This window comes from Gymnoscopelus microlampas (genome assembly GCF_963454915.1).
Source record: "Gymnoscopelus microlampas genome assembly, chromosome: 23".
Taxonomy (NCBI): Eukaryota; Metazoa; Chordata; class Actinopteri; order Myctophiformes; family Myctophidae; genus Gymnoscopelus; species Gymnoscopelus microlampas.
The window spans coordinates 32418424-32561447 of record NC_139960.1 but is presented as its reverse complement, the minus strand read 5'-3'; the positions used below and the strand labels follow the sequence as shown (position 1 = coordinate 32561447).

The 143024-nt window shown below is 41.8% G+C and overlaps 1 protein-coding gene across 3 annotated transcripts; it reads left to right on the top strand.

The window, feature by feature from the left end:
- The first annotated feature begins 24752 nt into the window (after nucleotides 1–24752).
- On the top strand, nucleotides 24753–128553 carry atp2b1a (ATPase plasma membrane Ca2+ transporting 1a). 3 transcript variants are annotated; one of them, XM_084050089.1, is made up of 23 exons: nucleotides 24753–24920; nucleotides 39942–40591; nucleotides 66641–66838; nucleotides 68694–68951; nucleotides 69683–69808; nucleotides 75875–76036; nucleotides 78093–78131; nucleotides 84702–84851; nucleotides 85420–85634; nucleotides 89222–89464; nucleotides 90874–90969; nucleotides 91475–91620; nucleotides 93471–93708; nucleotides 97115–97294; nucleotides 98901–98988; nucleotides 99078–99184; nucleotides 100043–100234; nucleotides 110888–111101; nucleotides 113124–113335; nucleotides 117408–117515; nucleotides 119336–119524; nucleotides 120740–120829; nucleotides 125311–128553. In XM_084050089.1, exons 2-23 carry the CDS (start codon nucleotides 40399–40401, stop codon nucleotides 125818–125820), a joined length of 3954 nt encoding a protein of 1317 aa, XP_083906215.1. In that variant the 5' UTR covers nucleotides 24753–24920; nucleotides 39942–40398; the 3' UTR covers nucleotides 125821–128553. The 3 variants fall into 3 exon arrangements, with proteins under 3 accessions (XP_083906215.1, XP_083906216.1, XP_083906217.1); XM_084050090.1 differs by lacking the exon at nucleotides 120740–120829; XM_084050091.1 differs by lacking the exons at nucleotides 120740–120829; nucleotides 125311–128553 and adding an exon at nucleotides 124327–124349.
- The last annotated feature ends 14471 nt before the right edge of the window (nucleotides 128554–143024 follow it).

Here is a 143024-nt window from a genome sequence, read left to right as displayed (position 1 = left end):
AATATATGACACAAGAAATAGTACCATGTGACAGAGGGGTCGAAATTGAACGAAACCTGCTCTATATGGTAGAAATAGGTCAACAATAAAAATGACGCTAGTTTTTTAAATGTATTTATTTTTAATGAGCGGCCCCCACCAAATCTACTAATCTACCGGAACTACATTCATATTTATCAGAAACGGACCATAACTCTGACCACGGGACTCGGGCAATCAATTAATACCTTTGCAACCACTACATTAATGGTAAGTATTTCCTACAGAAAATACTCAAAAAATCTGAACTAACCCTTTAATTAACCACTCTTAAAACTAAATATATTTATTGTTTTCACGTCTGCGACTGCTCTTGATAGACAGACTAATGCCTTGTTCACACTAGGGACCACAAAAGCTACAGAAGCTGATCTCTGTTTGAAACTGGGCTACTGTAGCTGAAACTAGGCTAGCAGACTTTAACTAGGCTATACTGTGAGTGCCCACTGGCCCAGCTAGGCTACAGTAACCTGCTCTTTCTAATTAGGCTGACCTCAAAGAGTGCATCTGTCAGCTTACTAGTAACCTACAGTAGTGGTTCCAAAACCTTTTAGCTCGAGACCCAAAAGAGGAATTTGATGTCTCCCCGGGACCCGAACTAGTGAAAATAGCTCACAGCGCATCGCCCTGAAGATCTGCTATTTCCACTACTTCTTACAGTAGTACTCAATGTCTTTGATTATTTTTTTCCCCAATGTTTTTTAATCTTTTGAAATAATTACAAAAAATATATAATATTGGGCCTACTCTGGGAAAAAATGGGATATTTTCTCGCAACCCACATAAATGGGTCACCCATTGTTTGGGAACCACTGACTTAAGGCCTTTGCGCACAGGGTGCGATTAGTCAATCCGTTTTTACCGCATGCGAAAAGACGCACAAATCGAACTGGGTTCGATTGAAAAAAAAAACGCATCGCCGCATGGGGTGTGCATGAGGTGATTGAGAACCATGTGTTCATTTAAAAAATCACACCCAGTGTGAAGAGAGCGGTGCCTTTGAAAGTGTAACCGGTCGCATCCTTGTGTCGCAATCAGCAACAATATGTTGTCACGTGACACGTGACAACATATTGTCACGTGTCACGTGAAGCTTGACCAATCATACGGACGGACGGACATACGGACGGACGGACACACGGACACACGGACAAAGTCAAATGTAGGAGTGGTTGGCACCACTCAAAAATGATATTGTCCGTTTTTTTCCGTGCGGAAAAAATCTCACCCTGTCTGCAAAGGCCTTAACTGTTGCTACATGTAGCTGTTTCAAAATAGCTTAAAAGGATCCCTGAAGCTTTATATGCCTTAATACATCACAATTGCCCTCTATAACTAAAATGTAAAATTAAAAACAGCTTAAATATTGTATTTATTTTAGGAATAGGTAATATTTCACTCAATAGGGACAACTCCCTTTGCAAGTTGATGATGTCATTTGTCCATGTCATGTGTGGTCCAGCCCTATGGAATGTATGGAATGCATGTGCTAATAAAAAGTATTTTAAATATTACTTTGATGCTCATATTAACCTTAGGACGTATTAAGTTGGTTTGAGTTAGCACGTGTATTCCATACATTCTACAGGGATGGACCACACATGGACATACAGTATCATCAACTAACGGGAGCGGCCCCTATTATTATTATATTAAATATTTAAGGTGTTTTTCATTTAACATTTCAGTTATTGAGGGCAATTATAATGTATATCAAAGCATGCAATGCTTATTAGCCAGGGATCCTTTTAAATGTAGGCTTTTGAGCCATTTTCAAGGCAGCTGTTGTGTACTGATGGTGGAAGTGGAAAAACAGTGGCGTTGCGTCTCCTTATACCATTTCTGTTTACATTGATTGCAGGTGCGCTCCGCTGCTGCCACACTGGCACTTATGTTTACACTGACATCAGTGGCGTCGTTAGGCGGGGGCTTCGGTGGCTATAGCCACCAATGTTTTATCCAAAAAAATAAAACGTTTTTTTTATTTTTACTTTTAAATATATATCTATAACCCTAACCTAACCCCTAACCCTAAAACCGAAATAAAGTAACAAAAAACGGGGGGAAAAGTACCCGAATCCGCCGAAATCCGTGAAAAAAAATGCTGCGCGCGCGTGCATGTGTCCGTTGCCTGGTGGGCTAAGCCCCCGATCTAGTAGAGACCTAGCGACGCCTCTGACTGACATGGCTGATAGCTGCTGTTAAATCGTTACTGTCGGGCAGAAACCTCTTCTTCCTCTTCTTCTAGTATATCCCCATATTTTAACTTTTTGTGTTTTGCGGTGGGGTGGCACCTGCCACTGGGGAGTGTTGGGCGGGAGGAATATAGGATGTGATGGAGGTGCTACGTTCTCCCGGTGGGGGCTCTGGTACGAAGGACCAATTAAAATTGCAAAAGAGGGAGTTTTTTGTTTTTAAACTGATCACTCTGATCAAGTCATCGTGGAAATAGATAAATTCACATCTTTTTGTATCCCTTTGACGTGGTGATGGCACGTGTGTGTGTGTGTGTGTGTGTGTGTGTGTGTGTGTGTGTGTGTGTGTGTGTGTGTGTGTGTGTGTGTGTGTGTGTGTGTGTGTGTGTGTGTGTGTGTGTGTGTGTGTGTGTGTGTGTGTGTGTGTGTGTGTGTGTGTGTGTGTGTGAGCTGACATCAGACATCTATAGCAGTGGTTCTCAAAGTGGGGTCCGGGGTTCCATGTAGCCTGGGACCAGACGAATCTGCCAGTGCAAAAAAAAATTGCCCTCTGCGATTTGGTCCTCATAGAAGCACCAGACTCATATCCACGCAGTGATATAGTCTGGCTACGCAAGGCTACGTTCCATGTGGGTCCCCAACAAAAGTAGTTAAAGTAGCATCACAATCATTTTAACCACTTCTATTTATATGTTGGCTATTCAAAAATAGCAGCTATACAAGCTCGCTGCGAGGTTGTACATCTGCTATTTTCGAACATTTTTGAAAAATATCGCAAATGTTTGAACAATTTTGAATACTTTTTGGTAATTCTTTTACATCAATCTTATCTTCTGCGGGTCCCTGCCACAAAACATTTTCAGATGGGGGTCCGCGGCCAAATACATTGGGGGTCCATGGCACGAAAAAGTGCCATATGGATCTACTGTGGCAGTATGTTGTCAGTGCGGCGGTATTTCAGTGAGCCGTGTGCGTACGTACAGTATATACGCACACAGCTCAAAGGACACTTTTTTCTCTCCCTGGCTCAAGAAAACAAAGACCCGTCTGTTTCTATGGTTTCGCACTTACCGGAGATCTGAGTGGAATTTTTACATGGACGAGTCTAACGGACACACTGCACCCACCACACAACGTTTTAACAAGTAACCAAGCACAAGGCTGGTCAGTGAATACCGTAACCAAATTTCATTGACCCTGTTTCTCCACGTCTATAATATAGACGGTCTATAAATAGACGCTTAAAAAACAGCTAATCAACGTCTAGGCTAAGCCTAGACCGCTAAAAAACTTTCACCAGTAGACCAATTATAACCCCGTTTTAGCCTACCCCTTAGACGTATTTTAGACGTCTAATAGCCCGAAGAATGCTCAGTGGGGTGCATAGACGCCCGACAAAGCCGGTCGCACCACGGTGGATTCGAACCCACAACCTCCGTGGTGGTGCGCACAGACTTTACCACTGCGCCACCCGATCGCCTTACCATTCTTCTTCTTAACCACTTTCACCGGTGTTCCATTTTTAGACATCATGGATGAAAATAAATGACAGAAGATTTTTTTTTACAGATTTTCAATGGGGGGGGGGGGGGGGGGGTGATCCAAAATATCATTGTACAATATTCATCGCACAACACAGTTTATTGTCTCTGTCGAGTGGAAATCTCATATGTCCAAAACTGTTACTTTTTAGGATTCAAATTCAAAAGTAGCAAAAGTAGCAGATCGACAAGCTCGAAGTGCGTCACTTAGCGCCACGTTTCCAGCTTGCAGATCTGCTACTTCTGATGCTTTTGTGTGACGCTGTAGTATGATCAAGTAGGGCGTTAATTTCCGAAAAAAGAAACGATATAAAGTAGAAGTGCTACAGCCTGGGGAGTGCGGTGAGTTTCCTTAAAGTTTCCATTAACTGTTGGTGGACAAGAGTGGAGATGGATGGAGGGGCAGGTCGATGTATATAACTAAGAGAGAGAGAGAGAGAGAGACAGAGAGAGAGAGAGAGAGAGAGAGAGAGAGAGACAGAGAGAGAGAGAGACTTGTGCAGGGTAACTGTATCTGAGAAGGTGAAACACACACCTCAGGTTTGTGTCACTGGGTTGGTTCAGCGCAGTGACCACGTCCAGGAGGTCTTATAGTTTATCAACGGAACACAAGATTAAAAACAGGCCTGGAATGGATCGACGCAAATAAAACCCATCGATCAATCAATCAATCAATCCATCCCACCCAGAAGGTTATACACACCGTGGGAAAGGTCGTTCGGGTTACCCAAACCAACCTGAGGTCATCCTTAGATATGAGTCAGATGACTTCCTGTATTAACCACTTTCAACCTGGCGTCCATAACCTGGACGCCAGAGTTACTTTTTTTTTTCCTTTTTTCTTCTCTTTTCTTTTCTTACTTTTTTCCCTAAAATGTGCAGTATTCTTCTTGGACTTTTAAGGATTATTGACATGAAAATATATTCAAATGTATATATATTGGTTTTAATTATAATTTATTTATGTATTTATTACTGATTATCTCCATTATTGGATACGCTCTCAAAGTGTGACAAGGGTATTTTTCATTTTAGCTCGCCTTTAAGTGGTTAAAGGAACAAATCCATCCGAGCTCCCTTCTTTTCATTTCCCTGCTGTGTTTGAATTCATCCTCATCAAAAAGCTCAGCCGCAGACAAAGGCACACGCTGTGAGCTAACAAACTCACCAGTGTGAACCTGTCAGAATGAGACTCGGCCTTGGCGATGCTGTTCACCCCGTAGCTATTCTGGGGGAAAAAACATTAGCAGAAAATGTCGATCTACGAGCTCACAACACGTTGCAACGCGACTCGTTCGTTAAAAAAAAAACCCACAGACAGACTTAACCACTTTCAACCTGGCCTCCCTATTTTTGGACATGTCATTATAGCCAAATATTTGCAACCATTTTCAGAAATGTTCTCCATTTCTTCATTTATTATACTTTGTACTGTACTACTCTGTTTCAGGATGATACTAGATGTCTCTCTCTCTCTCTCTCTCTCTCTCTCTCTCTCTCTCTCTCTCTCTCTCTCTCTCTCTCACACTCTCTCTCTCACACTCTCTCTCTCTCTCTCTCTCTCTCTCTCTCTCTCTCTCTCTCTCTCTCTCTCTCTCTCTCTCTCTCTCTCTCTCTCTCTCTTCTCTCTCTCTCTCTCTCTCTCTCCATGAAGAGGAAAGGTCACCTAGTTCCCACTGGATCGTACCCTCTGTGCCCCATCTGTGCCCACTCTGCCCGGTCCTGCCCGGTCTTGCCCCGACCAATCCTTCTTCTCTCGCAGTGGTGGACAGTACATTTATTTGAGTACTGTACTTACAGTACATTTGTTTGAGTATCTGTGTTTTGCTTGTGTATCTGTATTGTTGGACACTTATGACTTTAACTAACATTACGTTTCAAACACAAATATTGTACTTTGGACTCCACTGCATTTCTTAGGAAGGGAAAAAGTACATTGAATTAAACACTTAAGCCTTATTAAAAATAATAGTGAAAATAACAGATCTACAAGCTCACATTCTGAGTATGGTACCATACAGTATATTGAGCATTAGTGAGGAACAATTATATGAAGATATAGGTTGAAATGAAGTCGTCCTTTAAGTAATGGGGGGGTTGAGTATTTCGTCCATTGCTGCTCCTGCCCGAAGAATCCTTCTCCTCTCGTCCTGTAGAAGACCTCCTTCTCCTCTCGTCCTGTAGAAGACCTCCTTCTCCTCTCGTCCGGTAGAAGACCTCCTTCTCCTCTCGTCCTGTAGAAGACCTCCTTCTCCTCTCGTCCTGTAGAAGACCTCCTTCTCCTCTCGTCCTGTAGAAGACCTCCTTCTCCTCTCGTCCGGTAGAAGACCGCCCACACTCTCCTCTCCTGCTGTGTGTTCAGCAAACATCACTTTTTGGCCCAGTCATTTATTTGTCTGTAATTATGTTCTATCGTCGCTGTCGGGCAGAAACCTTGTATGTCCAAAACTGTAATTTTTCAGGAAATGGGGGGAAAAAAGAACCTGCGTTCCAAATGGATCCAGTGTAGTCATTATTTAAGCTCTCGTTTTTGTTTGGTTTTTATTACAAAAATTGCAATAGATTGCACATCTACAAGCTTCCAATGTGTCGCATCACAGTAAGGCATTCATTTAAAAAAAACTTAAAATAACCATAAAAAGTTGAGGTTGTGGGTCCGAATCCACCGTGGTGCATCCGGCTTTGTCGAGCGTCTACACACAAACACAATTGGCCCGTGTTCAGGGGAGGGAAGCCGGGCGGGGAGGGTGAAAATTGTCACTGCATGTACTCCTACGGGCTGCAGGGGGAGGGGGGCACATGTCAGTGGGGAGTGTTGAGTGGGAGGAATAGGATGAAGGTTCTACGTCCTCCCGGTGGGGGCTCCTCACAGGCAGGTGAGCCAGTAGGATACAACAGCAGTGACAGCACACGGAAATGTGTGTGGGGAGGAATCAATTGGCATAATGGAGAAAAAAGGGATACAAAGGGGGCGGGGGGGTAGATACGAGGTTTCTGCGTGGCGCGGGTGTGTTGGGGGAGGGGTGGCGGTGGTGGTTTATTGGTCCGCTGAGCTCCATGGTTAACTGCATAACTAAACATGGAGAAAACCATGTGTAATTGCTCACTGTTAACCACTAATTTACCAAAACTCACCTCTGCCAACAATCCTTGGCAACCAAGGTTCTTTAAATATGTTACACTTTATATCTTTGATGTTTTCATTTGACTAGCACTACATCGAGTCAAATACCTACCACATGTAGCCCCCCCCCCCCCTTTCTATTGCAAATAGATAGATTAGACAGACAGACAGACAGACAGACAGACAGACAGACAGACAGACTAACTACATAGCCCCTGGGGGGCCCAGGTGGTCCCTGGTGTGACTATTGTCATGCCAGACCCCTAAATAGTAGGATTATTACAAAACATTCCATGACAACTTTAGTCCTATCTTATACTTCCGCTATTCGAAAATACTTTTACTTTGGCATTTTAAATACATTTTTTTTTTTCAAATCTATTTTAATAGGTCTTTTACATAGCAGAAAGTACTATATTGTTAAGTAAATACAAATCTGAGCACTTCTTCCACCACGTGGCAGGTGGTTTCTCCGCCGAAGATAATTGAGTCAAGACTATTTACGTAGCCTACATTTTATGACATGTAAGTGTTCAGTGGCCTGAGTGAAATACACTTTCCAGCTCCGGCGCGGGCGAGCAGGCGGAGCAAAATGTAAACACGGAGGATATCGACGGAAAACAGAACCATGGAAAACACGTCCCCCTCGGAAGGGACCGCGGCCAGCACCCCACCGCTTCACCGTAAAATCAACACTCAGTATTTTACAGTGCACTTCTGCCACCACTACCACCACCACCACCACCGGCCACACACACACACACACACACACACACACACACACACACACACACACACACACACACACACACACACACACACACACACACACACACACACACACACACACACCAGTGGTGGAAAAAGTACTCAAATTCTTTACTTAAGTAAAAGTACCAATAATGCAATATAAAAATACTCTGTTACAAGTAAAAGTCCAGAATTAAAAATTGACTTGAGTAAAAGTGCAAAAGTATTGGCATCAAAATGTACTTAAAGTACCAAAAGTAAAAGTACTAAATATTTGAAAATAGCAGATCTACAAGCTCACAACGCGTCGCGAGCTTGTAGATCGGCTATTTTCAAATAGCCTAGGTATTAAATAGGGCTAAAGTGGTTAATGTATGTTTCATTATATCATAGTTTATATCTGAAAAGTAACTAGTAACTAAAGTTTAAAAATAATTGTAGTGGAGTAAAAGTACAATATTTGTCTCTGAGATGTAGTGGAGTAGAAGTCAAAGTATTGGAAATTGGAAATACTCAAGTAAAGTACAAATACCTCAAAATTGTACTTAAGTACAGCACTTAAGTAAATGTACTTAGTTACTTTCCACCACTGACACACACACACACACACACACACACACACACACACACACACACACACACACACACACACACACACACACGTTTGTATTACTATTGTGAGGACATCAAAGTTTTAGGATGGTGATTTTATGAGCCAAAGCCAAAAAATAGTCGATCTACAAGCTCACATCGCATCACGTTGCGACACGTTTTGAGCTTGTATCGGCTATTTTCGGAGTATAAATCTGGGAATAATTCTAACCCCAGCTATAAAATCTATCTCAAAACGTCTAGAACCCAAACCTCAACCTGATTCTTTTCATAATTGTAGGACTTTTTTAATCATAAAGCAAGGAATTATCTTGTGAGGACGAGGCAAATGATTCTCACCACGTCTATTTCTCAAATTCTGCTATAGGCCTACTTGTGGTGACGTTTGGCCTTCACAAGTATAGTAATACAAGCAGTGGTGTAAAGTAATTAAGAACATTTACTCAAGTACTGTTAGTACAATTTTTATGTGTTTTTACTTCCAATTGTCAATACTTTTACTTCTGCTCCACTTCATTCCTGAGGAAAATATTGTTCTTTTACTCCACTAACTATTTGAAAACTTTACTAGTTATTTAGATTTAGATTTTTCATTAACAACTTAAGGTCTATACAAGCTCACAACGCGCCACGATGCGACGCGTTGTGAGCTTGTAGATTTGCTATTTTCAAAAGATTTTTGTACATTTTAAAAACTTGAAATGGGAAATTCTGCATAATTACTACTTTTTACTTTTTTTCTGTTACTTCTGACAGAGTATTTCTACATTGAGGTATTGATACTTTCACTCAAGTGAAAAATGTGAGTACTTCTTCCACCACTGACACACACACACTCACACTCGCGCGCGCGCGCACACAGAGTTAAACATGTGTATATGTTCCACACAGACATGCCCAGTCTGTTTTCCTCCTCACTCTCTCACACCCACACTTTGGGGCTGGGTGGGTCGCCGTCCTGACAGCGTCTAACCCACAGTGGGCACTTGAGGTGAATTATTGTTTGTGAGTGGAAACTTGGCCAGATAATCTCAGTGCTGCCGCTGGCTGCAGGACTGAAGGGAGACCACTGTCTACTACACCTCCGTGCACACACACACACACACACACACACACACACACACACACACACACACACACACACACACACACACACACACACACACACACACACACACACACACGCAGTCTTTGTCTCATCGTCTATTTCCAGTTCACACACTTTTGCTGACTCCTGACCGATTACAATAACTCCTTGTCTGCCCCCCCCTTCTCTCTCTCTCTCTCTCTCTCTCTCTCTCTCTCTCTTTCTCTCTCTCCCTCTCTCTTTCCGCCTCTCTCTTCCCAACAACTCTGGCCTTCATCCTGTGGTGTGTTCAGCTCTCTGTGGCATTGCATGCTCTCTCGTCGTCAGTACCTGTAGTAAATTCCAGCAGTCGTTGGAAACACAAACACTCTCACAGGACGAAGGTGGGCAACCCCTCCTCCCCACCTCTCTCTCTCTCTCTCTCTCTCTCTCTCAGTCTTTACTCTAAAGCATTGCGGTCCTCAAACTTTTTCATATGAAGGACCCCCAAATTGATACATATTGGGCTGCGGACCCCCAATCTTTAATGGTTTTGTGCAAGGGACCCCCAGAAGAGATTTGTGTAAAAAAAAAATCAATTCATGAATCGAAATTATTGAAAAGATATTTTTCAAATATTTTCAAAAATAGCAAACTTACAAGCTCGCAGCTTGTAGATCTGCTATCCGCGAATGTGTGATGACCCCGCCCCTCCAGCTGGCAATATAACGCCCCTACAAGGGAGGGGGGGGGGGGCGTGTCACCTTAGTTGTTGTCATCAGACATGGATATCACGCGACATTGCACTTCAGAGGAATTTACATCCCACTTCTCTTCTAAACCACATTTCTTCTCTCTTCTCTCTCCTCTTCTCGTTTACTACATGCTTCCTCTGTGGGAGGGACTAAGATGCAAGGAAAGGACTCAAGTGTAGGCAATGAGGATTTAATTCAAGGACCTGAGACGCAGTTTGAACAGCCACCGCAAAGTGGCCCCGACAACCACCACTGCACAGGACACACTGCAACAATTACAGGCGGGTGTCAGCCGCCACAGTCCGCTCAAGGACGGCTTTTTGGGCCCATGACGGCTTGGTGCATCGTGGGGGCCTTTGGTCGGTTCAAGCCGCTTTGGTCCAGTTGACTTTAAGGAGTAGCACAACCTCTACAGGGGCTGCTAGTGGGACTTTTCTTAGTCTTGTTTCTAACAATTGGCCTTCTCACATGCTTTGGGGGGAATTTGCATGCAGGTTTTACAAGACAAGGTCACCACCGATCCAACATTATCTTTATGTGTATGTGTGTGTGTTTGTATGTGTACATGTGTTATAGGTGCATGTCATTCACGCCGGTCAGGACAATAGTCTTCCTCTGGCGTCACATTTAGGAGTTCTATTTCTGTCAGTGCAAACAGGTGGTGGCATTTCCAAAAGTATAGTTCAAGTGTGCAGTCTTGTTGTAGGCAAAAGGGAATGTATCTATCAAATGATAGAGTTTAACCACCTAAACCCTAAATACTTTCCCCCCGGGATCTATACTTGATCCGCTCCTTCTTTCCCTGTACACCATTGGTTCTCAAAGTGGGGTCCTTGGGGGGGTCCCAGGGGGTCCGCAGCTTAAGTAGTTAATCACAGCGTCACAATCATTTTAACCTCTTTATCTATTGGCTATTCGGCGCTGCAGGCTTGTACATCAGCTATTTTTCGATTATTTTGAAAAATATCGAAAATGTTCCAAAAATATATATATTTTATCTTCTTGGGGTCCCTGGCACAAAATGTTTTTGAGATGGGGGTCCGCAGCCAAATACGTATCATTTTGGGGGGTCCTTGACGTGAAAAGGTTTGAGAACCACTGCCGTACACCAAATCTCTTAGCCGAAAACAGACGATTGACAAGCTCAGGTGTCTGTCTAACATACTGTACTGTCTGTGTCAAATGTTTTTACCCCTGTCAGCAATGGATGAGTATTTTTGTGTGTGTGTGTGTGAGTGCGTGTGTGTGTGGATGTAATTTGGACTCATTCGGCACTCTAACCAATGTTTGCACTGTGGAGGATCGCAGGGAAAATGTGATTATAGTGATCACACTAATGACACGTTTGATGGGATGAGAGTTTGTCATTAGGATGTGAAGCACCCATCAATTCTAATACAAACCTTGTGTGTGTGTGTGTGTGTTTGATACAGACAGTAACTAAGTACATTTACTTGAGTACATCTGTCTTTTTTTTGTATCTGTACTTTTATTTATTATTTGTATATACTTGGACTTTCTATCCACTACATTTCGAAGACAACTATTGTACTTTTGACTCCACTACATTTCTGGGGGAGGGGGGGGGGGGGGTATAGGATGAATTAAGCACTTAAAGCGGCACTATAACTATTAACTTTTTTTATTTTTTATAAATAAAATGTATTTTTTTTCCAATCTGTATGGTAGAGTATGTTAATGCAATATAACTTAATACAATGGGGTGGTTGTATTTTGTCACCCTGCTCTTCTATTGAGACATTTACATTGTGTCAAAGGTCAGGTCTCTTTTTTTTTTTACCTGATGGTCAAGATTCAATTTATCCCCTGAGCAAGCAGGCTGGCTCTATTATCTCAACGGTAAAAGATTTCAGCACTTGCGCAGGAAACCGGGTTAAGTCCGGGGTAGAAGAGGAAAGTGACATAAGCTTTAAGCTTTATTTCAAATATAGTGATATAGTCCAATGTAAATGATAGGCCTCTATTGATTGATTGATTGATTGATTGATTGATTGATTGATTGATTGATTGAATCTTTTATTAACAAGATTAATCATAACAGTACAGGAAGTACAGTCAAAGGTACAGTAGTGCTAAAAGGATAACACAAAAAGCCCTAGGGGCTTGTTTCCATTGTGGTCTATTGTACTCAATTCACCAGTAATATGTACAGTAACAGTACAATACCATACAACGATAAAGCCCAGTAGAATCATATGGTGTATTTACTGAGAAAGCAGAGGATTCTACTATCAGGATGTTCTAGGGGTTTAGATGTCCATTTATATGTTTCATGTTATTGCCGTCTTCACAACATAACATGTTGTAACACAAGTATTTATCCAGTGGTGGAAAGTAACTAAGTACATTTACTCAAGTACTGTACAATTTTGAGGTATTTTTTACTTTACTGGAGTATTTCCAATTTTCAGTACTTTTACTTCTACTCCACTACATCTCAGAGGCAAATATTGTACTTTTACTCCACTACAATTATTTGAAAACTTTAGTTTAGTTACTTTGCAGATTTCGATTATTATTACAAAACATACATTAACCACTTCAGCCACTTACTTAAATAAAACATGTGAGTACTTTTTCCACCATGTATTTCTCTGATATGAGGATGTTTGCTGGAGTTGGTTTCGACAGCCACTTAGTGCACCAGCTCTCAGGCGAGCTCCCACGCCACAAATGTCCTCTTTTCTCCAAAGCATGCAACAATAGTTTCTTTTCTTCCTCTTCAAAGGAGGAAGTCCCCCCACCCCCACGACCCCATGCACACACACACACACACACACACACGCGCGCGCGCGCACGTCTGAGCCAATAATGTGCTGAGCCAGTGGAAAAATCAAGGTCCGTCTGTTCAAAAAACAACCAAGTGGCGTAGAAAGGTTGCTTGACCGAAGGAAGAAATATGAATACTACATGTCCTAACTGATATGAACCCGGCCCCTTCTTGCGCAAGCCGCCTCTAAACCAGCAACTTTCCGTCTTGCTCAACATTGCTCAAGGGTCACATGACCTATAGGTATTTAGGCCACGCCACGGTCATGTGACGAACTCGTAAACATTTGGTTTTGGAAGAATGGTTTGATGATGTGTCTATGGTTGTTTTTTTTTCCATTCAGTGGGGTTTCCATTGTTCACTGTTGCTTGTGTAAATGGCCCTAATCAGGCCACGGCACCGGTCTATATCTCAGAATGTGATAAGATGTCATGCACTGTGGCTATGTTGCCTTCGTGGTGTTAGAACATGTGGACACGTTCACACACACACACACACACACACACACACACACACACACACACACACACACACACACACACACACACACACACACACACACACACACACACACACACACACACACACAGACACACACACACACACTTGCTAGACACTCCTCAAACTCAACCTGTAATTATTTGTCAAGCTATCTCCTTTCAGTGTGTCTAGCGATCTGCCCCCAGTAATTAAAGTTCTATGTTGGGATGAACACGTGCGCACGGCCACACACACACACACACACACACACACACACACACACACACACACACACACACACACACACACACACACACACACACACACACACACACACACACACACACATCAGTAAAATCGAATTGGGAGACACCAATTTTTTCCCCTAAATGCGGCCTATGTCTGTAGCACCCACACCCACACACACACACACACACACACACACACACACACACACACACACACACACACACACACACACACACACACTCGCACGCACGCACGCACACACGCACACACACACACACACGCACACACGCACACACGCACACGCACACGCACACGCACACGCACACACATGCCTATGTCTTTGCAGAATGTTGTTCTTTTGTGTTTTCTATGGATGTTGTTTATAAAATTGATCAACTCTATTATTTAAGTCATCTGGTTTCGAGTGTGTGTGTGTGTGTGTGTGTGTGTGTGTGTGTGTGTGTGTGTGTGTGTGTGTGTGTGTGTGTGTGTGTGTGTGTGTGTGTGTGTGTGTGTGTGTGTGTGTGTGTGTGTGTGTGTGTGTGTGTGTGTGTGTGTGTTTCACACAGAGGTTCCCATAAACTAAAGGGAACTTGCTGTGGCTGAGAGAGGTAATGCTTAGTCAGACAGCAGAAGAACCAACACAATTTGCGTACACAAAGGCTAATGCCACTTGACATTTACTGTAGTTCACAAGATGCTTGGGAGCATATGGCCCTGTTTCCACTGAGTAGCTGAGTCAACTGCAACACTTCACAAAACAGCTCCGAGGGAAAATCATTGCTGCTTTCTCCCATGTCACACGACTAACTCCCACCCAAACCCAACCACAGCTCAAGTCACCATTTTCCAAAGATGATGAATATACTCAGGATTTTGGCAAAACGTAATAATATAACAGTAATCCGAATGATACTGGTTCGCCTCCCGGCCTACACCCAGAAATACATGGCAAAGTGTCCCTGAGCAAGACGCTTGACCCCTAATTGCTCCCCCCTGTGTGATTAACCACTTAAACCCCATATGGTTGAGCGGAGTCCCTCAGGGCTCTATGATAGCGTATTTTTTGTTTTCTGTTATTGTGGGGGCTATTGATTAATCACCCCATGGAGACTTTAATTCATGGATTTTTTTGTTTTTGTCGCATTCCTAAGCCAATAATTTGATGACCTGCAGCGGTTCCGGTAGGAGACACAAAGAGTCTCCATTGTGTCTCCTAACGGAGCCACTGCCTACCGCCCGCTGGTCATTAAATTATTGGCTTAGGAATGCCCCTCCTTTTTTCCCTCTACACCAACTATATTCTATAAGATCACAACGTGTTGTGTTGTTGTTGTGAGCTTAAATCTGCTATCTTCACTGAATGTTCACCCCCGAATAGGGATGCTATGGAGTTCATGCGGTTAGGCCCTATTTCAAAAATAGTGAAAAGAGCAGATCTGCAAGGTCATAACGCGTCACATCGTGATTTTATTTTTTTTCTTTACTATTTCAGAAAATCTTTGATCTTTTTTTTTGGAGGGAATATTTGGGAATATTTGCTTAGAATTATATACAGTAGTAGGCTACATGCCCAGAATAGGGATGCCAGGTTGAAAGTCATTCATGCAAAATACTGTAGCATTTACACATTCAATGTGTCGATATTTGCTTTATCTGGTGTGCTCATATCCCGATATTTGTTCTACTCTGCTCTCTCTCCACAAACAGATCTGTGTGGCTTTGTTTGTGTGTCTGAAGCAGCCGCTATGAGAGACAAAAGCTTCACCAATGCTCCCTTATACCGACTTGTGAAGTCAATAATTAATTGTCTCCATTAACCAGTCAAACGAGCAGACGTTCTCCAGATCGTGGTATGTTTGGACGGAGCCGTGAAGCTTCGCTTCATGTGGCGGGGCTCCTCTGACTCGCTCGATCCGGCGTTCTCAAAGTCTTTAAACGGATTCAACCGCAGATTAAGCGAGCTCAACTGAACAAACACGCGCTGCTGGCGTGCGGTAAAATTCTAATTCATCGTCGTCTGTCATACATGGATAAACAATGCGGACGGCAGACATTAGTCTCTTGCGCTGGTCAAATATTACCATGGAAAAACACACAGAACATAACAGATGGGATTCTGCACCATGGAATTATCTTCTTATTTGTTATACCCGACCCAACTTTTAATGAACAAGGGTTCGTTAAAGGTTCAATCAAAAAAATGACTCCCTCGGGTGGCCTGATGGCTCGGCCTGTTAGCTGACGGCTGGGGCCACATGCTCCTTGTGAGATGCGAGGCCCCGGGATTGAATCCGACTCCCCGCCGTGTCTCTCACATGTCGCACTTCTCGATTAGCTTGGTTTCCTGTCTCTCTACACCAGGGGTGGGCAACTTTGATGATGGAGAGGGCCACTATATTTCCACACTCACTCCAGAGGGCCACATTGCATATACTGTCGGGGCATTCTATGCCACACAAAAGTAACAAAAATAGCCGATCTACAAGCTCAAAACGTGTCGCAGTGCGACGTGTTTTGAGCTTGAAGATCTGCTATTTTTGCAACTTTTGAATTGGAATCCTGAAGTAACATTTTTATTTAATTTCAAATGCATTTAGTTATACTTATGTTAACTTTATGAACTTAAATACAAATATGTTGGACATAAAAAATAAAATAGAATTTTAATACTAGTCATATAGACTGAAGTAATTAAAGCGGGTCATGTTTGCATGATTGGAATTGTAAAAGCTGAAATAAATAATATATCAGTATTCCGATATTAACCTGCGGGCCGTATTAAGTGAACGTGGGGGCCGCATGTGGCCCCCGGGCCGCCAGTTGCCCATGTATGCCCTACACTGTACTGTCTAACAAAGCAATAAGCGCACCAATATTTTACTGAGTCATTCAAGTGCCAAGTGCTGTGTGTCAGTCAGTGGTGGAAGAAGTACTCACATTTTTTACTTGAGTAAAAGTGTCAATACCACCATGTAGAAATACTCTGTTATAAGTGAAAGTCTGGTATTCAACCACTTGAGTAAAAGTACAAAAGTATTGGCATCAACATATACTAAAGATATAACGTGTCGCAAAAGACGCTTTGTGAGCTTGTAGGTCAACTGTTTTCAAGTAGCCAAAGTATACATAGGGCTGAAGTGGTATGTTTTGTAATAATAATCCAAACCTACAAAGTAACTAGTAGTTAAAATATTCAAAGTATTGTAATGGAGTAAACAGTACTATATTTGCCTCTGAGATGTAGTGGAGTAGAAGTAAAATTATAGAACATTGGAAAATATTCCAGTAAAGTAAAAATACATCAAATTGGTACTTAAGTACAGCACTTGAGTAAATGTACTTAGGTACTTTCCACCACTGGTGTCAGTTAAGCCCTATATACTTCATCGTATGAAGACAATTATTTATTTATTTTTGCCAGGTTGAAAGTGGTTAATCTAACTCACACTTACTTAAGCTCTGTTCACATTACAGCGTTGTGCAAAACAGCTTGACGCTAAGCACAGGAGAAGCACAGCGCCAATTATGCCAACGGCAATATTGTGTCCATGCCTCCATGGTTATGAGTGACACCTGTCAGGCTGTCACTCATGTCTCAGCCTGTATGTACCTGTTTGGGCCGTGACAAAACAGGCTGTTTGAACAGGAGCGCATTTTGAATTCAAACATTTTAAAATAGCAGCAGTAGATGAGACATTAGTCAATGTTATGTTACCACATGACCCAAAGGAAAAGCTTCACGCCCTCATTTGCATAGAGATTACATACAAAATGTAAGTTAATCTTTTGTGCCACGCACAAAATAGCGGATCTAGATCTGCTATTTTCACAATATTGATCTGTGGAACCGAGTCAAACTAAATCGAATGCCTCAACTCCTACATTCCAAGTGCTTGTCAAGGTGGGGGGTCCCCAGTTCAAATATGATTATTTTGGGGGGTCGCGGCCTGAAAAAGGTTGAGAACCGCTGGTCTAAACCAACTTGTGAGTGTGTGCATGTGACTGTTTTGATTACACGTGTGTCTGTGTCTCTACTGCACTCATAGTCTCTCTTCCCATACGTGTATGCCGCACTACGAGCTTGTAGATCTGCTATTTTGGAATAGCTAAAGAATTTTAAAAAATGACACACAGATGCGTGTCTTAATGGGTTAATCTGATATAATAACATTAATCTATGATGATGACATTAATCTGGGATCATCTCAAGAATCTTTAATAACATAAATCTGTGATTATCCCATGAATCTGTGATGATCGCATGACTCTGGGCTAGTAACATGGATCTGGGATGATCACATAAATCTGTGATCACATGAGCCTGTGGTAATCACATGAAATCTGGTGATCACATAGAAAATGTGGTTCTGCATCAGAATGCCTTGTCTCACCCCGAGGATCTTGACTACTGTGGACCCTGAGCCCTGCAGAAGGTGTAAAGGGCAAACAGAAAATAGAGAGAAAAGAGGGGGCCGGGGCAGTAAAGAGTAAAAAAAAAATAGATAGAGAGAGAGAGAGAGACACATACACAGAGAGAGAGACAGAGAGAGAGACAGAGGCAGAGAGACAGGAAGAATCAAGAATCGCAAGAGGGATTCAGCAGCAAAAGATTGGTGGGAGATGTTCTGCAGAGACTATACTAACAATAGAATATAAGAACAAGATGATAATAATAATAACTAGAAAAAGTGCTCCTCGGAGCACAAGTCTCCGCCAGCAGACTTGTGTTGGGAATGTTTGGAATGTTCTAATTCTTATGTTCTAATTCTTACAAAAAATAGAACATGTTACTGTGTCATAGTAACATGACACAAGTGTCCTATCCGTCTGTATAAGTGTCCTATCCGTCCTGTCTGTATAAGTGTCCTGTCTGTATAAGTGTCCTATCCGTCCTGTCTGTATAAGTGTCCTATCCGTCCTGTCTGTATAAGTGTCCTATCCGTCCTGTCTATGTAAGTGTCCTATCCGTCCTGTCTGTGTAAGTGTCCTATCCAATTGTTACAGTATCCGCCATTTCTCAGCCATTTCGTGATTATTCCTGTCTTACCTCACTTTGAAAGAGGCACAGACTCTTTCAAAGTGACACATGTATTTATAGGCTGCTATACGTCACTAGCCAATCGGATCACACTATTTCACCGTATTGTCACGTGTCACGTGAGGCTTGACCAATGTTAGTCCCAGTTTCAGAAAGTGAAAACAAACTCTCCTGGCGGAGACAATTATAAATGAACAGACAGAGAGATGGAAGGATAGATGTAAAGCATCAGGGTTAGGAGAGCTCCGAGCTTGTCCAATCACACTGCAGCGCTGCAGAATTGCCAATGACGTAATTTAACTCTTGGTGTGTGAAAAATGGACCCGGGTCAATTTGTTCACACTCTCAGAGTTAAATTAGCACTGAGGATTTTTCCTGCACAGGATCTCCACTGTTTTTGGGCACACGGGGTCTGAAGTCCATGCGGGTGAGACGCGTGCTGAGTGCTCGCCAGCCACAGCTCAGCTGAGGCGTGGAAATCTGACATGGGAGATGACCTCAAGTGGCTACAGTGGAGTCAGTGCTGCTTTAGGGGCAGAGAGGATTTGCTTAATGAGCGACATTGTTTTCTCACAGTAAACAAACCAACATACAGTGTATACAGGGCATCTGCACATTTCTAAAATGACATTTTAAGGACTTAAGACCTTTTTAATACCTCTTAAAAGAAACCAAAAATTATGAAATAGCCGATCCACAAGCTCACGGCTGTTCTCACAATATTTATCTGTGGAACCGAGTCTAACAAAATTGAACGCCTTAACTCCTACTCCTACAAGAGTGGAGGGTCCCCAGTTCACATGTGATTGTTTTGGGGGTCGTGGCCTGAAAAGGTTGAGAACCAAGTGCTGTAAAGTGATAATCTCTCAAGCCAGACCCTCTCATCCACAATCTCCAAATGCTACAGAGTCTGCTATTCTTAATATAAAAGAGAACAGGAAGCTGTCATCTGCTCTTCAGAGTGGAAGGTTATATACAGTAGAGTGTGTGTGTGTGTGTGTGTGTGTGTGTGTGTGTGTGTGTGTGTGTGTGTGTGTGTGTGTGTGTGTGTGTGTGTGCGTGTGCGTGTGCGTGTGTGTGTGTTTGTGCGTGTGTGTTATTTTCAGAGCTTCTGAAGTACGGACTGTTCAAGTCCTTATACGTGTTTATTTTGTGCGATTAATTTGCACGCTGAGCTTGCAGATCGGCTATTTTCGGAATAGGGATGCTAGGGATCAAGTGAAATAGATCACACAATCACACAAATATTTGATGGCCCCCCTGCTCTGAGGACCTCCTAGGACTCCTGGACCCCCTGTATAGAGTGATGAGCTGGGGTTCAAAGTTCATCGCCTGGCAGCAGATTGACTGACAGACATGTGAAGAGGTATCTACCCTAGAGGTATCTATCTATCTACCCTACCTCAGTGGAGTCACCCCCCCATGTTCCCTCTTTTCACCATGATGTCGTTCCTAACTTTGAATTTGCACACAGGCTTTGTTAGCACATTGAACTTCTCCCCTGTTTGCAAGTCTCAAGAGGCAGAACTTAAGACTCATGGTCGCCGTGCAGTCAGAGCTGCCTTTGCGTTAATGATAAATCCCATTATGTCGAGACAGCAAGTATATTACACTGTGGTTTAAACCCAAGTGGGGCTGTTTTCTGTGTATCATCTACCACCACTCATGTCCGTTGCAGTCATAAACCTAAAATACAGTATTTCTTCAAAATCCCATTTCTCATCACCTGCTGTTTACCATGAATGGAAAAATTATTATGCCACGTTTTTGCAGGAGCATTGCAGCACTTCACTCTGTTTACAGTTTTATGGTTACGGGAAAAAAACATAAAGGTGATAGATTGGATTTTATGTACAAAATGAGCCCTTTGTGCTCTGTAAATTCATAGTTTTGGAATTGCTACTGTTTGCCGACTGTCTGTTTGTGTCATGATGCGGGTGTTCGGAGGATGTCCTGACCTTGTGTCCTGGCCATTCACTTCATGCACATAATCAGAATCCAATCTTTTGTACTAGATTGTATTTTGTGTCGAATAAAGTAGCATCTTAACCTCTTATAAGCAGCCGAGTCATATCATGGATCAATACATACAGGGTAAAAGTAACAGATCGATAAAAACACTTTGGCCTCCCAGTCTCTGTATAAACATTAGTTGCAGTGGTGGACAGTAACAAAGTATACTACTGTAATTACTTGAGTACAGTACTTTACAACATTGTTTGAGGGTCTGTACTTTACTTGAGTATGTGTGTATTGTTTTGGATACTTTCACTCCACTACATTTCAAAGACATGTTGTAGGCCTACAGTACATGCTAGCAACGTGTCGCGTTTTCTTGGCGGAGGGGGGATGTCTCTTTGGATACAGCATTGTTGGCTGCTTGTCTTGAACTCAAATTTGACAGAGCAACTTGTAGTGGAGTAATATATGACCAGGATCCTATACTTTGACTCAAGTACTGGGGTTGAGTACTTTGTCCACCAATGATTGGTTGTGAGAGTTTGGCATATAGGCTACTCTTTGGCCATTCCTGAGACATGGCTATCTATGTGCTAATCTTTATTATTCAATCTTTATTGTGTCATTATAAGGCCATTTATTTGTTGTGTGTGCAACAAATCGAAAGAGAGAGATAATGACATTGGAAGGGTGAGAAGAAAAGAAAAACAGTATGTTTCTGCTTAGAATTTAAAGCATGGCGATTCATTGCCATGTGAGAGGCAGTTGTGTAGAGTAGCACAGAGAGAGAGAGAGAGAGAGAGAGAGAGAGAGAGAGAGAGAGAGAGAGAGAGAGAGAGAGAGAGAGAGAGAGAGAGAGAGAGAGAGAGAGTGTGTGTGTGTGTGTGTGTGTGTGTGTGTGTGTGTGTGTGTGTGTGTGTGTGTGTGTGTGTGTGTGTGTGTGTGTGTGTGTGTGTGTGTGTGTGTGTGCGCGCGCGCGCACGCGTGCGTGTGTGACTCTGCCAACACAGGACCGCTGCAAGAATCACAAAGAATACAGCCTTTGAGTCTGGAGGAGAGAGAGAGAGAGAGAAAGAGAGAGAGAGAGAGAGAGAGAGAGAGAGAGAGAGAGAGAGAGAAGCGCTACGTCATGGAAAGAGTGACGTCAGGTTTGATTAGGCGCCGAGGGAAGACTAGTGTTGTGTGTAGGGTGGACTTCATATTCCACACACACACACAGTGCAACGAAATGATGCACCGTCAACCGACTGAGGTGCCTTTATTAGCGGCCTGTATCATATGAGAGGGGGAGAGGTTGATCTCTGAATAAACCCCTTATTGTAAAGTGCGACGGGGCAAAAGAGGGAGAGAGCGAGAGAGAGAGGGAGAGAGCGAGAGAGCGAGCGAGAGAGAGAGAGAGAGAGAGAGAGAGAGAGAGAGAGAGAGAGAGAGAGAGAGAGAGAGAGAGGTCATGACGTAACCGTTTCCACAGGCGACTGATATGCTGGCTGAGCCAATGGGGATCTACACCAGGGTCCGTTGGCGTGCGGTAGCTTTTGCCTTCGACCTTCCACCGCGAGGCACTTTTTAAACTATACAGTGGGGCCCTGATGATTCACTATATAATAATAATAATACTGATAATGATGATAATGATAATGACAATGACAATAATAGGCTACATAATAATGATAATAGCATGCGATCTTGGATATTCAAAATAGACTCAGCGAGTGACAATATAGATACAAGTAAGACGCACGAACGCGGGAAGCGAACGTAGCTTGAAAATAACAATAAGAAGAATAGAAAGGAATGAGCAAAGAAATCTCAAACTGTCCTCAAACTAAGGCGTTTTCAACTTGCCAACCGGCCTGAAATATGCACAAATGACATGGAATTCTTAGATATCCCAATAGATGAACTTGTGTAGATGCTTTTAGATGTGTTATTTTTTACTGTAGCTGCTATATTTCTCTCAGAGGAGTGTAATTAGTCACCCAGGGGCAGGCGGATTTCAGCCACACTGTAGTGCACGCTGAGATCTGTCAGCAGCCAATGAGAGCGTGAGTCACATGGGGGCGTGGCTGCACACAGGCAGTGCACACAGACACACACACAACCCGAGCACGGTTTCATAGTAAGCTCCACTTGCACAGAGGCGCGCCTTCGCCTCCTTCCGCTGCGTTCGCAATCAGATCTAGGGTGAGGTGTTTTAAGAAATGTGTGCAGTACTTGTGTACTGTGTGTGTAGGCCTACTGTCACTGTGTGTGTGTGTGTGTGTGTGTGTGTGTGTGTGTGTGTGTGTGTGTGTGTGTGTGTGTGTGAGTGTGTGTGTGTGTGTGTGTGTGTGTGTGTGTGTGTGTGTGTGTGTGTGTGTGTGTGTGTGTGTGTGTGTGTGTATTGTATACATAAATACATTATGTATGTACTGTATGTATGTATGTATTGTATTTGATACTTTTTATCAGGCTTGCCTTACAAGCATTCGAAAATGATGGGTACATTTTGAAATTTCATCCATTAAAAAGCGAAATGTAGGCCTACAGAAATTGATTTCAATTTCCTCAAAATATTAAGTTAGGTGTAGTGTCTTTGAGATTGACAGGTGTCGGGATGTCACGGCAGTTCTGTCGATTCCCAAATATAGCCTAAAGTTAAATTATAAACGACCATAAAACAACAGTAACAACACACTCTCCCAGCCTAGCCTCGTTCCCAGCCTCACTCATCTGCGAAGAGCCTGGTCCCGACCTAAACCAGCGAGTGTCTCGGAAGTCCTGAGTGGACAGGATTTCCGTCGTACGTGTTTCCCCCGGAAACTATATTTTTTTGACCAATCACAACACTCGTTTCATTCACGGAGAATGTTAACAGAGTTGTAAAGCATCAACGTCATTTCCTTGGCCGGTACTTCCGCCAAATTCAACCATTTCCGCCTAGACAACCAACATCCCAGGTCTTGCCCATGCGTGCTCCCAGCCTAGCACTCTAATACTGTGTTGATAATCTACTGGTTGGTTCCGTGTTAATTTGTGACTTTGTCACTTGTAGCAAGTGAGGACACACACGTTTTTGGACACACCGACTTATTTGTGTATCCCAAAGGTCAAATTAGCCTTCGTGATTTTGGGGGATAAACAATTACCTCAAGAACAGATACACAATTAGTGTAATATCACTTACTATATGCTGATATCTAATTTGGCTGAGCTGAATCACTTTTAAACCCATTTTCAGTGATTTTTTTTTCGTAGTTACTGCACTTTGGCTTTGCCTACCTACAGACTACAGTTCTTAACAGGTCACACAATGGACCGTTGATATGCACGAGTCGGCAGCTTTTGTAGCTTGGTAAAAAGTGCAAATGGGTCAGCCAATGTCGCCTCCGTCTTTCAGCAGCTAGACTAGCTGGGCAAGAGCTCCATTGAGTGGGCCCTGGCCCGAGTGGCCCAACGGACGCTAAGCTTCTGCACAGTGGTGGAAAGTAACTAAGTACATTTACTTAAGTAAAAATGTTGAGGTATTTGTACTTTACTTAAGTATTTCCAATTTCCAATACTTTTACTTCTACTCGACTAAATCTCAGAGGCAAATATTGTAAACTTTTACTCCACTACAATTATTTCACAACTTCAGTTACTAGTTATTTTGTAGATTTTGATTATTATTCCAAAACATATATTAACCATACATTAACTAATAACTACAATGCGATGCGAGGCATTGTGAGCATGTAGATCTGCTATTTTCAAAAGATTTTTATACATTTGAAAACTTGTGAAATGGGGCATTCTGCATAACGAGTACTTTCCACTTTTGGTACATTAAGTAGCCTACATTTTGATACCAATACTTTTGTACTTTTACTCAAGTACATTTTGAATCCCGGATTGTCACTTGTAACAGAGTATTTCTACATTGCCGTATTGATACTTGTTCTTTAAGTAAAGAATGTGAGTACTTTTTTTCCACCACTGCTTCTGCATGATGCCCTGCTGCTGTCTTGCAGTGTGGCAAAAGGCACCCTATGCGGCTCGGCGGCCCATCCTCCCTGACGGCGGTGCATCACATGGTCCCCTCGCGGTGTTGTGACAGCGCAACTGGGCGGGGCCTCTTTTCACCTCACATCGGGGCAGAGAGACTAGTCCTTACTGGAGAGGAGAGAGAGACCGAGGGGGAGCGAGAGAGAGAGAGAGAGAGAGAGAGAGAGGGGAGAGAAAGAGTGGAAAGAAAGGAGAGAGACCTAAAGAAAGAAAGAAAGAAAGGAAAAGGAAGGAAGGAAGGAAAGAAGGAGAATCCCCTGGGGTTTTTGGTTTATTATTTCAGAGAAACGGAGTAAGTATTTTTTTTTTTGTGAACCATGTCTTTTATCTGTGCATTTTGAGTGTTGAGTGGTTGGTTTGAGCCCCGACGGTTTTTGGCGACACGACGGTTGTTTTGGGGGAGAAGAGAAGAGTTGAGCGGTTTGCATGTGTTCCTCGTCGGGGGTCGTCGGTCGGGTTGGTCGGTCGGTCGGTTAGTTAGCAAAAGCTAACCGCGTTAGCTTCAAGTAAAAAAAAAAAACACCCCACTTGACTGGACCTGGTCTGGACCCCCAGGCAGCGCCGTCCTCCTCTTCTGGTAGAGGAAGGGGGGGGCGAACATTTGGCGAAAAATAGCAGCTCTACAAGATCATAGTGGGTCGGCGACGCATCGTGAGCTTTCAGGAGGTTTGCTATTTTTTGGGGGGGCGAAGTGGGTTTGGTGTGTAGAGGGAAATACTACAGGGTCCAGTAGCCTATTGAGCCCTGCATGGCCATGGGGGACCCCCTGGTCACCTAGTGAGTAATACAGGGGTTGAAGTGGTTAGACAGACAGACAGACACATAGGACAGACCCCCGCATAGACTGACATTGATTTGGGGGTCTTCTTGTTGTAGATCCTGGAGGTGAGAAGACGGACAGACGGGCCCCTGGGGGCCTCGTCTCTTCGCTGTGTTATCAGATACATTGACCGTTACTGGCACCAGTGCCAAGTACCAGGACCAGTACTCTGCCAGTAAGAAGTTGTCGGACTTGACAGTTGGTTCTGAAGATGGCAATTTGTTGTTGCCCAGACTGGGTCGTTGGTGAATGCTATACCGATATATTGGTGATATTGTACAGACAGACAGTGGACAGGGCACTCGTTGGAGGTTGAATGTGTTAAAATGAAGTTCAATGTCACCCAGCACCAGGGGACTGACGTTATCTGTTGAAACCCATGCCACTCTCGTCAATTAGCTCAGTTAAAGCCTAATTATACTCTGTAGTACAATGGTGTTGCTTGCTTGCCAGAAAGAGCAGACCCCTGTGAGCTTGTAGATCTTATCTTCTCTTTTTGTCAAGTGACACCCTCCTGTGGTGGAGCCTAAATGTCCCTCCATGTGCATGAAGGCAGGGGGGGAGTTAATGTGAACTTCCGAGACCCCCAAATGAATGAATGCTGACAGAAAATACCAGGTCACATAATAGCCTCAACAATCTCAATCCAATTGTGAGCAATGAATGTAATGAGCTGAAGTACATATAACATTGCTTCAATACTTTGGTGTAAAATTGTTTAACCATTTAATACATTGTACATGTATTTTATATAACATACTTCAACCTGTTTTCACATACCTAATATGATGGACAGACATGTCAATCAGTATGATGGTCAGACATGTCAGTCAGTTTTCATACCTCTCGAGCACCATTCCGCATGAAATGTAATGAAAACCACTTCCTGTCTTCCTGAAGACTTTTGTGTACCAACAGCCATTCAGTGTAATCGGTTCTGTAAGCGATCGTACTAGTTTCCATTGGTGCTGCTTGTGACGTCACCCATTCCTGGCAGGTATAAAAGTTTTATGTATGCACACACAGGAGAAGATGACGTAGATATTCGTGCACGGTGGAATGCAAAATGGTTGGGTCACTGGCTAGCGAAGTGACGCTTGTCTTGAAGAAGCAGCGTCACCAAGGCCTGACGTCGTGAGGCACGATACATGCGCAATATAACTCAATGAAGATTAACTTTTGTAATATTACAGCAGTTGGTTGAATTCGTCAATAATTTTTCAATGATTTGAAGAAGGATTTAAATTGAATGATTCTTCAGTCATTAAACCAGCTGGTAGTAGACCGTCAGTAGCATTATATCCAGTATATCCATAGTGGTTTGTGTGGGAGTATAACACTTGATCTTACACATGCTTAGTTTCCGATGGAACCCTGCCATCTGGATTATGAAAATGCACTTGATACGACCAGCAGTCACAACAAGTGTTGCCAAATCCCCCAAAACAGATGCCCGTCAGGAGTAGCACTTTAATAAAGGTCACTTAATGGGAATGCAATGTTTGCACAAAGTGCAGAATGGCTTCATTGTGCGATCTTCGTCTTTAGTCCTAACCTAAGACATATAGCCAGCGTTTGTCTCGAAATATTCAATTACAAATCATAGCAAACATCTAAAAAAGTAATCTCTGGAAAATGTTACTAGCCTATACAGTCAGTGAAAGCTACGCCTCCTAGCTTGTATATTATTGAATGTTACTAGCTCGTATACATACAGACATTGAACATTACTTGCTCATAAGTTAATAGCCTGGGGCTTTGTTGATAGCGAAATCTCCCTGCCATGAATCTATTCAGTTGACAAGAAAATCTGTTAAGATAATGTCAAGTCTCTTAAGCCAGTAAACTTTGTATTATATCTGTCTGAGGCCATATGTTTAGTAACGCGGTCTGCCTTATCAAAGCAACTACTTGACTAATCTGTTATACCAGGCAAGTTTACAGCATGTTCGTTAGTTCTTGCTGCGATGTTGGCAAAGTGGACAACAGTACTGCAACATGGAAAGTACACTCTATAGTGGCGCAATGCTGATACGTTCCACTTCAACTTCCCCCCACATAGTATTATTACATTTTCCTAAACAGGCAAACCATGTGCTATCGATCCAAAGTGATGGGGCTAGACGGTCCATTACATCGCTCCTCTCTTTCACTAACGTTATTACCTGCAAAGCTTCCATGTTGGCGTGAGTGCAGTCACCGAGCACCGAAGGGATCATCCTCCTTATCCAATTAAATGGCACCCAGCTTGTTGCACTGCCAGGCTGCCTTGTTGCTCTGTAATCACTTATGAGCTTTGAGATAATTAATGCTGTCCTGTCACTTTAATAAAATGCGTCTCTTGTCCGATAGTTTCAGTCTACTGCGTTGAAGAACAGTCATTTGGATGTACCTGGTGTGGGTTCAACTGCTGCTTGCTGTGTCGATCAGAGACACAAACGGTCACTATCAATCAATCATGATTATTTATTGATCACGTGGTTACTACACTACAATCATGTAGTAATAACATAAGCAATTAACAGTTATCGATACATGATGACACATTCACATTAACTCTAATGTTGAAATGTGGCTCTTATACAGTGTTAATTTTGTCTGCTAGAATTTGATCACAATTCTTAAAAAGCTATTTTGAGAATATTTGAGAGATTTTCTTTAAGTTTAGGCAATTCTCACTGATTTTGGATAGACTGTGTTGTTTGCTACATTTAGTGTGTTTAATGATTCACTCAAACCCAACAGTAACACAATCTGTGGCTGCATCTGAGGCCTTTGAACCCAAACTGTTGCTGTCACTCAACCAGGTTAGCAGCTGACAGAAATGCCCTTTCCTGAGAGTTACAGTAGGTAAATAATTGAGCTTCATGTAGGCCCTGTCACAGTTATGAGCTAATTGCATTTATTTTGCCTAACCGTTTTGAACCGTTTCCATTCAATCTAGATGAAATTAACAGAGATGTACTCGCTTTTTCAGCCACTCTAAACCTGGCATCTCTATTTTGGGCCTTTAGGTCAAAGAATGACAACATTTTACTAAACAATTGCGAAAATGGCAGATCTACAAGCTATTAGCATAGCTTGTTGATCTGCATAGCTTGTAGTTCTCTAGATCATAATGAAGCTGATAACTGGTCCTTCTGGCCTTCTTGTAATTGTTATGGAAATGTCTGAGAAGCAAGATATTCTGACCTATGTGGTTAGTGTGGTTCAGCTGGTTAGCTCTTGTCCTAATTAAATTGGTAGACAACGCCACCCTTAAGAGAATAGCACTAGGGTTTCAGCTGTAGTGCGTTGCATTTAAGCCTCATTACACTTGCTTAAGAGTACTTGTTTTCTATTAAACTAATATTATATAGGGTGCTCGGCTGGCGCCGGGGTAAAGTACTTGTCCATCACCGTGGAGTCTAGGGGTTCAAATCCACCGTGGTGCATCCGATTTTTGGCCGAGCTTGTGCATACGAACACAATTGGCCATTTTCGGGGGAGCGAAGCCGGGCGGGGAGGGGGCTTTTTGTCGCTGTACGTACTCCCCTACGGACTGGGGTCAGGTGACACGTGTCACCGCGGGAATGCTGAACGGTAGGAGTAGGACAGAGGCACCACATGTCCTCCCGGTGGGGGCTCCTCACTAGCAGTGGCATGTGGGCCAGTTGCGTACACCAAGTGGCAACACAAATGTGTGGCCAGGAATTAATTAGCATAATGACTAAACTAGGGCTGCCCTGGTGTAGTGGTTAGAGCATACGCCTTTCATGCGGAAGATTGTGGGTTAGAAGTTAGAACCCTACTCGGGGTCAAGTTCAGCAAGGGCAATCGGTCGCAACGGGTCCCTAACACCAAGATCGCCAGATCTGAGCCAAGTCTCCTGCAGTAGGCGCGTCTGAAGCCTGTCCTGGACGGGGGTCTCCAGACACAGATGAATGACTAAACTGGGAGAAGAAGGGGTACAAAATGATTGCCTACTCAAAAAGAAAAGGTTAAATCGATCACTGTTCCTTCCCATGGCGTCTACAGTTTGACTGGACTATAATCTGTACAGTGTAATGCGTGCTCTTAACAGGCAGTGAAAAGCTTGTCAACTCTTCCTGACTCATCGTACAGTCCCCTCCCAGATGCTTAATAGGTCCATTCATTTCACTTTCATGCTCCACTCCTCAATCAATTAAATGTAGGCTATGCCCTTATATCAGACATTTGTGAGTGACATAACATGTTAAAGTTCATTGTTCTCTTATTATACATCTTATTAGATAAGAATAACTCCTAAACAGCCCATTCAACCCTCTGTCAATGCTCAGCTGTAAGTAACCGAGTGAGCTCCTTTGTAGCAGAAGTATTGTTTATGTAAGGAGCAAGCAGCCATTGTGGGTTATTAATCTAAGGTGACATTCAAGCCATGTAAACTATCATTGAATGCTAAATATAGTCTGCTGCTGTACTATCAAGCGCATTGTACTGATGGTGCTATTTACTCACATTGGTGTGTTACGTGTGATTTCTGTCTTTGCACTGTAAGGCAAAGGTTATTTCACTCAGTGGTTTGAGGAGCAGGTCTGAGCCATGCCTCACTCCCCAATTTAGCCCATTGAACCCAAAATGGCAGCTAAGATCCGAGAGCAGTTAGGTTAATTTGCTGTTTCAGAACACACTGCTGTCATTACAGCAGAGCTTGGTAGGCATATGCATGTGCGACACATAGTTGGGTATAATATTGTCTGTGGCTAAGTGATTAGTAAGGTTAATAGAGTTTTCATTTTCTCTGGCTTAACTGAGCAATTTTTTGTTGTTGTTGTTGTTAAGACATTCATATTTGGTTTTCACCACTGTACTTATGACAAACATCAAGTTGTCCTTTAGCTCAGCCGAGCCAGCAAGGCTAGTCATTCTTAACCACTTAATACTGTGCGTCCCTATGTAGGGCACGTCATCATAGGCAATGAATTATAAAAGGAATTGCATTTTTTTTAAAATTATAGGATACATTCTCTAATTAGGGCTTAAGCGGTTAATGGAAGATAGTTCTCTGGAATGGATATTTCTTCATGTCTTTATTCTGTGATCCAGCCAATCATGTGAGTGTTGTCATTTTTTAAATATCGGCAGGCCAACAAAAGCATTTTTAAAAGTAATTTGTGTTCAGACACATACCCATCTAAAAGCACAATGGGGCTTCTAGTAGTAGTGGATCAGATTTGTCCTAACTGCAGTTTTCCCTGTCTGAAAGCCTAACAAACGTTCTATGTATCCTTATTACTGACAGAGCTTTGTTGAATACTCCAATCTGATTGGTCAATCACGGTGGTCTCTTTCAATTGCTAAAAATGTGCCAAGGCTTACAGCATGTTCAGTATATAATTGTATATACACAATTATTTTACATAGTAAACAAAAAAAGGGGATATTTACTCGTGACCCATAAAAAAAATATCCGGGACCCAAACATGGGTCCCGACCCACTATTTGGGAAACAGTGCTCCATGCGGTCACGATGCTATTGGAATAGTAGCGGCCGGGGGCACAGCAAGGTCACAGCAAATGGCTGGCAGGCCAGCAAAACCCAGGACACACTGTGCGGAGTGTTACGGATGACAAAAGAACCCACAGGGCTTCTCAGCTTCAAAGTGGTTGGATCAGAGGCCGTTTATTCTAGAATACCTACCTAGAGTACCGGCAGTCCTCCTACTGACTAGAGCCAGGCTTCTGGGTCTGATGCCGATCACAATGTTTGACCGATATTTTCTAAAAAATTGCAAAATGAAAGTTGCATTTCATTAAAAGTTTGTATTTAAGAACATTTAACATTTAGCAGTCCTTGATACTTAACCCATTAAGACCTGAGGCAGCGTCTAAAAAAAATCAAAATCCTAACAATTTTTCGGAAAAAAATATAAAAATATTTTTCACGATTTTTCAAAAATAGCAGATCTACAAGCTCATAGCGCGGCACTCGGTGCCGCGCTATGAGCTTGTATATCTGCTATTTTTGAATAGCCAAAGACATCTAAAGTGACACAGATGCGTTCCAGGTATCAATGGGTTAAGTCCCTGTAAAGCGGTAATAATATGTAGTAATATATATTTTCAGTTTGCCACACCACAGAATAATGTGTTATAACCAAACCAGCCAAATTTGAATAATAAATAGAAATCGTCACGGTGTGAAAATTCTGCCCTCTGCATTGAACGGTGGGGGGTGTGTCCGCTCGAGCATGCTACTGTAGGTTGGTTTCCCAAGTTGCATTTGGGCACACAGGAAATATGACTTGTTTATGTCGTTATTTCAATTTTGGAACAAGACTAATGAGATTATATTGTGGTGCTTTATGTGTAGTGTTGTGTCATGGCGTTCATTTGGTGATTTGTGTTGACGTGTTTATTATTAATTACATTTTCGTCTATAATGACAAAGGTGCACATTTGCTGCAGAATTGCTGATACTGAGAAAAGTCAAATAATGACAGATATATATTTGTCAGACTGATATCGGTCAGGCTCTGCCGCTGATTATTATAGCCGCTGAATATCAAAGCGTTCTCAATGCTTGATAAAGTTTCACTTAATGTCACTCCGTGGTACTCAAAAACCTCCATTGTAATCTTTTCTTCAGATGCGCCGCCACGTCTTTTCTAGAAATTAGTCAACGAACCTCAGAGGGGGAGAAAGGAAGTGTGCCGAGGAGGGTGACACCTCTGCTCTGACTGACTGCTGTATGTGCTATGCGTCCCGTCCGTATGAATTGGCAGGGTGACAGTGGGCTGAGAGAGAGCTATGTTAGAGGTTCCCAGCCTCTGGTGTGAAGTAGTCCCCTCTCAGAGCTACATGCCAGACTTGCACAAGGAGTCCTGGGTGCCTCTCTGCATGTACCCTCTCCACATTTACACGGTCTGACCCACTTCAGAGGCGGCCAGTGTTTGAGGGGGAGGGGGCAAGTCTAGGGGAAGCTAAAAATAATACCCCCCCCCCCCCCACACACACACACACACACACACACACACACACACACACACACACACACACACACACACACACACACACACACACACACACCCACCTCCGGCAGCTCCAATGTGGAGGGATCCCTGGAATCGCTATCCTTGACTTCCATCGTGTTGTTGGCACATAGCAGCACACAAAGTGCCAGAGGGTTTCCTAGATTGGGGACATAACTGAGACATAGGGAAGGACTAGCTAAGATGTCTACCTTTTGTTTGTCTTCGTAAACTGCTCTCTCTATCTCTCTCTTCCGTTTTCCCACAGCCCTTGTTTTGTCTGGTTCTGTCTGTCTGTGTTCTCCGGCTGTGACAGAGAATGTCTCATATTGGTACTAGTCCCTTGTATTTTTTTGGTAACCCCCCGCCCCCCCGCCCCCCCCGCCATCCATACATCTGCGTTGTTAACAGTTGCTGCTGTATGCAAAGAGTTAAACACAACCCCCTCTCGTGTCATTGTTCGACCCGTACCGACGCCAGCTGTTGGCTCGGAGATCCAATCACAATGATTTTCCACTTGTTGTGACATGTGACCTGTTCCGCAACCCGAAACTGTCACCGCAGAGCAAATGTTGGCACTACACCTTCATCTTGGCGACGCCGCTTATGGGGGTGGGGTGAGGGTGTGTGTGTGTGTGTGTGTGTGTGGCAGTGGGGGGGGGGGGACAGGAACCTGCTTTCTTTGCTTTAAGTGTAACCTATACTTTGCCTGTGTAGAATTCAGGACAACTCAAATATGGCAGGTGTTACACTAGAGCAATGGTTTTCAAAGTCGGGTGCGCCGCAGACCCCTGGGCAGGGGTCTTTCAGGGGGTTCCAGGGGGAACACTTGTGCCCTATTAAAGTTTTCGGCATTTCGAAAATTGCTATATCTACAAGCTCACAACGCATCAGTGAGCTTATAGGTCTGTATTTTTTGAAAAATGTTGGCAAATATTCTCTTATGTGTGTCCCTGGCATAAAAAAAATTCAAATAGTGGTCCTAGGCCAAATAATGTTTGAGAATCACTGTCTTAGAGGGGCCACTTAGCAACAAGGCATTCAGAAGAACATGACGTGACAAATTCACTCCTCTGAATTGACTCGAATTGGTGGCGGCGTTGTGTTAGTCAGAATATTAAAGTCTGACTATAAGAAAACAGCCGATGTACAGTACAAGTTCACAACGCATCACGACCCGTTGGGTAGTTTGTAGATCGGCTATTTTAGGCACGCGACACCGGCGCGCAACCAACTATAAATCAAAGCATTAGTCACACCAGAGCACAGTCAGAGACCAACGGGTTTCTTTCAGCCCATTCCGACATTTACAGTCTAGTACAAGTTCCATTTCGGCTTCAGTAAAAGTTTCACTTTTTTTTTTTACACATCTGATTACCATAAGAAAACACCATGTGAAATGTCTTGTTGGTGGAGACCTCGGCATGCGTTAAAGGCCTCACCCTAAACTTGTGGCCAGCGCAAGAGGTATTTTCCCCCCTTCTCAATTGGCTTCCCTGCCACCCCTGCCACCTCAGAAATGCACCCAACCCTGCAATTATGTAGTGTAATGAATAATAAATCCTGTCGCTTTTTCCGTGGCAGATGGCCTCCAAAATACAGTTTCAGCATGTGACAGAATAGTTTCCAAGAATCTCAACGGAATAAGGCTGTGAGCGTTCATTAAGTCTAGCTGGAGGTAGTGTATAAAGGACTGCATTGTTTTGTTTCCCCCCCTCGTGTTGCATCTGTTGAGGTTAACCCTTTAAGACCTGAGGCCGCTTCTAAGAATTTTCTAAATTCTAACAGTTTTTTTTTTTTAAATCAAAAAAATATTTTTTCACGATTTTTCAAAAGTATCAGATCTACAAGCTCGTAGCGCGGCACTCGGTGCCGCGCTACGAGCTTGTATATCTGATATTTTTGAATAGCAAAAGAAATCTAAAGTGACACAGATGCGTTCCAGGTATTAATGGGTTAAAAGTCACAGTGCAGTGAGATGTATTTGATGTCCGGGGTTAGGGGTGTCACGGTTTTAGTTGATGATTAATGGGCGTACAGATAATTGTCCTTAATGATTTCATTGCGTTTTGACACTGTACATTGGAACATATTGAATCTTTGTTTTTGTAAACAAAAATTGCACAGGGCAGATATGATGAATCAATATACAAAGCCTATTACTGAAATATACACATCAAAATGACTGACAATGACAGGTAGGTACCACTAATTAAATATACTTAGGCCAAAACATATCCTCCACAACCAATCATGCTCGTCACTGACTGGGTAGATTCATCCTTCAGTTTTACACAGATTAAATAATTGCGATTAGCTCAAATAATTTATAATTGTGACAGACCTAAGTTGGGGTGTTATTTCGGTGGCAGAAACAATTATATAATATATATTTTGGTGCAGGAGACAAGATGAATGGTGTTCTTAATTCATGGTGTTGTTCTAGCCAGACAGACACTAATGCAGACTGAGTCAAACGGACTGCCCAGCTGGTAGCCACAACCAGACGCTCCAGCAGAAAACCTCCCCGTCTCTCTGCGCTAGTTCTCTCCTAATAAGAACCCTAGCATCCCCTCCCTCTTCTGGGGCAAAAGTTGAGAGAAAATAGCCGATTAACACAATCTCGCAACACACTTCTCAATGTGACGCGTTGTGAGCTTGTAGATCGGCTATTTGATGACTGGTTTTGCAAATGAATAATTTTAGTGCCCAAGTTAATTGGTTTGATGTATTTTTTCTCACCACATGGTCCCTAGAAAGAAGAGCTGCAGCAATTTTATCTGTCGATCACTTATTTGATTAATCGAATAATCGAGATACACGTGTGTGTGTGTGTGTGTATGTGTATATATATATAAATATATATATATAAATATATATATATCGATGTGAAAATATTGAAATTGTTTTTGGGCGGTGCAACCGCCCCTATAAGTGAGGTTTGGACATCGATCCAATTTGCACCCCCCCCAACCCCGCGCTGTGATTGGCCACCAGTGTACCCCCCTAACCCTGCACCGTGATTGGCCACCATGACTCTATTCAGGACTGTGATTGGCTAGAAACACATGACACATGTGCATAGCCCTATAAATACGCGCGCACACTTAAAAAAAACACATCTGTGTTTTTTTTTAAGTGAATCACTTCCATCACTGTGATGACCACTGTTAAATAACAACAGTGGCATAGTGCTCCAATTCTACATGCTGTGATTGGCTAGTGAGACACATGATGAAATGAATCTAAAACCACTTTGATGTGACACTAGTATATTTAACTTAGATGCTGTCCATTTCGTGAGAACAGTAAGAAAGAACTCAAAGATCACTGTGGCTGAAATGGAAAAAGGGAAAACCGATATCGAGAAGAAAACTGGCCCTTTCAGATCAAAGGATATGTCAGAAAAGGTTAAAGACAAAATTGTGATTAGCTAGAAAGACACCACCCACACACCCACTGGGTGTGATTTTTTTTTATCGCCTTAGTTGCTTTCTTCTTTTTTTTAATAATTGATTCAAATGATTAGTTCATTATTAACTGTTTGCGCCCCTTACTCAATTTTCTTCCACCCTTGAAAGCAGGGTGGAAAACGCGTACTCTGACCTCCCCACTGTTGAATGAATCAGTCTTATCATGTTAGGCTGATTAAAGCTCTTATTAGAATGGACTCTCCTCTGTGCCGAGCACCGCGGATCCCCCCTGATGCCTCAGATAAGTCTTAATTAGATTAAACGGGAGGCTTTTCCTGAGGTAATCAGTCAGCTGGCCCCAGCTCACCACCATGTTAGGCTTAACGCTACGAGCGGAACTACTGTGCACTCACTAGCAGTGGTGGTAAAAGTACTCGCATGTTTTACTTTAAGTAAAAGTATCAATACTGCAACGTAGAAATACTCTGTTACAAGTGAAAGTCCGGAATTCAAAATGTACTAAAGTATTGGTATAAAAATGTACTTAAAGTACAAAAAGTAAAAGTACTCATTGCGCAGAATGTCCCATTTTAGAAGTTCAAAATGTATAAAAATCTTTGGAAAATAGCAGATCTACAAGCTCACAATGCGTTGCATCGTTACAGTGGTTCAACTGATTCTGATGCTATATTATATTAGCTCATTTAGCTGGTGACCGCCGGGCTCCCCGGACCCCACTTTGAGAACTGCTGCTATAGTGCAGGAATGAACCACCATTATCCGGACTGAGCTACTGTAGTATTATGACTGGCAGTTGGAATGTTAAGTCAGTAAGTCGTAATGACCCTCCTCGGAGCATCTCAAAGCTAACCTAATACGAGATGTTGGCATTAATGTGCTGCGGCTGAATGAGTCCGTGTGATATATATTGCGTTCTAATCCACGCTAAAGGAAGCAGACGGCTGCTTTCATACATAGAATGATTGGTTTCCTGCTTTTTATTGAGATTCCCTCACTCAATATGCAGGTAGTGTGGGTAATAACGTTACAAGCCTTTCCAGTCCACTGGTATGTCATGCTTTTGAAAAGCCCCATGCAATATCCTCAGACAAAAGAACAGATCACAATAGGCTATAGAAACATAGTCCCCTTAGATGTTATTACAATTTCCGCGCGCGCGCGCGTGTGTGTGTGTGTGTGTGTGTGTGTGTATGTGGCAAAGTCTAGCGCTGAAAATCCCTCATACATCTATTTATAAGTTACACAATTCTCCGCGAGTGTGTATCTTAACCCATTGAGACCTGGAACTGTGTCATTTTTAGTTTTGAGCTAAAAAGCATTATTTTACACTTTGGGCTATTCAAAAATAGCAGATATACAAGCTCATAGCGCGGCACCGAGTGCCGCGCTACGAGCTTGTAGATCTGCTATTTTTGAAAATTCGTGAAAATGTGTGCAAATCTTTGAATATATATATTTTTAAAGCGAACATTTTTAACTCAAATCTTTGCTTCTGGGGGTCCCTGGAACAAAATATTTTGATGGGGGTCTGTGGCCAAATACATATCATTTTGGGGGTCCTTGACATGAAAAAGATTGAGCACCACTGATATAGAAACATACGTTTTTCAGAATACTGTTAGGATTTAGGAGACATGTAGAATCGGCTTCAGGTCTCAATGGGTTAATAACCGCCCGACTGATCGGCTTCATATTCAGCGCGTGCATCGCTGATGCCGCTGAGGGAGTGTGAAGCGGGTCGGATCAGCGGTTCCCCTGACACGCTGTGTGCCACGCTATTACAACGCAAAGTCATTATGTAAAGAGAAATGACGTCTGTCGTTCCGCGAATGACGCAGTGTGAATGACAGGCGTCGCCCGGCCTGGCTATGAATAACGGGTACTTCGTGGTGTCACCAAGTACTCTGACAAAGGGTATTGACGTCATAGTAGTACCCGCTGAACACGGGTATTGCACTAGTCACATTTCACTTAACCCATTAGAACCTGAGGCCGATTCTACAAAATGTCTTCTAAATCCTTTTTTTTTTTTTAAACATATGTTACTATGTCAGTGGTTCTCAATCTTTTTCATGTTAACGACCCCAAAATGTATTTGGCCGCGGACCCCCATCTCAAAATATTTTGTTCCAGGGACCCCCAGAAGCAAAGATTTGAGTTACACATTTTGATTTAAAAAATGTATATTCAAGATTTGCACACATTTTCACGATTTCTCAAAAATAGCAGATCTACAAGCTCATAGCGCGGCACTCGGTGCCGCGCTATGAGCTTGTATATCTGCTATTTTTGAATAGCCAAAGTGTAAAATAATGCTTTCTTAGCTCAAATCTAAAAATGACACAGATGCGTTCCAGGTCTTAATGGGTTAAACCCCATATATTTAGTTGACCGGGGTGGCCCAGGGCGCTATGCTAGGACCCCTGCATTTCCCCCAACCCTCTTCACTTAAAAAAAATAAATATCTATAAGCATGCAACGTGGCGCAAGTAACGGGACGCATTGTGAGCTTGTCGATCTATTTTGTAAAGGAATGTTCTTCTGAGAGAATAGGGATGCTAGCTTAGGGTTCATGCCATTCATTCCTGAGTGCATTTCTGTCCCCTCCGCTCCGCTACGCTCCGTGTGACGACGGGTGAAGTGGCATGGGACTCGCAACAAGGTCATTCACAAATTCCAAGTATAGACGTGGATTAAAGTTCTCAGTCGCTGATGAGTGATTTCATTCGTGTCTTCTATGGAAGCATGTTGCGCAGCGAAAATAGCCGATCTGCAAGCTCTCAGAGAGCTTGTAGATAGGCTAGTATTTTCAGTCATGTTTAAAAACTAATTTGAGCATTTTAAAGTGTTCGAACTAGCAATTATGTTCAGAAGCATCTTCCATAAAACCATAGTGGTCTCTTGAGATTTTATTTTGCTTTAATCCATGAGTATAGTCCAGACCAGATGTAGGTTTAAGTTCAGTTGTCTGCCTGTCTGCCTGTTCCTCAGTTACAAACATCCAAGAGCTGGTCATTTTCCCACGCTGCTCGTCAAAGAAGAGGAGACATTTTTTGCCCTCCAGAGTTGTAGTGTATCATGTAGCCCTCGTAGCCCCTCGCCCCCCCTCACCCCGGGGTTCATCTGTACTGTTTTTAGAAAGGGATGCAGTCTGTCTGACATACACCACTACCACTTGTTCACTAGATCGCCAAGATTAATTATCACACTGTTAACATTTAACCACTTGAACCCCAGCATCCATATTAGCCAAAAATAGCCGATCTACAACCTCACAACAACACGATGGCCGCAACGTGACGCGTTGTGAGCTTGTAGATTGGCTATTTTTGCCGAGGAGATTGTATTAGACTGGTATTAGATTGGTGTAGACTAGACATGTGTAACTAGCTCGACATTTACACAGTGTACATGTTTGTAAAGGCCAATATTACACCATGTATATTCACTATGTACCTATCAACTTAACGTCATTAATGTGCATTTCCATTCTGCTGCCTGTAAAGCTGCCTTTTCACATCTCATTTTAAATCATTTCCCTATAATTGATTGTGTGTGTGTATATATTATTGTCTACAACAGTGGTTCTCAAAGGCGTCCTTTGGGGGGTTCCTGGCACAAAGCCTTTTCAGATGGGGAATTGGGGCCAAATACATATTCATTTGGGGATCCTTGGCACAAAAAAGTTTGAGAACCACTTGGTCTACAACATATGGTCGTATGTAAATATCAGAAGTGGTCCCTTATCTGTTGCCTTAACCCATTGATACCTGGAACGCATCTGTGTCACTTTAGATGTCTTTGGCTATTCAAAAATAGCAGATATACAAGCTCATAGCGCGGCACCGCTACGAGCTTGTAGATCTGCTATTTTTGAAAAATCGTGAAAATTATTAATTTTATAATTTTTTTCCGATTTGTTTTTAGGATTTAGATTTTTTTTAGACGCGGCCTCAGGTCTTAATGGGTTAAGGTTAACATGTGTTTGTTTATACATACAATAAAACGTCTTTCTGTGGTTGCAGACACTAATTTCGTCTCCCTTCTGTTTTCCTTTTGTCTTTCAGATCCTCGGCCGCGTGTGCGTGTGAGCGACAGTGTGTCTGTGTGTGTGTGTGTGTGTATGTGTGTGTGTGTGCGTGCGTGCGTGCGTGTGTGTGTGCATACGCGGCGGCGTTCGTTCCCTGGCTCCGTGGATGATCCTCAAGTCAACATGAAAGAATAAGGAATTTGGTCCTGTCTGTCTGAGAGGAGGAAATGGCTTTCTTTGATCTATCTCAGTCCCGCTACCTGGCGTCCGCCTGCGTCTGAAGGCCTCCCCGCCATCGGGAAGCCATTTATGGGAACTACCTCCATCGCGGCGGCCGCTCTCTCTCGGATTTAAGTTTTTTATCGTTTCTTTCCCAGGACGCCGTTTTATTCCCCCACCACCACCGTATTTCTTTTTGTACACAAAGCGGCGTCAGTCGCTGCGCCCAGCAGAGCGGTGACGAAGCGGACGGCAGCGGCGAGGGGGGGCAAAAAATGGCGAACAACTCGTACAGCGGCGTGAAGAACTCCACCATGGAGGGCAACCACGCGGCGGATTTTGGCGTGACGCTCAAGGACCTGCGCGATCTCATGGAGCTGAGAGGACCCGAGGGCCTGAGCAGAATCGGGGAGTCTTACGGGGATGTTCGCGGACTCTGCAACCGGTTGAAAACGTCCCCCACAGATGGTAGAGTACACAGTCTAACACACTCTTCTCTCTCTCTGCAAGGCTTCGTTCACTCTAGAACAACTTGTTGTTTTATTTCAGTGGGGGAGCACTGGTGTTTGTACTGTTTTTTTACTGGTGGCTTTGATCCTACTGGGTGCTGTTGGGATGGATTAAAGGTGTGCTTCTCAACATTTCCATGTCAAGGACCCCCAAATTCATATGTATATACTTGGCTGCGGGCCCCCATCTGAAAATGTTTTGTGCCAGGGACCCCAAGAAGAGAAGATTTTGTGTTAAAAAAAAGAAGCATTATTTTACATTTTGGGCTATTCAAAAATAGCAGATATACAAGCTCGTAGCGCGGCACCGAGTGCCGCGCTACGAGCTTGTAGATCTGCTATTTTTGAAAATTCCTGAAAATGTGTGCAAATCTTTGAATATATATATCTTTAAAGCGAACATTTTTAACTCAAATGTTTGCTTCTGGGAATCTTCTCTTCAAGAAGAGAAGATTTTGTGTTAAAACATTTTAAAATTGTGTTGAATAATACCCAACATATAAGATATGGATAAAGTGGTTAAAATTATTGCTGGGGACCCCCTGGAACCCCCCCCCTAGGGTACACTGGATTAAAGTTCTCAGTCAGACTGATTTCAGTCATTTGGATTCCATGTCTCTCTCTTGGCTAACTCCTGGCTTTTCCTAAAAGGATGATTTATGAAACAGTAGCTCACAAGGCGTCACAAGGCAGCGTGTAGATCAGCTTTTAACCAAATATTAAATCAGGCATGTATCCCAAAACCCATGTGGGCTGGTGAAGTCAGGCCCCTACAGTAATAATAGATATTAAAGTTATTGTAAGATTAAAGACTTTGACTTGGTCAAACTTACGTTCGGAGGCATTTTCCATAAAACCCCCATAATGGTTTAGGATATTTCATAAAAGCAACGTATTTAAAGCCTCAGTCTGCTATTTCTTCCAACTGGGTTGGCTGTATGTTGAACGGCAGCAACAATTGGTTTAGAATGTTTTTTTACATATTGTGTCTACGAAACAGAGCGCTAGTGTGTTGTGTTCGGGGGGGGGGGGGGTCTCCTTCCTTTCTTTCACGCTGTTTCACAAATCACAGATTGGGACTCGGGGACCTAACAAAACATTTCAGTAGTGAGATGTTTTTTTTTCTTTCCCTCCTTTCTTTTCTTCTAATCCAGTGGTTCTCAAACTTTTTCGTGCCAAGGACCCCCAAATAGACACTTATTAGCCCGCGGACCCCCATTTGAAAAGATAAGCCAGGGACCCTCATAATAGAAGATTTGTACGGCTCTCTAGCAGTGATTTTCGCCCATTTTAATTTCAAGGACCCCCAGTTTCACATGCATTATTAGGGCTACGGACCCCCATTTAATGGCATGTATGTCTCTGGGACCTCAATTTATTGTCAAATCAATGTTAATTTAACTCTGAGAGTGTACAAATGGAACCAAATGGACCCGTTAGGGTCCATTTGGTTCCATTTGTACACTCTCAGAGTTACTCAGACCCATAAGGGTTAATTTGGTCCCTGTCCATCATTTAGCTGGGGACCCCCTGGAACCCCCTTACGTACCCCTGGGGGTCCTCGGACCCCACTTTGAGAACCAATGTTCTAATCCATGTGTTGGGATGCAGACGTGGGGGCCTAAAAACACATAGTTTAGGAGGCCTGTCATTGGGTGCCTGTGTCATCCCACCTTACCTTGACTTCACCGCCTTGGAAAGCTCATATGCCAGACAGGTGGCGAGGCAAGCTGGCGCTGACCCTGGCCCAGTCCTGCTCTATTTCTGGGGCCTGTGGATATGTCCCCTCGCATTCACCCCCCCCCACCACCACCCCCCATCGCTCTCTCCCTTTTCACCTCTGTGCATGTGCGAGTGTGTGTGTGTGTGTGTTTGTATTACTATACTTGTGAGGACCAAACGTAAAGTATAGTAGAAAATGAGAAATAGATGTTGAGGGGACCGTTTTCCTCCTGGTCCTCACTAGAAAAAAAGGTTGTTTTATTGTAAAAAAAAAAAAAAAGATATAATAATAAAAAGGTTTATTTTTTTGAAATTTATAATTAGAAAAAGATTCAAATTGGGGTTAGACGGATTAGACGTTTAGAGGTCAGGTTTAGGTGTTAGTATTAGAGTTTTCCCTCTTTCATACTTAGCTGTGCGGCCATCGAGCCATGTCACAAACCGGGAAAAAAAGCCGATCTACAAGCTCACAACATGTGTCGCAGCGTGACACGTAGTGAACTTGTAGATTGGCTATTTTCCGGTTTTAAAGAAAATGGCCAAAATGTTTTAAAATGGCATTCATGAAAATCACGTCCAAATGTTGATGTCCTTGCAAGTATAGTAATACAAATGTGTGTGTGTGTGTGTGTGTGTAGGCTGCAGACAGACCAGCTGTCTGCCTGGGCACAGAACCAGGCTTGCAGGCAGGCAGGTCAACGTTCCCACATGTGGGGACAAATCAGGAAGGGTGTAAAAGCTGGCTGGTGTAACGACTCGAACAAGAGGGCCGGGTCGAAGACGACGCGATGAGCTCATCTGTGGAATAGAGTTGTGTGCTGCGGCGTGCTCACTTAATGTTGGCAGCGGCGTTGGTTGGGTTGGTGCAAACGGAGATATGACGCGCTTGTGATCGTAGAAGATGAACCATGTTGTTATTCCTGTTGTTCAAGCGTTATGGTGACGGTAGATGACGTAGATCAGGGGTTCTCAAACCTTTCCCTGCCAAGGAACCCACAAATTGATGTGTATTTGGCTGCGAACCCCCCCCCCCCAATCTGAAAATTCTAAATTATTCAAACATTTTCGATATTTTTCTCAAAAATCAAAAAAATAGCTTGTAGATCGGCTAAAGTCTCGTCCAGAATAGGGATGCTAGGGTTCAAGTGGTTAATGTTAACCCATTAAGACCTGAGGCCGCTTCTAGAAAATTCTAAATCCTAACAGTTTTTCGGAAAAAAATATAACAAATGAATTTTCACGATTTTTCAAAAATAGCAGATCTACAAGCTCATAGCGCGGCACTCGGTGCCGCGCTATGAGCTTGTATATCTGCTATTTTTGAATAGCCAAAGACATCAAAAGTGACACAGATGCGTTCCAGGTATCAATGGGTTAAAACAAAACAAAAAAAAGTTCCTTTCACAGTCGCAACGATTTGGCGGCCCCCCTGTAGTAACTCTGAGGACCCCCTAGGGGTCCCGTACCCCCTGTTGAAGACCCCCTGCCGTAGATAATGCATAGCAAAACAAAGTGTCGTGACGACGCTTTGTGACCAACTCTGCACCCTTCTCTTAACACCTTGTGCTCTATACGTGTTGACACCTTTCCTCGTCACCGAACAGATGGCACTCGGCCAAGTGGGTTGGAAAAAGCAAAGCGTCCCGTCAGCAGCACCTCAGCTATAGACAGTGGTGTCGTCCAACATCCCCTCTCTTTATCTCTCCTTCTGGTTAAGCAGTTATTAGCGGCTAGTATTGTTACACATTATAGTATTATTTCTCTTTTTGCGCGTTAGTCTCTTTCACTCTTTCTGCCTAATCGCCTGTGTGACCTTGATTGAACTTTGGGGGAGTTGATCCCAGATTAAAACGGCTCCGCACACACACACACACACACACACACACACACACACACACACACACACACACACACACACACACACACACATCCAGCGTGGCAGCAGCAACAGAGCTGTGTGAGTTCCAACGTGTCTCTCTCCGAGTAGCGTGTGAAACGTTCGCAACAATCAAATGGAATGCGACGACAATCAACCATAAATAAAACAAGCCGAAAGCTTCATGCGTTCAAGCAAGAATGCAAAAACTTTGGTTGGCCCCTTGACCTCAAACCTAATGGCAATCGTTTTTGACCGATCTCTGCTCGTGGCGAAATCGCTGAATATGATTTTGCAAGCTCGGTTGAATAGAGTGTTGTCTAAACATGCACGCGTTAGTGTCAGTGTCAAGTGGTTGAAATGGCAAACACGGTCTTCTCATATTTGGAGCATGAATGAGATCGGATGTCTCAGATCTGTGGCTGTGCAGTACTTGTCCTCTCTTGCATATTTTCTTTCTCCCCCTGACGGTTTTACAACAAAGTGTGGGGGCTAGGCCGGCCCTACCAGCAGCACATCTGACAAATGTTTGGTCAATCTGGAAGGTTAATTGAATAAATGTATTGGCCTTTTGTTACAGTAGTAGCAGTTTTGTAATTCAGTGAAAGGTTACGGGAACGGTATATTTCGAGCAGGTTTAAGATGGTTAAACTGCTTTCCAATGAATAACTTATTGCTTACTTTGCTACAGTGGTGGAAAGTAACTAATTACATTTACTTAACTCATTGAGTGCCACAATCCGTCAAATCCGTCACGTGGCCTGACGCCCAGAGCGCCACGATCCGTCAAATCCGTCATAAAAAAAAATTCAAAATAAAAAAAAAATGTCAAAATAAAAGTTTTTTTTTTTTTTTTTTTTTTTTTGGTAAAAACATGTTCAGAACCCAAGATATGATGATTTGAAGATTTGCTGCTCCATCCACTCCTTGTTTAACCTATAACTTAAAAAGGCTGTATCTCGCTTCCTAAGCACTTTTTTTTTACAATGAATTTTGGCTGTGGCACTCAGAACCAAAATTCCATTAACATGAATAAATAAGTTTGGCACTGAATGAGTTAAGTACTGTACTTAAGTAACATTTTTAGGTATTTGTAAATACTTAAAAAAGGCAAATGTTGTACTTTTACTCCACTACAATTATTTGAAAACTTTAGTTACTAGTTACTTTTCAGATATAAATTATGATATTACGAAACATACATTAACCACTTTAGCTCTATTGTATACATGGGCTATTTGAAAATTGCAGATCTACAAGCTCACAACGCGTCGCTTTGCGACGCGTTGTGAGCTTGTAGATCTGCTATTTTCAAACATTTTCGTACTTTTACTTTTGGTACTTTAAGTACATTTTGATGCCAATACTTTTGTACTTTCACTCAAGTACATTTAGAATTCTGGACTTTTAATTGTAACAGAGTACTTCTACATTGCAGTATTGATACTTTTACTTGAGTAAAACATTGGAGTACTTTTTCCACCACTGCTTTGCTACTACCTTTAGTAGCTCAGAATGAGGGATACACGATTTGTATTTTTTGTTGTCAGTTTACAGCAGTATTTAAGAACCACACAATTCATTATAAAAGTACCTAGGCTAAACTTTATCTTTTGTTAACATGTCTTTAAAGAGGAAAGTATGAAGCCTTAAGGCAGCTGCCTGCAACTTGCTGTTTTTTTACGAAGTCATACTGCCTCCAGCCCAGCCTAGTTGTTAGCATGTGCATAGCATAGATAAGCTAAGCTAGAGGCTTGTTTCCCCTCTCAGTGGGGGGGGCTTTCCACTTGGTACGCAGCCACCCAAGTTTTCGACACTTGGCGCTTTCGGGCCGGCTCATTCGCCACTGGTCTGGGAAATTAAGCTGTCTTTTAAGATTACCGGAGCTCGACAATCGAAAAGGGATTTCTAATTAGGTGGTCGGTCATTGCTCTAACCCCTTAACCCATTGATACCTGGAACGCATCTGTGTCACTTTAGATGTCTTTGGCTATTCAAAAATAGCAGATATACAAGCTCATAGCGCGGCACCGAGTGCCGCGCTATGAACTTGTAGATCTGCTATTTTTCAAAAAGTTTGAACATTTTTTTTAATTATTTTTTTTCCAAAAACTGTTAGAATTTTTTTTTTTTTCAAAGAATTGCCTCAGGTCTTAATGGGTTAAGCCAATCCTCTGCTAATCCCCCAACCATTTCCAAGTTTGTTCCCCCCCCACCTCTGTTGTTTGATCAGGCTGAAGCCCGACCGATGGCGGATGTTTGGGTCCGATGATCCCAATCCTGAATTTTGGGGAGTCACTAGATTGCAAATTACTGATGTTTTGATTCATATTTTGTCAAAGTGAAAACTTTGACAAAATATACTTTAAACTGAATAAAAACGTAGATTTGATTTTTAGAACATTGGACTTATAAGCAAAGCAAACAAACAAAAACTAAAAACAACTAACTTTTTCATTGATAAAAACGAACGCTTTGTGAGCTTGTAGATTTGCTATTTTTGAGAAAAAAACAGTAACATGACAAACATCTTTAACAAAGTTGTTAAAAATCAGTGACACGTGGGCTGCATAATTGCTGATACTGTTGTCGTCAAAAAAGTGAAACGATGGCCGATATTATCCATCTAGCTCTAATTCAACATTGCTTTAATTCAACATTGAAGAATAGCGTGTTTGGGCTAGGGTAAATGTTGGCTAAATGTTCCTCGCAGTGGTGATAAGATAACCTCAGCTATTTTCAGCGCAACCACAGCAACATTTTTCGCGCCCTCCCTCCCTTCTATCTGTAATCTCAATGCTCTTATCTCCTCTGCATCTGGGGGGAAGCCATAGCATGAAGCTGAAATTGTATTTCCCCTGTCTTCCTCCCATCTTTTAACCCATTAAGACCTGAAGCCAACTCTACAAATGTCTTCTAAATCCCAACAGTATTCTGAGAAACGTATGTCTCTATATCAGTGGTGCTCAAACGTTTTCATGTCAAGGACCCCCAGAATTATACGTATTTGGCCGCCGCCCCCCCAGCTCAAAATATGTTGTTCCAGGGACCCCCAGAAGAAATGATTTGAGTAAAACATGGTCGCTTTAAAACAATATATATTCGAAGATTTGCACACATTTTCACGATTTTTCAAAAATAGCAGATCTACAAGCTCATAGCGCGGCCAAAATAATTATTTTTAGCTCAAATCAAGAAATGACACAGATGCGTTCCCGGTCTTAAAGGGTTAAAAAAAAAGGGGCAAGGCCACTGTTGCGTTCGTCAATGTTATCGACCATGTCGCCATAATTCCCCCTCTTGCACATATTCCCCGTTTGATTGCCATTTCAGTGTAGTCAAATATTTAGGTTCCAGCTTATTGATTCATCCAATCAATCATGTAGGCTGGCTGGGGCACTTCCACAGTTTTGCCTGTGATTCAGTCATTGTGTGATCTCAACAACAACATCGGTACGGCACATAATACTTTTATGTAGTTATTATAGACATTTTTTTTTTCAGATAATAAAAGCAATTTTTAATAGGGCTTAAAGGACAGCTTCACCCATTTTCAACCTTATCTTCATATAATTGGTCCTCAGTAAGGCTCATTATAATATTGCACCATTTTTTTCCTACCCCGTCTGTGTCTCTCAGAGGAGGGCCGTGGACAGTTCAGAAACCCGCCTACCACCAGTGACATCATCGTCTTGTTTGAAAAAAAGATTCTAATGATGATGTCAGTGGTAGGCAGGTTTCTGAGGTGCCCACAGCCCTCCTCTGAGACGCAGACCGAGTTGAAAATATATATATTTTTGTTTGCTTATACATAAGTTAAATGTTCTCAAATCGAAAACTGATGCGATCCTTTCAAATTGATTAGGAAACTTTGCACCTTTTGACGTTCAAGAACCCCCAAATTGATATGTATTTGGCCGTGGACCTCCATCTGAAAATGTTTGGTGCCAGGGACCCCCAGGAGAGAATATTTCAAATTCATAATTATATTCAAAAGATTCCAAACTTTTTTGATATTAAAAAAAAAAAAAAAAAAAATCAAAATAACCAACTTTATTGTCCTATCCCTGGTTTACAGGTTTAAAGTGTACTTTTTTTTTGTGTAAGCTCCATCCATCGAAACGTGAGAGAGAGAAAAAAAAAATCAACATTAAATAAGCATGTCAGAAGAGAACATACAAAACAAATCAGGACATCTACAGTATGTATATACACACAGCATAAGACCACTAGATACACTATGTACTTGAGGTTAAGCATAATACCTCATCCGCACTGCCAGCGAGCGAGCGTTCTGACGGCGACGTCGCGCGAAAAACTGTCCTCATTTGGGGCGATATGGAGCGTCGGCCATCGCGTTGCGACGTAGCATTAACCAATCATATTAATGGTGGGAAAAGTATATATTTTTGGATTTAAGTAAAAGTATCAATACTGCGATGTAGAAATACTCTGTTAAAAGCTAATGTACTTGAGTAAAAGTACAAAAGTATTCGTATCAAAATGTAGGTTAAAGTAGGCTACCAAAAGTAGAAAGTAGCTACTCATATTACTCAAGTTACTCAATGTATAAAAATCTTATACTAAATCTATAAATCTATAAACAATAGCAGATCTACAAGCTCACAATGCCTTGCATCACTTCGTATAGTAGATCTGCTATTTTCAAATGGCTGAAATGTATAGGGCTGAAGTGGTTAATGTAGGGCTGAAGTGTGTGTGTGTGTGTGTGTGTGTGTGTGTGTGTGTGTGTGTGTGTGTGTGTGTGTGTGTGTGTGTGTGTGTGTGTGTGTGTGTGTGTGTGTGTGTGTGTGTGTGTGTGTGTGTGTGTGTGTGTATAAACCTATATTTTATCACTATATTTGACCTATATTCATATAATTACATTTATACATTCTGTAACCTATATGTTTTAATGAGTTGTGATAACAGCACAATAGGGATCTGTATTAATTGTAATATGGTGCAATACTCTGCAAAGTATACACTGTAACAAATTTATGTAGGTGTTTTTATGATTCTGAATCCATTGCAATCATTTGTTTTGCACCAAAACCACTCCTTGGGCTAAAAACGGCCCAATCTCAATGGGCTTTTTACACAAAAAGTATACATGGCTATGGCCGTTTTTAGCCCAAGGAGTGGTTTTGGTGCAAAACAAATGATTGCAATGGATTCAGAATCATAAAAACACCCTAGTTTGACCCCTCACATATACTTAAAACAGAATTAAATTTGGATTCTTTTTTGGATTTTTTTAAAACCAAGGTTATGGTGGGTACCCCAACTTTAAGGAGCTCTCCTAGGGATACTGCATTTCAGTCTTTGTGAGATGTGTTACTAGACACCTTTACAAACACATTGGTGAAGATTTTTTTTTTTGTAAGGAATTTATTCCAAGATTGGAAAATATTCTGCTAATATCCCCTGACTATATGGCATCAATATGTTTTGCCTGTTTCACTGAAATAAACGTGGCCTAAATGAAGTGAGGGTCTCACGCACTGTATGAAAAGATAGCCTAGTGCACGCATATGATCCACTCAAGTCCCGCACCCGCAGGTGCAGGACAAACAACAGTTCATCTATTTGATGAACTGTAAAAAAAATAAGCGCACATGGTAGAAAAAGCTCCGCTATTTATGTATTGCTGTCAACGTTTTGATCAGTTAGAAGTTCAACAGGAATTTTACATTTTCATTAGGAAACATGTAGCCTATGTAGGCCCACATTTTGAGGACAATTCCCGAAGAAGAAATAAATAAATAAATAGCGGCTGTGGTGGAAGTGGAAAGTACTACATGTACTCAAGTACTGTGTAGGCCTACTTAAATACAATTTTGAGTTAATAGGCCTACTTTTACTTCTCAACTACAGAGGCAAATATTCCTACTTTTACTCCACTACACAATTATTTGAAAACTTTAGTTAGTTACTTTGCAGATTATTAAATTATAAAACATACATTAACCACTTTAGCCCAATTTTATACTATTTGAAAATAGCCGATCTACAAGCTCACAATGCATCACCATGCATTGTGAGCTTGTAGATCTGCTACCTATTTTCAAACATTTTACTACTTTCTTTTACTTTAGGTAGGCCTACTTTAAGTATATTTTGATGCCAATACTTTTGTACTTTTACTGAACATTGGCCTTTTACTTGTTGTAACAGAGTATCCTTATTTCTTCACATTGTTTACTAATTCTACTTAAGTAAAATATGATATCTGACTACTTCTTCAACCACTAAATAGCGGAGCTTTTTTCACTCAGCTTATACGGTTTGATGCTGGTTGTTGAACGTTATAGGCTATAAATAAAATATGAAGTAGGCTAATGAGGGTCTCACTAGCCTATTGTGTTTAGAACAATCCTCAAATATGAAGAACAAAGTGTTGGCAGTAGCTGATGTGTTGTCCGTCCACTAGGTATTTGAAAATCCAAGTTCCCCCACTCTTTATAAAACATCTGACAATAAAAAAGAATAGCCCTACTATAGATGTATATCGAAGAGGCACAAAGCACTTATTTGTTTTCACTCTATGACAAAGCAGTGTGCAGATCTCAACCAGGCCACAATGGAAACAAGTTCCTTTAGGGTTTTTTGTGTTATCCTTTTAACAACCATTGTAAAATCCTACCTCTGTAGGCTATACTGTTTACAAATCTGCTAATAAAGTATTTAATGAATAAATAAATAATAAATAATCAACCAATGAAAAGTGTTTGGGGGCGGGACATTGGCCGCGAAACCTCGCAGAAATAGAGACCTTGCGAGCGAATATAGGAGAGGTGGGCGACGTCGCTGCACGGTTCGTTGTCGCACGCGGTAGGTCAGGACGGTCTCATTGAAACACATGTATTTTAATGAGATTTCACCGCTCGCTCGCGTCGCGTCGCGTCGCATCGCTGGCAGTGCGGATGAGGTGTAAGGCACTGTTACCTCTTAACCCATTAAGACCTGGAACTGTGTCATTTTTAGATTTGAGCTGAAAAGCATTATTTTACACTTTGGACTATTCAAAAATAGCAGATATACAAGCTCGTAGCGCGGCACCGAGTGCCGCGCTATGAGCTTGTAGATCTGCTATTTTTGAAAAATCGTGAAAATGTGTGCAAATCTTTGAAATATATATATTTTTAAAGCGAACATTTTTAACTCAAATCTTTGCTTCTGGGGGGTCCCTGGAACAAAATATTTTTCGATGGGGGTCCGCGGCCAAATACATGTCATTTTGGGCGTCCTTGCCATGAAAAAGTTTGAGCACCACTGATATAGAAACATAGGTTTTTCAGAAAACTGTTGAGAATTAGGAGACGATGTACTGGTTCTAAAAAACGGATTGTGTTTTCAGAACAGTTCATTGGGGATGTTTTCAGCCCTCAGTCACATGGCTGGTTCCACACAGAGAGAGAGAACATTGCCTTCACTCTGACGGGGAAAAAGATATTTCAAATCAACGGCCTCTCTCTCTCGTCTGTTGATCGATTGTGAGGAAGCGGGGATTGTTTTGAAATTGCTCGTAGCCTAGTCAAGAGTCTCTCTTAATTTTCCGGGGGCAGGATGTCGAGTCTCTGAGCTGTCTTTGAATTGATATATATATATTAGGGTTGTCCGATATTGGCTTTTTTACCGATAACCGATATACCGATATTGTCCAACTCTTAATTACCGATACCGATATCAACCGATACCGATATATGCGGGGATTATTGTGATTAGGGTAAGCTCAAATTTCATATCACACACACCATATACAGTAAGAACTCCTGTAACTTATTTATAAAGCCAAAAAAAAAAAAAAAAATTTTTTTTTTCAAAAACCGATACCGATATTTTCCCGATATCAATTTTTATGCTAATATCGGCCGATAATATCGGGAGGCCGATAATATCGGACATCCCTAATATATATATATATATATATATATATATATATATATATATATATGGCCGCGGACCCCCATCTGAAAATGTTTTGTGCCAGGGACCTGCAGAAGCAAATATTTGAGTTAAGAACGTTCGCTTTTTAAATGATATATGAATAAGACTTGCACAAATTCAAATTGTCACGATTTTTCAAAAATACATATATATTCAAGCTGAGCTTGTATATCTGCTATTTCTGAATAGCCAAAGTATAAAATAATGGTTAAAGTGGTTAAAATGATTGTGACGCTGTATTAACCCATTAAGACCTGAGGCAGCGTCTAAAAAAATTCAAAATCCTAAGAATTTTTCAAAAAAAAAAAAAAAAAAAAATCACGATTTTTCAAAAATAGCAGATCTACAAGCTCATAGCGCGGCACTCGGTGCCGCGCTATGAGCTTGTATATCTGCTATTTTTGAATAGCCAAAGATATCTAAAGTGACACAGATGAGTTCCAGGTCTTAATGGGTTAACTAATTTAGCTTGGATGCATGTCGGTGTCGCCGCAACTGAAAAATAGCAGATCTACAAGCTCATGTACAAGATCTACTAGAGCTTGTAGATCTGCTGTTTTCAGTGCAATACATGGCATGCAAAGAAGTATAAAGCAGGTGTAATCAGGCCTTGAATTTCGTCATTTTAGGGTCAAGGCCACTTGGCCTTTGGTGTTGTAAATAGTTTTTTAGGGCACAAAGGCCAAATGCCAGGGCAGGAAAGCCATCAAATAAAACAAGATTTTAGTCCATTGAAATAATTGCATTTAAGGGTCAAGGATGATTTTAGATTGTAGACTATTTGCAGTGAAATAAATAAATGATGGTATTTACAATCTGATCCATGCTCAGCCCTGCACCAATCAAAGTCACTGGATTGGTTTTAACCCATTGAGGCCTGAAGCCGATTCTACATGTCTCCTAAATCCCAACAGTTTTCTGAAAAACGTATGTTTCTATATCAGTGGTTCTCAAACTTTTTCATGTCAAGGACCCCCAAAATGATATGTATTTGGCCTCGGACCCCCATCAAAATATTTTGTTCCAGGGACCCCCCAGAAGCAAAGATTTGAGTTAAAAAATGTTCGCTTTAAAAATATATATATTCAAAGATTTGCACACATTTTCAAGAATTTTCAAAAATAGCAGATCTACAAGCTCGTAGCGCGGCACTCGGTGCCGCGCTATGAGCTTGTAGATCTGCTATTTTTGAATAGCCCAAAGTGTAAAATAATGCTTTTAACTCAAATCTAAAAATGACACAGTTCCAGGTCTTAATGGGTTAATGTAGCATCACAATCATTTTAACCACTTTATCCATTTATACGTTGGCTACTCAAAGAGCTTGTACATCTGCTATTTTGGAAAAACTTTAAATAATTGTGATTTTTTTTTTAAAAACACAAATCTTCTTATGAGGATCCCTGGCACAAAACCCTTTCAAAATGGGGGCTAATGTGTGTCAATTTGGGGGTCCTTGACATGAAAAGGTTTGAGAACTACTGACCTAAACATCATTTTTTTTTTTACATATTGTGATAATTGTTTCGGAAACAAGAGCGCTAGTGTGTGTGTGTGTGTGTGTGTGTGTGTGTGTGTGTGTGTGTGTGTGTGTGTGTGTGTGTGTGTGTGTGTGTGTGTGTGTGTGTGTGTGTGTGTGTGTGTGTGTGTGTGTGTGTGTGTGTGTGTGTGTGTGTGTGTGTGTGTGTGTGTGTGTGTGTTTCAACAAATCACAGATTGGGGACTTTTCAGTCGTGAGAGTTTTAGTTTTTGCTTTAATCCATGCAAATGTCTGGTGGTGCGAGTCCGACCAGCGCACGCACACACACACACACACACACACACACACACACACACACACACACACACACACACAGGGCTTACCTTGACCCCCGGCGCCGGTGGCTGAAGTGACAGTCCTCCTCTCTGACAGGTCAGCCGGGGACAAGGCGTCCAAATTAAACGGGTTAATGATTAGCCACTTGACTCCAGAGGGACTCGACGGGACGGTGCTAAAATGATTTGAGGGTAGAGAGAGCCGCGAGGGCTATAGCTTATTCTATAATACTTCCCGTCTATATACTGTAGCGCTTTTTTCTTGGTACTCAGAGTCGCTTTACAAAACGGACCAAATAAAAGAAACAACTTTATATAGAGAATAACTAGTTGAAAGGCAAAAAAACTAAGCAAATGAAATCATTTATTTGTTTTATTCTAGAGCCCGACAGATGCATATCGTAGCCGTCTGGTGGGAAACCTTGTATATCCAAAACCGTTCCCTTTTTTATTATTTTAACCCATTGAGACCTGAAGCCGATTCTACATGTCTCCTTAATCTCAACAGTATTCTGAAAAACGTATGTTTCTATATCAGTGGTGCTCAATCAAGGACTCAAGGCTCATGTCAAGGACCCCCACAATTACCGTAAATTTCGGACTATAAGCCGCGACTTTTTTCCCATTTTTCGACCCTGCGGCTTATATAACGGTGCGGCTTATCTATGGATTTTTATAGCTAACAGCCACTAGGGGACCTCCTAAATCTAGGGATTGTACACCCGCGGCTTATAGTCCAGTGCGGCTTATATATGTACAAATCATTCAATTTAGCTGCTGCGGCTTATATTCAGGTGCGGCTTATAGTGCGAAAATTACGGGTATATGTATTTGGCCGCGGACCCCCATCAAAATATTTTGTTCCAGGGACCCCCAGAAGCAAAGATTTGAGTTAAAAATGTTCGCTTTAAAAATATATATATATTCAAAGATTTGCACACATTTTCACAATTTTTCAAAAATAGCAGATCTACAAGCTCATAGCGCGGCACTCGGTGCCGCGCTATGAGCTTGTAGATCTGCTATTTTTGAATAGCCCAAAGTGTAAAATAATGCTTTTTAGCTCAAATAAAAAAATGACACAGTTCCAGGTCTTAATGGGTTAAAACGGTGAAGATAACCGATCTACAAGCTTGCGACGCGCTGTGAAGCTTGTAGATCGACTATTCTCACTAGTTTTGTGCGACACTCTTTGTATGATGAAGCAGGGCCTTCATTTACAAGAAACCATAACAAATTTTAAATATGGAGATACACGGTTTCTGCCCGATATATCGTCTCTGTCGCGTGGAAACCTCAAATATCCAATTTTTTGAAAAATGGCAAAAGTAGCAGATCTACAAGCTTTAAACGCGTCGCTTCACGCCGCTTGCAAGTAGGGCGTTAATTTACCAAAAAACACAAAAGGTTTAGGAGATGAGAGTAAGAGGTTTCTGCTGGACAGCGAACAATGTATTGCTTTTGCTGAGATATCGCTCGTTATTTGACTTTTCTGACAATGTACCCCAGTGGCAGTGGTGGAAAAAGTACTCAAATTCTTTACTTAAGTAAAAATACCGATACTGCAATATAAAAATACTCTGTTACAAGTAAAAGTCCAGAATTAAAAAATCGACTTGAGTAAAAGTACAAAAGTATTGGCGTCAAAATGTACTTAAAGTACCAAAAGTAAAAGTACTAAATATTTGAAAATAGCCGATCTACAAGCTCACAACGCGTCGCGATGTTCTCAAACAGTTGTAAGCTTGTACAGAGGATATACAAGCTCACAAGCTATTTTTGAATAGCCAACCTATAAATGGATAAAGTGGTTAGAATGATTGTGATGCTATATTAACTACTTTTGCTGGGGACCCCCTGGAACCCCCAGTTCAATCAATGAGAGTCAATGCACTAGGCCTCATGCGGTTATGCCTGAGGTTCCGATTCTACAAAATGTTTTCTGAAAAAAAAAACGATGTTGCTATATCGGTGGTGCTCAAACTTTTTCATGATCAAGAACCTCCAAAATGATATGTATTTGGCCGCCGACCTCCATCTGAAAATATTTTGTAGCAGCCAGGGACCAGAAGTAAAGATTTGAGTTAAAAATGTTTGCTTTAATAATATATATATATTCAAAGATTTGCAAAAAAAAATCACGATTTCTCAAAAATAGCTGATATGCAAGCTTGTATATCTGCTATTTTTTAATAGCCCAAAGTATAACATAATGGTTTAAGTGGTTACACAGATGCGTTCCTGGTTTTAACCCATTAAGACCTGGAACTGTGTCATTTTTAGATTTGAGCTAAAAGCATTATTTTACACTTTGGGCTATTCAAAAATAGCAGATCTACAAGCTCATAGCGCGGCACCGAGTGCCGCGCTACGAGCTTGTAGATCTGCTATTTTTGAAAAATCGTGAAAATGTGTGCAAATCTTTGAATACTTATATTTTTAAAGCAAACATTTTAAACTCAAATCTTTGTTTCTGGGGGGTCCCTGGAACACAATATTTTGATGGGGGTCCGCGGCCAAATACATAGTATTCGGGGGTCCTTGACATGAAAAAGATTGAGCACCACTGATACAGAAACATACGTTTTTTTCAGAATACTGTTGAGATTTAGGAGACATGTAGAACCGGCTTCAGGTCTCAATGGGTTTTAATGTGGTTAAGTGGCTAAAAAGCAACACTGTTGCGTTGGAACACCATTGCTTTGCATTGGGACGTTAGTTACCGGTGGCTCTCGGCACAGGGCTGAGAGACTAAAGCATCCTGGCAGCGTCACACACGGCCCTCCAGGATGACTCACGCCGCTCCGACCGCCCCTGTCATCTCGCATTCTCTTTTCCGTCGCTCCCCCCTCCCCCCCGTCACTCTCCACCGTGAAATAATAAAATGTAGCAGCAAATTGGAGATGCCGCCTCGCGAAAAGCCCAATGCTTTTTCTCTCTCCAACGCTAAGCCCATGCATAAGTGGCATTAAAGTCCCCGGTATTAACCCGTTAAGACCTGAAGCCCATTCTACAGAATGTCTTCTAAATCCCAACAGTTTTCTAAAAAAATTAACGTATGTTGCTGTATCAGTGGTTCTCTTAACTTTTTCATAATTGTCAAGGACCTCCCAAAATGATATGTATTTGGCCACGGACCCCCTCCATTTCAAGATATTTGGTTACAGAGACCTCCCCCCCAGAAGCAAAGATTTGAGTCAAAAATGTTCGCTTTAAAAGATATACATTCACAGATTTGCACACGCTTTCACAATAGAAAAAAAAATAGCAGTAGTACGGCACTTGGTGCCACGGTATGAGCTTGTATATCTGCTATTTCTGAATAGCCAAAGTGTAAAATATTTTTTTTTTTAGCTCAAATCAAAAAATGACACGGATGCGTTTCCGATCTTAATGGGTTAAAAAACAACTTTTTTATTTTTTTATAAAGTGGGGGTGGTGGTGAGTCGTGTACCGATGGTGACTCACCGTCGGAACACAGTGCCATCAAACCAAACCAAGGTTTTTTTTTTAATCCTGTGTGGCTCAGCCTTCTCTCTCTCTCTCTCTCTTCGCTCCCCTGGCCGTCTCTCACCATGTGCTTTCATCCTCTCTACGCCTCTAATGAAAAGACGTTGACAGCTAATACCCCATTACGTTTTCCATCTTATTTTCCCTTTTGCATTAGCGTGATAAAAGAAAAGTGACAGAGAGACCATCCGTTGTCCGTCGTTAGAAGGACAAACAAGAGGATAGGCTAGAGCCCGACTGAACCAGATTTTTGTTTTTTTTTCCGGTGCCAATCCAATTTCGCAGAGTCCAAGAGCACCAATTACCCATGTTTTTGACCAATATGTTTGGTTCAAAAAGTGCCACGTTTTCTAATCTATTTGCTATCTTTGACATGCTTTTATTTTTTTAATTTTTTTTTAATATTGAACTATTGAACATAAATCTTCTCCTCTGGGGGGTCCCTGGCACAAAACATTTTCAGATACATATCAATTTGGGGCTCCTTGACATGAAAAAGTTTGAGAACCTCTGGCCTAGTGTCCCTATTCTGCGTTGTGAGCTTGTAGATCTGCTATTTTCCCGCGAAGAGATTTTGTGCGGGGGGGAAAAGAGAAGGGGACCAAGTATAGATATAGACCCAAGTATTACTGTATATAGACCCAAATTATGAGCTTGTAGATTGGCTGTTTTTGTAATTTCTGAAAATGTTTTACCTATGATGACATGCTTGAAGCTCAGTTACGGTTACGGTAACTCCTAATATCAGCAAGATATCTTCAGTAGTTGCTCCATTCACAAAGAAATCGATTGCCTAAGATATTCTCCCCATTGTGTTATTATTAATATTTGTATTATTACATTTTTTGTTCTTACAATGATTGGTAAAGGTACTACCGCCACTTCTCTGACTGTAGCTATTCGTTGGAGAAAGGGAATTGGTGACAGGTAAACTGATCTTCAAGGACAGGGAAGCAATAGGACACAGCTGAGAAAGCCTGGTGGTTTAAGGATGGTCAGAAATAGAGTGGAGAGACAACACGACCTGTTGATTCCATCGGAGTAAATAAATACACCACTGAGTTTAAATCTGTCCACTTTTACACAAAGTTAAAGGAATATTTCACCCCGAAAAAATCTTTTTTTCCCCCTATCAATTACACACTTGAATTCATGGAGATCATTTAGTTTTTGTCGCATTCCTGAGCCAATACTTCAATATTTGCGGTGTCCGCTGCGGTAGGAGACCAATTCAAAACTATATGATATAAACTCCAAAACAACTCTCACAGAATGATCAATCACTGAGAGGCCTACTGAGGTTCAAAGAGAATGTTTTAACCCATTGAGGCCTGAGGTTCCAACGGTTTTCTGAAAAACGTATGTTGCTATATCAGTGGTTTTCAAACGTTTTCATGTCAAGGACCCCCAAAATGATATGAGTTTGGCCGCGGACCCCCATCTCAAAATATTTTGTTCCAGGGACCCCCAGAAGCAAAAATTTGAGTTAATGTTTGCTTTAAAAGAATATTCAAAGATCTGCACACATTTTCACGATTTTTCAAAAATAGCAGATCTACAAGCTCGTAGCGCGGCACTCGGTGCCGCGCTACGAGCTTGTAGATCTGCTATTTTTGAATAGCCGAAAGTGTAAAATAATGCTTTTTTAGCTCAAATGAAAAAGTGACACAGATGCATTCCAGGTCTTAATGGGTTAAATACAGTAGTTCTTGTTAAGATTGGTCTCTTATTAACTTCAATTAGCTTGAAAGAAATCTCCATGAATTCAAGGCTTCATGAGGTGAGTTATTGAGTCATTTTTTGGGTGAAATATTCCCTTAAGCAAGACGTGTAACAATACCTCTTGCGTTGAACTACAAGCTTGCGATGTGTTGTGAGCTTGTAGATCGGTTGTTTTCACCATGCACCATTAAATAGCACTTTATTTCATAGTGTTTGTTCGGTAACAGGGGTCTCTCCAGCTCATTTTTACCTTCAGGTCGGGATACCCATTTCATCCAATCGGGAGAGAGAACTCATACAGGATACACAATAAACGCGTGAAATTGGAAGTGATGAAATAAATAAACGAGCAGACAAAATTGCTGCCGGATGGAATTGAAGCTGATGAAATGATCTTTGTTGGGTTCTCTTCCCCTGATTGGTTGAAATTGGTATCCCGCCGTAAAATGGGTTTTGTATTTACTAAAGAGCTGGAGAAATGTGGAGACCCCTGTTTCTTAACCCATTAAGACCTGGAACTGTGTCATTTTTAGATTTGAGCTAAAAAGCATTATTTTACACTTTGGGCTATTCAAAAATAGCAGATCTACAAGCTCAAAGCGAACATTTTTAACTCAAATCTTTGCTTCTGGGGGGTCCCTGGAACAAAATATTTTGATGGGGGTCCGCGGCCAAATACATATCATTTTGGGGGTCCTTGACATGAAAAAGATTGAACACCACTGATATAGAAACATACGTTTTTCAGAAAACTGTTGAGATTTAGGAGACATGTAGAATCGGCTTCAGGTCTCAATGGGTTAACGATCCATCCATTGCAAGGGACCTACAGTACTGTACCTACAATATATAGACCAACGACTCCTGTCCCCGTGTGCAGGTATCTAGGCCCAGGGGGTCTTCAATGCCTTTCAGGCCAAGGATCCCTCTTTGGGGGGCGGGGGGGGTAGAGGGAGAGAGAGGACCCCCACTACATTTATACATTGTATAAAATTCAACTTTTTCATTGATTGCATAGATTGCCTCATAGACTAGTGTCGCATTGTGTTGGATTTACCGTTAACCCATTGAGACCTGAAGCCGATTCTACATGTCTCCTAAATCCCAACGGTATTCTGAAAAACGTACGTTTCTATATCAGTGGTGCTCAATCTTTTTCATGTCAAGGACCCCCAAAATGATACGTATTTGGCCGCGGACTCCCATCAAAATATGTTGTTCAGAAACCCCAACCAAAGCAGGCTTGTCCAGGAACTGAATATATCAAAGGAAATGCGAGTGGCTCTGAAATCGACCGACTCCCACAACTTTCTTACGATAATAATCACGTAAAACAGGTTGAAACACCTCTTGACCACAAAGCCACATTTCTCAAGCTTCCATATTCAACCACGAGCTAGTAGCTACCTACAGGCAGGAAGCCCCAGAAACGAGTTTTGGTTTCGGGTACCTTTCAAATCGACCCACTTCTCTCCTCCTCTCAGCCACTGAAACCCCTGGGGAGTTCCCCAAGGGGTCTATATTGGGTTCACTAGTATTCTACATCAAATCTCATCCCAAATTAGCCGATCTACAAGCTCACAACGCTGAGCTAATTTCGCCAAATGTTTGCCTCAGAACAGGGTTCAAGTAGTGTTGTTGTCATATTGTGAATGTTTATTTTCTGAACCCTTTAAGACCTGGAACTGTGTCATTTTTAGATTTGAGCTAAAAAGCATTATTTTACACTTTGGGCTATTCAAAAATAGCAGATATACAAGCTCATAGCGCGGCACCGAGTGCCGCGCTACGAGCTTGTAGATCTGCTATTTTTGAAAAATCGTGAAAATGTGTGCAAAACTTTGAATATATATATTTTTAAAGCAAACATTTTTAACTCAAATCTTTGCTTCTGGGGGGTCCCTGGAACGAAATATTTTGATGGGGGTCCGCGGCCAAATACATATAATTTTGGGGGTCCTTGACATGAAAAAGTTTGAGAACCACTGATATAGAAACATACAATTTTCAGAATACTGTTGAGATTTAGGAGACACGTAGAATCGGCTTCAGGTCTCAATGGGTTAATCTTTCACTGGTATATTCTTCCACAATAATTCCACCAAAATAAAATGTTGTGACAACTTCTAACCACTACTTGTAGTCGTGAGTGTATGTATGCCCCCTCCCTGCCCTGTACCGGAAATGTATTTATTTATTTATGTATTTTAAAATTAGGCTGGTTTCTGCCAGCGTTGTTGTTGTGTTCCAATCTTCCAAAACATCCTCGGTGAGGAATGTCTGCCTGAAAGTGCTGCCTGTTTTGACAAATAAATTGGCAGAGTGTAGTTAAACCCATTTCAATCAAGGAAAGCATGTCATTTCATTGGTCAAAAATAGCAGATATACAAGCTTATAGCACGTCACTTCGCGCATCTGCTATTTTTTTTTTCTTGAACATTTTTGCAAATCTTTGAATATACTGTATATATTTTTTAAAGCAACATTTTTTTACTCAAGTCTTTGCTTCTGGTGGTCCCTGGAGCAAAAATATTTTGAGATGGTGGGGTCAGTGAACACATTTTGGGGGTCCTTGACATGAAAAGTTTTGAACCACCACTGATGAAGTTTTTCTGAAAACTGTTGATTTAGAAGACATTTGTAGAACGGGCCTCAGGTCTTAACCCATTGAGACCCCATCAAAATATTTTGTTCCAGGGACCCCCCAGAAGCAAAGATTTGAGTTAAAAATGTTCGCTTTAAAAGAATATGTATTCAAAGATGTTCACACATTTTCACGATTTTTCAAAAATAGCAGATCTACAAGCTCGTAGCGCGGCACTCGGTGCCGCGCTACGAGCTTGTAGATCTGCTATTTTTGAATAGCCCAAAGTGTAAAATCATGCTTTTTTTTTTTTAGCTCAAATCAAAAAGTGACACAGATGCGTTCCAGGTCTTAAAGGGTTAATGGGTTAAGAAGACTGTAAAACTTTGTGTTGTCAATCAGCATATCTCTAGAGCCGTGGCAATGGTCTTTTTTCTCGGTGTTGACACGTGAAAGCGCGCCGTTCCCCCCTCGCGTCTCCCATCTCCACTGTAATTGCCAATTGGTTTCCGTGACCTCCGCCATCGGCTCTCTGGTCGCTTGACAGCTTCTCTCAGCACAGAGACGAGGGGTAGGGTGGTGGTGGTGGGGGGGGGGGGGGCGGCTAGATAATGGTCTTCCCAGCAGGTGAGAGCGGGACATGTCTCCTTTTCTCTCTGTCTCTGCTCTCACCTGACCTCCTGTGTATGTGTGTGTCTTCAGCCATTCCCTGTTCCATTTCCCCAAATGAACCACTTAAGCCTTATCTATTTTAGATAATATTATAGCCGCTTTATTATTATTTTTTTATATTATAGCCGATCTAGATCTTTTTTGTTTTTTATTGAAAAAGGTCTCTGGACACTTTAACCCATTGAGGCCTGAAGCCGATTCTACATGTCTCCTAAATCTCAACAGTATTCTGAAAAACGTATGTTTCTATATCAGTGGTGCTCAATCTTTTTCATGTCAAGGACCCCCAAAATGATATGTATTTGGCCGCGGACCCCCATCAGAATATCTTGTTCCAGGGACCCCCCCAGAAGCAACGATTTGAGTAAAAAAATGTTCGCTTTAAAAATATATATATTCAAAGATTTGCACACATTTTCACGATTTTTCAAAAATAGCAGATGTACAAGCTCGTAGCGCGGCACTCGGTGCCGCGCTATGAGCTTGTAGATCTGCTATTTTTGAATAGCCCAAAGTGTAAAATAATGCTTTTTAGCTCAAATCTAAAAAATGACACAGTTCCAGGTCTTAATGGGTTAATTACAAGGACAGGTGCGTTCGAGGAAACACACTTTTAGCAGCACACCTTGTGTCTTCACTCACAAGCAAATCGTCTGTCGGGTGTAAACATCATATGTCCCAAAACAATAACATTGTTCTGCACTAAACACATTGGCTTGTAAGTGAAGACATTATTTTATACATTATTATTTTAAAATAAAGTAATGATAATAATAATACTATATATCGTCTCTGTCGGGTAAAAACGTACCTTTCAGGACTCAAATCAAATATTTGCAGATCTACAAGCTCGAAACTCGGCGCTGCGTCTCAAGCTTGCTGATCTGCTACTCTTGATACTTTTATGTGTGACGCTGACTCAGTGGTGGAAAGTAACTAAGTACATTTACTTAAGTACTGTACTTAAGTAGAATTTTGAGGTATTTTCACTTTACCTGAGTATTTCCAATTTCCAATACGTTTACTTCTACTCCACTACATCTCAGAGGCAAATATTGTACTTTTACTCCACTACAATTATTTGAAAACTTTAGTCACTAATTACTTTGCAGATATAAATGATTATACTATGAAACATACATTAACCACTTTAGCCCTATTTTATACCTAGACTATTTGAAAATAGCCGATCTACAAGCTCACAACGCGTCGCATCGCGACGCGTTGTGAGCTTGTAGATCTGCTATTTTCAAATATTTAGTACTTTTACTTTTGGTGGTTTAAGTATATTTTGATTCCAATACTTTAGTACTTTTACTCAAGTACATTTTGAATTCCGGACTTTCACTTGTAACAGAGTATTGTTATAGTGCAGTATTGGTACTTTCACTTAAGTAAAGAATTTGAGTACTTTTTCCACCACTGGATGCTGTACACAAAAAGTTGGAGATACGGACATGAGAGGTTTCTCCCCTACAGCAACGATAGATATTTTCGCCCATTTAATCCATTGCCCAAAATAGGAACACCAGGTTGAATGTAGTAAAGAGACAAAGCTGCCCCCCTGCCATTGAGTACAAGCTCTCTCCAGCCTCCAGTAGCGCCCCCCCCCCCCCCCACCCCACACACACACACGTGCCTGTCCGCAGCAGTTTCACACGTGCACTCTCCTCCCCTAGGCCCCCATTTCTGGTCCGTGTCCCCTCTGCCGCTTGCCTCTGCGCGCACACACACACACACACACACACACACACACACACACACACACACACACACACACACACACACACACACACACACACACACACACACACACACACACACACACACACACACACACACACACACACACACACACACACGCGGTCCATTGGCATGAATAGGAATGAAAAGCTGTTGCGCATCGTCAAATGTGTGAAGGCACGTTTGAATGTACTGCCTTGAATGCAGAGGCATTTGAATGAGCCAGTGCAGAATGTGCTCTCTCTCTGTCTCGCTTCTCTCTCTCCCTCTCTCTCTCTCCCTCTCCCTCTCCCTCTCTCTCTCTCTCTCTCTCTCTCTCTCCATACACATGGATGAGCGGGTCCCCAGGCAGGAATGTGTGAATGACGGTATAACGGCGTCTAAATGTGAGGCCGCATCTCCATATGATTGGCCACCTCTTCCCCGTGAAAATTACCTTTAATCGTCAAACCTTTATCGGCACATATTCCTCTTTAACCACATGAACCCCCAGCCTCCCTATTCTGGAGGCTATTGCTCGGTGAAAACAACAGATCTACGAGCTCGTTGTCGATCGGTTTATTTGCAGCAAAGACATTTGGTGTTGGCGCATCATAAATAGCCGATCTACAAGCAAGTCTTTTCTATATATTTTTATATATCGGTGAGCAACAACACAAATGCGCAGCCAAGTATAAATCGTTATTATTAGGAGGTCAGAAATGTCCGCCTCTGTCTACAGTGGTCGCGTGTGAAGTATTATGATTGATTGATTGATTTTTTATTTTCGTGTCCTGCACACAAAGTGGGTTTATAAGCCGGCACTTTACGAGTGCGGCGTGTTTTGCCGTCACATAATAACACATTCCATTACAGCTCAGAATCATACAGTGTTCTGTCTCCTCTCCTAAAGCTTGACATAATGATTTGCCAGAAGGAACAAGAAGCTCCTTTCCTGAAACATATCTCAAGTCCGAATTCAAACTCAAGGAAATCGACACAAATGGAAGACATTTTTTACGAACAAATGCCTCTCTTATATCATCATATTTTAGGGCAATAAAACAAAACAAAAAATCACCAAGTTCACAAAACAGACTGCGTCTCTCTTCCTCTGGAGTGGCATAATTAACCCATTTAGACCTGGATCGCATCTGTGTCACTTTAGGTGTCTTTGGCTATTCAAAAATAGCAGATCTACAAGCTCATAGCGCGGCTGTAGTTCTGCTATTTTTGAAAAATCATGAAAACATTTTTTTTTTTTTTTTTTTTTCAAAAAACTGTTAGGATTTAGAAAATGCTTAGAAGCGGCCTCAGGTCTTAATGGGTTAAACCTGCCAGTCTCTAGAGCTAATGGTAACGTTATATATGGTTAGTGTTGCCCTGCTCACGGGCTGAAATGCTGATGAGCTTTGGGCATGTTGTTTGTTCTAGGAGCCCAGTGACAGGCTCGCTGACCTTTTTGGTCGGAGGCCATTTTATGAAACAAAGTCCACACCTCCCCACCCCCCACACACACACCCCTCATCCCCCCACCCTTCACACTTCTAGACCAGTGGTTCTCAAACTTAAAGTCAAGGACCCCCCCAAAATTGATATGTATTTGGCTGAAAATGTGTTGTGCAAGGCAGGGGACCCCAAGAAGAGAATACTTAAAAAAATCACAATTGTCCAAACATTTTCGATAATTTTTCCAAAAATAGCAGATAAGTGACACGCTGCGAGCTTGTACATCTGCTGTTTTTTTAATAGCCAGCGTATAAATGGATAACGTGGTTAAAATGAGTGTGATGCTATATTAACTACTTTTGCTGGGGACCCCCTGGAACCCCCTCCAAGGACCCCCGCCGGGGGTCCCCGGACCAATGGTCTACACACACACGACTGCCATCCCGACAGCACTCCAAGTGTTTAACCCATTGAGACCTGAAGCCGATTCTACATGTCTCCTAAATCTCAACAGTATTCTGAAAAAACGTATGTTTCTATATCAATGGTGCTCAAACTCGTGTGTCAAGGACCCCCAAGATGATATGTATTTGGCCGCGGACCCCCATCAAAATATTTTGTTCCAGGGACCCCCCCAGAAGCAAAGATTTGAGTTAAAAGTGTTCACTTTAAAAATTCTTCAAAGATTTGCACGCATTTTCACGATTTTTCAAAAATAGCAGATCTACAAGCTCGTAGCGCGGCACTCGGTGCCGCGCTATGAGCTTGTAGATCTGCTATTTTTGAATAGCCCAAAGTGTAAAATAATGCTTTTTTAGCTCAAATCTAAAAATGACACCGTTCCAGGTCTTAATGGGTTAATAAGTGTCTGAGATCAAAGGTGTAATTTGCAGTGAAACATTAAGATGCCAGGATGAAGCAAGAAGAATGCCAACACGTTGATTAATAAATGTCGTTCTGTCCCTCTCTGCTTCCTCCTCCTCCAGGTCTAAGCGGGCAGCCCGCAGACATCGAGAAGCGGAAAGCGGTGTACGGGGAGAATCTAATACCTCCGAAGAAGCCAAAGACGTTTCTCCAGTTAGTGTGGGAGGCGCTCCAAGACGTGACGCTGATTATCCTCGAGGTGGCAGCCATAGTTTCCTTAGGCCTTTCTTTTTATAAACCTCCAGATGCCGAAAGAGAAAGTAAGCAAACCCCACCTGTTGTTGTTATGTCTTTATGTCATTGATGTTGTCGATCTGCTGTTGTTTTTCGTTGGCCCTACCACCCAGTGGTGGAAAAAGTACTCAAATTCTTTACTTAGGTAAAAGTACCAATACTGCAATACAGAAATACTCTGTTACAAGTAAAAGTCCAGAATTAAAAATGTACTTGAGTAAAAGTACAAAAGTATTGGCATCAAAATGTACTTAAAGTACCAAAAGTAAAAGTACCAAATATTTGAAAATAGCAGATCTACAAGCTCACAACGCGTCGCGCTGCAACGCGTTGTGAGCTTGTAGATCTGCTATTTTCAAATAGCCTATGTATAAAATAGGGTTAAAGTGGTTAATGTATGTTTCATTATATCATAGTTTATATCTGAAAAGTAACTAGTAACTAAAGTTTTCAAGTAAATGTACTGGAGTAAAAGTACAATATTTGCCTCTGAGATGTAGTGGAGTAGAAGTAAAAGTATTGGAAATACTCAAGTAAAGTACAAATACCTCAAAATTGTACTTAAGTACAGTACTTAAGTAAATGTACTTAATTACTTTCCACCACTGCCTACCACCCAAAGATCTTCAAAAATAGTTTCTCATTTGAAAACACCCGCATAGTTCGATTTTTTCACAACAATGAAATGTAATCACAATCACTTTGTGTGTTTTGATGGTGGCAGATGTTTCGTTACCTAGCAACAAGAAAAGCCTGGCAACGGCCTAATGCCGAGAGTGTCTATAGGGGGGCGGGACTTCCGTCGTATGTATTTCCCACGGAAACTATCTTTTTCAACCAATCACAAAACTTGTTTCATTTCACGGAGAATGGAAACGGATTTAGGCTGTAAAGCGTCATTTTCTCGGGGCGTTACTTCCGCCAAATTCCGGTACTTTCCGTTTAGACACCCAACCGGCTAGGTGTTGCCCAGGTTGCCTCCATTGAACACGATTGGCCGTGTTTCACGAGTGGGAAGCTGGCAGGGGAGAGTGACCTCTCTCTATTTGCACTACACTTGTGACAGTGATAGTATAAAACAGTCGTGCATCATCGACTGAAGCATTCAAAATATAAATATTACTGTGAATGAAATCATCATTATAAATGACGTGATATCGGAATAGCATAGACTGGCATACTCGCCGATACCGATGCCAGTATTTTAGGCGTTATCGGCAGCTTTTCCGATACTGGTATTCGTATCGGAACAACTCTAGTGGTGACATAACAGCTAAAATGGTGGTGTGTGTGAATATGGCAGTGGTGGAAAGTAATTAAGTACATTTACTTAAGTACTGTACTTAAGTCCAATTTTGAGGCATTTGTACTTTACTTGAGTATCTCCAATTTCCAATACTTTTACTTCTACTCTACATCTCAGAGGCAAATATTGTACTTTTACTCCAGTACATTTACTTGAAAACTTTAGTTACTAGTTACTTTTCAGATATAAATTATGATATAATGAAACATACATTAACCACTTTAAACCTATTTTATATATAGGCTATTTTCAAATATTTAGTACTTTTACTTTTGGTACTTTAAGTACATTTTGATGCCAATACTTTTGTACTTTTACTCAAGTACATTTTTAATTCTGGACTTTTACTTGTAACAGAGTATTTTTATATTGCAGTATTGGTACTTTTACTTAAGTAAATCATTTGAGTACTTTTTCCACCACAGCATTTTAGGCAGTATCGGCAGCTTTTCCGATAACTGGTATTCGTATCGGAACAACTCTAACCCCGGAGTGGTGACGTAACAGCTAAGATGGTGGTGTGTGTGTGAATATGTCCCCAACGCTTTTTTTTAACTCTGTGCTTTTTTCCGCAGACTGTGGAAAGGCGGCCGGCGGCGTGGAGGACGAGGGCGAGTCGGAGGCGGGCTGGATCGAGGGCGCCGCCATCCTCCTCTCGGTGGTGTGCGTGGTGCTGGTGACGGCCTTCAACGACTGGAGCAAAGAGAAGCAGTTCCGCGGCCTCCAGAGCCGCATCGAGCAGGAGCAGAAGTTCACCGTCGTCCGCGGCGGACAAGTCATCCAGATACCCGTCGCCGAGATCGTGGTCGGCGACATTGCACAAGTTAAATATGGTGAGCGCAGCGTCGGTCGAAAAGGATGCACTCTGTCGCTTTAACCACGTTAAACCCTATACTTTGGTTGCGCTCGAGTCCCTCTAGGATCTATACTGGCGTGTTTTCTGTTTTCCGCTCTACATTCACCCATTGAGACCTGAAGCCGATTCTACATGTCTCCTAAATCCCAACAGTTTTCTGAAAAACGTATGTTTCTATATCAGCGGTGCTCAAACTTTTTCATGTCAAGGACCCCCAAAATGATATGTATTTGGCCACGGACCCCCATCAAAATATTTTGTTCCAGGGACCCCCCAGAAGCAAAGATTTGAGTTAAAAATGTTCGCTTTAAAAATATATATATTTCAAAGATTTGCACACATTTTCACGATTTTTCAAAAATAGCAGATATACAAGCTCGTAGCGCGGCACTCGGTGCCGCGCTATGAGCTTGTAGATCTGCTATTTTTGAATAGCCCAAAGTGTAAAATAATGCTTTTTAGCTCAAATCTAAAATTGACACAGTTCCGGGTCTTAATGGGTTAAATGTGTTCGTAGAAAATCGACGATCTGCATGCTTGTAGATGTGCTATTTTCTGTTAAAAGTTTTCCCCAGAATACGGACGCTAGGGTTTAATTAGTTACTTTCAACCTGGCGTCCTTGTTTGGAGATTTGGTGCGGGGTGAAAAAAAAGTCCAAGTCTAGAGGGTTTTAAGTGGTTAACACTGATGACATGGTGTTTTTCCAGGTGACCTCCTACCTACCGACGGCGTCCTCATCCAAGGGAACGATCTAAAGATAGACGAGAGCTCTCTCACGGGGGAATCGGACCACGTCAAGAAGACCCAGGAGAAAGACCCCATGCTGCTGTCGGGTGAGTCATCATAGTTGACAGTATTGTTGTTGTCATAGATATATAGTTATTATCATAGGCCTAGGCCTGTTACAAATGTTACATAATCGCCTAATCGTAATTATTTTTAGATAGTCACAATTATTTTAAGTTTCGATCTCTCAGAAATGTATTGAAACCGCCGTGGTTTGTCGTTGCTAACCTGGCAACATAATTAATTTCCACCTCTCACAACGTTCCCCAGGTGCTGTGCATTCTGACATCATGTACGCCTCTAACTAGACACCTTAACCCATTAAGATCTGAAGCGATTCTTTAAAAAAAAAATCTAAATCATAACAGTTTTTGGAAAAAAAATCTAAATTATTTTTTTTCAAGATTTTTCAAAAATAGCAGATCTACAAGCTCTTAGCGCGGCACTCGGTGCCGCGCTATGAGCTTGTAGATCTGCTATTTTTGAATAGCCAAAGACATCTAAAGTGACACAGATGCGTTCCAGGTATCAATGGGTTAATCTATATTCATCGCTCTCTCTTTCTCTCTCACTCTGTGTCTCTGTCTCTCTCTGTCTGTATCTCTGTCTCTCTCTATCTCTCTACAGCTGCAACTATTGATTTACAAAAATATTATTCTATCGAATCCGGTTTCGATTAAGCGAATGATGGAGAAGCCGCGTTTTGTTTAAAAATGTTTCTTACACGTATCAATGGATCGACAGGAAACAAAATTCTAATTGAGTTTTTATATACAGTAATCGACCAAACCGATCAGTCTTAATTAACCGCTTAAGCCCTATTTTATACTACTAAGGAAAATAGCCGATCGACAAGCTCACAATGCATAGTTGGTGGATCGGCATTTTTTTTGGCGACGTTTTGCTACTGTAGTCAAGAACATTGTTCTTTGTTGACAGACTGGACATGAGGTATATTCTCGTGTTGATTCAGTGTTCATTTCGTCGACTAAAACTATGATGAAAAATGTTCTTCGGCCACCTTTTTTTCACTGAAGAAAACTAAACAAAAACTAAGCTATGATGACAAACTATGACTAAATGTACTGACAATTTCGTCAACACATATAAACTAGGCTAAAATGTCAGGGAGGAACTAGTGGAGAAGAGATCCTGTAGAAGTAAGACAAGTCATTTTAAGCGTGGTTGCGCGGAGGTGTCGCGCTCCGAAAACAGCCGATCTACAAGCTTGTAGAAACGGCTAAGTATAAATCGTCCATTACGACGTCATCACAGCCCGCCAAAATAACATGTTGTCGTTAACCCATTAAGACCTGGAACTGTGTCATTTTTAGATTTGAGCTAAAAAGCATTATTTTACACTTTGGGCTATTCAAAAATAGCAGATATACAAGCTCATAGCGCGGCACCGAGTGCCGCGCTACGAGCTTGTATATCTGCTATTTTTGAAAAATCTTGAAAATGTGTGAAAATCTTTGAATATATACATTTTTAAAGCGAACATTTTTAACTCAAATCTTTGCTTCTGGGGGTCCCTGGAACAATATATTTTGATGGGGGTCCGCGGCCAAATACATATCATTTTGGGGGTCCTTGACATTAAAAAGATTGAGCACCACTGATATAGAAACATACGTTTTCATAAAACTGTTGAGATTTAGGAGACATGTAGAACCGGCTTCAGGTCTCAATGGGTTAAGTCGACTAAAAACATTTCAGGTGACTAAAACATATGACTAAAACTTTATATACAGTATTCACTGCACACTCCGCAGATATCTAGGGCTCAGTATTTTGATTTTCATTTTTCACCTCCGCTGTGTTTCATCCTCTCTGCTGTTGCTATGACGCCTGAATTTGTCCTCCTGCGGGGATCAATAAAGGTTTATCTGGCCTCGTCTTATCTCATCTTATAGCTACTATACTTATGAGGACCAGACGTCCCCACAAGTATAGTAGAATGTGATAAATAGACGATGTCAAGCATTTGACTCGCAAGAACAAATGGTTGTTTTGTGGTTGAAAAAAAATCTATCTTATAGGTCAGGTTTAGGGGTTGGAATTAGAGTTAAACATGATTTATATGATTTATGTGTGCCATATTTTTCGGCTTTAGTCTACATTTTCTTTAACCCATTAAGACCTGGAACTGTGTCATTTTTAGATTTGAGCTAAAAAGCATTATTTTACACTTTGGGCTATTCAAAAATAGCAGATATACAAGCTCATAGCGCGGCACCGAGTGCCGCGCTACGAGCTTGTAGATCTGCTATTTTTGAAAAATCGTGAAAATGTGTGCAAATCTTTGAATATATATATATATTTTAAAGCAAACATTTTTAACTGAAATCTTTGCTTCTGGGGGGTCCCTGGAACAACATATTTTGATGGGGGTCCGCGGCCAAATACATATCATTTTGGGGGTCCTTGACATGAAAAATATTGAGCACCACTGATATAGAAACATTAGTTTTTTCAGAAAACTGTTGAGATTTAGGAGACATGTAGAATCGGCTTCAGGTCTCAATGGGTTAAATGGCGTTCATAAACTCGATGTCCTAAAACGTCGATGTCCCCACAAGCATAGTATAGAAACCTTTGTGTGTGTGTGTGTGTGGGGTGAGCGTTCCTGCTTTGTTTTGTCTCCAATCCTGTTTTTATGAAAGCCAATTGATCCTTTGATCAAACGGATTTCCTCTCCTATCCACTGCTCCCCTCTCTCAGAGGACCTGGGAGGAGGGGAGAGGAGAGAGAGAGAGAGAGAGAGAGAGAGAGAGAGAGAGGGGAGGAGAGGAGAGCTTTGTTTGTTTCACCTCCCTGGCTTTCTGCTGGCGCACCTCCCAACAGGGAGACATCACTCTGTGTCTCTGTGTGTACTGTATGCGTCTGTGTGTTTGTGCGTGCATGTATACATCTGTGTGTGTGTGTGTACCTGTGTCTGTCTGCATTTGCGTGTGTGTGTGTGCGTGTGTGTGTGTGTGTCATGCAGTGGTGGAAAGTAATTAAGTACATTTACTTAAGTACCGTACTTAAGTCCAATTTTGAGGTATTTGTACTTTACTTGAGTATCTCCAATTTCCAATACTTTTACTTCTACTCCACTACATCTCAGAGGCAAATATTGTACTTTTACTCCAGTACATTTACTTGAAAACTTTAGTTACTAGTTACTTTTCAGATATAAACTATGATATAATGAAACATACATTAACCACTTTAACCCTATTTTATACATAGGCTATTTTCAAATATTTAGTACTTTTACTTTTGGTACTTTAAGTACATTTTGATGCCAATACTTTTGTACTTTTACTCAAGTACATTTTTAATTCTGGACTTTTACTTGTAACAGAGTATTTTTTATATTGCAGTATTGGTACTTTTACTTAAGTAAATCATTTGAGTACTTTTTCCACCACTGTGTGTGTGTGTGTGTGTGTGTGTGTGTGTGTGTGTGTGTGTGTGTGCGTGTGCGTGTGCGTGTGCGTGCGTGTGTGTGTGTCATGGCAGCAGTATTGCTGTATCATCTCCCTGAGCTCTCACACCATCCTCCTCCACTCCCCTCATCCTTTCCTCCCTGAAGGATGGAGGGAGGAAAGAACAGCATCCTCTCATTAACTCATTCCCTGCCTAGAACGACTAAAACGACTTCTGTCCATAAGCCATGCCTGCCTAGAACGACTAAAACGACTTTTTAAAAAATAAAAAAATAAAAAAATATTTTTTTTTTATTAATTTTTTTTTTTAGATTTTTTTTTTTTTTTTTGACCCAAAGACCAAGGAGATATGATTTTTCGAAGATATAGACTCCCATCCACTTCCTTGTTAACTTAAAACTTAAAAATTCTGTATCTCGGCTCCTGAGTACTTTTTTTTTTTCAATGAAAAATATGGCAGTGTTCAAACGCGCCAGAAATAATTCTGGCAGTGAATGAGTTAAAGGCAGACATGGGAGTCTCCTGACCTCCCTGTATCTTCCCTCAGTCTCTCACCTCCTCGACCAGCTGTCACTTCCACGGCTCCTCCACGCCGATGGGGATGTTTGGCACAGATCCCAATACTGGTTTCCATTTGAACAAGCACATTCCAGTATTGATTGATTGATTTTATTGTTATGTTAAAGGGTCTACACCATGAATTTAAAAAAATAATAATAATATTTAATATCATATTGTTTTTGTCCCTCAAACGTTTTTCAAAAGGTTTGAGCCTCAGATATACTCATTCCAACTAACTTCTCTCTGGCTTATAAAGCACTTTCACCTGCAATACCACATTGTCCTGTTTGGCACGGGGCGCTATTGAGCCAGTTTATATGCATGTTATCTCCTGGTTCTGTGTGGAAAAAGTAAAAAAAAAAAAAAAAAAAAACTTAAAAAAAAACGGGAGGAATTGTTCCCTGACGTGACGTAGGCAGGGGGAACAAATCTGACGGACTGTTTTCAGACCAATTTACATACAAACCACAGATAGCCTATGAAAGCCTGCATGCTCGATGTCGGGTATTTGTTGGAACAGAAGAGAGGTGGGGGAGACCAAAAACACACAAAAATGAAGAAAACGTTAAAATTCATGGTGTAGACCCTTTAAAAAAATATAAATACAAGTACAATACATTCAATGAAATAACACGTCAAGGATAAGAAGACACAATGAAGTCAGAGATGTATTTCCATTGTGGTCCTCGGTCTTGTACAAACAGACAGAACGACAAGGAACAGACATTGATCCCTAAGCCCACTCTAAAAACTACAGTATAGCTTTTTAACGGCATAGATGCATGAATTAAACAGACAACCGCTCTAATCTCCAACACTATCTAAAAGCCATGATTTGAGCTTTTTAGTAGTTATGTATCGGCCAATATTTTCTATGTTTATTGCGGTCGGGTGGACACCTCAACCTTGCATGCCCATTTCACTGTCAGGAAGTGGAAAAATATGTATATAATAACTGTTCCAATGGAGTGTAATTATTATTGAGTCACAAGCTCACAACATTTAATGAAACCCACACACACTTTGCCACTTTCACTTGCAAGGTGTTTCTTGGTTTTTGGTTTACCTATGGTCCTAGATTACTATTTTTATGCGTTTGATGTATTACCTCGTGTTTACCTTACTTACTGTAAGTCACTCTGGATTAACCCATTAAGACCAGGAATGCATCTCTGTCGTTTTAAGATGTCTTTGGGCTATTCAAAAATAGCAGATATACAAGCTCGTAGCGCGGCACATGATACCGTGCTACGAGCTTGTAGATCTGCTATTTTTGAAAAAATCTTGAAAGTTTGTGCAAATCTTTTGAATATCTATAATTTTTAAAGCGAACATTATTAACTCAAATCTTTGCTTCTGGGGATTCTACAAATGTCTACAGTTTTTTTTGAAACTGTAGACATTTGTATATCAGTGGTTCTCAAACTTTTTCATGTCAAGGACTCCCAATATTTTGTAATAGGGACCTCCAGAAGATTTGAGTAAAAAATGTTCCCTTTAAAAATATATATTATATTCAACACTTTTGAATAGCCAAAGAAATCAAAAGTGACACAGACGCGTTCCCGGTCTTAACCCATTAAGACCTGGAACTGTCTCATTTTTAGATTTGAGCTAAAAAGCATTATTTTACACTTTAGGCTATTCAAAAATAGCAGATCTACAAGCTCATAGCGCGGCACCGAGTGCCGCGCTATGAGCTTGTAGATCTGCTATTTTTGAAAAATCATGAAAATGTGTGCAAATCTTTGAATATATATATTTTCAAAGCGAACATTTTTAACTCAAATCGTTGCCTCTGGGGGTCCCTGGAACAAAATATTTTGTTGGGGGTCCGCGGCCAAATACATATCATTTTGGGGGTCCTTGACATGAAAAAGATTGAGCACCACTGATATAGAAACAAACGTGTTTCAGAAAACTGTTGAGATTTAGGAGACATGTAGAATCGGCTTCAGGTCTCAATGGGTTAATGGATTAATAGCATCTGCCAAATGCCTAAATTGTAATTGTGAATTGTAAAGTGTTTCTTTCTTGGAAACAGTTGATATAAATGAAAACTGTTTTGAGAACCGCCAAATTGAAACCTTAACCCCTCCCCTCCCCTGTCTGCAGGCACTCACGTGATGGAGGGCTCAGGGAAAATGGTGGTCACCGCCGTGGGCGTCAACTCTCAGAGCGGAATCATCTTCACCTTGCTGGGGAGCGCCGAGGAGGACGACGACGACGAGGAGGAGAAGAGGAAGGAGAAGGAGGAGAAGAAGAAACAGAAGAAGAGTAAGTTGAAAGTTCGCCACTCGTTCAATGAATGGTGGACACAGTGCGCAACCCCAAGTGTGTATACTACTGGTCAAATGTTACTCCACTACACGAGTGAAAAGATGCTCTGTTAAATTTGTACTTGAGTTAAAGTACTGGAGTACTTGCTTTAACCCATTGGACGCCAGAGGTTAATTTCATAATGTACCTACCAGTGCCAAGCTCTTTTTGTTGTTTTTTTGTTTTTTTCATGTCGTCATAGCCCCCGCTAAATCCGTTTAAAATCCGCGTTCATTTGGTTCGACACAAACACGGGATCCGTGAAAAACAACAACAAAAAAATCCGAGCCGATCCGTGCCGCCATTTTGAAGTTACAGCCGAGAACGTTAGACAGGAGGATGCGGTGAGGAAACCCACAAGGGAGATAAATCGATTCTAAGCTGACGCCCAGACAGGAAACGGATGCGAGCGAAAAAACCGGAACCAGTTTTATTCCGTTTCCGGTCGGCCCCGGAACCGGAAATGGGTCGAAAAAAATTCCGGAATGTGCACTTTTTCGATTTAACATGGGAAATGCGAGTCGCGTAGATCTACGCGACTGGCACACTGCGGCTTTAAATCGTTTGGCGTAGATCTACACGACTGGCACGCGATGTGTTAAAAGTGCACGCTTTAAAAAAAATACTTAAGTATTCAATAGTAGAAATTACAAGGTGCATTTTCTTTTTCTTTTTTTTTTATCCCACGATTTTGTAACCCTTAATTTTTCACCCGGTGCCAATTTTCTAAGTGATCCTGGGCACTACACTCCCCCCACCAGCCTAGGGAGGCCAGGGCCGAGCTCATGCCTCCTTCAATGCATGAGAGCCAACTGACCTTCTTGTCACCTGACAGGGGGGAGTTTCCCTGGTTGGACGTAGGGCGTGGAAGGAACACGTTATTCCAACCAGTTCCCTTCCCCTCCATCAGGCGCCCCGGCTGTCATGGGGGAGGAGTTATAGTGACCAGGATTTCTTTTTTAATATCAATGAATTTCTGTAGTGAACTTTAGACATTTTCCAAAATAATAATAATTAAAAAAAAAAATATATATATATACAATATGTCAATAATAGTGGAAGTTACTGAACTACAAGCTCATAATGCGTCACATCGTGACGCGTTGTTCCATTTATCTGCTTAAAGTAATACAATGCAGGTCCACAAATAACGATTTTTAGCAGCCTCTGCTGGTCATTACCGTCACTGCAGGCCGTTCGTTTATTCCTCGGCTACGCAGAATTCTATTTGTTTTTACCGGAAGACGGAAGCCTTTCAAAAAGCGTTCTTTTAATTGTTTTATACTATCTGTGGATCGTTTCTCTTAACCAGTGGAGCTTTAGTTACCGTGAGCTGGGTTTTCTTTTTCTGTTGTTTTTCGATCTTCAAATCATACAATCTCTTAAAAACAGCGTGAGATTCCTTTTTGTTATTAGCGCGGTAGTTCCTGGCCAAACAGGAAACCGGTGCGGTAGTTCCTGGCCAAACAGGAAACCGGTGCGGTAGTTCCTGGCCAAACAGGAAACCGGTGGATTTCCGTTTTCCGTCCAGATGACGTAATTTTCGCGGGAAAGGCTCACCGAGCCACCTTTTCAATAGAAATGATAATAGAAAAGGCTTTCATGGAGTGGGTGTTGTTAAACATTTGCCACTCACAAAGGATACACAATTTAACTTTAGTTTTGTTGAAAAAGTTACCTAGTATTACTTTAAATTGTATAGCATTCCAGTTCCAATTGTGTCTGCTCATTCCTTTGTGTCTCACTTACAATTCCACTTCTGTATCCTGTGTCAGTTCTCTCTGCTGATTGGTAGAGACTCCTGTTACTGAACAAACACTCTATACCAATGAGTACCAATGAGTACTATCAGAATTTAGAACTATTTAACACTAATTTAACAAAATACATATCACTTGCCCTACCTTTAACCTCTTTAACCTATATACTTTGTTGCAAGAACCACTGCTGTAGACCACAAATGACGACTTCAGTTACTGACTGTGTTTCTCTCCACGTCATGTGTTCTTCACAGACAAGAAACAGGACGGATCTGTGGAAAACCGCAAGAAAGGTGAGTTTTATCTTCTGTGCACGTGTGGTTGTACACACACACACACACACACACACACACACACACACACACACACACACACACACACACACACACACACAAGCTTGCAGATTGGCTATTTATTTTTTTACCCAGGAAAATGGTCCTCATAATGTCTATTTCTCATATTCTACTATACTCGTGGGGACATTTAGTCCTCAAAAGTATAGTTATACAAACACACACACACACACACACACACACACACACACACACACACACACACACACACACACACACACACACACACACACACACACACACAGACACACAGACACACAGACAAAGGCATGCTTAATTACCTCTGGGCTTAGCGTTTTACCTTGATCTCTTGGCCGTGGGTTAATAGTGTTTCCTTCTGCCATTTAACAGCGCTGGAAGTTGGTTAAAGTCTCCCAGGATGACTTTGTAAAGAGCTTCTGTAGTTAAAGTGAAAGGGAACAAGTTGACGTATTTAAATACATGTTGCCACGTGATTCACTACCTCATGCTGTGTCTGTGTGTGTGTGTTGTGTGAGTCAAGATGTTTTATTTGTCACTGCCAGGTACAAGCAGCAAGATGTTGCAACTTATGAGCTTTTGGATCTGCAATTTGTTTTGAAAAATCGAAAATGTGTGCAGATCTTTGAATATATATATAGTTCTTTAAAGCGAACATGTTTAACTCAAATCTTTGCTTCTGGGGGGTCCCTGGAATAACATTTTGGGTGGTACTTGACGTGAAAAAAATTTGAGAACCACTGATATTATAGCAACATGATGATAATAAAAAAAAACTGTTAGGATTTAGAAGACATTATTTTGTAGAATCCCCCAGAAGCAAAGATTTGAGTTAAAAAAAGATTTGCTTTAAAAAACATACATATTCAAAGATTTGCACACATTTTCCAAAACATGATCTACGTCTACAAGCTCATAGCGCGGCACTCGTGCCGCGCTATGAGCTTGTAGATCTGCTATTTTTGAATAGCCCAAAGTGTAAAATAATGCTTTTTAGCTCAAATCTAAAAATGAGACCAGGTCTCAATGGGTTAAGACCGGAGAAAGCATCTGTGTCATTTTAAGATTTATTTGGTTATTTTTGAAAAATCGTGAACATTTGTGCAAATCTTTGTATATATATATTTTTTTAAGCGAACATTTGCAACTCAAATCTTTGCTTCTGGGGATTCTACAAAAATCTTCTAAATCCTAACCCTTTTTTTGTTTCAACTTATGTTGCTATATATCAGTGGTGCTCAAACCTTTTCATGTCAAGGACTTCTCAAAATTCAACGTATTTGGCCGCGGACCCCCATCTGAAAATATTTTGTTCCAGGGACCCCCCCCCTCCCCCCAGAAGCAAAGATTTGAGTTACAGATGTTCGCTTGAAAACATATATATATTAAAAGATTTGCAAAACAATTCACGATTTTTCAAAAAATAGCAGATCTACAAGCTCATAGCGGTGCTATAATTAATCCATGGTCACGTGTATATATACCGTACATCATTGGTTCTCAAAGTGGGGTCCGGGGACCCCCAGAGGTCCTTGAGGGAGTTCCAGGGGGTCCCCAGCTAAATGATAGATTAGGCACCAAATGGACCCTTATGGGTCTGTAACTCTGAGAGTGTACAAATGGAACCAAATGGACCCTAACGGGTCCATTTGGTTCCATGTGTACACTCTCAGAGTTACATTGACATAGATTGTACAATATAAGTTGCGGTCCAAGTGATAGAAATGCCATTAAATGGGGGTCCGTAGCCCTAATGCATGTCAAACTGGGGGTCCTTGAAATTAAAATGGTTGAGAATCACTGCTAGAGCCGTAAAAAAAATCTTCTCTTATGGGGGTCCCTGGCTTATCTTTTGAAATGGGGGTCCGCGGGCTAATAAGTGTCAATTTGGGGGTCCTTGACATGAAAACGTTTGAGAACCACTGCCGCAGTGTGTGTGTGTGTGCGTGTGTGTGTGTCACACACACACACGCACACATGTGTGTGTTTGTGCACGCATCATGCTAGCAGCTAGCTCCTGCTCGTCCCTGGTGGCGTGCAGTGTGTGTGTGCTCCTCCTGTGTGTTCTTTATTCTCTGGGTTTTTCTCCTCTGGCTCATCCAGCCTCTGAGCCAGCAGCAGGTGCTGTTTGAATCCACAGTTATGTTGATTATAGAGGTGGTGAGTGAGGAGGAGATTAAAGCCTCAGTACGCTGCGTTCCTGGGGTTACAGCGTCTGCTGCTTCTTATTAATGAATTAATCCACGTTCTAATGATGTTCCCCCAGTCTGAATGATTCAGAGACGGGCAGTAAATCACACTGGTGATTCCAACGGTAATGGAACGGTATATCCTTTAACCCATTGAGACCTGAAGCCGATTCTATGTCTCCTAAATCTCAACTTTTCTGAAAAAACGTCTGTTTCTATATCAGTGGTGCTCAATCTTTTTCATGTCAAGGACTTATATGTATTTGGCCGCAGACCCCCATCAAAATATTTTGTTCCAGGAACCCCCCAGAAGCAAAGATTTGAGTTAAAAATGTTCGCTTTAAAAATATATATATTCAAAGATTTGCACACATTTTCACGATTTTTCAAAAATAGCAGATCTACAAGCTCGTAGCGCGGCACTCGGTGCCGAGCTATGAGCTTGTATATCTGCTATTTTTGAATAGCCCAAAGTGTGAAATAATGCTTTTTAGCTCAAATCTAAAAATGACAGAGTTCCAGGTCTTAATGGGTTAACCTGAGTGTGAGAACAGGCCGTTCCTCCTGTCCTGTCCCGCACAAAAAAATACCCCAAATAAATGGTAAATGGTGCATTTCGTAAATACTGCAGCGCAGTAGTTCTCAAACTTTTTGATATGTATTTGGCCACGGACCCCCCCATCTGAAAACGTTTTGTGCCAGGGACCCCCAGAAGAGAAGATTTGTGTATTTATTTTCCAAAAATAGCAGATGTACAAGCTCAAGCTTGTACATCGTATAAACGTATAAATGGATAAAGTGGTTAAAATGACTGTGATGCTGCATTAATACATTTAGCTGGGGACCCCCTGGAACCCCCCCCCCCCCCAGGACCCCACTTTGAGAACCAATCTCTATGAGCTTGAGCTATCTAAAAGTCCATAGTCCTATTTATAGGTTGTTAATTTCATCATGTGTCTCGCTAGCCAATCACAGTGCTGGATAGAGTCAGCCAATAGAGTCAGCCAATCACAGTGCAGCCAGCTAGTGGTCATCACAGTGATGGAAGCTCACTTAAAGAAAAGTATAGATTTGCATTGAATGTGTAGGGGTTAGGGGTGTACAATGGGTGGCCAATCACAGTGCAGGGTTAGGGGGGTACAATGGGTGGCCAATCACAGTGCAGCAAATGTCAATGTCCCAACCTCACATATAGGGGCGGCTACACCGCCCAAAAATGTTCTAAATCCTAACAGTATGTTTCTATAATATCAGTGGTGCTCCAACTGTGCCATGTCAAGGACCCCCAAAATGATATGTATTTGGCCGCGGACCCCCATCTCGTATGTTGTTCCAGGGACCCCCAGAAGCACAGATCGGAGTTAAAAATGTTCACTTTAAAACACATATATATATATTCAAAGATTTGCACAAATTCTCCACGATTAAAAAAAAAAAAAAATGCAGATCTACAAGCTCATAGCGCGGCACTCTGTGCAGCGCCATGAGTTTGTAGATCTGCTGTTTTTGAATAGCCAAAGAAATCTTAAAATGACTCGGACGTGTTCCCAGTCTTAATGGATTAACCTCTTAACCCCTGTGCTACACCTTGTCGTACAACTTGGCATATACAAATTGTGAGAATAGCGGATCTACAAGCCCACAACGCGTTGCATCGCGACGCGTTGGGCGTCCTCCTTGACGTGAAAAAGTTTGAGAACCACTGTTGTAGTGCAGTGTTCATTTTGACTTAACCCATTGAGACCTGAAGCCGATTCTACACGTCTCCTAAATCTCAACAGTTTTCTGAAAAAACGTATGTTTCTATATCAGTGGTGCTCCATCTTTTTCATGTCAAGGACCCCCAAAATGATATGTATTTGGCCGCGGACCCCCATCAAAATATCTTGTTCCAGGGACCCCCCAGAAGCAAAGATTTGAGTTATAAATGTTCGCTTTAAATATATATATATACAAAGATTTGCACACATTTTCACAATTTTTCAAAAATAGCAGATCTACAAGCTCGTAGCGCGGCACTCGGTGCCGCGCTATGAGCTTGTAGATCTGCTATTAGATCTGCTATTCAAAAATAGCAGATCTACAAGTTCATAGCGCGGCACCGAGTGCCACGCTACGAGCTTGTAGATCTGCTATTTTTGAATAGCCCAAAGTGTAAAATAATGCTTTTTAGCTCAAATCAAAAAATGACACAGTTCCAGGTCTTAATGGGTTAAAATTTCGATTTAGTCATATTTTTTTAGTCTTCTGAAATGTTTTAGTTGACTAGATGTCATAATATTTTAGTCCACTAAATCTACAGTTGATGTAGTCGACTACAATCTATCTTGGCGTGCCTTGATGGCGTCGTAATGCCTGATTTGTGGACCGGCTACCGAAAAAATAGCCGATTTACAAGCTCACAACACGTTGTGAACTTGTGAGGCTGTATTTACAGCAATTTGTATTAACGTCACTTCCTGCCGCGCTACAAGCTTGTAGATCTGCTATTAAAAAAAAAAAATTGTGACAATTTGTTCAAATCTTTCTATACTGTATATATTCTTTTAAAGCGAACATTTTTAACTCAAACCTTTGCTTCTGGGGGTCCATGGAACAAGTTATTTTGAGATGTCGGGTCGGTGAACAAAAATACATATAACGTTGGGGGTCCTGGACACGAATACGTTCGAGAACCACTCGGTGTTTAGACTTCCACCAGAGGCGTAGCATGCTCAGCATTCTGGAGCGACCTGCTGGGACTTGCCGCACAAGTCCTCGTACGGGGCTGTGTGCAGAGAAATGGCTTTGGGCTAAAATCCAATCAAACCTGTTTCTCTATCTGCGGCGTCCTGTTTGCGCAGAGAGACCTAATCACAACTTGTGCAAACTTACACCGCCTGTACCTGAACGTGCAATGTGGAATCATTTACTTTGATTTTGTTTCGAGACGGGATTTAGTCGTCCATACGCCACGGGCCAGGCTAGGAGGAGGAGGAGGGGGGCTCGGGGCAGATGCTTGGGAGGAAGTTGCTGGTTATGGATCTTGTTGCTAAGCGACTGTTAACTCAGTCGATCCGCAAACGCATCTACAAATGTCTTCTAAAATCCTAACAGTTTTCTGAAAACCCTATGTTGCTATAATATCAGTGGTTCTCAAACTTTTTCAAGTCAAGGGACCCCCACAATGACTGAATGTATTTGGTCACGGACCCCCCCCCCCCCCCCCCTCTCAAAATATTTTGTTCCACAGACCCCCAGAAGCAAAGATTCGAGTTACAAATGTTTGCTTTAAAAATACATTATATTCAAAGATTTGGACACATTTTCATGATTTTTCAAAAATAGCAGATCTACAAGCTCATAGCGCGGCACTCTGTGCCGCGCTATGAGCTTGTATATCTGCTATTTTTGAATAGTCAAAGTATAATATTATGGCTCTAGCTAAACACGGACACAGACGCGTTCCCGGATTGAATGGGGTTAAAAAAAAACATGGCACAAAACGTGCAGTATTTGTAGCGCCCGGTTTATCTGAATGCCAAAAGCAAGCTTAAGTTCTCAGCGCCTGTCGGGGGAGTGCATCAGACAACATTTACATTTCAACTAGAAATAAGACGCTTGCTGCCGATTTGTTATGATGCAACCGTGTGTTGCTGCCGACTTGAGTATGTGAGGTTTATTTAACCCATTAAGACCTGAGGCCGATTCTACAAACGCCTTCTAAATAAGTACTTTCTCAAACTTTTTCGTGCCTTTTTTTTTACAGTTGATTTAAAGTTGTACAGTGCAAATTTCAAAAAAACGATTTTTAGCAGCCTCTGCTGGTCATTACCGTCACTGCAGGCCGTTTGTTTCTTACTGCGTTACCCAGAATTCCATTTGTTTTCACCGGAAGACGGAAGCGTTTCAAAAAGCGTTCTTTTAATTGTTTTATACTATCTGTGAATCGTTTCTCTTAGCCAGTGGAGCTTTAGTTACCGTGAGCTGTGTTTTCTTTGTCTGTTTTTTTTCGTTCTTCAAATCATACAATCTCTTAAAATCAGCGTGAGTTTCCTTTTTGTTATTAGTGCAGTAGTTCCTGGCCAAACAGGAAACCGGTGCATTTCCGCTTCCATTTTCCGGCCAGATGGCGTCATTTTCGCGGGAACGTCAACCCCGACAACGTTCAATAGAAAATATATAAATAAAAGGCTTTCGGGGGTGAAATTCATGGAGTGGGTGTTGTGAAACATTTGCCACTCACAAAAGATATACAATTTAACTTTAGTTTTATTGAAAACGTTACCTAGCATGACTTTAAATCAAGTAGTTTGATTAGCTGTAACAATGCCACCTGTTCCTCCTCCTTCTTCTCTTCTAGCCAAAGCCCAGGACGGTGCTGCCATGGAGATGCAGCCCCTGAACAGCGATGAAGGGGCCGACGCGGGCGAGAAGAAAAACATGAACAAGAAGGAGAAGTCTGTGCTCCAGGGCAAGCTGACCAAACTGGCCGTCCAGATCGGCAAAACAGGTGTGTGTGTGAGAGACAGACCACTGTTCCCAAACCTTTTGGCTCCAGGCCCAAAAGAGACATTTCATGTCTCCCCGGGAACCCCACTAGCAAAAGTAGCCGATCTACAAGCTCACAACGCGTTGCGACTGGTTGTGAGCTTGTATATCGGCCATTTTCACCACTTCTTAAAGGGTTATTTTTTATGTTGAGATTTTATTTGAAATTTTATGAAATTCTGTTGAAAAGTGTTTATTATTTTTGAATCTTTTGAAATGACAAAAAATTTAGTAAACCTCTTTATAAATAAGTTCTTAAGTATAACATTTTAAACCATTTTCACATGGACCACCTGTAATTATGCCCAGGACCACTGGTTTTGTTAGCTAGATGCAATAACTTATTATTATTATTATTGTTTTTTTTAAGTTTTGAAAATTTGCCCAGAATAGGGCTGCCCAGGGTCCATGTGGTTAACGCAATTCCAATTATGTGACCACTGACCAATCGCGTGACGGTGGATTCTGACCCCAGTCTCTCTCGCCTTCTCCTCCACCCCCCGCACCCACCCACCCGCCCGCCCACCCAGGTCTGATCATGTCGGCCATCGTCGTCATCATCCTGGTGGTGCGCTTTGCCATCGATACCTTCTGGATCCAGGACCTGCCCTGGGTGAAGGAGTGCACGCCCATCTACGTCCAGTTCTTCGTCAAGTTCTTCATCATCGGCGTGACTGTGCTGGTGGTGGCCGTGCCAGAGGGGCTTCCCTTGGCCGTCACCATCTCCCTGGCGTACTCTGTCAAGGTAACATCATCCACAGGGTTTAGTTGGCCGTACTAGAGCCCGTCTACCAAATTGTCTCTGTCGGGTGGGAACCTCATGTGTCCAAAACTGTTACTTTCCAGGATTCAATTAAATTCAAACTTTATTCCAGACACACGGGGGGTCCATAGAGCAGTGGTTCTCAAACTTTTTCATGTCAAGGACCCCCAAATTGACACTTATTAGCCCGCGGACCCCCATTTCAAAAGATAAGCCAGGGACCCTCATAAGAGAAGATTTTTACGGCTCTAGCAGTGATTCTCAGTCATTGTAATTTAAGGACCCCTCCAGTTTGACATGCATTAGGCTAAGGACCCCCATTTAATGGCATCTCTATCTCTGGGACCCCAATTCATATTGTAAAATCAATGTTAATTTAACTCTGAGAGTGTACAAATGGAACCAAATGGACCCGTTAGGGTCCATTTGGTTCCATTTGTACACTCTCAGAGTTACAGACCTATAAGGGTCCATTTGGTTCCTATAAATTATTTAGCTGGGGACCCCCTGGTATCCCCTCAGTACCGCTGGGGGTCCCCGGACCCCACTTTGAGAACCAATGCCATAGAGTACATACAAATATCACACAGTACACAACAATACATTACAAAAAAAACAAACATAAAATCATACATAGAGGCTGACTCTCCAGTGTTTACGCAGCCTAGAGACATCAGGACAACAGCTCTTCCTAGGATTGACTATATCCTCCATAATACTGTTCCGGGACTCGTCCAGGCGAGACATGAATCCATACATAAGAGTGTCTTAAGTCAAGAGAGCCTCACAAGTGTGGATTCCACATGTTACAAACAAGTGACTGACACTATGCCATAAGTAGTATCCTCAGGGCATCGTTGTAGGCCACCTTAAGCCTCCGCATGGAAGCTGTGTACATGGGAGTGCAGAATGCTTTAAAAAGTGCACACTTGACAGGATCTGAACACACATACTGAACCTGCGAAGCAGCATATTGGCCTGGGCGTAAAGTATGCGGCACTGCCTAGAGATATATCTATCATCATGGAGATTGTCATTAAAAAAGCTTGTATATGCTGCCATTTTCCGTGGAAGAGATTTAGTGTAGAGCGAATTACTAGAGGGTCTAGCGTAGAGCCCTGTTGGGGGACCCCGGTCAACTTAACCCATTTAGACCTGGAACTGTGTCATTTTTTGATTTGAGCTAAAAAAGCATTATTTTACACTTTGGGCTATTCAAAAATAGCAGATATACAAGCTCATAGCGCGGCACCGAGTGCCGCGCTATGAGCTTGTAGATCTGCTATTTTTGAAAAATCGTGAAAATGTGTGCAAATGTCTGAATATATATATTTTTAAAGCGAACATTTTTAACTCAAATCTTTGCTTCTGGGGGTCCCTGGAACAAAATATTTTGATGGGGGTCCGTGGCCAAATACATATAATTTTGGGGGTCCTTGACATGAAAAAGTTTGAGCACCACTGATATAGAAACATTCGTTTTTCAGAAAACTGTTGAGATTCAGGAGACATGTAGAATCGGCTTCAGGTCTCAATGGGTTAAGTATATTTGGTTCTAAGTGGTTCACGTCAGCGATTCAACATAGTTTATTCTCCTCTGAGACCATTGTTCAGCCACTTCTGTTATCCACCGGCGTCCCTCTAATGGTTTTTGTCTTGTGGTGAATCTTTGATCCAAACTGGGCTTATCACTGCTAACCAGCTTACACTTTAGCCTATTAACGCTAGCAGGCTAAGCTGTTACCGTGTTAGCTAGGCCGTCACCCTCTCTACTGTGCGTGGTGGCTAACAGAGGATTGTGTCCACGTCATGGAGCTCATTGCTGTTGCCTTCAAACACAAGTGGTGTAATGTAGTGGTTCTCAAAGCTTTTTCCATTGTTAACACTTGGGGTGCCAGAGTTTTATTAAAAAAGTGTACGTTGAGTGCCTGGATTTTTAACCATTTTTGAACCTTTTTCAAGTAGTCACAAAATATTTTCAGTGATCACCGTCCTCACAGTGATCCCCTCATTACACACATAGAGGTCTCGTACAATCGGGGGGAAAAAATTTAAAACATTCGGTAATCCGTTCCATAGTTGCAGCCAGTTGAAAATAGTCAAACATAATTGTAAAAAAAAAAAGTACACAGGAGCAGAGATACAGGCTTTTGAAGTCATAAGTTAACCAGGAAGTGGATTAAAGTCTAAATCTTCGAAAAATCATATCTCCTGTTGCTGTGAAGGAAAAAAAAAAAAAAAAAAAGTTTTCTTTTTTTTCTCCTTTTTTCCCCCAAAAACGTATATATACGGTTTTGGCACTCGACGTCAGTTTTTGAAAAGAAGTATATATACGGTTTTGGCACCCAATGTGTTAAGGACCCCCCAAATTGACACGCATTAGCCCGCAGACCCCCATTTGAAAATACAGCAGGGACCCCCATAAGAGAAGACTTTTACAACTATAGCAGTGATTCTCAACCATTTTAACTTGAAGGACCCCCCCAGTTTGATATGCGTGAGGCCACGGGACCCCCCATTTGTTACAATTTTGATCTCTGGGACCCCAGCTCTACACTATAGTATCATCAGTGTTAATTTAACCCATTTGTACGCTCTCAGGGTTACAGACAACATAACGCTCCATTTGTTTCCTAACTATCCATCAATGGCTGGGGACTGCCTGGAATTGACTGTACTTAGTATACTATTGGCCTATAAATGTACATTGTAAATGCCTCGCATTCAGAACCAGTTATACTTGGCAATGCTCTGGAAGCCACTCTAGTGTTGACAGTGTCATTAAATGTATAATGGATGATATAAGTATGGTTGCGTTTGTTTATGGGGAGGCTTGGGTTAGTTTAACCCATTGAGACCTGAAGCCGATTCTACATGTCTCCTAAATCTCAACAGTTTTCTGAAAAACGTATGTTTCTATATCAGTGGTGCTCAATCTTTTTCATGTCAAGGACCCTCAAAATGATATGTATTTGGCCGCGGACCCCCATCAAAATATTTAGTTCCAGGGACCCCCAGGAGCAAAGATTTGAGTTAAAAATGTTTGCTTAAAAATATATATATATTCAAAGATTTTCCCCACATTTTCATGATTTTTCAAAAATAGCAGATCTACAAGCTCGTAGCGCGGCACTCGTGCCGCTTTACGAGCTTGTAGATCTGCTATTTTTGAATAGCCCAAAGTGTAAAATAATGCTTTTTAGCTCAAATCTAAAAATGAGACAGATCCAGGTCTTAATGGGTTAACCAGGGGTAGACTTCTTCCATTGCTGACATCACAAAACCTTATTTAGTGGATGATTTCTGAATGTTGGGGGCAGGATGGATTTAGCTGTTACGATTTCCTAAATTGTAACACATATTTATAAAAAAAAAAATCCCCACCATTTAAAATGATCAGTTGCCTTGTTTATATATAATCATCATACGACTCACAAAAGAGGGCAGAGAACGGATTGTACAAAAAGTTCTTCCGTACAAAAACATAAAACTTCAGATTTCCAATGAGGACATTTGAATTGAAATGAATGAAGCATTTCAAGGCCCAACTCCTCTCCCACTTCCTGCAGAAAATGATGAAGGACAACAATCTGGTGCGTCACCTGGACGCCTGCGAAACCATGGGCAACGCCACGGCCATCTGCTCCGACAAGACGGGCACGCTCACCCAGAACCGCATGGCCGTGGTGCAGTGCTTCCTCGCCGACAAACACTACCGGAAGCTCCCGGAGGCGCGGGACATCCCCACCGCCACCTTGGACATCCTGGTCCTGGGCATGGCGGTCAACTGCGCCTACACTACAAAGATTATGGTAGGTGTTACAAAAAACACACTACTGTGCCGTGGTGGAAAAAGTACTCAAATTGTTTACTTAAGTAAAAGTACCAATAATGCAATATAAAAATACTCTGTTACAAGTAAAAGTCCAAAATTAAAAATTTACTTGAGTAAAAGTACAAAAGTATTGGTATCAAAATGTACTTAAAGTACCAAAAGTAAAAGTACTAAATATTTGAAAATAGGCGATCTACAAGCTCACAACGCGTCGCGATGCGACGCGTTGTGAGCTTGTAGATCTGCTATTTTCAAATAGCCTATGTATAAAATAGGGCTGATGTGGTTAATGTATGTTTCATTATATCATAATTTACATCTGAAAAGTAACTAGTAACTAAAGTTTTCAAATAATTGTAGAGGAGTAAAAGTACAATATTTGCCTCTGAGATGTAGTGGAGTAGAACTAAAAGTATTGTAAATTGGAAATACTCAAGTAAAGTACAAATACCTCAAAATTGTACTTAAGTACAGTACTTGAGTAAATGTACTTAGTTACTTTACACCACTGACTGCGCCTACACTATTAAGATTATGGTAGGTGTTACAAAAACACTCTACTGCGCCTACACTACTAAGATTATGGTAGATGTTCTACTCTACGCCTGGGACTAGTGTTGTGTATGAGCTATTATCAGGTATAGATATACTGTAATGTAGTCAAAGTGCACAATCGGTATGTAAACTGTATGTATTTAGGCATAAAAATAGTCCAAATTGTACAATCTATCCCCAGTAGTGTGGGTGGAAAAGAGAAATGTACTGTACAATCTCTATACCCACCAATATATAGCATACAGTTTATTCATAGATTTAGAAGGCATTTTTAGAATTGGCCTCAGGTCTAGCTGGGTTAAGACCTATTCAAAGATTTTCAAAAAAATAGTCTGCTACTTTTGAACACTCCAGGTTCAAAGTGGTTAGAAATTGGAACCCATCGACTACATCAGTAGTTCTCATACTTTTTCGTGTCAAGGACCCCCACAATGATGATGTATTTGGCCGCGGACCCCCATCTGAAAACGTTTTGTGCCAGGGACCCCCCAGAAGAGAAGATTTGTGTTAAAACATTCAAAAATGATTCCAATAAAATAAACGATACTTTCAAGATTCTTCGCTGTGAGCTTGTACATCTGCTGTTTTCAAACAGCCAAGGTAACACATTTTGCTGGGGAACCCCTCCAAGAACCCCTGGGGGTCCCCGGACCCCATTTTGAGAACCACTGGACATAATTGCCGGTACCGATGTCGCAGATATACCGTAACGTGCCGAACCTAGAAACCATCTCACTTCTGCAAACCTTTGACTTTGCATTTTTATGTCTCTCCGTTTGTTCCCTTTCCTACTATTGTTCCCTTTTTTCCTACTTCCTTCCTACCCCACAGTCTCCAGAGAAGGAAGGCGGCCTGCCGCGGCAGGTGGGCAACAAGACCGAGTGTGCCTTGCTGGGCTTCGCCACCAACCTGAAGCGAGACTACCAGGTAGGGCTGAGACTATTCCATTATTTTCTTAGCGATCGTTCTATCGATTGCTTTTTTTGAGTAATCGAGAAACAGGCTTTTTAGTCTTTTTCATATCAACAAGTAAATCAATTAAAGCAGTACTGTGTGTGTGTGTGTGTGTGTGTGTGTGTGTGTGTGTGTGTGTGTGTGTGTGTGTGTGTGTGTGTGTGTGTGTGTGTGTGTGTGTGTGTGTGTGTGTGTGTGTGTGTGTGTATGTATGTGTATATATATATATATATATATATATATATATATATATTGTACACACACACTCACACACATACATTCGCCATGTACATGTGTATAATCTCAACATTTTAATTTAAAAAAAAATACATTTTTAATTAAGGATTGAAGTTTTTCAGAAAACGTATTTAACGTACTTATAAAACGTATTTATAAGGCCTCAGGTCAATTATTTTCTTATAATCGCTTAAATGTATTAGTTGGATTAACTGTTGTAAACTACTACTTCTGCCACCAGGCCATCCGCAACGAGATCCCCGAGGAGAAGCTGTACAAGGTGTACACCTTCAACTCCGTACGCAAATCCATGAGCACCGTGCTGAAGAACGCTGACGGCAGCTTCCGCATGTTCAGCAAGGGAGCCTCCGAGATCCTGCTGAAGAAGTGAGGAAACACCACGTCACATCACACACCGACTGAAGTGGTTTCTGTTCAAACCTCATGTGGGTCAGGTCGCTCAGGTGCTCGAGTGGTGCAGTGGTAAAGTGCCTGCCCACCGCCACGGAGTTTTGTGGGTTCGAATCCACCGCAGTGCTTCCGGCTTTGTCAAGCGTCTACAATGAACATAATAGGCTCTATGCACAGCAGCCATATTGGACAGAGATTGGGCCCCTTCCTTGCTTCCTTCACAGGTGTTACCAATGACACTAATGAAGGCTCTGTTCCATTTAGTGTAACACAGTGGTTCTCAAACTTTTTTAATTTCAAGGACCCCCATAACTCTGAGAGTGTACAAATGGAACCAAATGGACCCGGGAGGGTCCATTTGGTTCCATTTGTACACTCTCAGAGTTGCACCCTCTCAAGGAACCATGAGGGTCCCTGGACCACACTTTGAGACCCACTAGTATTTCTAGTGAGTCAACATGCACGATATCACCCTGACTCTGTTTGACCAGAATGGAACAGAGCCTTCATTAGTATCATTGGTAACACCTGTGAAGGAAGTAAGAAGAGGCCCAATTTTTCTCCAAAATGGCTGCCGTGCATATAGCCTATTGGCCCATGTCCGGTGGAGGGAAGCCGAGTGGGGAGGGGGTGATATGTGTCACTGCACATACTCCTATACGGGCTGGGGCGGCACCTGTCGGTAGGGAGTGTTGGGTGGGAGGACTAGGACGAAGGCTCTACGTCCTCTCTGGTAGGTGAGTCAGTAGGATACACTAGCAGTGACAACACAGAAACTTTTGTGGTGAGGAATCAATTGGCATAAAATGACTAAATTGGGGAGAAAAAGAAAAAACATCAAGTGGCTTTTCTCGTTTTAGATTTGTTCCCTACCTTGGTGTCAGTCACACACATGCTCATCATTTGTGTGTGTGTGCGGGGGATATGTTATTTTAACCATCATTTATACTTAAAGTCGGTGTTTTGTGACAAGCTCACAACGTGAGATGACATGAGCTTGACAATCTGCTACTTTTTGGAAAATAGTTTTATATCTTAATGCCATTCCCAGAATAATAGAGACACCATGTTGAACGTGTCAAAAAGAAAAACACAAAAGCTTAGTGTATATAAAACAAATAGTAGTCATATGGGGACTGTCAAGCTGCTAAGCTGTCAGTGATTGTTGTGGTCATCGAGGCTTCACAGCAAATGACGCGTGGAAATGGCTTAAGAAGCTAAGCAGCGGTTGAAGTGCGTCCCACCCAAGCCCCTTACTTTGCATCAGAAAAAAAAACACGAGCGCTGAGAAAATGATCCAGTAACAACTCTCAGTAAGCCTCTTAACCCACACAGAGACCAGGCTGTCTCTTTGTTATTCACCTTCTATCATCTGACTAGAAACCAAATTATTTGACTTTTTTTTAACACCCTGGCACACACATTTTCAGATGGGGGGTTCGCAGCCAAATATATATCAATTTGGGGCTCCTTGACTTGACAAAAAATACCTTTAAATTACTCACCCATGAAGCCTTGAATACATTTTTTTGTGAGACAATATTCCAATAGTTGATGAATAATTTACCTTGGCCCATATAAGGTCACGGTAGAACTATATAAAAAAATGTTTTATAAACTCTCACAGTGTAATCCAATGAGGACTGCACTGAGGAGATGTTGATTAACGATTCAGACGAGTATGCAAAGAAATAAACAATAATAATTGCGGTCATGCTGTTACAATATATAGTAATTATGACAGGCCTACTCCCCTTGTGAAAAGCCTTATTTCTGACTGTGTTTCCTCCTCCTGTGGCTGCTCCGTCTCCCTCCCTCCCTCCCAGGTGCTACAAGATCCTGACGGCCAACGGGGAGTGCAAGGTGTTCCGGCCTCGCGACAGGGACGACATGGTGAAAAAGGTGATCGAGCCCATGGCGTCGGAGGGCCTGAGGACCATCTGCATGGCGTACCGGGACTTCCCCGCCTCGGAGGACGAGCCCGACTGGGACAACGAGACCGACATCCTGTCCGGACTCACCTGCGTCTGTGTGGTCGGCATCGAGGACCCGGTCCGACCGGAGGTGAGTAGCTAGCGGTGAACGGCACACGCGAAGAATCTCGTTCTTCCTGTGACTCTTAGATCACTCTGACGCTGTGTTAATTTTGTCCGATACAACTATGACAACTAAAAATGTTTGCGGACTAACCTTCTAAAACTATGACTAAATAATATATTGACAATTTCGTCAACAAATAAAAAGCTAGACGAAAATGTTAGGAAGGTACTACTGGAGAAGTCATTTTATGCTTGGCCACGCTCCAAAAATAGCCGATCTACAATTTCTGCGACGCGTTGTGAGCTTGTAGATCGGCTATTTTAAATCAGGCATTTATGACGCCAAAATATTATGATATTTAGTCAACTAAAACTAGACTAGAACTAAAACCTTTCAGATGACTAAAATGGAATTTTATTTAAAAGACTAATGACTAAATCTACATTCAATCATCACGTGTTAAAGCTGAAATCCGTACGTTGATTTCATTGCAGGAAACCAAAATAAATGCGTTTGATGTTTATTTCACTTGTAAATATTGCTGTTCCATAGCCATATGGAAAACATCAATATTTATGGTACAATCCGATCGACATGATGCTTTATCTATATATAGTACCTTTATTAGAAGGATCAAGTACCTTTTATTGAAGGATCGCTATGTGCACTCCATAGCTGCCGTTACATCAAGCTAACTGATATTTACTGAAGTCAAGATTTGCTATTTTGCTGTAAACACAAGAGAACAAGGACAATGCCACGGCCAATGACATCACAGGGATTAAATTACAGTACGCAAGTCCCAACTTAGAAGGTTTTCAAAGACACAGAAATGATTGCTCATGGAACAGTAACCCTGAACCTAACACCATATCATAAATATATAAGTTAACCCATTGAGACCTGAAGCCGATTCTACACGTCTCCTAAATCCCAACAGTTTTCTGAAAAACTGTTTCTATATCAGTGGTGCTCAATCTTTTTCATGTCAAGGACCGCCACAATGATATGTATTTGGCCGCGGACCCCCATCAAAATATTTTGTTCTAGGGACCCCCCAGAAGCAAAGATTTGAGTTAAAAATGTTTGCTTTAAAAATATATATATTCAAAGATTTGAGTGCCGCGCTATGAGCTTGTAGATCTGCTATTTTTGAATAGCCCAAAGTGTAAAATAATGCTTTTTAGCTCAAATCTAAAAATCACACAGTTCCAGGTCTTAATGGGTTAATATATTGTCTCTGTCATTATGTCCAAAACTGTTACTTTTCAGGATTCAAATTCAAAAGGAGCAGATCTACAAGCTCGAAACGCGTCGCTGATGTTTTTGTGTGATGCTGTAGGGCGTTCATTTACGAAAAAACACAAAAAGTTAAAATATATTGTCGGGCGGAAACTTATTTCCATATTCTGACTTTTAGTGTTTGTTTATTTTTTAATTAACGCCCTACTTAATCATACTACAGCGTCACACAACAGCATCAAAAGTAGCAGATCCGCAAGCTCGAAACGCGCCTGTTTTTTTATTTGAATCCTGAACAGTAACAGTTTTGGACATAATGAGGTTTCCACTCGACAGAGACGATGAGATGCATTCAACATTGCACACATGGCTAACAGTAGCTCAACCACTTAAGTCCTATATACTCAGGGGTGCACATAACTGGTGCGCAGGTGTGCATGCGCACCCAAAATGAATAATGCGCACCACATCAGACGACGCGAGGCGCTTTTGCGCACCAACAACTGGGACAGGAATTTCCAAGCTTTTATTTTTTAGCAAAACTAAAAAATAAAAGCCTGGAGATCGAGGCTAGGAATTTACTTCGTGAAGCCACACTCACGGTAAAGCACGCCCCATGTACAGCCATTAGGCGCAGGGGAAGGGGACGCATGCTGCACGTGCTTGTGTGATTGTTGCCTCGCGTCGCCTCGCGTCGCCTCGCTGCGTGCACGCAGCCAGCAGCGGCTGTTAGAGGCACTCGTCACCGATGATAAAAATATGCCGTGAACGTCCAAATCTGGCGGATAAAAGCAGTGCAGCACAGGGCACCAACCTTGGGGGCTTCTCCTAACAGCGTGTGAGAAAAGAAAACGCCGAAAATCGGCGGAATTTGGAAGCAGAGAGTCCTTTTTTCTCGCGCAGCAACCCCCCCCCCCCCCCCGTTGACAAAACTGTCCGGTGGGCGCCGTGCTGCAGCCCCTCCCCCCCCCCCCCCCCCCCCCCCCCCCCCCCGTTCACAAAACGGGACGGGATCATTTATTTGGTGCGCACCAAGTCACATCTCCAGGTGCTCTTCTGAGTACTAGACCTAAAAAGTTATGTGCACCCCTGTATATACTTCACTGCATGATGAATAGCAAACATAGCACATCGCGATATGCTTTGTGGCGCTACATTTTATTTTATTACTGTCTATAATTACATGCGCCAAAACGGGGACGCCAAGTTGAAAGCATAAACTGTAAAAAAAAAAATGGACAAAGCGTACCGTCACGTGACCCATTGTTTTCTGGTTGAAGCCACTTTATCTGCGAATTCAAATCCACCATCTTGGAATTTCCGGTCCCGAAAAACCAACCGGAAACTACTGCTATTGGCTGCAACCGCAGCGAGGTGCGGGTCTTCACTGGATAGAGCCAGTAGATGCCCCAGAAGCATACCCTACTTTATAATTCATTTTCAAATGAATGGGACCATAATTTACTAAACGCATATCGTGATAATTGGAAAAAAAAGCGTTTGAAAACATAAAGTATTTATGAAAATGTTTACTAAGATAATAAAATCAAGTATAAAGTCCTACCAAAACCTCATTCACGTGGAATGGAATAAAGATGCTTCCGCAGCCAGCAAGAGGGGAAATAGCATCATCTGCTGGGCCATTAATAGGCTCTATGCACAGCAGCCATATTGGACAGAAATTGGGCCCCTTCCTCGCTTCCTTCACAGGTGTTACCAATGACACTAATGAAGGCTCTGTTCCATTCTGGTCAAACAGAGTCAGGGTGCTGATATTGTGCATGTTGGCTCACTGGAAACACTAGTGGGTCTCAAAGTGTGGTCCAGGGACCCTCATGGTTCCTTGAGAGGGTGTAACTCTGAGAGTGTACTAATGGAACCAAATGGACCCTCCCGGGTCCATTTGGTTCCATTTGTACACTCTCAGAGTTATGGGGGTCCTTGAAATTAAAAAGTCTGAGAACCACTGTGCTACACTAAATGGAACAGAGCCTTCATTAGTGTCATTGGTAACACCTGTGAAGGAAGCGAGGAAGGGGCCCAATTTCTGTCCAATATGGCTGCTGTGCATAGAGCCTATTGGAACTGCATGCCGATAATGACTTCCTTTTTGGCCTCAAATCCAGCGAAGCTTCCTTGCCGCCTGGTTGGAAAGTTGGTTGAAAAGTGCTCCGTTTTCCTCTTCCAGGTCCCGGACGCCATCAAGATGTGCCAGCGGGCTGGCATCACGGTGCGGATGGTGACCGGGGACAACATCGGCACGGCCCGAGCCATCGCCACCAAATGCGGCATCCTGCTGCCTGGCGACGACTTCATATGTCTGGAGGGTAAAGACTTCAACCGCAGGATACGCAACGAGAAAGGAGAGGTGGGTTAGCAGGAAGATTCATAACGGAGTTGTTAACCCATTGAGACCTGAAGCCGATTCTACATGTCTCCTAAATCTCAACAGTATTCTGAAAAACGTATGTTTCTATATCAGTGGTGCTCAATCTTTTTCATGTCAAGGACCCCCAAAATGATATGTATTTGGCCGCGGACCCCCATCAAAATATTTTGTTCCAGGGACCCCCCAGAAGCAAAGATTTGAGTAAAAAAAGTTATTTTTAAAAATATATATATTCAAAGATTTGCACACATTTTCACGATTTTTCAAAAATAGCAGATCTACAAGCTCGTAGCGCGGCACTCGGTGCCGCGCTACGAGCTTGTATATCTGCTATTTTTGAATAGCAAAGTGTAAAATAATGCTTTTTTAGCTCAAATCTAAAAATGACACAGTTCCAGGTCTTAATGGGTTAAGCACATACAATGTGTGAGACCTTTTTTTTTTTTACGTATATAAGAATTAAAGTTGTCCACACCGAGTCATCTTTAACCCATTTAAGGCCTGAGGTTCCGATTCTACAAAATGTCTTCTAAATCCATACAAATTCATAATTGTATTTTGCCGCGGACCCCCCCCATCTCAAAATATTTTGTTCCAGGGACCCCCAGAAGCAAAGATTAGAGTTAAAAATGTCCGCTTTAAAATAATACATATATTCAAAGATTGGCACACATTTTCACAATTTTTCAAAAATAGCAGATCTACAAGCTCGTGGCGCGGCACTCTGTGCCGCGCCACGAGCTTGTAGATCTGCTATTTTTGAATAGCCCAAAGTGTAAAATAATGCCCTTTTAGCTCATATCTAAAAATGACACGGATGCGTTCCCGGTCTTAATGGGTTAATGTGCAAACTAACTAGTACAACGTTTCGACCAGCGAATGGTCTTCCTCAGGGCGGAGGAAGACCATATATTCTGATAGTAATCATTGCTCATTGCGTGTTTGTTCAGTAACAGGGCGTTCCTCCATCTGGTCAGATCTTTAGTTAACAGAACATACATTTTCAGGTGAAATTGGAAGTGGTGAGACCAAGAAATGAGTGTTCGCCCCCCCAGAATAGGGACGCTAGGGGTCCATGTGGTTATAGTGGAAACTCGTTGTACAGTAAATAGGCTCTATGCACAGCAGCCATATTGGACAGAAATTGGGCCCCTTCCTTGCTTCCTTCACAGGTGTTACCAATGACACTAATGAAGGCTCTGTTCCATTCTGGTCAAACAGAGTCAGGGTGCTGATATTGTGCATGTTGGCTCACTGGAAACACTAGTGGGTCTCAAAGTGTGGTCCAGGGACCCTCATGGTTCCTTGAGAGGGTGTAACTCTGAGAGTGTACAAATGGAACCAAATGGACCCGGGAGGGTCCATTTGGTTCCATGTGTACACTCTCAGAGTTATGGGGGTCCTTGAAATTAAAAAGTCTGAGAACCACTGTGCTACACTAAATGGAACAGAGCCTTCATTAGTGTCATTGGTAACACCTGTGAAGGAAGCGAGGAAGGGGCCCAATTTCTGTCCAATATGGCTGCTGTGCATAGAGCCTATCGATATGGAGTCGGGTCTAATAACATTTGTCATGTTTTCTCAGATTGAACAGGAGCGCATTGACAAGATCTGGCCCAAGCTACGAGTACTGGCTCGTTCCTCTCCGACAGACAAGCACACTTTGGTCAAAGGTACATGTTCATTTTTCTTCCGTTACCCGATTTTAAAATGTCGTCGGCGTGTGTGTTTATGGATAATTTGACCCACGACCTTCCCCCAGGTATCATCGACAGCACGGTGTTGGAACAGAGGCAGGTGGTGGCGGTGACGGGCGACGGTACGAACGACGGACCCGCCCTGAAGAAAGCCGACGTGGGCTTCGCCATGGTTGGTTTATCCGCTCTCACTGCACGCTCGCCTTTGTGATGAACAGTGTTAATTTTGTCGACGAAAACGACTACCTTTTTTCACTGACTGAAATGTATTAAATGTTAGGGAGGGACTAGTCGAGAAGAGATTCAGTAGAACTTAGACAAGTAATTTATGCTTGGCTGCATGTGGGTGTCACACTCCGAAAATAGCCGATCTAGAAGCTCACAATTGACTTTAACCCATTGCATGCCAATCACGTAGATCTACGTGAACCTATTTATAGCCGCCACGTGCCAATCGTGTAGATCTACGTGAAGTGAAAAAAAAATCAAAATAAAAGTTTTTTTTTCTTTTTTTTTTGGTCCAATTTGACCCAAAGACCAAGGATATATGATTTATCGAAGATATAGGGGTCTATCCACTTCCTTTTTAACTTAAAACTTAAAAAATATTCATCTCTGCTCCTAAGTACTTTTTTGTTTTTCAATGAAAAATCTCTGGCACTGGCTAGAAATTTTCAGAAATAATCTCTGGCAGTTAATTAAAGGGGTATTTCACTTCAAAACACTTCTGGAGTTATTTTAACCTCTACTCTGACTTTTGTGTGCACTGCACCCCAGACCGTTTTTAAGTTGCTTCATTCAGTATTTAGACATTTAATGTCTAACTTCATGAGACACACCCCCTTCCTATATAATCCCATTGTAACTCCAAACTCCATTTTAACCATGTTAGACTCATTGAAAACACACGTTATTGGTTCTAGTGACTGATAGTGTCCTTCTAATGCTTTCAATTAACTAAAATGTTTTGTCAATTCGTTATTTCGGTAGTCTTAAGTTAACTGTATAATAACCCTGTTTTTCTCCGCAGGGCATCGCCGGCACAGACGTGGCCAAAGAGGCCTCCGACATCATCCTGACCGACGACAACTTCTCCAGCATCGTCAAGGCCGTCATGTGGGGCAGGAACGTCTACGACAGCATCTCCAAGTTCCTCCAGTTTCAGCTCACCGTCAACGTGGTGGCCGTCATCGTAGCCTTCAGTGGAGCCTGCATCACACAGGTTAGACCACTGTTTCCCAGGGGTCGGCACCCATGTTCGGGTCATGGACCAATTTTTATGGGTCACGAGTAAATACCCCCCCCCCCCTTTATATAGATTATTTAAAAAAACATTTACAAAAGTTTAAACCAAAACATCACAACTTTTCATCAATTAAAAACAATTCCAACATTTTTCAAAAGTATAAAAAAATGTTTTAAAGTTGAACCCATTGAGACCTGAAGCCGATTCTACATGTCTCCTAAATCTCAACAGTATTCTGAAAAACGTATGTTTCTATATCAGTGGTGCTCAATCTTTTTCATGTCAAGGACCCCCAAAATGATATGTATTTGGCCGCGGACCTCCATCAAAATATTTTGTTCCAGGGACCCCCCAGAAGCAAAGATTTGAGTTAAAAATGTTCGCTTTAAAAATATATATATTCAAAGATTTGCACACATTTTCACAAATGTAAAAAAAATAGCAGATCTACAAGCTCGTAGCGCGGCACCGAGTGCCGCGCTACGAGCTTGTATATCTGCTATTTTTGAATAGCCCAAAGTGTAAAATAATGCTTTTTAGTCAAATCTAAAAATGACACAGTTCCAGGTCTTAATGGGTTAAGAAGTAGTGAAAATAGCAGATCTACAAGCTCACGACGCGGCGTGAAGCGTCGCGCTTTGAGCTTGTAGATCTGCCATTTTCATTAGTTCGGGTCCCGGGCAAACGTCTAATTTCTCTTTTGGGTCATGAGCCAAAGGTTTTGGAACCACTGGGTTAGATAGATCCTCTTCACTCGAACCTTGTGGCAAAACCATACAGTTTGTTGTGTGGTTTGTCACGACGGCTTCTTCTGAAAATGACCCGGATCCCATTTTGAGCCGTTGGTGGTCGTGTTTCATCCCTGCTGACTTGCCAGAGGCTTTGCTTTGAGCCAGTGACGTTCTCCAAACCATTTCATGTCAAGGACCACCAAATTATGACGAATTTGTCCCAAACCTCTAGTTATTCAAATGTTTTTATTCTTGTTGTTTGTTTGTGAATGTAACAACAATAATACAGACATAACACCACATGGCTACATGTAATCACACAGTACATTAACTCTTTGACTGCCGTCGACGCGTTATCGAGTCAATTGCTAGTTTGTCCACTTGGCCGTCGACGCGTTAGACGCGCTGATAGCTTTTTCATTGTTTAATCTGTGATCGCGCTGTTCTGTTTATTTTTCACCATCACTTTCGCTTTCTGTTTACTTCACACTCACCCGGATCCGGATTCATGACGCAGATTCCGTTTCCGGTTCTCGGAAGGCCTTTTTTAGGCATTATAGGCGAGAATAGGGAAAAACACGTTTTTTTCACACGGTATAAAAAACGAACAGAGAGCTCTAGTTCTATTTTCTTGTAGTCTGGATGACGTTATCAGTCATCGTGTATTCCAAGCCAATAGAGGTGAGAAGGCTGTGGCGTCAGCTTGAGATGCAGATACCCTCACCTCACCAGAGACCACTCCAAAGACTGCAACCAAGGGGTTAGGGGCTAATCTCTTTATTGGAGCTTTATTGGCAGAAAACATACGTTGACATTGCCAAAGCAAGTGTCAAAAACTTTTGAAAGAAATGGGGAAAATATGTGCAGCAGTTGGAGGCGGGTACAGTATTGTGTTAGCAATAAAACATTTTTTTTTAAAAATAGCAGATCTACAAGCTCACAATGCATTGTGAGCTTGTAGATCTGCTATTTTCAAATGGCTGAAATGTATATAGGGATAAAGTAGTTAATGTATGTTTTGTAATAATAATCAAATTCTACAAAATAACTAGTAACTAAAGTTGTCAAATCATTGTAGTGGTGGAGTAAAAGTACTTAACGAAATCTACTTAGTTACTTTCCACCACTGGCAGTCAGACTGTTGCTGACCCCTCTGGTCAACCTGACAGTGGCTACATTAGTGTTCATCCAGCCAAGACATTATTGTAAATTGGGGGCTGTGCAGATGAGCACAAACGCCTCTTCACAGCTTCACCTCTGCATAATACTGAATGTTACCACGATTCAGTGGTGGAACTTAAGTACATGTAGCAATACCACAATCTACAAATAAAAGTCCTATTTTGATTGATTGATGACATCTGTATATATATTTATCGTGGTGTGCTTGTCTATCAATCGGTAAAGCCAATGGAAGAGAGATGTCAAACAAGACGTTTTATTTTTCTGTAAAATCGCTTGTAAATATTGAAGTGTGGTCCCAAATTAATATGCATTTGTCCGCAGACCCCCGTCTGAAAACATTTTGTGCCAGAGACCACCACCATACAACATTCATGTTCTGAAAATGTTTTTAAAAAAAGTTTACAATCAAAATTCTTATTTTTTAACCCTTTAAGACCTGAGGCCGGTTCTAAAAAAAATCTAAATCCTAACAGTTTTTCGGAAAAAAATATTAAAAAATATTTTTCACGATTTTTCAAAAATAGCAGATCTACAAGCTCATAGCGCGGCACTCGGTGCCGCGCTATGAGCTTGTATATCTGCTATTTTTGAATAGCCAAAGACATCTAAAGTGACACAGAAGCGTTCCAGGTATCAATGGGTTAAATAGCAGCGCTTATAGATCGGCTGTTTACCCCACTTTGAGAACCACCGATGTAAATAACGTTAAAACTGGACAACGACGGGGGTTACGTTCTATTTCCTCCGTCGACCACCTCCTTCACTATCCTTCGCTCCTCACCTCCTCTGCCCTCCTCCTCAGCCTCCTCTGCTCTCTCCAACTGTCATATAACTTAGTATAAAAGATGTACCAAGGACTCTGACCTATAATGACACTCTTTAGGCCCAAGGGTATAGTTATTGTGCTGATTGCACTGTGGACACTGCCACTTTTCTTTGCATTGCACCGATTGTACTGGTTGCACGGTTTGACACCCGACCCCCTTTAGTGTGTTAGGACACTGTAACCTTTGCTTCTGGGGGTCCCTGGAACAAAATATTTTTAGATGGGAGGGGGTCCGCGGACAAATACATATTATTTTGGGGGTCCTTGACATGACAAAAGTTTTGTCACGGGTTACTCCTACCGGCTCGCTAAACACCATAGATAGGAGCGACCCTGACCTGAAAAGTGTGTGTGTGGGTGCGTGTGAGCGTGTGTATATGGCAAACTAAAACAACATATGGCACTGTTCCCCCCCACGTCAACAACCCCTCAGATCCACTCACCTACTGGCACCGGCCAGCTCTGTCGTTGGCCAACACAGCCGGAGCGAGATGCTGGATCTTTCACTGTTCAGGTGCGGGGATAATAACCCACGTTCTTTTTATGGTATTTTTCGGTTTTTCTTCTTTTTTTCCTCCCGTAGGGTTTTTGTGATATTTATGTATGTATTAGTCTCTGTACAACCCCGACGCTGGACATCATTACGGTGGGACCGTCAGTAACTTATTCTCGTACGCGAAGCTCCACTCTTCTTACTTATTTAGAAACTACAAGGCACAGTTGGACAGCGCTATCCATCCGTCGCTTATCTTCTAAATCCTTAGTTGAGATGTGGCCTCCGGGTGTACTGTGGACCGAACGTTACTGACTCCCAAACCGTGACTCCAAACAACCGAGCCGCCACGCTCTTCAAACACTTCCTCTTCCTGTCCCTGCGTGATGACGTTCACTTATATAGCCATACCTCCAGAGGCCGGCCGCCGTTGTGACGTACAGAAACAGTGCCAAAACAATAAATGAAAATAAACAAAACATGTGTGCAGGATGTGAAAAGATATGTATGTATATATGTGCCTACATTGCCTACTGCACAATATCCTAACATCTCCCCCCATAAAGAAAAGAAAAAAACATTTTTTCTTTACCCTACCACTACTCTAAATCATCTTCTCCTTTACACCTAACCTCTCACCCCGCTGCCCTAGAAAGTGTGTCAGCAATGACGTTATCCTTCCCTGCTACGTGCCGTATACACAGATTGTATTGCTGTAGGACCAGACCCCATCGGAAGAGCCTCTGGTTCTTGGTCTTAAACTTCTCAATAAAAACCAGAGGATTATGATCAGTATAGACCACAACCTCCCCACAACCATTGGTCACATAAATTTCAAAATGCTGCAAACCTAACACTAGGGCCAACCCTTCCTTCTCTATGGTTGAATAGAGCTTCTGGTGCCGATTTAACTTCTTTGAATAGTAGGCCACTGGCATATCAATACCACTGCTGTCTTCCTGCATGAGCACCCCTCCGATACCCACATCACATGCATCTACCGCCAACTTAAATGGTTTCCCAAAATCAGGTGCCGTTAACACAGGCTGACAAGTTAAAATGGCCTTCACTTGCTCGAATGCTCTCTGACACTGCTCATTCCAAGTATACCTCACAGTCTTCTTCAAGAGATTTGTAAGCGGTTCTGTAATTGCTGCAAAATTTCGCACAAACTTTCTATAGAATCCACACATTCCCAGTACCCTCATCAACTGTTTTTTGGTCTGAGGTACAGGAAGATCAGTAATCGCTTGTACTTTAGCAGCACGAGGGCGGACCTGGCCGCGTCCTACTACATGCCCCAAATATGTCACTTGAGCCTTGCCGATCTCACTTTTTGCTAAATTAATCACTAGTTTTGCCTCGGCCAGTCGTCCAAAGAATTCTTCTATCTGAGCTACATGTTCTTCCCAAGTGTCATGGTACAACACCACGTCATCAATGTAGGTCACACAGTTCACCAACCCTCTGGTGACTTGGCTCATCAGGCGCTGAAAACATGCTGGTGCATTTCTCAAGCCAAACGGAAGAACCCGAAATTGATACAACCCATCTGGAGTCACAAATGCTGAAATCTCCTTTGCATGTTCCGACAAAGGCACCTGCCAATACCCTTTCAACAAGTCGAATTTTGACACATACTTAGCTGCACCTATCCTATCAATGCAGTCTTCAATCCGGGGAATAGGATATGAATCCGCTTTACTTACTGCATTCACTTTGCGAAAATCTACACACATCCTGATACTCCCATCCGACTTAGGAACGAGTACAATAGGAGAGCTCCAATCACTACTGCTAGGTTCAATAATATCATGCTCTAGCATGTATTTTATTTCTTCCCTAACTGCAGCCATTTTCCCTGGGTTTAACCTATAGGGATGCTGTTTGATGGGCAACGCATCCCCTACCTCTATATCATGTTTAAGCCCAGAGGTTAACCCCGGAGTATCTGTAAACACAGCAGGAAATTTCTGGATCAGAGCATGCACCTCAACCCCCTGCTCTGGTTGTAGATGTTCCACCACCTGACCCCACTTGGCCATCACCTCACTATTTACCAATCGTATTCCCACTGGCTCCAAACTCTCTGCCCCACTATCTTCCTCTGTTTCACTCTTTTCTATGTTAATAGCTACTACTGGCCTCTCCCCCCGACCATGATACAACTTCAACATATTTATGTGACACAATCTTTTCTTCTTACGCCTATCCGAGGTATTAATGACATAATTAACATCATTTATCTTCTCCCCAATCAGATAGGGTCCACTAAAACGAGCATGCAGGGGGTCTCCCCTAATAGGCAACAGTACCAGCACACTGTCTCCCACCTTGAAACTACGCGCCTGCACGTTTTGGTCATACGTAGCCTTCATTTTCTCTTGGGCCCCCTTCAAATGTTCTCTAGCAATCCCACATGCTGCTCTCAGTCTGGCCTTAAACTCTGCTACATAATCTAAGATGTTCACCTCTGTCTCCTGTCCCAGAAACTTCTCCTTCACCAACTTTAACGGTCCCCTTACTTCATGTCCGAAAACCAGTTCAAATGGACTAAAACCTGTTGACTCATTTACTGCATCCCTGGCTGCAAATAGCAGAAAGGGGATCCCTCTGTCCCAATCACCTGGGTCCTCCACACAGTACGTTCTAATCATTGTTTTCAACGTCTGATGATGCCTCTCAAGGGCCCCCTGAGACTGTGGGTGATATATGGATGACTTCAACTGTTTTATACCTAGTTGGTACATTACTTCTTGAAACACCCCTGACATAAAATTGGATCCTTGATCAGATTGCACCTCTCTGGCCAGCCCATACTGTGTGAAGAACTTCATTAGTGCATCTAACACTGTCTTTGCCTTAATATCTCTCAGGGGAATTCCCTCCGGATACCTCGTAGCCACATCCATTATTGTGAGCAAATACTGATGCCCCCTTTTTGTTTTAGGCAGGGGCCCTACACAGTCTATCAACACCCTAGTAAAAGGCTCCTCAAACGCAGGTATCGGAATCAGTGGTGCCCTGGGAATAACCTGGTTTGGTTTTCCCCCCACCTGACAGGCATGACATGATTTACAAAAATGGACTATATCCTTATGCATTTTTGGCCAATAAAAATGCTGTTGAACTTTTGCTTGCGTTTTCCTTATTCCTAAATGCCCAGCTGTCGGAACCTCATGAGCTAATTTAAGAATGTCCTCTCGATAACAGGGTGGGAGCACCACCTGATACACTACCTTCCACTCTTGATTAGCAGGACACTCCCTAGCCCTCCATTTCCTCATCAGCACCTCATTGTTCAAATAAAATCCCTCTGCTTCATTCTCCATTTCCTCCTGTGGTATCGCACTCTCACACAGTTTCCCAATATCTGGGTCCTCCTGTTGGGCACTCACCAAATCATTATGAGTAAAAGTCTTAATCGAGCCCTCGACATTTGAAAAAAATACATTGGCCACACTACTCTGAGGAGTCTGAGCCTCACCTGCCTCGTCTTCCCTTTTTGCCTCAATCTCCATTCGAGCCTGTGCTCGGGTCACTACACAAGCGGGAAATATTCCTGGGAATTCATCTTGTAACCCCTCAGTCTCCCTTGACAAAGCTGGAGTGGTAGTAATCTCCGGGTCTGCATATACCTTGTCCCCGGCTAGGTCATTACCCAATATAAAATTCACCCCTGGTACCGGCAAACTGGTAACCACCCCCACGGACACCAGCCCACTCACCACTTTAGACCTTAATGTTATTTGGTGAATCGGTACAGATATAAACTCCCCTCCAACCCCCTTAATGAGAGCATACGTCTTTAGAAATGTTCTATCATTCTCCCCAACATTTTCTACTAACAGAGATTGACTGGCTCCCGTGTCTCGCAACACTACAACAGGACTCTCTTTCCCATCGACCATGACTGATCCTTCTGAAATAAACTCTTTGTACATCGCCAGGGTTCTCTCCTTTTCTCTCCTCTCCTCTGACTCAGGGCCCATCGACACCACCCCCACTGGTTTTACTCCACCTTCTCTTCCCACATCATTTTGCAATTTCCAACATTCTGCCTTAATGTGTCCTTTTTTACGACAGTAATGACATGTTGGCCCAGATGGCATTGCTGAGGGTACCCATGGCCTGTCATTCCTCACCTTCATCCCTACCCTGGAGTCTCTGTTATTTGATACTCCAAAATCCTCCTGTACTTCGTGATAACTAGTACCATGTTTCGTACTCCCAAAGTTTGTCCTGTGCGATAATTCATACTCATCTGCCAACATGGCTGCCTTTTGTAAATCTTCCACTTTATGATCTTCCAAATGAGTTTTTATTCCTGGGGCAATGCTATTTTTAAACTCCTCTGTTAGGATAAGCTGCCTAAGTTGACTATAATCCTGATTCACATTTCGGGCCCGACACCACCTATCAAATGCCATTTCCTTTTGTCTGGCAAATTCTAAATGTGACTCCCCCACTTTCTTCTGCAAACCCCGAAATCTCTGGCGATAGGATTCAGGTACTAATTCATAAGCACCCAAAACAATTCTTTTTACTGTCTGATAGTCAGCCGACTTTTCCTCATCTAGAGCTGCATACACCTCTTGAGCTCTTCCTGTCAATGCGCTCTGTGCTAGCAGCGACCAATATCGTGAAGGCCACTTTAAGCTGTTTGCCACTTTTTCAAATGACAAAAAAAATACCTCAACTTCTTTCTCACAAAACTTGGGCACGAGGCATATATTACGCCCCACCTCAAATGCTTTCTCACTTTTCCCCACCCCGTGCTCCAATTTTTTTATTTCCAATTCAACCCTCAATTTTTCTTTTTCTAGTGCAATACGAGCGAGCTCCCGCTCTGTTTGCTCCCTTTCCTTGATTCTCACTTGCTCAAGCGTTACTCGTTGTAACTCCACTGATGACAAATGCTGTCGAGTGGCGTTATCAAGCGGCTCTCCCCCCACCCGTTGCACCAAAATCTCTACCATTTCTCCCTTCTTCATCTCAGGCGTTAATGCTACTTCTAAATGTTCGGCCACTCGCCGTAAATCATCTTTTTTCAGATCATACCATTCGCTGAGCCTGCGAATTTTCTCTAAAAATGCCTCAGGCGTAAATTCCTCACCCATGTTTACTTTTACTGGTTAACTCCTCGGCTACTAATTGTATAACAAACAAACTACAAAATAAACGGTTCAGTAAAGACGAGCCCCCATTTGTCACGGGTTACTCCTACCGGCTCGCTAAACACCATAGATAGGAGCGACCCTGACCTGAAAAGTGTGTGTGTGGGTGCGTGTGAGCGTGTGTATATGGCAAACTAAAACAACATATGGCACTGTTCCCCCCCACGTCAACAACCCCTCAGATCCACTCACCTACTGGCACCGGCCAGCTCTGTCGTTGGCCAACACAGCCGGAGCGAGATGCTGGATCTTTCACTGTTCAGGTGCGGGGATAATAACCCACGTTCTTTTTATGGTATTTTTCGGTTTTTCTTCTTTTTTTCCTCCCGTAGGGTTTTTGTGATATTTATGTATGTATTAGTCTCTGTACAACCCCGACGCTGGACATCATTACGGTGGGACCGTCAGTAACTTATTCTCGTACGCGAAGCTCCACTCTTCTTACTTATTTAGAAACTACAAGGCACAGTTGGACAGCGCTATCCATCCGTCGCTTATCTTCTAAATCCTTAGTTGAGATGTGGCCTCCGGGTGTACTGTGGACCGAACGTTACTGACTCCCAAACCGTGACTCCAAACAACCGAGCCGCCACGCTCTTCAAACACTTCCTCTTCCTGTCCCTGCGTGATGACGTTCACTTATATAGCCATACCTCCAGAGGCCGGCCGCCGTTGTGACGTACAGAAACAGTGCCAAAACAATAAATGAAAATAAACAAAACATGTGTGCAGGATGTGAAAAGATATGTATGTATATATGTGCCTACATTGCCTACTGCACAATATCCTAACAGTTTGAAAACCATTGAAAATATAGCAACATAAGTAAAAAATAAAATAAAAAAAACTTGAGGGAAAAAAACCTGTTAGGATTTAGAAGACATTTGTAAAATCCCCAGAAGCAAAGATTTGAGTTAAAAACTTTTGCTTTAAAAAAGTATATATATATTCAAACTAAAGATTTGCAAATATTTTCACGATATAAAAAAAAAAAAAGCAGATCTACAAGCTCGTAGCGCGGCACTCGGTGCCGCGCTACGAGCTTGTACATCTGCTATTTTTATAGAGCCAAAGAAATCTTAAAATGACACAGATGCGTTCCCCGGTCTTCAAGGGTTAAAGGGACAGTGCCCTCAATAATACCCTCATACCTGACTTAACTACTTCTCCAAAGCGAGTGACACCCACGGCCACAATACCACCCAAAAATAGAACAAACATGGGAAAATGCTCATTCTACTGCTCTGCCACCAAAAATGTGGAATGCCCTGACACATCCATTAAAAGATGTGTAATCACTGGTTTCTTTCAAAACTGGCCTGAAAAACCATCTTATCAGGAAACCACAAGAGGAGCTAAATGCATATTCCCATAGAAAGGAGGTGTCATTCACTGCATTTTTCTCCTTTGTACGTTTTAGTGTTTTGTATTTGTCGATGACGTGTGTTGTGTAAATTTGTCATGCTATGTTTATGAATTGAATACATAGGACCACAATGGAAACCCGTTTTTTTTTTCCCCTGTTGATTAGTCACCCCATGGAGACTTGAATTCATGGATATTTTTTAGTTTTTGTCGCATTCCTATTAACTCATTCAATGCCATGCTCATTTTTTAATTTTAGAGTGCCACAGCCAAAATTCATTGTAAAAAAAAAAGTGCTTAGGAAGCGAGATACAGCCTTTTTAAGTTATAGGTTAAACAAGGAGTGGATGGAGCAGCAAATCTTCAAATCATCATATCTTGGGTTCTGAACATGTTTTTCCAAAAAAAACAAAAAACTTTTATTTTGAATTTCTTTTTTTATTTTGATTTTTTTTTTTCATGACGTCTTTGACGCCTTGTGGCGCTCAGGGCGTCAGGCCACATGACGTCTTTTGGCACAGAATGAGTTAAGCCAATATGGCTGATGACCAGTGGACCGGCAGGCAGCGGTTCCGGTAGGAGACACAAAGGAGACTCTTTGTGTCTCCTACCGGAACCGCTGCCGTCGGTCATCAAATCATTGGCTTAGGAATGCGACCAAAAAAAAAAAAAAGAATATCCACGAAAAAAAGTCATTTTGGGGGGTGAACTATCCCTTTAATGTCTGACTCTGTATCTGTAACTCTGTAACTCTAACTGCCGTGATGCCTCTGGGCGACTGAAACCCCCCCCCTCCCCCACGGTATCAATAAAGGGGTATCTTTATCTATCTCGTTTCTCTCTCTCCTCCAGGACTCTCCGTTAAAAGCGGTGCAGATGCTGTGGGTCAACCTGATCATGGACACGTTTGCGTCGCTGGCCCTGGCCACCGAGCCCCCCACCGAGGCCCTGCTGCTCCGCCGGCCGTACGGCCGCAACAAGCCCCTCATCTCCCGCACCATGATGAAGAACATCCTGGGACAGGCCGTCTACCAGCTCATCGTCATCTTCACGCTGCTCTTTGCCGGTGAGAACAGCAGAGAAGTGTTTTTTTTATATATATATATGTATACTAGGGATGGCACGATATTGACATTTTTGGTTGATATCCGATTACCGATTATTTATACTTTGGGCTATTCAAAAATAGCAGATATACAAGCTCATAGCGCGGCACCGAGTGCCGCGCTATGAGCTTGTAGATCTGCTATTTTTTCTTTTTTAAATTGAACATTTTTGCAAATCTTTGAATATATCTTTTTTAAAGCGAATCTTTGCTTCTGGTGGTCCCTGGAACTAAACATTTTGAGGGGGGAGGGGGGGGGGGGGGGTCCGCGGCTAAATACATATCATTTTGAGGGGTCCTTGACATGAAAAAGTTTGAGAACCACTGACATAGCCACCCATCTGATCATTTAACACGGCAGATATCTGCCGTGTATGTAGATCATGCTTATTTAAATGGTCAATCATTCGATTGTCTTCCACCTTGGATCAATGGAACTATCGTAGTATACAGTGGCGGCCATAGCTGAGTGGTTAGTGAGCCCGCCTGTGGAGCCAGACCCCTGGTTGCCCACTGCTCCTAGTTGTTATAGGATGGGTTAAAAGCAGAGGACGAATTTCACGCTATGTGCATATATATATACATATATACACATAATGTGACAAAATAACACCCCAAAGGAGTGGGGACTATTCTATTCTATTCTAGTACGTTGAGTTCGTATTTATCTGTGTGAAAATTAATATTTCAAGGTTTTACAGAAAAAAATACCTTTATTAGTTTACATAATCATTTTTATGTTAATGCTATCTTATCAGTAAAACCATAGGTTGGGAATGGCAGAGATAGGAAGTGTGTTGAAACTAAAGGGTCTCCTCCTCTCAGTGAGCTAACAATTTATGTGTGGAGTCACATTGCCCTCTACTGGCAACATTGGTGTACTGTTACTGTTGTACATAAACGTTTGTTTTTTGCTTTTCTATTTTTATTGTTTTCTTTTCATTACTATCACTATACTAGTGTCAGATGTGCAGAGTAAAAAACTGTTCATCCAGTTTGTATTTGGATCAGAACCCGCAATCCCGTCGTTTATTCTAGTGTTTCCGAAACAACGTTACAATGGTTTGGGACCCATCTTGAGTAAATATACTTTTTTACGAATAAAATAAAATGACTATTTCAATAGATTTTTTTTAAGAAGAAGATATTCAATACATGAAAACATTCTACATTTTCAAAAGGATTTCAGAAATAATATAATGTAATGTGACTGTGTAGATTGCCTATCACAATTTTAGGACTTAAGCAGCCGGTTATTACTGTATTTTTGTACGTTTTATGTCCTGAGAAGACACCAAATTTCACTTTTGTGGTCTTGAGCTGAAAAGCTTGGGAACCACTGGTTTATTCGATAATAATAACCCATTAAAACCGGGAAAGCATCTGTGTCATTTTAGATTGTTGCGTTGGCTATTCAGAAATGGCAGATGTATACGAGCTTGTACATCTGCTATTTTTGAACATTTTAGAAAAATCTTGAAAGTGCGAGAACTACTACTACTGGTTTAGAAGGCATTTGTAGAATCTGCCTCAGGTCTTAACCCTTTAAGACCTGGAACTGTGTCATTTTTAGATTTGAGCTAAAAAGCTTTATTTTACAATTTGGCTATTGAAAAATAGCAGATATACAAGCTCATAGCGCGGCACCGAGTGCCGCGCTATGAGCTTGTAGATCTGCTATTTTTGAAAAATCGTGAATATGTGTGCAAATCTTTGAATATATATTGTTTTAAAGCGAACATTTTTAACTCAAATCGTTGCTTCAGGGGGACCCTGGAACAACATATTTTGATGGGGGTCCGCGGTCAAATACATATAACTCTGGGGGTCCTTGACATGAAAAAGATTGAGAACCACTGATATAGAAACATACGTTTTTAAGAATACTGTTGAGATTTAGGAGACGTGTAGAATCGGCTTCAGGTCTCAATGGGTTAATGGGTTAATGATAATCATCTCTGCTTTCTCCCGCGCCCCCTGCAGGCGAGAGGATTTTCGACATCGACAGTGGGCGGGACGCGCCGCTCCACGCCCCGCCGTCGGAACACTACACCATCGTCTTCAACACCTTCGTCCTGATGCAGCTCTTCAACGAGATCAACGCCCGCAAGATCCACGGCGAGAGGAACGTCTTCGAGGGCATCTTCAACAACATGATCTTCTGCTCCATCGTCTTCGGCACCTTCATCATCCAGGTACAAAAAAATAAAACTCTGCGGAAAAGTAAAGGACAATAGGCTCTATGCACAGCAGCCATATTGGACAGAAATTGGGCCCCTTCCTCGCTTCCTTCACAGGTGTTACCAATGACACTAATGAAGGCTCTGTTCCATTCTGGTCAAACAGAGTCAGGGTGCTGATATTGTGCATGTTGGCTCACTAGAAATACTAGTGGGTCTCAAAGTGTGGTCCAGGGACCCTCATGGTTCCTTGAGAGGGTGTAACTCTGAGAGTGTACAAATGGAACCAAATGGACCCTCCCGGGTCCATTTGGTTCCATTTGTACACTCTCAGAGTTATGGGGGTCCTTGAAATTAAAAAGTTTGAGAACCACTGTGCTACACTAAATGGAACAGAGCCTTCATTAGTGTCATTGGTAACACCTGTGAAGGAAGCAAGGAAGGGGCCCAATTTCTGTCCAATATGGCTGCTGTGCATAGAGCCTATTTATGCTTGGAGCGATTTCTTTACCATTCATACCAGCGGTTCTCAAACGTTTTCATGTCAAGGACCCCCAAATTGATAGGTATTTGGCCGCGGACCCCCATCTGAAAAGGTTTTGCCAGGGACCACCATGTTAAAGTTGGAACGTGGACGTCCTCCGCGACACATTTATGGTCATTTTGCGTGCGACGTGTCACTCGACATAAATTGGCCTTTAGGCTACAACACATAGTAGAACTAATTGATTTTTTAAAAATTATTATTTTAAGCTTGTAGATCAGCTAAACGTTTTGTGTGACACTGTTGTACATCGGGGTATAAAATAGTGTTTAATTAGACTAATCAATTTAGTCGATTATAAGAAATCAATTTCAACTTTTCGCTTCGATTTGTTGACATTGTAATAAATAAATAAATAAAAAACGATTATTCAATTAATTTAAAAAAATTAGAAAACATTCGATAAATGAATTGCTATGAAATCAATCGATAGTTGCAGCATCGGAGCCATCTTAGCAGCCATCAGCTGGATACAGGTGAAAACTTAGCACCCGTAGCACTTGCCCTAGCCTTGACGACCTTGCAAGCTTATGCAAAGGCTAAAATGTAATTTAGATAGCATGTTATGTAGACAGATGCCAGGTTCATTTGTTGACTTGACATCCTACAGTGTGTATAGTTTAAATGTACAGATTATTGATCTTTGTTGATATTGTACTGTTTAGACTGATGAAACTCTTGGTTTACCTATGATCCTAGATTACTATTTCTATGCATTTGATGTATTACCTGGTGTTTTCCTGGCGCTCTGGCGCTCTGGATTAAGAGCGTCTGCTAAATGCCTAAATTGTAAATGATAAAATACTCCCCCTGCCAGGTCTTATCACTAGTTTTAGTAGTTTCCAAAGAAACAGCCTGTTGGCCGCAGCTGTGTCACCACGCTGCTCTGACCTTTTCAAAAGCCAACCGACACACACAAAGTACTCAAGTATAGATACTCCTGGTCAAATATTACTAAAACTACAAGTGCAAGTTGCTCAGTCAAATACTCGAGTTAGTGCTTTTGAATTGACTTAAGTATTCGAAAGTAGAAATTACAAAGTACATTTTCTTAATGCATCGATGCATTAAAAAAAATCCCCAAAATTCACAGATTTTCCAGAAATAAATACATTATCGTGAAAATAGCAGATCTACAAGCGTAGATCGGCTATTTTCACAATGAAATATGGCTTCAGTAGTTAATTCATAATCTACCTTTTCTAGTATCCAAAAAATACAAATACTCAAGTAAATGCACTGCGTTGTAGCGTCCACCACTGGTCACCACCACGCTCTGACCTTTCACAGAGCAGCTTGTAATGTGTCGGTTCAGACCACACAAAGCCCGGGTCGACTCCCTGGTTGCGTCCGCCCCTGCCGCCATAAAGTGGCGTTTAATCTTCCTCCGCTGTGTGGTAGTTTTAGAACGCTCTGTGCTCCGCCTCTTCATTGCCGTTGAAAAGGGCAACTCGTTTCATTTCAACCACCCTAAAGTATGAGCACTGGTCCAAAACGCAACCATGTGGGCAATGTGTAGGGAAAATTAGGTTTCTTAAAGGAGTGGTTCTCAAAAAAGAATGGTTTCAAGGACCCCCAAATTGATATGTATTTGGCCGTGGGCCCCCATCTGAAAAGGTTTTGTGCCAGGAACCCCCAGAAGAGAGGATTTGTGTTAAATAAATTAAACCCTTTCAAGATTTTTCTAAAATGTTCCAAAATAGCAGATGTACAAGCTCGCAGCGCGCTGTGAGCTTGTATATCTGCTATTTTTTAATAGCCAACATATAAAATATGGATAAAGTCGTTAAAATGATTGTGATGCTATATTAACACATTTAGCTGGGGACCCCCTGGAAATATCACCTTCACCATCTTTCAAGCAAAACAGCGTAATTTCCTTAACCACATAAGCCCTAGACGCTTAAAGGGCAAGACCACTTTGGTAGAGGTTTGGGTTGTGTAGTTACCTCGCCATGATGTAATTCCAAAGGTGGTCAAGAAATAAAAAATAATTGCTGCATTGATTAGAAATTGATAATTCAAAATATGCTCCCCATTGACTTACATTGTACAGTAAAACAGTTCTCAAAGTCGCTCTTTTAGCATGTAAACGAATGTAAACTAAGTCGATTCAGACAATATAGAACATCACCAAACCCAGTACTGTTTTTTTTTTATAAAAAATTTAACTTACTGTTGATTTCGCTATTTTTATTAGAAAGAAAACCTGGACTGGATCGGCGGATCCGGATCTTCAAATAGTAAAATCATCAGGAAGTTGACATTTTTATTAAAAAAATAAACAATACTGGGTTTGGTGATGTTCTATATTGTCTGAATCAGCTTAGTTTGTGTTTGTTTATGGGCTAAAAGAGTGACTTTGAGAGCTGTTTCAGTGTACAATGTAAGTCAATGGGGAGCATGTTTTTAATTATCAATTTCTAATTAATGGAGCAATTCTTTTTCATTTCTTGTCCACCTTTGGAGTTACATCATGGCGAGGTAACTACACAAACCAAACCTCTACCAAAGTGGTCTTGCCCTTTAACCCATTGATACCTGGAACGCATCTGTGTCACTTTAGATGTCTTTGGCTATTCAAAAATCACACCCTGTGTGAAGGAAGCGGTGCCTTTGGGGCGGGCCTTAACTCATTTCAGTTCGTCCCTATTGGTGGTCTGAGTCCACTTACCAAATTTGTACTCCGTAGCATGCTGCGAACTTGAGTTATGGCTGTGTAAAGGCCAGCCAATGGGAAGACAGAGGGGGCGGGGCTTCAGCAATTCATGCTCGACCCTATTGGTGGTCTAAGTCCACATACCAAATTTGGACTTGGTGGCATGCTGCAAACTGGAGTTATAGCTGTTTAAAATCCTGTGCTCATCCCGTGCTCATACGGGCGGACGGACATAACATACGCTGGGGGTCCCTGGACAGAGGGGGCGGGGCTTCAGCAATTCATGCTCGTCCCTATTGGTGGTCTAAGTCCACATACTGAATTTGGACTTGGTGGCATGCTGGAAACTGGAGTTATAGCCGTTTAAAATCCCGTGCTCATACGCTGGGGGTCCCTGGACCCCTCTTTGATAACCAGTGGCACGTGTGGCCAATGAGAGGAGAGATGGCATAGGCAATCTGCAAGTCTGTGTGTGTGTGTGTGCGTGTGTTTGTATGTGTTGCTTCTTTGCCGTGCTCATCCCGTGCTCACACAAACGGACGGACATACGGAAGGACACGCAGACAAAGTCAAACGTAGAGCGGTTGGCACCGCTAAAAATAGCAGATATACAAGCTCATAGCACGGCACCGAGTGCCGCGCTACGAGCTTGTAGATCAGCTATTTTTGAAAAATTTTGAATATATATATATATATATATATTATTTTTTTTTTAAACTGTTTGGGTTAATGGGTTAATACAAAGCGCGAACATAGCCGATCCCACATACGCGTTTGCCTATAATGACATGCCCATGTCAATAAGAATGGGCATGTTGAAAGTGTTTGACGCTAAATGAGTTTACTGTATTAACTGTTCACCTTCTGTCTTTCTGCCCCTCCAGTTCGTCATCGTACAGTGGGGAGGGAAACCGTTCAGCTGTGTGGCTCTGCCCGTCGACCAGTGGCTTTGGTGCACGTTCCTTGGGTTCGGCAGTCTACTGTGGGGCCAGGTAAGCGTTTAACCCATTAAGACCTGAGGACGATTCTACAAATGCCTTCTAAATACTAACATTTTTCTGAAAAACGTATGTTCCTATATCAGTGGTGCTCAAGCTTTTTCATGTCATGGACCCTCAAAATTATATATTTTTTGTATTTGGCCACGGAGCCCCATCTCAAAATATGTTGCTCCAGGGACCCCCGGAAGCAAAGATTTGAGTTAAAATTAAAAAAAAAATGCACATATTCAATGATTTGCACTGATTTTCAAGATTTTTCAAAAATAGCAGATCTACAAGCTCATAGCGTGGCACGAAGCTATGAGCTTGTATATATGCTATTTTTGAATAGCCAAAGTATCAGATGCATTCCCCGGTTTTAATGGATAAAAATGGTTAAATGTATCTTAAAATAATTTTTCATAAGCCAATTTGAATACATTTTGAACTAATGGTCTTAGTTATGGGGAAAAAGTTTGAAATGACATATTGACTGTTAAGGGCCTCTACAACTTTACGGCACGTTGTGAGCTTGTAAATCTGCTATGCTCACCGCTCACAACTAAGTATAAATCCGGCTTTAACGTGATCAATGTTAAATTTTATTTTGATAAAATGAAATAGAAATGACTAATATGCCTCCAAACTAAATTGTTGTGGCGAGGTGGGGTGAGGTTGTCCTTGGAGGATTGTAAGAAATATGCTAATCCAGAGCTTTAAAAAGGTCACAACCATTGAGGTAAGAGAAGAAACCAGAGACCAGCTTTAGAGTACAGAAGTCCTGACGTCACTCGTTCATCCCCTGGTAGAGAAAGTAACTTCTCTTTGGAGAATAACATTGGTTCATCTTTGAATCGTCTCATATAAGAATTGTGGTCCAAAAATAAACAAACTGTCTCGGCAATATTGTCAGGGAGGTGGCTCTGTATCGTTTATGATAGTCAGTCACTCATATTTGATACAGTGTTTCTGGCGAAAATGTAACAAATTCGGCGGAAGTAACATTAGCGTTTTCTCACCGTCAGTTGATGCTTCATATCCATATGAGTCAAACCGCTGGGATCATTTGTTTATTTTTGGTACACAGTTCTTATTTGACGCGATATTAAACGCGTCTATGGGAATTCAGACTGGGGGGAAAAGAACGCGACCCAGATAGGATGCGTAAATTACGTCAGACTTCAGTGCTCTATAGGCTCTATGCACAGCAGCCATATTGGAAAGAAATTGGGCCTCTTCCTTACTTTCTTTACAGGTCTACCTGTAAATGGGCCCTGTTACAACTCAACTCATTGATGGTTATACTGGGGGCGGCACTTGTCAGCGGGGAGTGTCGGGCGGGAGGCGTAGAACGAAGGCTTTACGTCCTCCCGGTGGGGGCTCCTCACTAGCAGTGACAACACACAAAATGTGTGTGGGGAGGAATTAATTGGCATAATGTCTAAATTGGGAGGCAAAGCAAAAAAACCTATAGAATCTAATTGGAATATTCTACTGCTCTGGTGAAGATTTTATTTGACTATTTCGACCAGGAGTGTCTATACACTACTATACTTTGACTTTGCTGGGTTTGAGTACTTTATTCACCTCTAGGGGCGGCCATAGCTGAGTGGTTAGTGAGCCCGCCTAGGGAGCCAGAGGCCCTGGTTGCCCCAGGTTCGATTCCAGGCCAGGCCAGCATATGTGTCGATGAAATTAAATTTGTCCATGAGCAAGACTCTTAACCCCTAATTGCTCACAGGTTCTCATTGGAAACAATACCGCAAGGACTTTCATGAAAGACCTGTTAAAAGGAATTATCCTTATCCTTATCCTTATCCTCTGCTCTCCAGGTGATCTCGTCCATCCCCACCAGTCGTCTGAAGTTCCTGAAGACGGCGGGCCACGGCACCCAGAGGGCGGAGATCCCGGACGAGGAGCTGGAAGACATGGAGGAGATGGAGGAGATCGACCACGCCGAGCGGGAGCTTCGCCGTGGGCAGATCCTCTGGTTCCGAGGTCTTAACCGCATCCAGACCCAGGTAATGCTGTCCAGACCGCTCCCCGGCACCGCATCAAACACATCAAACACCACCCCAGCACCGCATCGGACACATCAAACACCACCCCAGAACCACATCAAACACCACACCAGCACTGCATCATCAAACACATCAATTAGCACCGCAGAACCGCATCAAACAACAAGCCAGGGAATCCAAGCCATAAACTTTAACTTGCTAATGCTCCTCCAGCATAAACATCTATTGTTTGCTCTCTGTCTCTCTCTTTCTTTCTCTCTCTCTCTCGGCATGTCCCTTGAGAAAGAACTAAAAACAAAAAAAAAAAGCTTTTTTCTCCAATTTTCTCTGTTGTTTGCTCTCAATCTGAAGGTATCTGTTGCAAACAAGTTTTCTGTCGCGTATCTGAATCTGTCGGCTTTTAAAACCAAACCCCCGTGAAATAAAAGTGGAACATTTGGAAAGGTTTTTAACGATGACGAGGTGCCAGCTACTGGGTGTCTTAAGGTCGGTACACTGGTACAATTGGAAGAACACAAGGATTCTGAGAGGGGAAAAAAAGGTGGAAGTGAGGTCAGAGGTCACAGCACCTCCAATCAGTGCCTTTAACCCCCCCCCCCCCCCTCTCTCTTTTTAACTACGGTACTATTCCTGAACCCAATCTCCTAAATTTTTTTTTTTTTTCCCCCTATGATTATTGTTGCCTTTGCTTTATTTCTCTCTCTACTCTGGCTGTGTGTGTGTTTTGTTGTCTTTTTCTTTTATTTTTTTCTTCTCCTTTCTATTAGGGCTGCAACTATCGTATTATATTCTTAGTGATTATTCTATCGATTACTTTTTTGATTTATTTAATCGAATCAAATCTATTTTTTATGTCAACGGATCAATGCGAAAAATTATAATTTAACTATTTTTATAGTCTGATTAACCACTTAAGCCTTGTTTTATGCTTTGCTGGTGTGAAAACAGACGATCTACAAGCTGAGTGTTTTGAGGCTATTTTCAGAATGTTTGAAAACTTTTGGACATTTTTGAAAAAGGAAAGAAAAGCCATGCCAAACTTTTCCCCCAAAATCTATGATTTTATTGAAATGGATTTTTTTGTTTTTTTCTTTAATCGATGAAATGGATCAGATGGATTACCTGTTGCACCCCTACTCTCTTTGGTTGGTCAATTTGTGTGGGCGTTTCCCTCCTCCTTCCTTCCTTCCTGTCACGCTGTCTGGTTTTTTACAGATGGATGTTGTGAGTGCGTTCCAGAGTGGAACTTCCTTTCAGGGAGCACTGAGGCGGCAGGCCTCCAACTCCAGCCAACAGCAGCACGATGTAACCAATGTTTCTAGCCCTACACATGTAGCCTTTACTACTACTACTACTACTACTACCACTACTACTACTACTCCTACTCCTACTACCAACACTGCTTCTGCCACTGTGGGGTGTGAGTGTGTGTCCTCCTCTAGTGCATGGCGACGATCAAAGGTCAAGTTATGCTTTGAGCGGTATCGAGCACTGTTTTCTCGCCACGTTTTGAATGTTCAAGCTTTGTTGTGGCGACTCGCCACAACAAAGCTTGATAAAACATTTAAAAAAGGATAAAACACAACCAAAAAAAAGCTCAAGAGCTTATTTCCATTGATTGATTGTCCTTTGATTGTAAATGTGTGTAAACCCCACCCCCAGCAGAGACGATAAAGAAATAAGAAAGACGGCAACATTCTTACAAATTCCAACGTATTATAACTCTGCGGTTATGCAGGTACCGATAAATGACAATGTACAACTCAATGAATTGATGGTTATAGGTCCAGCTGCTCTTAATGAAGGACTTGAAATAATACGCTCTATGCACAGCAGCCGTATTGGAAAGAAATTCCAATATTCCTCACTTCCTTAGGTGTTACTAATGATACTGTTGAAGGCTCTGTTCCATTCTGGTCAAACAGAGTCAGGGTGCTGATATTGTGCATGTTGGCTCACTGGAGTGGGTCTCAAATTGGGGTCCAGGGACCCTCATGGTTCCTTGTGGGGGTTCCAAATTGCCCTTACGGGTGTGAGTCTGAGAGTGTACAAATGGAACCAAATGAACCTGTGAGGGTCCATTTGTGGGTCCATTTGTACACATTTGTTCCATTTGTGAGTTATGGGGGGTCCTTGAAATTTAAAAAAGTTTGAGAACCACTGTGCTACACTAAATGGAACTGAGCCTTAATTAGTTTAATTGGTAATACTTGTGAAGGAAGTAAGGAAGAAGCCCAATTTCTTTCCAATATGGCTGCTGTGCATGGAGCCTATTGACTTTGACTTGCAGGTAACCCATTCCACATAACTGAAATGTTACTCATGTTTTGACGTCACTTCCGTTGCGCAGCGATTCATTCGACACATGTCTCACAAAGCATAAATTGACCTTTATTTACCTCAGTTATGTCCCTCCTAACATCTTCCTCTTCCACTCTTCGTCTTCTCTGCCAAACGTTGACACGTTGCTCATACTCCTCCTAATGTCACAATTGTTTTCTTCCACTAAAAAAAACACAGCAAAAAATCCCATCTCCCATGTTGCTTGGATAACAAACGCAGTATTTTCAATGTACTTGTACTGTAACCAGGATTTCTATCTGTGCCTCTCGTCATGTCGTTCTGTTCTGCTTCTGCTTTGGTCAATAATAGAAAGGTGGTGCAATTAGGGCTGTCACGATTATGACATTTTACGTAACGATTAATTGTCACACAAATAATTGCGATTTGAATTGTGTTTTTGGTGTTGTACACTGGAACATATGAATACAAATAATATTTCTGTTTGGCTTTTAGGCTTTGAAGATGCACACGGCAGATATGACAAATAACCTAAATATGTAAAGAAATATTAATAGTGGAAATAGACAATCTACAAGCTGCTATTTCCACTATTTTTGAAAATGTTATATTAATGTCAATGTTTCAACATGGAAACGATTATGCAAAACACTTGCGATTATCTCAAATAATTGCAATATGGCAATTATGTAATAATTGTGACAGGCCTAGGTACTGGAGCGACTGGTGTGTATTATTATTATTATTATTATTGGGATCATTTTGAATTGACAAGTCACCAGGTTTGTGTGTTGCTGCCTCAGTCTGCGCTCTGCCCCTCTAGTGCCCCCACGTGGGTCTCATGTGTGTCGCAGCTTTCTAGATCCTACTGTATATAGCCGGGTAAATATTTTGAGTATATGCCCATGGTCACACAAAGTACAAAACGAAAAGAAATGTCAACCGCAAAAAAAAAACACCCGACAAAATGTCAGTGGGTGTCTTGTACTGTCCGCCCACAGCGCTGCAATAATAACGACCTTTCCCCTCTCTCTTCGCTGTTGCTTGTTTCTGTCTCTCACACACGGGGGGGGGGCATTACCAAGTGGAACATTCTCCAACTGTTTGTAAGAAGGAGGGCGCTCTGGCTGTGAAGTCCTTAGTCTATTCTAAGGTTGACAACCGTCTGCTTGCGATGGAACACTGTGTGTGTGTGTGTGTGTGTGTGTGTGTGTGTGTGTGTGTGTGTGTGTGTGTGTGTGTGTGACTGTTTGTGTGTGTGTGCAGGCGCGCACGTGTGCATGCGTGAGGGTGCAAGTACGTTTTGGAATGGTCCGCTTGTATTCAGTGCAGAATATAATGGTGATCCCCCTTAGCCTAAGAGCTGCCTCTTTACTTTTTCCCTTGCTGGCCTCTCTTCCAGAGCTTCTCACAGACAGGCCATCTGACCGACTGTGTTTTTTAAAAATGTGTAGTGGCTGTCTTACAAACATTTGAAGGAATAAAAAATGACCCTGTGCCTGAATGTGATCATTCTGTAACGTTTGCAGAGCGATCTTGAGTGATGCATTAACAGCAGATTCAAGCCGCTTATCTCTGCAAAATAAAAGTGGCGAATTGTCCAAGCAACAACTTGTGGCAAAAAATGCTACATTTTGTTCATGTACCTATCATGCTCTAATACAGTGGTTGTCAAAGTTGGTTCCAGGGACCCGCAGGGGGTCCCCAGCAAAATGTGTTAATACAGCATCACAATCATTTTAACCACTTTAATTCATTATACGTTGGCTATACAAAGATATCAGATATACAATCTTGTTCATCTGCAATTTTTGAAACATTTTGGAAAACGTTGTGAAGAATGTTAACACAAATCTTCTCTTCTGCGGGTCCCTGGCACAAAACCTTTTCAGATGGGGGTCCGTGGCCAAATAAATACCACTTTGAAGGTCCTTGGCACGAAAAAGTTTGAGAACCACTGCTCTAATAGGCTGTTTTTGTTCATAAACACTCTTAAAAGCTGTTGTCTTCTGAGGAACGGCTGTCTTCACACTAAACCTGAACCATTTCCTTTCAGGTGCTCTGACGGTGAGATGATTATTATTCAGGAACTGGAAAGGATGATACAAATGTGTTGGAAGTTGGGCTGGGCAGTATATATATATCAATAATGTATCGATATCGATGATGATTTGATTCTGGTCTTTTCCTGGTATTAATCACTTAAGCTTTATTTCATACTTTCAAATATTCTTGTCCAAAATGTTAAACATAATGATTGCTATTTTTGTAATTCTTTAAGAAAATGTAATATTAACGTCACAATATCGATTTAGAGGTACTTGGTCAAACATATTTTGATGTCTGATTTTGTTCATATTGCCCAGCCCTGTATTTAAGTACTTTTCTATTGGAATTACTCATGTGTCACCAGAACATGTCCAACAATCCAACTGTTTGCCAAAATGAGCAGAAAATGAGATGAAAAACACCACTGACTTCATACAATATTCCTCCTTTAGATTCTGTGAAATGTGATATGGGCTATACTCAAAGGTTTACTACTGTTGAACACAAGGTAGTTCGGCGCTCTGCATGGGTTCGAGTCTCTAGTCGTTTGTGAGAGGTTTTTCCTCTTTTTGTGCCGTTTCCCCACCCCCCCACACACGTATTCCACAGCTTGTAGAGGTTCTGCTTGGCTGCTGCAGCGTCTTGTTTTTTGATCTCCACAAACATAATCAATAACTGACTGACTACCTCCCTCCCCTGCCCCCCATCTATCTGTGTGTCTCTCTGTCTGTCTCTCCCTCCCCCCTCTATCTCTCTCTCTCTCTCTCTCTCTCTCTCTCTCTCTCTCTTAGCATGACCAACAACAATAACCTTTGTGTCTAGCCTCTGTCCTCCACTCTTTCGGATCTGTAATCATCTAAACGAACATCTCACAAGTGTCTCAGTTCCCTCCTTTTGCATTTTGAATAACAGGCCTTTATCAAATCCTTTGATCTATTTATTTATTTCCTTATTTGTTCTGTACTACTACATTACTTCTTCCCCAAAAAATGTATCTACTGCATTTGGACTTGTCGATGGTTCTCGATGGGGTTTTGCGCCATCGTGCCATTGAGTTTTGAGTGTTAAGCCCCACGGTAAGGCCAACGCTGACTCTGTGGAACATTTTAACAGCAACAAGCATCCGGACTGACTGGGAGTTTTACTACTAGACACCACTGCATACTTGCACGTCCTTCTGAGAGTTTTGAACCCCCCCTTACAAAAGTGGATTTTTTTGGGTCCCCCCCCCCCCCCACCCCTGTCCCCACTTAAAACTCACCTACTATCGTCCCTAATAAAACCCTCCAAGTCTTACATTTTTGTATGTGGTGTTCGCTATTTAAAATGCAAAAAAAAAAAAATAACATTAAAACGTTGCGTTCTGTTATTAAAACGATGCAAATGTTACTTTGCCCATTTCTTCCTCCCCCCCCCCCCCCTCCCCCCATATGCAGATCCGGGTGGTGAATGCATTCCGTAGCTCCATCTCCCTCTACGAGGGGGGCCTGGAGAAGCCCGAGTCTCGCAGCTCCATCCACAACTTCATGACCCACCCGGAGTTCCGGATAGAGGACTCCGAGCCCAGCATCCCGCTCATCGACGACACCGACGCCGAGGACGACGCCCCCACCAAGCGCAACTCCTCCTCCACGCCGCGCGACGCCACCACGCCCACCCCGCCCTCCCCCGCCACCACCACCCCCCCGTCCCCGATACCCGACGACGCCGACGACGCAGCCCCTCCGCCCCCTCCTCCTCCGCCTCCCCCCGCCGCCACCCCCCCTCCTCCTACGCCCGCCCCCGAGGCCGAGTCTGCCGCGTCTCCCTTGCTGAACCCCTCGCCCAATCAGAACAATAACGCCGTGGACAGCGGGAACCACCTCCTGCTCCTCCCGGAGGTCAAGACCCTGACCCCGTCGTCGGCTCCGGAGAGCCCCCTACACAGCCTGGAAACCTCTCTCTGATCTCCCCCCCCGCACCCCACCAACCCTCGGGGGGGCTCACCTTAGACACAACGGCTACAGAGGAGAGGAGAGAGAAAGACAGTGGAGGGGTGGAGAAAGAGAGAGAGAGAGAGAGAGAGAGAGGAGTCTGAACTGGACTAATACAACAGCAGACATTCATAAGAATGTACGGTTTGGTGTGGATGCTTGTTTTTTTTTTCTTCTTCTTCTTAAAACCCCCTCTGCAACAGGAGGACTCACCTCCCCCCCCCCACCCCCTCCTTGATAACTTTTTCATTTTTCTCGGTCAGCGAGGGGTGATTATAAACTCGGATTGGAAGTGACCTGTTTTTTTGTTATTATTATATTATTAATATTATTATTATTTTAATAGAGGAGGGGGAGCCCTTCCTTGTGGCTTGAAGATCGGCTGTAAGAATTTTTTGGAAGAAACTTTTAGCTTCTCTTTATCTGAATGGTGTTGTATATTTATCTCTTTGGCCCTGATGCTCATTCAAAAACTTATTTCTGCTCCATTGGCTGTTAATATTTTGAATTATTTATGTTTTTGGAAAAAGCAGGTCTGTTTACAAAGTTTGTAGATACTTTTTTTTTCTGTTTGTAGGCAAAAGAGCTTCCTGACGTATGATGCAGAAAACGGAACAGAGTACAAATTGAATGAGAGGATTTATTTCAGATACTGCTGTATTTTCAGGAAAAAAAGGGGTGTTTCTATTGAAACTTAAACTATTTTTGCCTGCAAGTTTTATTTGTTATATATTTGTAGATAAATAGAACCTTCTAGCCAAACAGATAAACACTAAGGCTTGTGTAGAAGAGAAAAAGACAGGACCTCGGTCCATTCACACTTCATTATTAAATATTCAACATTGTTTTAACAGGGTTCTACGTTCATAAGATGCTCTCAGGAGTTCAGGCTTCTTTTTTCATCAGTTCATTCATCCATCTGTTCGTTCATTCATTGGGTGACGTTTGAAAGGTTCACTTTGTTAAAGGGAGTTCATTGCATTAAACGTCACTCCTTTTTTTTCCTTCTTTTTTTTTTTTACTTCAGTCCCTGCCAATGTACAATATTATTCTCATTTGTTTACTCAGGCATAGAAAATTATTTAATTAAAGAAAGGAAATTTATTAATTAAGAGAGAACCTTCTAACTTCAAACTTTTTGTCTTTTAGGTAGTTAAAACTGTCGTCATGGTCAAACAGCAAGTGGATTATTTTCATAGTATTTCATTCAATCTTTTTTGAGATTTCTCTTTTGGGAAAACTTCATTTTTATTTTTCTCCTTGGAGTTCTGGTTTTGTTGACATTTCAAAAAATCGAAAACCCACTAAAAAAAAAAGTTTGTATTTTTCTTCATCTTTGTCCATAAAACTCCTTTCACCATCATAAATAAAAAAATGACTTGTTTGTAGAATATTTTTGACACCTGATGTACTGGAAAAAAAACACTAAAGGATTTGATTGGACACGCTGCTTTTTTTTCTTTTCTTTTTTTTTTCAAGAATAAAAGTCTAGGCTCACACTGGTATCTGTACAGGGTACTTTTATTTCATAACGTCCCTTGGGAAAACATTTTGATACAAACCACACAATTGTACCTTTGTATTTTTATGACAAACTTTCATCCTACTGAACAGTTTTGGAAGATTTATCTCAAAGTCTATTATCTAGGGGTGGGGGGTCGTTTCGGGCACTATTCAACTTAAGCACTTGAACCCTAGCGTCCCTATTCTGGGGGCGATCGCTTGTCGAAAATAGCCGATCTTGTAGATTGACTATTTTTCAACAAAGATATTTTAGTGTAGAGCGAAAACAGGAGGGGGCCCTAGCCCCCGGAGCCCTGTGGTACGCCAGTCAACAAAGTACAGGGTTTAAGTGTTTAAAAAACAAACGTGTGTGTGATTTTCTTCTCAGGGTGCAAATTGTTTGAAAGGCAGGTTTGTAGTAACAAAATATCAACACATTTCTTTTCCTAATTGGTTGCAAAGTATTTTGTTAGCCGTACAGGGATGCTCTGCTTAATACCCTGACGTGCTCATCTGAAGGGAAGGGGTTTAAGGGCAGTGATTCTCAACCATCTTGAATTTCAAGGACCCCAAACTTGATATGCATTTGGCCTTTTTTATTTATCCATGTTTAATCTCTGGAACCCGGAATTTACACTGAAAAAATCCTCAGTGTTAATTTAGCTCTGAGAGTGTACAAACGGAACACTCAAAAGTTACAGACCTGTAAGGGTCTATTTGGTTCCCAATTATCAATTATATGTCTGGGGACCCCCTGGAACCCCTTCAAGGACCCCTTGGGGGTCCCCTGACTCAACGTTGAGAACCACTGGTATAAGGGAGTGGACAAGGGAAGTAAACTGACATGGAATGACTTCATTCATAATATTTGTCTATCATTTAAATTTTGGAGCGGGGAGGGGGGGGTGTTTTCCTTGTGTTTTACAGATGAAAAAAGCAGCTTGATATTGCAAATACAAACGGAAAAATGGGAACGGAGAAAAAAAGGAGTTTGTTCTGTAGCTTCTTCCTGTAACGGGAATGAATGTTTCTCCATCTGTTCTATGGATTATTATTTTTTTATCTTTTAACATTTGGAAATAATAAGTACTTCATGTCTGTTTATCTTGAGCAATTTAAATGGTTATCGTGATTGGATTTACATTTGAAACTTGTCGAGTAATGTGTATGGTTTTTAAAAATAAAAAATGTATTTAGCCTAAATGCAGGGCCGCGTTTTATTAATTTTATCATTCATTCGGTCTGCTTGAAATTGTATTGACGCATTAAAATGCAGGAGTCGCGTCTAAAATGATCTTGGTAAACTAACAAGTCACAAGATTTAATGGCATGATTCCATACTCTCTGTGAGTGTTTGAGTGAAGCTAAACCTTGTTTCCAAAACAACGGATATGACCAACTGAGACACTAAGTCTGGCTGTATACAGACTGAATAGGCCATCACACTGTGCTTTATAAACAGCTGTGAACTGGAAACCATTGTTTACTTTCTAGTGCGGTGCCATTTATAATGTGTAATAGTTGAGCTTGTATGCTGGACTATAGCAGAAGTTGGGAGTCCATCTCCTTTACAAAACCCCTTGTAAGAGCCATTTGAGCCCTTTTGTCCCTAAATTGATGATGTCACCACAGGGCTTGGTCAAGGCCAAGGTTGCCAGGGTTACAGGGTATTTAACCCTGTCTAATCAAGGGCAGGTGTTGCTGATAGGAGGCAAACAGTTTTTTGACTGTGTTTAGGAGAGCTGTTGATTTAGCCACCGTACGTTTAACTGTTTATGCTTCTGTATTTATTATTTGTATACTGGAGTGATTGGCACGAAAGCTACTAAGAATACATCTTTTTTGTTATGAACTTTACGGACGGTTTGGACTTCAGTTATTCTAGCACACGTCGAAACAAACCTAGCTGTCGGCAACCAGTAGTGCCTAAAAGTATAGGACTTTAGACACTACACCCCTCAAGAATTAGGTTCAGAATTTTGTTTCTTTTTTATTTATTTTCATGAATCAGCAGTCTAGCAACATGCCCTAAATAACTGGACATGATTCAAACATGAACACATTGCCTGCCAGGTCTAAACATGAGGTTGTACAAACATGTTTACAATAACACTAGTGACAGCTTTAGAAAACAAAAAAACAGAAACATTTGTATAAAGTGCACTCAAGTGAAACCTTTGGCATTCTAAGCTTATAACTAAGATGTAATGATATGTTATGGACATGGAGGGTTGAGGAATTAAAAAAAAACAGTATAATTATAAATATACTTCTCAACCACTTATTCTAATACCAGGGATCAAGACATAGTGTGGCTTGAGATTAAGGCTTGCCCTTAACGATGTTGTTGGCACGAGATTCAGTTACCCCCAGATGTTTTCATTTACAAAAAATAAATAAATTATATTGACTGCAATAGAAATTTCTTTATACACTGGCTGAAAAATACAGCAACTATTCCCTTTAGCAGCACTTGTTCGAGTGACAAGTCATTAAATTGCACTCCTTAGAATGATCATGATTCACTGGTCTGATTCCAATTAATCAGACCAATGCTTCAGGTCTTTAAAGAATCATTCTACAGAAAATGTCCATGTTTACAAGTAACATCTGCTAAACAAATACTTCGTAGGTGGAAACCCACAAAGAACACTAGCTCGACATGAACCGTGTAAATAAAAGGCACATCTATATGTAGTCTCTGTTTACATACATAACACACTGAACCAACGGAATCTGTCCGTTACATGGATATACATGATCTAATGGCCTCTTCAGAGGTCATTGTTGAAGCCAATTCGTTGTCCTCCAGATAAAGAGAAGCCCTTGGCATCCTGACAGATGCCCACCAGGGGGAAGACTTGTTCAACAGGAGAGATGACAAGTGCATAGGGAGACTTGGCAGCTGGATCCGGACCACCACTTCCACCTGAGGACAACATCTCACAGGCAGTGGTGGAAAAAGTACTCACATTTTTTGCAAAAGTATAAATAATGCAATATAGAAATACTCTGTTACGTAAGTAAGTGTCTAGAATAAAAATGTACTTGAGTAAAAGTACAAAAGTATTGGTATCAAAATGTACTTTAAATACAAAAAGTAGAAAGTACTCATTATGCAGAATGTCCCATTTCAAGTTTTCAAATGTATAACATATCTTTGGAAAATAGCGGATATACAAGCTCACAGTGCGTGCATTGTGAGCTTGTAGTCGGGTATTTTCAAATTGCCAAAATGCCGAAATTGCTGAAGTGGTATGTTTTGTAATAATAATCAAAATCTACAAAGTAACTAGTAACTTAAGTTTTCAAATAATTGTAGTGGAGTAAAAGTATAATATTTGCCTGTGAGATGTAGTAGAGTAGAAAAGTAAAAGTAAAAATTAAAAGTGCTGAAAACTGGAAATACTCCAGTAAAGTAAAAATACCTCAAAGATTTTTACTTAAGTGTCAGTTATGAAGACGGGCTGAACCAGCAGTCCAGCGGAGAGGAGCAGCCATTTGCACACAACATCTTCATCCTACAACAACAGTTGTAACACAGCTGCTTCTCAGTAAAAATATATCCTGATCCAAAAAAAAAACCTTGTACACTCCAACCTCCTGAAACAGAAGTTGTGGCAGAGCCGATATGGAACAGTAAGGCAATGGGTAGTTTCAGACAAAGACATGTGATTGGTCAAAGACCAACAACACCTTAGCCTGGAAACCAAACGAATCGGCCACAGCTTAAAAAAGAAAACGCCCCTTGGAGATGAATCTTCCACACCGAAGTTCCAGACTAATATCTACGCAGTGATATTAGTCGATATGGACGCTACCACTGTAACTACCATCCATTCATCCAGTATCCATGTATCCCTCCAACCCATGGCAGCCCCTCTTCAATCTTTCTTTTCCTCCATGACCTCCATTGAAAACGTTCTGGGACCCTTCAGGATGAGCAGACTGAGTGTTTTGTAGTCCATGTCCAGGACGTTCTGTCTGTTGACGGACACCACAAACTGACACACCTGGGACAGAGAGAGTGAGGAACACAAATGATGTGAAATCTAATAGTTTGAACCACTTTTCATACTCTAAAGTCAAGAAGGCTAATAGGCTCTATGCACAGCAGCCATATTGGACAGAAATTGGGCCCCTTCCTCGCTTCCTTCACAGGTGTTACCAATGACACTAATGAAGGCTCTGTTCCATTTAGTGTAGCACAGTGGTTCTCAGACTTTTTAATTTCAAGGACCCCCATAACTCTGAGAGTGTACAAATGGAACCAAATGGACCCGGGAGGGTCCATTTGGTTCCATTTGTACACTCTCAGAGTTACACCCTCTCAAGGAACCATGAGGGATCACTTTGAGACCCACTAGTGTTTCCAGTGAGCCAACATGCACAATGTCAGCACCCTGACTCTGTTTGACCAGAATGGAACAGAGCCTTCATTAGTGTCATTGGTAACACCTGTGAAGGAAGCAAGGAAGGGGCCCAATTTCTGTCCAATATGGCTGCTGTGCATAGAGCCTATTGCCATTTACTAGTGTAGCCTTTGCAGAAGTGCTGCTTTTTACATTTACTTGCTGCACTCTTTTTCCACCGAGAGAAATAACATGAAGTCCTACCATGCTAATGCAGCAACAAAGCAGGATGTTTTGGGATAATGGCTACCAAAAAGTATAACATTAGAACATTCAACTTTCATTTGACATGATTCCTTAGCCTGGGACCAGACGAATCTGCCAGGCTAATGATTCCTACCTTCATCCCCGCAACAGCAGCAGGCCCGTCGGGCTCCACGGTCTGGATGTGACACGGTCCGTTTCCTCTCACCACAAACCCCCAGCCTAACTCATCACCATCGATCTGTGCAAAGACAAAACAATGTTTTTTTTTCAGTGACAACAGTACTAGCTGTTAAAAGACTCAAGGAGAAATCATGCATGATGTCATCTCAAATCACCTCAATCAATCAGGATTGAATGGCAGCTTGTTCTCCGGCCCCACCCAGCTGCTGGGGACTATTTAACCACACCTTCTCCACTCATTCTGGTTCAGATCTTCACCACAAACAGTCAAACCTCCTGATCTCCACCATTTCTCCAATCCACCATTCTCCAAACCGGTCCATGTGTGCGTCCACCAAACAAACGTGAGTCCTTTGAGCCTAATGCCATTGAAGTTGAGTGGGCCAGCAATGGGCCATCTATATGTCTGCTCTCCCAGCATGGGCTAACAAGCACATTGAGAGACAATGTGCAACTTATTATATGGACTGGACTGCACATTATTTGAATGCACCAATTGAGCAATTCACATCTGTTTGTTTGTTTCCACCTGAGTTTATAAGCAGTGCATTTGAGTTATGTTTATTGCCTTTTAGTTTACTACACATTGAATATATACTGAATTGTTTACCTGCTTGAACTGCTTATTATATATATATATATATATATATATATATTATTTGATCCTTTAATTCCTTATATATATTACTAATTGACTTGATGATTATGGACCAAGTGCATTATGAATATTGACTCCCATTATTCCTTATTGTATTATTGAAGATTAATTGAATTGCTAATTATGATTTTATTGGATATAATTATTAATACCGAGTATTGTATTTCTGTTTACTCCTTTGTACAGCACACAACTATCTTCAGTAAATATACCCCACCGGGGTTAACTCGAGCTCTCTGCCTCTGCCTCCTCTCATTTTCCTTATATGGTCAGCCTGACCCGTGACTATCACCTGCTCACCCTGTCAGTCACTCCACCTGAACAGTACCCCTATAGACATTCTTTCACTAGCAGACAGTGTGTGTGTGTGTGTGTGTGTGTGTGTGTGTGTGTGTGTGTGTGTGTGCGTGTGCGCATCTTTTGATCAGAGCTACTGTATGATGAATTGTAAGTTCATAGTTGTGAAATATTGTGGGTACGTACTGTGAAAAATTTCTTGATGTACGGCCCCCCTGGCTGCTGTAGTTCCTCCTTACTCACTGTTTTCTTCAGGACTGCAAAATGAAACATGCATCATCATGACTGAAATGTTATTTTGTTGTGATTTATCTCTTACGCATGCTTGCAGTGATGAAGCTCACAGCTCACATAGATTTGCGTATAGAGCCGACCAATATCTTGATATATATCGGACCAAAATAGTTCATGTGGTGTTTTTTTTAAATCAAAATGTTATTTGTTTATACATTTTACATGTTCTCAAATATAAACTTGAATCAAAGCCAAGTTTTTCAAACTGATTAGAACATTTTTCACTTTTTGACATATCATCTGCGAAAACATTGGCAGTCATCATCGGTAGTCTAGGACTCTCCAATATCGGGATCGGCATCTGACCCATCTGGTATCGGTCTGGCTTTAATTGCAAAATTGAGAGAGATGGTTCGCACACTCAGATTCCATGCAGATTAATTATACAAAATCTGCTATCAAAAATTCTATTGAGTTATTTCCTTACCTGATCTGGGGTTGGACAGCACAGGAGGAGAGGTGGGGGTGGAGAGTATGGCAGGCCCTCTCCTGTTGTAGTCTTTCAGTCTAATAGGTCTACTAGTGATCCTCCTTATAGGAGGTTTTATATTGGAGGTGACGGTGGGGGATACATCTCCTCTCCTGATGTACAGGCTCATACTGTCACAGTCGTTCATCAATCTGACCTCTTTTTTGTTTTTTGTTTTTTTGTCTATCTGACCGCCTCCTGTATAGGGGAAAGAGACACAAGAAGAGTTTGTGAGTGAGAGTGAAAGATCGAGAGTAGGAGAGAAAGACAGACAGACAGAGGGTATGAAAGCAATATGAAACTAATTGAATAAGAGTCCAAAGGGAAGCATGCACATCCCCAAAACAATACGTACATTGGAGAAGGAGCAAGGGAAGTTCACACACTGCATATCAGCTCCCAGTAGAGAATTTATTAAGCAAAAAGTTTAATAAATTAAATTCTCTCTACTGGGTGGGAGCTGAGATACAATGTGCGAACTTCCCTTCCTTCTTCTCCAAACTAATTGAATAAAGCACAGGCAAGTTCAATCCAACCTGGTGGTAGTGATGGGGGGCATACTAGGGCCTTAGCTCTTAACTCGGTGGAATCTGCACCTGGCTCGCTGATAACAAACTATCATTACACCTGGGAAAAACTGAATCCATTCTCTTTGGGTCTAAATTTAACCTCTGCAAGGCAAACGGCTTCACAATCAAAGTGGGTGACAATGTTATCACATGGAAAGAGGAAATTACCTACCATTTTAGAGGCAAATCTTTCCAGTGATAAAATGGCAACAAGAGTAATCAAAAAAGTCAACCAAATGTAGCACTGGCCCTTTAAGGAAAGTGCATAAAGAGGGGTGGCCAGGTTTGTGGCCTCCTGTCTAGCCAGAAGCCTGGTTTGAGTGTTTGTGAGAGACCTGGAGGCATGAGGGGTACACACTAATTCTCGGTAAGACAAATGACAAGGTTTTTATAACTCATTGTAACAATAGTGTATATATATATATATAGGAGTTTAGATAGGCTGACAATATGAGGCCTGTTGTTAATTATACTAATAGATATCTGTACTTCCAGAAGCCTCCAGGTCCTTTGAGCAGCAGTACCCTGTGGCTGTGCAGGCCTTTATCAATTGGAGCCATGAGCATATATTGACTATTTGCGTATGTTTGTTATTTTGCTGTATTTTGTCATCTTGCTATAGGAGCCTAATGGATTGATGAATTGGGATGAATTGTTCTAATGCTTTATTTGATTTTTGTAGGAGCTGAACTGATCACTGTTTTTCCCACCGTGCCATATATATATATATATACTATTTAGACTGAGTGCAACAGGGTTGACTGAGGACAGAGCTATACTGGGTCATTAAGTAACATTGCATGATTTTGGTTTTGGTTTTGCTTATTTGTAGTGTGTTTTGATTTGCTTATTTGCTGATTTGCTTTTGGTTACTTATTTACTTTTCTTTTGGTTTTGCATTATTTGGATTTGATTTGTTTAATTTCTGTTTGTTAGTTTAGAGGCCCTGAAGCCCTTACCTTTATTGCCCCTTTGCCTCTTGAGTTTAGTCCCTTTTGCAGAACTCTAACACTAACCACTTTCTTCCGTTCTGTATTTTAACCTGACCATTTTTATACCAACTGTTGAATAAACTTGACACATTTGATACATCAGCCTCTGGTTCTGTTAATTCTGAACCCATACCTTCCTGGGGAACCTTAGCTTGTTCAGTCCTATATATCTATATATACAGTATATGGTTAATGTGTTTAAAGGATCCCTCACTCCTATATGTGTGGGTGGCGTAGTCATTGCTTTACATAGCCCTGCTACACAAAGAACACGTTTTTGTATAGGATCTCCTCTCTGGTCAGTAAGAATACTTTCAGGACTCTAACAGGAGCACCAGGGGCGCCGATATTTATAAGCTCTAGCGGGTGCCCAACAAGGCGCAGCGCGTGCGCGAAAAAAGATTGCGGGTTTTGGTCGGTTAATTGACTTTTTGGGGGGGGTTTTGTAACTTTATTTCGGTTAATTCGGTTGTTCAGTGGCGATCTGAACCAGGCGATCTGATTTTGAAAAATATTTTTTTTGACCAGCACCCAGTGGGTGCTCCTCACCCACAGTGGGTGCTTTAGCCCCCGGGCACCCACGGTTTCGGCGCCCTTGAGGAGCACTCATCCAAGGTTACTTCGACTATGCATGCACCTCATGGTACCACAACATCACAAAGGCCTTAAAAACAAGGCTCCAGACATCCCAAAACAAACTGGTAAGGCTACTTCTTGGCCTTACATCTACAACTGATCTAACCCCTGCTCACTTTTCTAGGGTCGAATGGCTCAGGGTTGAGGATAGAGTACAGCAACTTGCAATGGGCCTGGTCTACAAGATACACTACACCGATAAGACACCCATGTACCTGTCAAAGTACTTCAAAAACGTAAATGAAGTCCACAATCATAACACCAGGTAGCTCCACTGATTACGTTCAACCCAGATTTGGCACTAACAAGGGTTTGAATTTGTTCTCCTGCTATGCCAGAAAAATGTGGAATGCCCTACCAAAAGCCGTGAAAGAGAGTAAAACCCTACTCTCCTTCAAAACCGCTCAAAAAGAGTACCTACATATAGGCTTTCTTGGGTTTTAAAGGGATTGACGGCAAGATAAGTTAAACAAACACTGCGCCTCCAGCAGTTCGTTTCCCCGACCACCAGGGGGTGACGCAGGAGGGACTTCCATAGAGTTAAAGGGATATTTCACTTTCAGAAAAACTTTTGGTGATTTTATCATCTACTCAAGCCTTTGGGAGCCCCCCAGACAGTTTTTAAGTTGCTCGATTCAGTATTTAGATATTTGATTTATATTTTATCAGACACGCCCCCTTCATATACAAACCCATTGTAACTTCAAACTCCATTTTAACCATGTTAGAATCATCAAAAACACCCGTCCTTGGTTCTGGTGACTCACCCTGCCCTCCTAATACGTGAGGGGCCGTGTTTTTCCGAGATTTTTTTTCATTTATTTTATTTCATTTTTTTATTGTATTTCAATTTTTTTATTTTCTTTTTTTTTTTTTTTTTTAAATGAACAAAGTAATTGAAAAAACACGGCCCCCTCACGTATTAGGGGGGCCGTAGGAGACGGGTGAACCAAGGACGGGTGGTTTTGATGAATTTAACATGTTAAAAATGGAGTTTGAAGTTACAATGGGTTTGTATAGGAAGGGGGCGTGTCTGATAAAATGAATATCTAATAACTAAATATTGAATCAAGCAACTTAAAAACGGTCTGGGGGGTTCACAAAAGCCTGAGTAGACGATAAAATTACCAAAAGTTTTTTTGAAAGTGAAATATCCCTTTAAGGAGACTTCTGAAGGGGCCATGCCGAAAATAGGTTGCTTTATTCGGATCCAATGCGTTTTAGTGTCCGCCCCTGCTGGTTCTCTGATTTTTAATTTTTAAATAGGCTCTTTCATGATAAATTGACCACATATATGAAGTTAAACAACTACTACATTCTATCCAAACGCTATCTTAAAGAGGTGGTGCCATGGTTTTGCACTTTTTCTGTTTTTCATGTGTCTATGAGGTTGATAGAACTTCATTAAGGCCCCCGCTGGTGGTTTTATGGTGTTTCATGTCTTCTCTGACTATTTGGAGTTTTTTCCTGGAGGCTGAAACCTTGAGAGTCAAACGTGCCAATCCAGAAACAGGGGCATAGTGACATCACAGAGCCCCCAAAAAACATACCCTCCCCCTCATTATCATAACACAACAGGTGTGGGCATGAGGAGGAGGAGGGACTAGGACAGGTGGGTGGTGCTAAGGTGGTGGAGGAGGTGCTAAGGTGAGAACCAGGCATACTTAATGAACTGGAGGCGTGTCCACATAAAAACATTTTTTTTTAACAATTTCTGTACACTTTTTTTTTTTGAAAAAAATCCTTACCTAATAATAATACCTTATGATCAGGTTTAGGGTTGAAAAATATCATGGCACTCCATCTTTAAAAGTAAATTCTGTGCCTCAAAAAGGAAGTTTGAGAGCGTTTTAAAACCGAAAGTAAAAAGTTGACACGGACGCGCACATGCGTGCGTTCATTTCCGCCCCGGACAAACATAAACAGTAGGGAAAATACGGATTTCAGAAAGAGGACTGTGTTTCAATGCAGGAAAACATCAGCATCATTATATAGTGGCTGATAGAGGGTAGATGTGAAAGCTAGGATAGGCAAGGCAAGAACAGCATATTTACTTCTCAAGAACATCTGGCGCTCTAGAGAGATACAGCAAACAACCAAAATCAGAATATTCAACTCCAATGTAAAATCTGTCCTGCTTTATGGGTCAGAGACCTGGAGAATCACAAAGATAACAATAAATAAAGTGCAAACCTTCATCAACAAATGTCTCAGAAGAATCCTGAATATACACTGGCCGGACAAGATTAGCAACAACGATCTGTGGATAAAAACTAAACAACTCCCAGCAACAGACGAAATTGGACGAAGAAGATGGAGCTGGATCGGGCACACACTGCGCAAGCCAGAGTCAAACACCACCAGACAGGCCCTGACTTGGAACCCTCAAGGGAAGAGAAAAAGAGGCCGGCCAAAAAACACCTGGCGGCGGGACCTCCAGGCAGACACCAAGAGACTGGGATGCACCTGGTCGCAGATAGAAAAGAACGCCAGTGACCGCGAACTCTGGAGGTCCCTTGTCGACGGCCTATACCCCAGTAGGGGTGTAAGGCGTAAGTAAGTAAGTAAGTGATAGAGGGGGAAAAATGCAAAATATAAATATATATATATATTTTTAATTTAGGCTTAATGTTGCCTAGAATCCCTTTAAATCCTCTTAGCTGACCTTGTATTGAACTGTACTTTCCTGTGCTTTTTTTTGCAAACTGCTAATAAAGTATTCAATCAAAACCTCTTAGCCTCAAACACAGGCAGAAATGTTCTGATACTTTCTTTCTTTTTCCTTTATTTATTCAGGGAAGCCCATTGAGAGCAAGCTCTCTTTCTCAAGTACGCCCTGATAACAACATATAAAATACATATATAATTAGAAACAATAACACACATTTGAATCACATTACAATGTCACAGATGCAAATAAACATAGGGTTACATGAAACAGGTGCAGTCACTATGTAGTGTGTCCTCAAGACACAGTATTGTGTCTTTCCTTTTTCACTGCTCTTACATGGACTGGTATATCTAATGTGTGTTTGTGAACGTGTTGAATGTCCAGTAACCTTTGGTTCCAAAAGCGAGGATAGATATAAAGGAAGTTTACCACACAACATCCCAATTAACTGGTTTTATCTGGCAAAACTATTGACTTATACAACCCATTCCTTGTGGTTTGATCAAATTAAATGAACAAACACTTTTGTACATTTTGTCAAATCTTGGTTGGAAAATATAGGGGAAATTAAATGACCCATGGGTTACTAGCTGGAACTCAGAATTGAATATCATGCAGTAGTTTCTTCCACTGCAGTTAGGTCTTTCAGCGACGCACAACTGGGGGAAGTTAGTGCACGCCTACCTGGACATTGTTATGATTTCCTGAGATTGATTGATTGATTGATGTACTGTATTTAGTAAGACATGAGAACAACAGTACATGGAAGTACAAATTCACAATACGAGGTCTACTAAACTGGAAGACTCATTAAGCACTGAGCTTGTTTAAAGACGGGGTGTCGTGATTTTCAGTGATTTTTTCCCCCCTTAAAACATAATCAGGTATTATGGTTATACTAGGAGGAAGATTTTTTTCAAAAAAGTGTTTGAAAAATTGATAATGAGGGGGAGGGCATATTTTTACTATGTCACTAAATGGCTGTTTTTCTATTGGCACGTTTGACCCTCAAGGTTTCAGCCTCCAGGTAGAAACTCAAAATAGTCAGAGAAGACATAAAACCATAAAAACACCACCAGGGGGCTTAATGAAGTTCTATCAACCTCATAGACACATGAAAAACAGTGCAAAACCATGGCACCACCTCTTTAAGATGAGATCCCCATGCACACAAATCATGATGATCGCGACAATCACATGGCTTATCCAGATCCACCGCCTAACACAGACTCATTCACTTCAGTAAAACTGCAATATTGGGGCCAACCGACAAAATAATAGACTAAAGAAATGTAGCCTAGACTTAACCACTTTCACCCTCCCTGCATGATGTTGAAAAATATGTCTAAAAGTAAGTAGGTCTTAAGTGGATAAAGTAATTGCCAGTCTACTTGTGTTTACAGTTGTATAGACCAATTATTTGTTTACTAACATTGAGCCTGGATGCCAGTGGCGTACCCACTGTAGAGGCAGGGCAGGGCAGGTGGTCGCCTGCCCAACTAAGATCTCGCCTCCCCTAGAAAACCCAAATAACCCGAAAAGGTGTCATGCGTGCTTAATGTCCTCAGAGTCACGCAACCAACAAGCTTTGAACTGAGCAGATTGGACCTTCCGTTCCAGAGATAATGGCCAAAACATCTTGAAAACGGCAACTTTCGCCGATTTTCAATTGAGTTGACATTTATTTTTGGGGGGTAATAGTGGGGGTGCAAAAAAAAAATCTCGCCTGCCCTAAATGTAATTCCTGGGGACGCCACTGCGGATGCACAGGTGATTGTTTCATGCAATCAATTCTCAACCTGTTGTTTTGTGTGTTGGCTAGTGAGGCGCGTCCTAGCGAGACCTGGCAGAATGGGTTTCATTTGGAGCCAGTATGACGTTTGGAGCCAGTGTGACGTCGTCTGTTAGGGGGTCACTTATTTAAAAAAAAAAAACATGACCTCGCGTCACCAGGTTTCTATTTAGTTAGCAGTGCTCTGATCCGTTCTAGAGCCCTCCTAGTGTAGGCTACTGTATCCGGTCATTTGCACGCACACTATACATAGGCCAAAGAATTGCTCCCAGTCTAAACCATCACAATAACACAGAATCCATTCCATAACTATTATTAACACCACGGATGCATCACTTACGTTCATAGCATTCAAAGAATTCGGTCATGGTGATCCACTTTACAAAGCCCTTCTCCTGTCTTCAGCTGAGAAGTCTTCAGATCCCAATGAGGTCGCCCTCATTGGTCGCCCAGGTAATTGATGAATGAAGGTGATAATTAGATCTCGCCACGAAACTAATACATTTGCTTTGGAACCGTCTTCTTCTCAACTCACTCCTCATAGTACAGTATTTAGAATGACTAATTGCTCTGTGTTTTTTGTACTGTGTGTGAGGATGTGGCTGGTTGAGGACTTTTAATGTGATGGCCTTGGAAGGTCTTTATGCAATGGTCTTTATGCAAAAGCCGACCATTGTTCTAACAACAGTGGAGTGGGGCCTGGCAACCACTTAACACTTAATCATATTTGAACTAAAATAATATAATCATATCAAAATAATATAATATAATCAATCAACTAAAATAATCATATTTGAACTGGGGACCTCCCACCCCGATAAGCACTTGGAAAGTAGGAGTTAAGGCATTACATTTTGTTTGACTCGGTAAGTAGATCTACAAGCTCACAACGGAGGCGTTGTGAGTTTGTAGATCGGCTATTTTTTTTGGCACAATTTTTGCCTCTTTCTTATATTATTTGACAATTTGGCCAATGTTCGACCAGTTTGTATAGTATTGTTTGTTGATTACTTTTGATGCAGTAGGCCTATTCTTTTTTTTAAAGGTCTTAAGTCTTTAAATTGTCATTTTACTTGTCATCTGTAGACCCCCCCCCCCCCCCCCCCCCAAATCATCTGGGGACCCCCCTGAGGGTCCCGACCTACAGATTGAGAACCACAGATATAACTCGACAGCTTGTTGAGGGTCACTGCATGACTCCAACGTGCTGAGCATGATTTCCCCCAGAGACTACTGAGAGACATTGTGGAATAAGCAGTGGTGTACATTTACTCCTACTTAAATACAATGTTTAGGTATTTCCAATTGTCAGTACTTTTAGTACTCCGCTACATCTCAGAGGCAAATATTATACTTCACTACAATTATTTGAAAACTTTAGTTGGTTACTTTGTAGATTTTGATTATTATTACAAAACATACATTAACTACCCATATACATTTAGGCCATTTGAAAATAGCAGATCTACAAGCTCACAAGCTTGTTGTGAGCTTGTAGATCTGCTATTTTCAAAAGTTTTTAAAAAAACATTTTATATTTGAAAAACTATTGAAACGGGAAATTCTGCATCATGAGTACTTTCTACTTCTGGTAGGCCTACTTTAAGTAGATTGATACCAATACTTTTGTACTTTTACTCAAGTAAATGTTGAATTCCGGACTTTTACTGGAAACTGAGTATTTCTACATTGCAGTATCCACCACTGGAAATAAGGCTTAACTCTCAGATGACTGTCAAACAAACATTTGAAGACATGCCCATCAAATGAAAAAAAATCTGTCTAAAAAAAGAAAAAATATTCTCTAGTAAATAACAAAGTTGTAGGCTACACATTAAAAACAAAAAAACAATACTGCAGTGCATTCTCCCAAAGTTGCCAACATCAAGTTCAATTCCATCAAAAATCCGCTATCCACCAATCACCGCGCCTTTCTGTCATCAAGCTAATCGGTCTATTTCATCTTTCGATGTACTGCTACTTATATCCGGTTTAGAGCCCGTCTACTTTTTTTCCATTCATTTCAACGAATACATACAGACAAACACACCATTTCCGTATCCGCTCTAGACCGGATATATTGCAAACTGCAAACTGAATTGATCGCAGGTGTAGGCTATGCGAGGAAGTTAGTTTTTATTTAATAATATATTTACACATTTTACCAAACTGAAAGAATAGTAAAGATGACCATAATAATAAATTCACGTTTTTATTGTATTTTTTTAGTTGTTTATCAATTATAACATTGTGAACTTTGTAATAATGCATAATCTTTTTTGTGTGATGTGATGATGTGTCACGTGACAGTACGGTAGAGAACAGACTCTGGTAGAGAATAATGCTTTGCATCAGTCAGCCAATCGTCTTCCTTCGGAGGCGTTGCTAAGGACAAAAACAGAGCTCGTTACACTGGAATTCAAAACCTATCGAATCCTGTGACTCCAGAGATCGCTGTTTTTACAAATTGGCTGTAGCGTGAAAACAAATCAAACAG

What these genes read in the sequence shown, in the direction of transcription:
- atp2b1a (XM_084050089.1), top strand. Translation starts at nt 40,399, where the DNA reads ATGGCGAACAACTCGTACAGCGGCGTGAAGAACTCCACCATGGAGGGC. An exon ending in TCCAGATGCCGAAAGAGAAA is followed by an intron (nt 66,839 to 68,693) that starts GTAAGCAAACCC and finishes TTTTTTCCGCAG; the next exon opens with ACTGTGGAAAGGCGGCCGGC. An exon ending in TCCGAGATCCTGCTGAAGAA is followed by an intron (nt 91,621 to 93,470) that starts GTGAGGAAACAC and finishes CCTCCCTCCCAG; the next exon opens with GTGCTACAAGATCCTGACGG.